Source organism: Amblyomma americanum, unplaced genomic scaffold (genome assembly GCF_052857255.1).
Source record: "Amblyomma americanum isolate KBUSLIRL-KWMA unplaced genomic scaffold, ASM5285725v1 scaffold_37, whole genome shotgun sequence".
In the NCBI taxonomy this organism is placed as follows: Eukaryota; Metazoa; Arthropoda; class Arachnida; order Ixodida; family Ixodidae; genus Amblyomma; species Amblyomma americanum.
The window spans coordinates 57,055-201,233 of NW_027526509.1; positions in this window are offsets into that span (position 1 = coordinate 57,055).

Sequence of the window (144,179 nt, forward strand, 5' to 3'; positions counted from 1 at the left end):
GAGTGCTTCAAATCAGCGCTAGGCGAAGATTCGGAATCGGGCGTGAATCAGGGAGATCACAGATCACTAGAAACATCAGCGGGCTTCGACGAACGTCTTCACCACAGCTCCAGATCGCTGTCATTTCCACTTCCTCTTTCTAAGGTGGCGCGTGCTTCAAATCAGCGCTAGGCGAAGATTAGGAATCGCGCGTGAATCAGGCAGATCACAGATCACTAGAAACATCAGCGGGCTTCGACGAACGTCTTGACCACAGCTACAGATCGCTGTAATTTCCACTTCCTTTTTTTAAGGTGGCGCGTGCTTCAAATCAGCGCTAGGCGAAGATTCGGAATCGCGCGTGAATCAGGGAGATCACAGATCACTAGAAACATCAGCGGGCTTCGACGAACGTCTTGACCACAGCTCCAGATCGCTGTCATTTCCACTTCCTCTTTTTAAGGTGGCGCGTGCTTCAAATCAGCGCTAGGCGAAGATTCGGAATCGCGCGCGAATCAGGGAGTTCACAGATCACTAGAAACATCAGCGGGCTTCGACGAACGTCTTGACCACAGCTCCAGATCGCTGTCATTTCCACTTCCTCTTTTTAAGGCGGCGCGTGCTTCAAATCAGCGCTAGGCAAAGATTCGGAATCGCGCGTGAATCAGGGAGATCACAGATCACTAGAAACATCAGCGGGCTTCGACGAACGTTTTGACCACAGCTCCAGATCGCTGTCATTTCCAATTCCTCTTTTTAAGGCGGCGCGTGCTTCAAATCAGCGCTCGGCGAAGATTCGGAATCGCGCGTAGATCAGTAGAAACATCAGCGGGCTTCGACGAACGTCTTGACCACAGCTCCAGATCGCTGTCATTTCCACTTCCTCTTTTTCAGGCGGCGCGTGCATCAAATTAGGGCTAGGCGAAGATTCGGAATCGCGCGTAGATCACTAGGAACATCAGCGGGCTTCGACGAACGTCTTGACCACAGCTCCAGATCGCTGTCATTTCCACTTCCTCTTTTTAAGGCGGCGCGTGCTTCAAATTAGCGCTAGGCGAAGATTCGGAATCGCGCGTGAATCAGGGAGATCACAGATCACTAGAAACATCAGCGGGCTTCGACGAACGTCTTGACCACAATTGCAGATCGCTGTCATTTCCACTTCCTTTTTTTAAGGCGGCGCGGGCTTCAAATCAACGCTAGGCGAAGATTCAGAAGCGCGCGTAGACCACTAAAAACATCAGCGGGCTTAGACGAACGTCTTGACCACAGCTCCAGATCGCTGTCATTTCCACTTCCTTTTTTAGGGCGGCGCGTGCTTCAAATCAACGCTAGGCGAAGATTCGGAATCGCGCGTAGATCGCTAGAAACATCAGCGGGCTTCGACGAACGTCTTAACCACAGCTCCAGATCGCTGTCATTTCCACTTCCTCTTTTAAAGGCGGCGCGTGCTTCAAATCAGCGCTAGGCGAAGATTCGGAATCGCGCGTGCATCAGGGAGATCACAGATTACTAGAAACATCAGCGGGCTTCGGCGAACGTCTTGACCACAGCTCCAGATCGCTGTCATTTCCACTTCCTTTTTTTAAGGCGGCGCGTGCTTCAAATCAGCGCCAGGCGAAGATTCGGAATCGCGCGTGAATCAGGGAGATCACAGATCACTAGAAACATCAGCGGGCTTCGACGAACGTCTTGACCACAGCTACAGATCGCTGTAATTTCCACTTCCTCTTTTTAAGGTGGCGCGTGCTTCAAATCAGCGCTAGGCGAAGATTCGGAATCGCGCGTGAATCAGGGAGATCACAGATCACTAGAAACATCAGCGGGCTTCGACGAACGTTTTGACCACAGCCCCAGATCGCTGTCATTTCCACTTCCTCTTTTTAAGTCGGCGCGTGCTTCAAATTAGCGCTCGGCGAAGATTCGGAATCGCGCGTAGATCAGTAGAAACATCAGCGGGCTTCGACGAACGTCTTGACCACAGCTCCAGATCGCTGTCATTTCCACTTCCTCTTTTTAAGGTGGCGCGTGCTTCAAATCAGCGCTAGGCGAAGATTCGGAATCGTCTTTAAATCAGAGAGATCACAGATCACTAGAAACATCAGCGGGCTTCGACGAACGTCTTGACCACAATTCCAGATCGCTGTCATTTCCACTTCCATTTTTTTAGGGCGACACGTGCTTCAAATCAACGCTAGGCGAAGATTCGGAATCGCGCATAGACCGGTAGAAACATCAGCGGGCTTCGACAAACGTCTTGACCACAGCACCAGATCGCTTTCATTTCCACTTCCTCTTTTTAAGGTGGCGCGTGCTTCAAATCAGCGCTAGTCGAAGATTCGGAATCGCGAGTAGATCACTAGAAACATCAGCGAGCTTCGACGAACGTCTTGACCACAGCTCCAGATCGCTGTCATTTCCACTTCCTCTTTTAGGGCGGAGCGTGCTTCAAATCAGCGCTAGGCGAAGATTCGGAATCGCGCGTAGATCACTAGAAACATCAGCGGGCTTCGACGAACGTCTTGACCACAGCTCCAAATCGCTGTCATTTCCACTTCCTTTTTTTAAAGCGGCGCGTGCATCAAATCAGCGCTAGGCGAAGATTCGGAATCGCGCGTAGATCACTAGAAACATCAGCGGGCTTCGAAGAACGTCTTCACCATAGCTCCAGATCGCTGTCATTTCCACTTCCTCTTTTAAAGGCGGCGCGTGCTTCAAATCAGCGCTAGGCGAAGATTCGGAATCGCGCGTGAATCAGGGAGATCAGAGATCACTAGAAACATCAGCGGGCTTCGGCGAACGTCTTGACCACAGCTCCAGATCGCTGTCATTTCCACTTCCTTTTTTTAAGGCGGCGTGTGCTTCAAATCAGCGCTAGGCGAAGATTCGGAATCTCGCGTGAATCAGGGAGATCACAGATCACTAGAAACATCAGCGGGCTTCGACGAACGTCTTGGCCACAGCTCCAGATCGCTGTAATTTCCACTTCCTTTTTTTAAGGTGGCGCGTGCTTCAAATCAGCGCTAGGCGAAGATTCGGAATCGCGCGTGAATCAGGGAGATCACAGATCACTAGAAACATCAGCGGGCTTCGACGAACGTTTTGACCACAGCTCCAGATCGCTGTCATTTCCACTTCCTCTTTTTAAGGCGGCGCGTGCTTCAAATCAGCGCTAGGCGAAGATTCGGAATCGCCTTTGAATCAGGGAGATCACAGATCACTAGAAACATCAGCGGACTTCGACGAACGTCTTGACCACAATTCCAGATCGCTGTCATTTCCATTTCCTTTTTTTTAGGGCGGCGCGTGCTTCAAATCAACGCTAGGCGAAGATTCGGAATCGCGCGTAGATCGGTAGAAACATCAGCGGGTTTCGACGAACGTCTTGACCACAGCACCAGATCGCTTTCATTTCCACTTCCTCTTTTTAAGGTGGCGCGTGCTTCAAATCAGCGCTAGTCGAAGATTCGGAATCGCGCGTAGATCACTAGAAACATCAGCGGGCTTCGACGAACGTCTTGACCACAGCTCCAGATCGCTGTCATTTCCACTTCCTCTTTTTAAGGCGGCGCGTGCTTCAAATCAGCGCTTGGCGAAGATTCGGAATCGCGCGTAGATCACTAGAAACATCAGCGGGCTTCGACGAACGTCTTGACCACAGCTCCAGATCGCTGTCATTTCCACTTCCTCTTTTTAAGGCGGCGCGTGCATCAAATAAGCGCTAGGCGAAGATTCGGAATCGCGCGTAGATCACTAGGAACATCAGCGGGCTTCGACGAACGTCTTGACCACAGCTCCAGATCGCTATCAGTTCCACTTCCTCTTTTTAAGGTGGCGCGTGCTTCAAATCAGCGCTAGGCGAAGATTCGGAATCGCACGTGAATCAGGGAGATCACAGATCGCTAGAAACATCAGCGGGCTTCGACGAACGTTTTGACCACAGCTCCAGATCGCTGTCATTTCCACTTCCTCTTTTTAAGGCGGCGCGTGCTTCAAATCAGCGCTCGGCGAAGATTCGGAATCGCGCGAAGATCAGTAGAAACATCAGCGGGCTTCGACGAACGTCTTGACCACAGCTACAGATCGCTGTCATTTCCACTTCCTTTTTATAGGGCGGCGCGTGCTTCAAATCAGCGCTAGGCGAAGATTCAGAAGCGCGCGTAGACCACTAAAAACATCAGCGGGCTTAGACGAACGTCTTGACCACAGCTCCAGATCGCTGTCATTTCCACTTCCTCTTTTAGGGCGGCGCGTGCTTCAAATCAACGCTAGGCGAAGATACGGAATCGCGCGTAGATCGCTAGAAACATCAGCGGGCTTCGACGAACGTCTTAACCACAGCTCCAGATCGCTGTCATTTCCACTTCCTCTTTTAAAGGCGGCGCGTGCTTCAAATCAACGCTAGGCGAAGATTCTGAATCGCGCGTAGATCACTAGAAACATCAGCGGGCTTCGAAGAACGTCTTCACCATAGCTCCAGATCGCTGTCATTTCCACTTCCTCTTTTAAAGGCGGCGCGTGCTTCAAATCAGCGCTAGGCGAAGATTCGGAATCGCGCGTGAATCAGGGAGATCAGAGATCACTAGAAACATCAGCGGGCTTCGGCGAACGTCTTGACCACAGCTCCAGATCGCTGTCATTTCCACTTCCTTTTTTTAAGGCGGCGTGTGCTTCAAATCAGCGCTAGGCGAAGATTCGGAATCTCGCGTGAATCAGGGAGATCACAGATCACTAGAAACATCAGCGGGCTTCGACGAACGTCTTGGCCACAGCTCCAGATCGCTGTAATTTCCACTTCCTCTTTTTAAGGTGGCGCGTGCTTCAAATCAGCGCTAGGCGAAGATTCGGAATCGCGCGTGAATCAGGGAGATCACAGATCACTAGAAACATCAGCGGGCTTCGACGAACGTTTTGACCACAGCTCCAGATCGCTGTCATTTCCACTTCCTCTTTTTAAGGCGGCGCGTGCTTCAAATAAGCGCTAGGCGAAGATTCGGAATCGCCTTTGAATCAGGGAGATCACAGATCACTAGAAACATCAGCGGACTTCGACGAACGTCTTGACCACAATTCCAGATCGCTGTCATTTCCACTTCCTTTTTTTAGGGCGGCGCGTGCTTCAAATCAACGCTAGGCGAAGATTCGGAATCGCGCGTAGATCGGTAGAAACATCAGCGGGTTTCGACGAACGTCTTGACCACAGCACCAGATCGCTTTCATTTCCACTTCCTCTTTTTAAGGTGGCGCGTGCTTCAAATCAGCGCTAGTCGAAGATTCGGAATCGCGCGTAGATCACTAGAAACATCAGCGGGCTTCGACGAACGTCTTGACCACAGCTCCAGATCGCTGTCATTTCCACTTCCTCTTTTTAAGGCGGCGCGTGCTTCAAATCAGCGCTTGGCGAAGATTCGGAATCGCGCGTAGATCACTAGAAACATCAGCGGGCTTCGACGAACGTCTTGACCACAGCTCCAGATAGCTGTCATTTCCACTTCCTCTTTTTAAGGCGGCGCGTGCTTCAAATCAGCGCTAGGCGAACATTCGGAATCGCGCGTGAATCAGGGAGATCACAGATCGCTAGAAACATCAGCGGGCTTCGACGAACGTTTTGACCACAGCTCCAGATCGCTGTCATTTCCACTTCCTCTTTTTAAGGCGGCGCGTGCTTCAAATCAGCGCTCGGCGAAGATTCGGAATCGCGCGTAGATCAGTAGAAACATCAGCGGGCTTCGACGAACGTCTTGACCACAGCTCCAGATCGCTGTCATTTCCCCTTCCTCTTTTTAAGGTGGCGCGTGCTTCAAATCAGCGCTAGGCGAAGATTCGGAATCGCCTTTGAATCAGGGAGATCACAGATCACTAGAAACATCAGCGGGCTTCGACGAACGCCTTGACCAGAATTCCAGACAGCTGTCATTTCCACTTCCTTTTTTAGGGCGGCGCGTGCTTCAAATCAACGCTAGGCGAAGATTCTGAATCGCGCGTAGATCACTAGAAATATCAGCGGGCTTCGACGAACGTCTTGACCACAGCTCCAGATCGCTGTCATTTCCACTTCCTCTTTTTAAGGCGGCGCGTGCTTCAAATCAGCGCTTGGCGAAGATTCGGAATCGCGCGTAGATCGGTAGAAACATCAGCGGGCTTCGACGAACGTCTTGACCACAGCTCCAGATCGCTGTCATTTCCACTTCCTCTTTTAAAGGCGGAGCGTGCTTCAAATCAGCGCTAGGCGAAGATTAGGAATCGCGCGTAGATCACTAGAAACATCAGCGGGCTTCGACGAACGTCTTGACCACAGCTCCAGATCGCTGTCATTTCCACTTCCTCTTTTTAAGGCGGCGCGTGCTTCAAATCAGCGCTAGGCGAACATTCGGAATCGCGCGTGAATCAGGGAGATCACAGATCGCTAGAAACATCAGCGGGCTTCGACGAACGTTTTGACCACAGCTCCAGATCGCTGTCATTTCCACTTCCTCTTTTTAAGGCGGCGCGTGCTTCAAATCAGCGCTCGGCGAAGATTCGGAATCGCGCGTAGATCAGTAGAAACATCAGCGGGCTTCGACGAACGTCTTGACCACAGCTCCAGATCGCTGTCATTTCCCCTTCCTCTTTTTAAGGTGGCGCGTGCTTCAAATCAGCGCTAGGCGAAGATTCGGAATCGCCTTTGAATCAGGGAGATCACAGATCACTAGAAACATCAGCGGGCTTCGACGAACGCCTTGACCAGAATTCCAGACAGCTGTCATTTCCACTTCCTTTTTTAGGGCGGCGCGTGCTTCAAATCAACGCTAGGCGAAGATTCTGAATCGCGCGTAGATCACTAGAAATATCAGCGGGCTTCGACGAACGTCTTGACCACAGCTCCAGATCGCTGTCATTTCCACTTCCTCTTTTTAAGGCGGCGCGTGCTTCAAATCAGCGCTTGGCGAAGATTCGGAATCGCGCGTAGATCGGTAGAAACATCAGCGGGCTTCGACGAACGTCTTGACCACAGCTCCAGATCGCTGTCATTTCCACTTCCTCTTTTAAAGGCGGAGCGTGCTTCAAATCAGCGCTAGGCGAAGATTAGGAATCGCGCGTGAATCAGGGAGATCACAGATCACTAGAAACATCAGCGGGCTTCGGCGAACGTCTTGACCACAGCTCCAGATCGCTGTCATTTCCACTTCCTTTTTTTAAGGCGGCGAGTGCTTCAAATCAGCGCTAGGCGAAGATTCGGAATCGGGCGTGAATCAGGGAGATCACAGATCACTAGAAACATCAGCGGGCTTCGACGAACGTCTTGACCACAGCTCCAGATCGCTGTCATTTCCACTTCCTCTTTCTAAGGTGGCGCGTGCTTCAAATCAGCGCTAGGCGAAGATTAGGAATCGCGCGTGAATCAGGCAGATCACAGATCACTAGAAACATCAGCGGGCTTCGACGAACGTCTTGACCACAGCTACAGATCGCTGTAATTTCCACTTCCTTTTTTTAAGGTGGCGCGTGCTTCAAATCAGCGCTAGGCGAAGATTCGGAATCGCGCGTGAATCAGGGAGATCACAGATCACTAGAAACATCAGCGGGCTTCGACGAACGTCTTGACCACAGCTCCAGATCGCTGTCATTTCCACTTCCTCTTTTAAAGGCGCGCGTAATTCAAATCAGCGCTAGGCGAAGATTCGGAATCTCGCGTGAATCAGGGAGATCACAGATCACTAGAAACATCAGCGGGCTTCGACGAACGTCTTGACCACAGCTCCAGATCGCTGTCATTTCCACTTCCTCTTTTTAAGGTGGCGCGTGCTTCAAATCAGCGCTAGGCGAAGATTCGGAATCGCGCGCGAATCAGGGAGTTCACAGATCACTAGAAACATCAGCGGGCTTCGACGAACGTCTTGACCACAGCTCCAGATCGCTGTCATTTCCACTTCCTCTTTTTAAGGTGGCGCGTGCTTCAAATCAGCGCTAGGCAAAGATTCGGAATCGCGCGTGAATCAGGGAGATCACAGATCACTAGAAACATCAGCGGGCTTCGACGAACGTCTTGACCACAGCTCCAGATCGCTGTCATTTCCCCTTCCTCTTTTTAAGGTGGCGCGTGCTTCAAATCAACGCTAGGCGAAGATTCTGAATCGCGCGTAGATCACTAGAAATATCAGCGGGCTTCGACGAACGTCTTGACCACAGCTCCAGATCGCTGTCATTTCCACTTCCTCTTTTTAAGGCGGCGCGTGCTTCAAATCAGCTCTAGGCGAAGATTCGGAATCGCGCGTAGATCACTAGGAACATCAGCGGGCTTCGACGAACGTCTTGACCACAGCTCCAGATCGCTGTCATTTCCACTTCCTCTTTTTAAGGCGGCGCGTGCATCAAATCAGCGCTAGGCGAAGATTCGAAATCGCGCGTAGATCACTAGGAACATCAGCGGACTTCGACGAACGTCTTGACCACAGCTCCAGATCGCTGTCATTTCAACTTTTCAGGTGGACAAAGGGGCGCAACAAAAACACACGGACATAGAAGTAGACAGGGACGAGCGCTCGTCCCTGTCTACTTCTATGTCCGTGTGTTTTTGTTGCGCCCCTGTGTCCACCTGAAAAGATATGAACCAACACGCCCAAATACAAGTACTTCTGAGTTACTTTTCAACTTCCTCTTTTTAAGGCGGCGCGTGCTTCAAATTAGCGCTAGGCGAAGATTCGGAATCGCGCGTGAATCAGGGAGATCACAGATCACTAGAAACATCAGCGGGCTTCGACGAACGTCTTGACCACAATTGGAGATCGCTGTCATTTCCACTTCCTTTCTTTAAGGCGGCGCGGGCTTCAAATCAACGCTAGGCGAAGATTCTGAATCGCGCGTAGATCACTACAAACATCAGCGGGCTTCGACGAACGTCTTGACCACAGCTACAGATCGCTGTCATTTCCACTTCCTTTTTTTAGGGCGGCGCGTGCTTCAAATCAGCGCTAGGGGAAGATTCAGAAGCGCGCGTAGATCACTAAAAACATCAGCAGGCTTAGACGAACGTCTTCACCACAGCTCCAGATCGCTGTCATTTCCACTTCCTTTTTTAGGGCGGCGCGTGCTTCAAATCAACGCTAGGCGAAGATTCGGAATCGCGCGTAGATCACTAGAAACATCAGCGGGCTTCGACGAACGTCTTGACCACAGCTCCAGATCGCTGTCATTTCCACTTCCTCTTTTAAAGGCGGCGCGTGCTTCAAATCAGCGCTAGGCGAAGATTCGGAATCGCGCGTGAATCAGGGAGATCACAGATCACTAGAAACATCAGCGGGCTTCGGCGAACGTCTTGACCACAGCTCCAGATCGCTGTCATTTCCACTTCCTTTTTTTAAGGCGGTGCGTGCTTCAAATCAGCGCTAGGCGAAGATTCGGAATCGCGCGTGAATCAGGGAGATCACAGATCACTAGAAACATCAGCGGGCTTCGACGAACGTCTTGACCACAGCTCCAGATCGCTGTCATTTCCACTTCCTGTTTTAAAGGCGGCGCGTAATTCAAATCAGCGCAAGGCGAAGATTCGGAATCTCGCGTGAATCAGGGAGATCACAGATTACTAGAAACATCAGCGGGCTTCCACGAACTTCTTGACCACAGCTCCAGATCGCTGTCATTTCCACTTCCTCTTTCTAAGGTGGCGCGTGCTTCAAATCAGCGCCAGGCGAAGATTCGGAATCCCGCCTGAATCAGGGAGATCACAGATCACTAGAAACATCCGCTGGCTTCGACGAACGTCTTGACCACAGCTCCAGATCGCTGTCATTTCCACTTCCTCTTTTTAAGGCGGCGCGTGCTTCAAATCAGCGCTAGGCGAAGATTCAGAATCGCGCGTGAATCAGGGAGATCACAGATCACTAGAAACATCAGCGGGCTTCGACGAACGTCTTGACCACAGCTACAGATCGCTGTAATTTCCACTTCCTCTTTTTAAGGTGGCTCGTGCTTCAAATCAGCGCTAGGCGAAGATTCGGAATCGCGCGTGAATCAGGGAGATCACAGATCACTAGTAGCATCAGCGGGCTTCGACGAACGTTTTGAGCACAGCTCCAGATCGCTGTCATTTCCACTTCCTCTTTTTAAGGCGGCGCGTGCTTCAAATCAGCGCTCGGCGAAGATTCGGAATCGCGCGTAGATCAGTAGAAACATCAGCGGGCTTCGATGAACGTCTTGACCACAGCTCCAGATCGCTGTCATTTCCACTTCCTCTTTTTAAGGTGGCGCGTGCTTCAAATCAGCGCTAGGCGAAGATTCGGAATCGCCTTTGAATCAGGGAGATCACAGATCACTAGAAACATCAGCGGGCTTCGACGAACGTCTTGACCACAATTCCAGGTCGCTGTCATTTCCACTTCCTTTTTTTTAGGGCGGCGCGTGCTTCAAATCAACGCTAGGCGAAGATTCTGAATCGCGCGTAGATCACTAGAAATATCAGCGGGCATCGACGAACGTCTTGACCACAGCACCAGATCGCTGTCATTTCCACTTCCTCTTTTTAAGGTGGCGCGTGCTTCAAATCAGCGCTAGTCGAAGATTCGGAATCGCGCGTAGATCACTAGGAACATCAGCGGGCTTCGACGAACGTCTTGACCACAGCTCCAGATCGCTGTCATTTCCACTTCCTCTTTTTAAGGCGGCACGTGCTTCAAATCAGCGCTAGGCGAAGATTCGGAATCGCGCGTAGATCACTAGAAACATCAGCGGGCTTCGACGAACGTCTTGACCACAGCTCCAGATCGCTGTCATTTCCACTTCCTCTTTTTAAGGCGGCGCGTGCATCAAATCAGCGCTAGGCGAAGATTCGGAATCGCGCGTAGATCACTAGGAACATCAGCGGGCTTCGACGAACGTCTTGACCACAGCTCCAGATCGCTGTCATTTCCACTTCCTCTTTTTAAGGCGGCGCGTGCTTCAAATTAGCGCTAGGCGAAGATTCGGAACCGCGCGTGAATCAGGGAGATCACAGATCACTAGAAACATCAGCGGGCTTCGACGAACGTCTTGACCACAATTGCAGATCGCTGTCATTTCCACTTCCTTTTTTTAAGGCGGCGCGGGCTTCAAATCAACGCTAGGCGAAGATTCTGAATCGCGCGTAGATCGCTAGAAACATCAGCGGGCTTCGACGAACGTCTTGACCACAGCTACAGATCGCTGTCATTTCCACTTCCTTTTTTTAGGGCGGCGCGTGCTTCAAATCAGCGCTAGGCGAAGATTCGGAATCGCGCGTAGATCACTAGAAACATCAGCGGGCTTCGGCGAACGTCTTGACCACAGCTCCAGATCGCTGTCATTTCCACTTCCTTTTTTAGGGCGGAGCGTGCTTCAAATCAACGCTAGGCGAAGATTCGGAATCGCGCGTAGATCACTAGAAACATCAGCGGGCTTCGACGAACGTCTTAACCACAGCTCCAGATCGCTGTCATTTCCACTTCCTCTTTTAAAGGCGGCGCGTGCTTCAAATCAGCGCTAGGCGAAGATTCGGAATCGCGCGTAGATCACTAGAAACATCAGCGGGCTTAGACGAACGTCTTGACCACAGCTCCAGATCGCTGTCATTTCCACTTCCTTTTTTAGGGCGGCGCGTGCTTCAAATCAACGCTAGGCGAAGATTCGGAATCGCGCGTAGATCACTAGAAACATCAGCGGGCTTCGACGAACGTCTTAACCACAGCTCCAGATCGCTGTCATTTCCACTTCCTCTTTTAAAGGCGGCGCGTGCTTCAAATCAACGCTAGGCGAAGATTCGGAATCGCGCGTGAATCAGGGAGATCACAGATCACTAGAAACATCAGCGGGCTTCGGCGAACGTCTTGACCACAGCTCCAGATCGCTGTCATTTCCACTTCCTTTTTTTAAGGCGGCGCGTGCTTCAAATCAGAGCTAGGCGAAGATTCGGAATCGCGCGTGAATCAGGGAGATCACAGATCACTAGAAACATCAGCGGGCTTCGACGAACGTCTTGACCACAGCTACAGATCGCTGTAATTTCCACTTCCTCTTTTTAAGGTGGCGCGTGCTTCAAATCAGCGCTAGGCGAAGATTCGGAATCGCGCGTGAATAAGGGAGATCACAGATCACTAGAAACTTCAGCGGGCTTCGACGAACGTTTTGACCACAGCCCCAGATCGCTGTCATTTCCACTTCCTCTTTTTAAGTCGGCGCGTGCTTCAAATCAGCGCTAGGCGAAGATTCGGAATCGTCTTTGAATCAGAGAGATCACAGATCACTAGAAACATCAGCGGGCTTCGACGAACGTCTTGACCACAATTCCAGATCGCTGTCATTTCCACTTTCATTTTTTTAGGGCGACACGTGCTTCAAATCAACGCTAGGCGAAGATTCGGAATCGCGCGTAGACCGGTAGAGACATCAGCGGGCTTCGACGAACGTCTTGACCACAGCACCAGATCGCTGTCATTTCCACTTCCTCTTTTTAAGGCGGCGCGTGCTTCAAATCAGCGCTCGGCGAAGATTCGGAATCGCGCGTAGATCAGTAGAAACATCAGCGGGCTTCGACGAACGTCTTGACCACAGCTCCAGATCGCTGTCATATCCCCTTCCTCTTTTTAAGGTGGCGCGTGCTTCAAATCAACGCTAGGCGAAGATTCTGAATCGCGCGTAGATCACTAGAAATATCAGCGGGCTTCGACGAACGTCTTGACCACAGCTCCAGATCGCTGTCATTTCCACTTCCTCTTTTTAAGGCGGCGCGTGCTTCAAATTAGCGCTAGGCGAAGATTCGGAATCGCGCGTGAATCAGGGAGATCACAGATCACTAGAAACATCAGCGGGCTTCGACGAACGTCTTGACCACAATTGGAGATCGCTGTCATTTCCACTTCCTTTTTTTAAGGCGGCGCGGGCTTCAAATCAGCGCTAGGGGAAGATTCAGAAGCGCGCGTAGATCACTAAAAACATCAGCAGGCTTAGACGAACGTCTTCACCACAGCTCCAGATCGCTGTCATTTCCACTTCCTTTTTTAGGGCGGCGCGTGCTTCAAATCAACGCTTGGCGAAGATTCGGAATCGCGCCTAGATCACTAGAAACATCAGCGGGCTTCGACGAACGTCTTGAGCACAGCTCCAGATCGCTGTCATTTCCACTTCCTCTTTTTAAGGCGGCGCGTGCTTCAAATTAGCGCTAGGCGAAGATTCGGAATCGCGCGTGAATCAGGGAGATCACAGATCACTAGAAACATCAGCGGGCTTCGACGAACGTCTTGACCACAATTGCAGATCGCTGTCATTTCCACTTCCTTTTTTTAAGGCGGCGCGGGCTTCAAATCAACGCTAGGCGAAGATTCTGAATCGCGCGTAGATCACTACAAACATCAGCGGGCTTCGACGAACGTCTTGACCACAGCAACAGATCGCTGTCATTTCCACTTCCTTTTTTTAGGGCGGCGCGTGCTTCAAATCAGCGCTAGGGGAAGATTCAGAAGCGCGCGTAGATCACTAAAAACATCAGCAGGCTTAGACGAACGTCTTCACCACAGCTCCAGATCGCTGTCATTTCCACTTCCTTTTTTAGGGCGGCGCGTGCTTCAAATCAACGCTATTCGAAGATTCGGAATCGCGCGTAGATCACTAGAAACATAAGCGGGCTTCGACGAACGTCTTGACCACAGCTCCAGATCGCTGTCATTTCCACTTCCTCTTTTAAAGGCGGCGCGTGCTTCAAATCAGCGCTAGGCGAAGATTCGGAATCGCGCGTGAGTCAGGGAGATCACAGATCACTAGAAACATCAGCGGGCTTCGGCGAACGTCTTGACCACAGCTCCAGATCGCTGTCATTTCCACTTCCTTTTTTTAAAGCGGCGCGTGCTTCAAATCAGCTCTAGGCGAAGATTCGGAATCGCGCGTGAATCAGGGAGATCACAGATCACTAGAAACATCAGCGGGCTTCGACGAACGTCTTGACCACAGCTCCAGATCGCTGTCATTTCCACTTCCTCTTTTAAAGGCGGCGCGTAATTCAAATCAGCGCAAGGCGAAGATTCGGAATCTCGCGTGAATCAGGGAGATCACAGATCACTAGAAACATCAGCGGGCTTCCACGAACTTCTTGACCACAGCTCCAGATCGCTGTCATTTCCACTTCCTCTTTCTAAGGTGGCACGTGCTTCAAATCAGCGCCAGGCGAAGATTCGGAATCCCGCCTGAATCAGGGAGATCACAGATCACTAGAAACATCCGCGGGCTTTGACGAACGTCTTGACCACAGCTCCAGATCGCTGTCATTTCCACTTCCTCTTTTTAAGGCGGCGCGTGCTTCAAATCAGCGCTAGGCGAAGATTCAGAATCGCGCGTGAATCAGGGAGATCACAGATCACTAGAAACATCAGCGGGCTTCGACGAACGTCTTGACCACAGCTACAGATCGCTGTAATTTCCACTTCCTCTTTTTAAGGTGGCTCGTGCTTCAAATCAGCGCTAGGCGAAGATTCGGAATCGCGCGTGAATCAGGGAGATCACAGATCACTAGTAGCATCAGCGGGCTTCGACGAAAGTTTTGAGCACAGCTCCAGATCGCTGTCATTTCCACTTCCTCTTTTTAAGGCGGCGCGTGCTTCAAATTAGCGCTAGGCGAAGATTCGGAATCGCGCGTGAATCAGGGAGATCACAGATCACTAGAAACATCAGCGGGCTTCGACGAACGTCTTGACCACAATTGCAGATCGCTGTCATTTCCACTTCCTTTTTTTAAGGCGGCGCGGGCTTCAAATCAACGCTAGGCGAAGATTCTGAATCGCGCGTAGATCACTAGAAACATCAGCGGGCTTCGACGAACGTCTTGACCACAGCTACAGATCGCTGTCATTTCCACTTCCTTTTTTTAGGGCGGCGCGTGCTTCAAATCAGCGCTAGGCGAAGATTCGGAATCGCGCGTAGATCACTAGAAACATCAGCGGGCTTCGACGAACGTCTTAACCACAGCTCCAGATCGCTGTCATTTCCACTCCCTCTTTTAAAGGCGGCGCGTGCTTCAAATCAGCGCTAGGCGAAAATTCGGAATCGCGCGTGAATCAGGGAGATCACAGATCACTAGAAACATCAGCGGGCTTCGGCGAACGTCTTGACCACAGCTCCAGATCGCTGTCATTTCCACTTCCTTTTTTAGGGCGGAGCGTGCTTCAAATCAACGCTAGGCGAAGAATCGGAATCGCGCGTAGATCACTAGAAACATCAGCGGGCTTCGACGAACGTCTTAACCACAGCTCCAGATCGCTGTCATTTCCGCTTCCTCTTTTAAAGGCGGCGCGTGCTTCAAATCAGCGCTAGGCGAAGATTCGGAATCGCGCGTAGATCACTAGAAACATCAGCGGGCTTAGACGAACGTCTTGACCACAGCTCCAGATCGCTGTCATTTCCACTTCCTTTTTTAGGGCGGCGCGTGCTTCAAATCAACGCTAGGCGAAGATTCGGAATCGCGCGTAGATCACTAGAAACATCAGCGGGCTTCGACGAACGTCTTAACCACAGCTCCAGATCGCTGTCATTTCCACTTCCTCTTTTAAAGGCGGCGCGTGCTTCAAATCAACGCTAGGCGAAGATTCGGAATCGCGCGTGAATCAGGGAGATCACAGATCACTAGAAACATCAGCGGGCTTCGACGAACGTTTTGACCACAGCTCCAGATCGCTGTCATTTCCACTTCCTCTTTTTAAGGCGGCGCGTGCTTCAAATCAGCGCTAGGCGAAGATTCGGAATCGCGCGTGAATCAGGGAGATCAGAGATCACTAGAAACATCAGCGGGCTTCGGCGAACGTCTTGACCACAGCTCCAGATCGCTGTCATTTCCACTTCCTTTTTTTAAGGCGGCGTGTGCTTCAAATCAGCGCTAGGCGAAGATTCGGAATCTCGCGTGAATCAGGGAGATCACAGATCACTAGAAACATCAGCGGGCTTCGACGAACGTTTTGACCACAGCTCCAGATCGCTGTCATTTCCACTTCCTCTTTTTAAGGCGGCGCGTGCTTCAAATAAGCGCTAGGCGAAGATTCGGAATCGCCTTTGAATCAGGGAGATCACAGATCACTAGAAACATCAGCGGACTTCGACGAACGTCTTGACCACAATTCCAGATCGCTGTCATTTCCACTTCCTTTTTTTAGGGCGGCGCGTGCTTCAAATCAACGCTAGGCGAAGATTCGGAATCGCGCGTAGATCGGTAGAAACATCAGCGGGTTTCGACGAACGTCTTGACCACAGCACCAGATCGCTTTCATTTCCACTTCCTCTTTTTAAGGTGGCGCGTGCTTCAAATCAGCGCTAGTCGAAGATTCGGAATCGCGCGTAGATCACTAGAAACATCAGCGGGCTTCGACGAACGTCTTGACCACAGCTCCAGATCGCTGTCATTTCCACTTCCTCTTTTTAAGGCGGCGCGTGCTTCAAATCAGCGCTTGGCGAAGATTCGGAATCGCGCGTAGATCACTAGAAACATCAGCGGGCTTCGACGAACGTCTTGACCACAGCTCCAGATAGCTGTCATTTCCACTTCCTCTTTTTAAGGCGGCGCGTGCTTCAAATCAGCGCTAGGCGAACATTCGGAATCGCGCGTGAATCAGGGAGATCACAGATCGCTAGAAACATCAGCGGGCTTCGACGAACGTTTTGACCACAGCTCCAGATCGCTGTCATTTCCACTTCCTCTTTTTAAGGCGGCGCGTGCTTCAAATCAGCGCTCGGCGAAGATTCGGAATCGCGCGTAGATCAGTAGAAACATCAGCGGGCTTCGACGAACGTCTTGACCACAGCTCCAGATCGCTGTCATTTCCCCTTCCTCTTTTTAAGGTGGCGCGTGCTTCAAATCAGCGCTAGGCGAAGATTCGGAATCGCCTTTGAATCAGGGAGATCACAGATCACTAGAAACATCAGCGGGCTTCGACGAACGCCTTGACCAGAATTCCAGACAGCTGTCATTTCCACTTCCTTTTTTAGGGCGGCGCGTGCTTCAAATCAACGCTAGGCGAAGATTCTGAATCGCGCGTAGATCACTAGAAATATCAGCGGGCTTCGACGAACGTCTTGACCACAGCTCCAGATCGCTGTCATTTCCACTTCCTCTTTTTAAGGCGGCGCGTGCTTCAAATCAGCGCTTGGCGAAGATTCGGAATCGCGCGTAGATCGGTAGAAACATCAGCGGGCTTCGACGAACGTCTTGACCACAGCTCCAGATCGCTGTCATTTCCACTTCCTCTTTTAAAGGCGGAGCGTGCTTCAAATCAGCGCTAGGCGAAGATTAGGAATCGCGCGTAGATCACTAGAAACATCAGCGGGCTTCGACGAACGTCTTGACCACAGCTCCAGATCGCTGTCATTTCCACTTCCTCTTTTTAAGGCGGCGCGTGCTTCAAATCAGCGCTAGGCGAACATTCGGAATCGCGCGTGAATCAGGGAGATCACAGATCGCTAGAAACATCAGCGGGCTTCGACGAACGTTTTGACCACAGCTCCAGATCGCTGTCATTTCCACTTCCTCTTTTTAAGGCGGCGCGTGCTTCAAATCAGCGCTCGGCGAAGATTCGGAATCGCGCGTAGATCAGTAGAAACATCAGCGGGCTTCGACGAACGTCTTGACCACAGCTCCAGATCGCTGTCATTTCCCCTTCCTCTTTTTAAGGTGGCGCGTGCTTCAAATCAGCGCTAGGCGAAGATTCGGAATCGCCTTTGAATCAGGGAGATCACAGATCACTAGAAACATCAGCGGGCTTCGACGAACGCCTTGACCAGAATTCCAGACAGCTGTCATTTCCACTTCCTTTTTTAGGGCGGCGCGTGCTTCAAATCAACGCTAGGCGAAGATTCTGAATCGCGCGTAGATCACTAGAAATATCAGCGGGCTTCGACGAACGTCTTGACCACAGCTCCAGATCGCTGTCATTTCCACTTCCTCTTTTTAAGGCGGCGCGTGCTTCAAATCAGCGCTTGGCGAAGATTCGGAATCGCGCGTAGATCGGTAGAAACATCAGCGGGCTTCGACGAACGTCTTGACCACAGCTCCAGATCGCTGTCATTTCCACTTCCTCTTTTAAAGGCGGAGCGTGCTTCAAATCAGCGCTAGGCGAAGATTAGGAATCGCGCGTGAATCAGGGAGATCACAGATCACTAGAAACATCAGCGGGCTTCGGCGAACGTCTTGACCACAGCTCCAGATCGCTGTCATTTCCACTTCCTTTTTTTAAGGCGGCGAGTGCTTCAAATCAGCGCTAGGCGAAGATTCGGAATCGGGCGTGAATCAGGGAGATCACAGATCACTAGAAACATCAGCGGGCTTCGACGAACGTCTTGACCACAGCTCCAGATCGCTGTCATTTCCACTTCCTCTTTCTAAGGTGGCGCGTGCTTCAAATCAGCGCTAGGCGAAGATTAGGAATCGCGCGTGAATCAGGCAGATCACAGATCACTAGAAACATCAGCGGGCTTCGACGAACGTCTTGACCACAGCTACAGATCGCTGTAATTTCCACTTCCTTTTTTTAAGGTGGCGCGTGCTTCAAATCAGCGCTAGGCGAAGATTCGGAATCGCGCGTGAATCAGGGAGATCACAGATCACTAGAAACATCAGCGGGCTTCGACGAACGTCTTGACCACAGCTCCAGATCGCTGTCATTTCCACTTCCTCTTTTAAAGGCGCGCGTAATTCAAATCAGCGCTAGGCGAAGATTCGGAATCTCGCGTGAATCAGGGAGATCACAGATCACTAGAAACATCAGCGGGCTTCGACGAACGTCTTGACCACAGCTCCAGATCGCTGTCATTTCCACTTCCTCTTTTTAAGGTGGCGCGTGCTTCAAATCAGCGCTAGGCGAAGATTCGGAATCGCGCGCGAATCAGGGAGTTCACAGATCACTAGAAACATCAGCGGGCTTCGACGAACGTCTTGACCACAGCTCCAGATCGCTGTCATTTCCAATTCCTCTTTTTAAGGTGGCGCGTGCTTCAAATCAGCGCTAGGCAAAGATTCGGAATCGCGCGTGAATCAGGGAGATCACAGATCACTAGAAACATCAGCGGGCTTCGACGAACGTCTTGACCACAGCTCCAGATCGCTGTCATTTCCCCTTCCTCTTTTTAAGGTGGCGCGTGCTTCAAATCAACGCTAGGCGAAGATTCTGAATCGCGCGTAGATCACTAGAAATATCAGCGGGCTTCGACGAACGTCTTGACCACAGCTCCAGATCGCTGTCATTTCCACTTCCTCTTTTTAAGGCGGCGCGTGCTTCAAATCAGCTCTAGGCGAAGATTCGGAATCGCGCGTAGATCACTAGGAACATCAGCGGGCTTCGACGAACGTCTTGACCACAGCTCCAGATCGCTGTCATTTCCACTTCCTCTTTTTAAGGCGGCGCGTGCATCAAATCAGCGCTAGGCGAAGATTCGAAATCGCGCGTAGATCACTAGGAACATCAGCGGACTTCGACGAACGTCTTGACCACAGCTCCAGATCGCTGTCATTTCAACTTTTCAGGTGGACACAGGGGCGCAACAAAAACACACGGACATAGAAGTAGACAGGGACGAGCGCTCGTCCCTGTCTACTTCTATGTCCGTGTGTTTTTGTTGCGCCCCTGTGTCCACCTGAAAAGATATGAACCAACACGCCCAAATACAAGTACTTCTGAGTTACTTTTCAACTTCCTCTTTTTAAGGCGGCGCGTGCTTCAAATTAGCGCTAGGCGAAGATTCGGAATCGCGCGTGAATCAGGGAGATCACAGATCACTAGAAACATCAGCGGGCTTCGACGAACGTCTTGACCACAATTGGAGATCGCTGTCATTTCCACTTCCTTTCTTTAAGGCGGCGCGGGCTTCAAATCAACGCTAGGCGAAGATTCTGAATCGCGCGTAGATCACTACAAACATCAGCGGGCTTCGACGAACGTCTTGACCACAGCTACAGATCGCTGTCATTTCCACTTCCTTTTTTTAGGGCGGCGCGTGCTTCAAATCAGCGCTAGGGGAAGATTCAGAAGCGCGCGTAGATCACTAAAAACATCAGCAGGCTTAGACGAACGTCTTCACCACAGCTCCAGATCGCTGTCATTTCCACTTCCTTTTTTAGGGCGGCGCGTGCTTCAAATCAACGCTAGGCGAAGATTCGGAATCGCGCGTAGATCACTAGAAACATCAGCGGGCTTCGACGAACGTCTTGACCACAGCTCCAGATCGCTGTCATTTCCACTTCCTCTTTTAAAGGCGGCGCGTGCTTCAAATCAGCGCTAGGCGAAGATTCGGAATCGCGCGTGAATCAGGGAGATCACAGATCACTAGAAACATCAGCGGGCTTCGGCGAACGTCTTGACCACAGCTCCAGATCGCTGTCATTTCCACTTCCTTTTTTTAAGGCGGTGCGTGCTTCAAATCAGCGCTAGGCGAAGATTCGGAATCGCGCGTGAATCAGGGAGATCACAGATCACTAGAAACATCAGCGGGCTTCGACGAACGTCTTGACCACAGCTCCAGATCGCTGTCATTTCCACTTCCTGTTTTAAAGGCGGCGCGTAATTCAAATCAGCGCAAGGCGAAGATTCGGAATCTCGCGTGAATCAGGGAGATCACAGATTACTAGAAACATCAGCGGGCTTCCACGAACTTCTTGACCACAGCTCCAGATCGCTGTCATTTCCACTTCCTCTTTCTAAGGTGGCGCGTGCTTCAAATCAGCGCCAGGCGAAGATTCGGAATCCCGCCTGAATCAGGGAGATCACAGATCACTAGAAACATCCGCTGGCTTCGACGAACGTCTTGACCACAGCTCCAGATCGCTGTCATTTCCACTTCCTCTTTTTAAGGCGGCGCGTGCTTCAAATCAGCGCTAGGCGAAGATTCAGAATCGCGCGTGAATCAGGGAGATCACAGATCACTAGAAACATCAGCGGGCTTCGACGAACGTCTTGACCACAGCTACAGATCGCTGTAATTTCCACTTCCTCTTTTTAAGGTGGCTCGTGCTTCAAATCAGCGCTAGGCGAAGATTCGGAATCGCGCGTGAATCAGGGAGATCACAGATCACTAGTAGCATCAGCGGGCTTCGACGAACGTTTTGAGCACAGCTCCAGATCGCTGTCATTTCCACTTCCTCTTTTTAAGGCGGCGCGTGCTTCAAATCAGCGCTCGGCGAAGATTCGGAATCGCGCGTAGATCAGTAGAAACATCAGCGGGCTTCGATGAACGTCTTGACCACAGCTCCAGATCGCTGTCATTTCCACTTCCTCTTTTTAAGGTGGCGCGTGCTTCAAATCAGCGCTAGGCGAAGATTCGGAATCGCCTTTGAATCAGGGAGATCACAGATCACTAGAAACATCAGCGGGCTTCGACGAACGTCTTGACCACAATTCCAGGTCGCTGTCATTTCCACTTCCTTTTTTTTAGGGCGGCGCGTGCTTCAAATCAACGCTAGGCGAAGATTCTGAATCGCGCGTAGATCACTAGAAATATCAGCGGGCATCGACGAACGTCTTGACCACCGCTCCAGATCGCTGTCATTTCCACTTCCTCTTTTTAAGGCGGCGCGTGCTTCAAATCAGCGCTTGGCGAAGATTCGGAATCGCGCGTAGATCGGTAGAAACATCAGCGGGTTTCGACGAACGTCTTGACCACAGCACCAGATCGCTGTCATTTCCACTTCCTCTTTTTAAGGTGGCGCGTGCTTCAAATCAGCGCTAGTCGAAGATTCGGAATCGCGCGTAGATCACTAGGAACATCAGCGGGCTTCGACGAACGTCTTGACCACAGCTCCAGATCGCTGTCATTTCCACTTCCTCTTTTTAAGGCGGCACGTGCTTCAAATCAGCGCTAGGCGAAGATTCGGAATCGCGCGTAGATCACTAGAAACATCAGCGGGCTTCGACGAACGTCTTGACCACAGCTCCAGATCGCTGTCATTTCCACTTCCTCTTTTTAAGGCGGCGCGTGCATCAAATCAGCGCTAGGCGAAGATTCGGAATCGCGCGTAGATCACTAGGAACATCAGCGGGCTTCGACGAACGTCTTGACCACAGCTCCAGATCGCTGTCATTTCCACTTCCTCTTTTTAAGGCGGCGCGTGCTTCAAATTAGCGCTAGGCGAAGATTCGGAACCGCGCGTGAATCAGGGAGATCACAGATCACTAGAAACATCAGCGGGCTTCGACGAACGTCTTGACCACAATTGCAGATCGCTGTCATTTCCACTTCCTTTTTTTAAGGCGGCGCGGGCTTCAAATCAGCGCTAGGCGAAGATTCTGAATCGCGCGTAGATCGCTAGAAACATCAGCGGGCTTCGACGAACGTCTTGACCACAGCTACAGATCGCTGTCATTTCCACTTCCTTTTTTTAGGGCGGCGCGTGCTTCAAATCAGCGCTAGGCGAAGATTCGGAATCGCGCGTAGATCACTAGAAACATCAGCGGGCTTCGGCGAACGTCTTGACCACAGCTCCAGATCGCTGTCATTTCCACTTCCTTTTTTAGGGCGGAGCGTGCTTCAAATCAACGCTAGGCGAAGATTCGGAATCGCGCGTAGATCACTAGAAACATCAGCGGGCTTCGACGAACGTCTTAACCACAGCTCCAGATCGCTGTCATTTCCACTTCCTCTTTTAAAGGCGGCGCGTGCTTCAAATCAGCGCTAGGCGAAGATTCGGAATCGCGCGTAGATCACTAGAAACATCAGCGGGCTTAGACGAACGTCTTGACCACAGCTCCAGATCGCTGTCATTTCCACTTCCTTTTTTAGGGCGGCGCGTGCTTCAAATCAACGCTAGGCGAAGATTCGGAATCGCGCGTAGATCACTAGAAACATCAGCGGGCTTCGACGAACGTCTTAACCACAGCTCCAGATCGCTGTCATTTCCACTTCCTCTTTTAAAGGCGGCGCGTGCTTCAAATCAACGCTAGGCGAAGATTCGGAATCGCGCGTGAATCAGGGAGATCACAGATCACTAGAAACATCAGCGGGCTTCGGCGAACGTCTTGACCACAGCTCCAGATCGCTGTCATTTCCACTTCCTTTTTTTAAGGCGGCGCGTGCTTCAAATCAGAGCTAGGCGAAGATTCGGAATCGCGCGTGAATCAGGGAGATCACAGATCACTAGAAACATCAGCGGGCTTCGACGAACGTCTTGACCACAGCTACAGATCGCTGTAATTTCCACTTCCTCTTTTTAAGGTGGCGCGTGCTTCAAATCAGCGCTAGGCGAAGATTCGGAATCGCGCGTGAATAAGGGAGATCACAGATCACTAGAAACTTCAGCGGGCTTCGACGAACGTTTTGACCACAGCCCCAGATCGCTGTCATTTCCACTTCCTCTTTTTAAGTCGGCGCGTGCTTCAAATCAGCGCTAGGCGAAGATTCGGAATCGTCTTTGAATCAGAGAGATCACAGATCACTAGAAACATCAGCGGGCTTCGACGAACGTCTTGACCACAATTCCAGATCGCTGTCATTTCCACTTTCATTTTTTTAGGGCGACACGTGCTTCAAATCAACGCTAGGCGAAGATTCGGAATCGCGCGTAGACCGGTAGAGACATCAGCGGGCTTCGACGAACGTCTTGACCACAGCACCAGATCGCTGTCATTTCCACTTCCTCTTTTTAAGGCGGCGCGTGCTTCAAATCAGCGCTCGGCGAAGATTCGGAATCGCGCGTAGATCAGTAGAAACATCAGCGGGCTTCGACGAACGTCTTGACCACAGCTCCAGATCGCTGTCATATCCCCTTCCTCTTTTTAAGGTGGCGCGTGCTTCAAATCAACGCTAGGCGAAGATTCTGAATCGCGCGTAGATCACTAGAAATATCAGCGGGCTTCGACGAACGTCTTGACCACAGCTCCAGATCGCTGTCATTTCCACTTCCTCTTTTTAAGGCGGCGCGTGCTTCAAATTAGCGCTAGGCGAAGATTCGGAATCGCGCGTGAATCAGGGAGATCACAGATCACTAGAAACATCAGCGGGCTTCGACGAACGTCTTGACCACAATTGGAGATCGCTGTCATTTCCACTTCCTTTTTTTAAGGCGGCGCGGGCTTCAAATCAGCGCTAGGGGAAGATTCAGAAGCGCGCGTAGATCACTAAAAACATCAGCAGGCTTAGACGAACGTCTTCACCACAGCTCCAGATCGCTGTCATTTCCACTTCCTTTTTTAGGGCGGCGCGTGCTTCAAATCAACGCTTGGCGAAGATTCGGAATCGCGCCTAGATCACTAGAAACATCAGCGGGCTTCGACGAACGTCTTGAGCACAGCTCCAGATCGCTGTCATTTCCACTTCCTCTTTTTAAGGCGGCGCGTGCTTCAAATTAGCGCTAGGCGAAGATTCGGAATCGCGCGTGAATCAGGGAGATCACAGATCACTAGAAACATCAGCGGGCTTCGACGAACGTCTTGACCACAATTGCAGATCGCTGTCATTTCCACTTCCTTTTTTTAAGGCGGCGCGGGCTTCAAATCAACGCTAGGCGAAGATTCTGAATCGCGCGTAGATCACTACAAACATCAGCGGGCTTCGACGAACGTCTTGACCACAGCAACAGATCGCTGTCATTTCCACTTCCTTTTTTTAGGGCGGCGCGTGCTTCAAATCAGCGCTAGGGGAAGATTCAGAAGCGCGCGTAGATCACTAAAAACATCAGCAGGCTTAGACGAACGTCTTCACCACAGCTCCAGATCGCTGTCATTTCCACTTCCTTTTTTAGGGCGGCGCGTGCTTCAAATCAACGCTATTCGAAGATTCGGAATCGCGCGTAGATCACTAGAAACATAAGCGGGCTTCGACGAACGTCTTGACCACAGCTCCAGATCGCTGTCATTTCCACTTCCTCTTTTAAAGGCGGCGCGTGCTTCAAATCAGCGCTAGGCGAAGATTCGGAATCGCGCGTGAGTCAGGGAGATCACAGATCACTAGAAACATCAGCGGGCTTCGGCGAACGTCTTGACCACAGCTCCAGATCGCTGTCATTTCCACTTCCTTTTTTTAAAGCGGCGCGTGCTTCAAATCAGCTCTAGGCGAAGATTCGGAATCGCGCGTGAATCAGGGAGATCACAGATCACTAGAAACATCAGCGGGCTTCGACGAACGTCTTGACCACAGCTCCAGATCGCTGTCATTTCCACTTCCTCTTTTAAAGGCGGCGCGTAATTCAAATCAGCGCAAGGCGAAGATTCGGAATCTCGCGTGAATCAGGGAGATCACAGATCACTAGAAACATCAGCGGGCTTCCACGAACTTCTTGACCACAGCTCCAGATCGCTGTCATTTCCACTTCCTCTTTCTAAGGTGGCACGTGCTTCAAATCAGCGCCAGGCGAAGATTCGGAATCCCGCCTGAATCAGGGAGATCACAGATCACTAGAAACATCCGCGGGCTTTGACGAACGTCTTGACCACAGCTCCAGATCGCTGTCATTTCCACTTCCTCTTTTTAAGGCGGCGCGTGCTTCAAATCAGCGCTAGGCGAAGATTCAGAATCGCGCGTGAATCAGGGAGATCACAGATCACTAGAAACATCAGCGGGCTTCGACGAACGTCTTGACCACAGCTACAGATCGCTGTAATTTCCACTTCCTCTTTTTAAGGTGGCTCGTGCTTCAAATCAGCGCTAGGCGAAGATTCGGAATCGCGCGTGAATCAGGGAGATCACAGATCACTAGTAGCATCAGCGGGCTTCGACGAAAGTTTTGAGCACAGCTCCAGATCGCTGTCATTTCCACTTCCTCTTTTTAAGGCGGCGCGTGCTTCAAATTAGCGCTAGGCGAAGATTCGGAATCGCGCGTGAATCAGGGAGATCACAGATCACTAGAAACATCAGCGGGCTTCGACGAACGTCTTGACCACAATTGCAGATCGCTGTCATTTCCACTTCCTTTTTTTAAGGCGGCGCGGGCTTCAAATCAACGCTAGGCGAAGATTCTGAATCGCGCGTAGATCACTAGAAACATCAGCGGGCTTCGACGAACGTCTTGACCACAGCTACAGATCGCTGTCATTTCCACTTCCTTTTTTTAGGGCGGCGCGTGCTTCAAATCAGCGCTAGGCGAAGATTCGGAATCGCGCGTAGATCACTAGAAACATCAGCGGGCTTCGACGAACGTCTTAACCACAGCTCCAGATCGCTGTCATTTCCACTCCCTCTTTTAAAGGCGGCGCGTGCTTCAAATCAGCGCTAGGCGAAAATTCGGAATCGCGCGTGAATCAGGGAGATCACAGATCACTAGAAACATCAGCGGGCTTCGGCGAACGTCTTGACCACAGCTCCAGATCGCTGTCATTTCCACTTCCTTTTTTAGGGCGGAGCGTGCTTCAAATCAACGCTAGGCGAAGAATCGGAATCGCGCGTAGATCACTAGAAACATCAGCGGGCTTCGACGAACGTCTTAACCACAGCTCCAGATCGCTGTCATTTCCGCTTCCTCTTTTAAAGGCGGCGCGTGCTTCAAATCAGCGCTAGGCGAAGATTCGGAATCGCGCGTAGATCACTAGAAACATCAGCGGGCTTAGACGAACGTCTTGACCACAGCTCCAGATCGCTGTCATTTCCACTTCCTTTTTTAGGGCGGCGCGTGCTTCAAATCAACGCTAGGCGAAGATTCGGAATCGCGCGTAGATCACTAGAAACATCAGCGGGCTTCGACGAACGTCTTAACCACAGCTCCAGATCGCTGTCATTTCCACTTCCTCTTTTAAAGGCGGCGCGTGCTTCAAATCAACGCTAGGCGAAGATTCGGAATCGCGCGTGAATCAGGGAGATCACAGATCACTAGAAACATCAGCGGGCTTCGGCGAACGTCTTGACCACAGCTCCAGATCGCTGTCATTTCCATTTCCTTTTTTTAAGGCGGCGCGTGCTTCAAATCAGCGCTAGGCGAAGATTCGGAATCGCGCGTGAATCAGGGAGATCACAGATCACTAGAAACATCAGCGGGCTTCGACGAACGTCTTGACCACAGCTACAGATCGCTGTAATTTCCACTTCCTCTTTTTAAGGTGGCGCGTGCTTCAAATCAGCGCTAGGCGAAGATTCGGAATCGCGCGTGAATCAGGGAGATCACAGATCACTAGAAACTTCAGCGGGCTTCGACGAACGTTTTGACCACAGCCCCAGATCGCTGTCATTTCCACTTCCTCTTTTTAAGTCGGCGCGTGCTTCAAATCAGCGCTAGGCGAATATTCGGAATCGTCTTTGAATCAGAGAGATCACAGATCACTAGAAACATCAGCGGGCTTCGACGAACGTCTTGACCACAATTCCAGATCGCTGTCATTTCCACTTCCATTTTTTTAGGGCGACACGTGCTTCAAATCAACGCTAGGCGAAGATTCGGAATCGCGCGTAGACCGGTAGAAACATCAGCGGGCTTCGACGAACGTCTTGACCACAGCACCAGATCGCTGTCATTTCCACTTCCTCTTTTTAAGGCGGCGCGTGCTTCAAATCAGCGCTCGGCGAAGATTCGGAATCGCGCGTAGATCAGTAGAAACATCAGCGGGCTTCGACGAACGTCTTGACCACAGCTCCAGATCGCTGTCATTTCCCCTTCCTCTTTTTAAGGTGGCGCGTGCTTCAAATCAACGCTAGGCGAAGATTCTGAATCGCGCGTAGATCACTAGAAATATCAGCGGGCTTCGACGAACGTCTTGACCGCAGCTCCAGATCGCTGTCATTTCCACTTCCTCTTTTTAAGGCGGCGCGTGCTTCAAATCAGCGCTAGGCGAAGATTCGGAATCGCGCGTAGATCACTAGGAACATCAGCGGGCTTCGACGAACGTCTTGACCACAGCTCCAGATCGCTGTCATTTCCACTTCCTCTTTTTAAGGCGGCGCGTGCTTCAAATTAGCGCTAGGCGAAGATTCGGAATCGCGCGTGAATCAGGGAGATCACAGATCACTAGAAACATCAGCGGGCTTCGACGAACGTCTTGACCACAATTGGAGATCGCTGTCATTTCCACTTCCTTTTTTTAAGGCGGCGCGGGCTTCAATTCAACGCTAGGCGAAGATTCTGAATCGCGCGTAGATCACTACAAACATCAGCGGGCTTCGACGAACGTCTTGACCACAGCTACAGATCGCTGTCATTTCCACTTCCTTTTTTTAGGGCGGCGCGTGCTTCAAATCAGCGCTAGGGGAAGATTCAGAAGCGCGCGTAGATCACTAAAAACATCAGCAGGCTTAGACGAACGTCTTCACCACAGCTCCAGATCGCTGTCATTTCCACTTCCTTTTTTAGGGTGGCGCGTGCTTCAAATCAACGCTAGGCGAAGATTCGGAATCGCGCGTAGATCACTAGAAACATCAGCGGGCTTCGACGAACGTCTTGACCACAGCTCCAGATCGTTGTCATTTCCACTTCCTCTTTTAAAGGCGGCGCGTGCTTCAAATCAGCGCTAGGCGAAGATTCGGAATCGCGCGTGAATCAGGGAGATCACAGATCACTAGAAACATCAGCGGGCTTCGGCGAACGTCTTGACCACAGCTCCAGATCGCTGTCATTTCCTCTTCCTTTTTTTAAGGCGGCGCGTGCTTCAAATCAGCGCTAGGCGAAGATTCGGAATCGCGCGTGAATCAGGGAGATCACAGATCACTAGAAACATCAGCGGGCTTCGACGAACGTCTTGACCACAGCTCCAGATAGCTGTCATTTCCACTTCCTCTTTTAAAGGCGGCGCGTAATTCAAATCAGCGCAAGGCGAAGATTCGGAATCTCGCGTGAATCAGGGAGATCACAGATCACTAGAAACATCAGCGGGCTTCCACGAACTTCTTGACCACAGCTCCAGATCGCTGTCATTTCCACTTCCTCTTTCTAAGGTGGCGCGTGCTTCAAATCAGCGCCAGGCGAAGATTCGGAATCCCGTCTGTATCAGGGAGATCACAGATCACTAGAAACATCCGCGGGCTTCGACGAACGTCTTGACCACAGCTCCAGATCGCTGTCATTTCCACTTCCTCTTTTTAAGGCGGCGCGTGCTTCAAATCAGCGCTAGGCGAAGATTCAGAATCGCGCGTGAATCAGGGAGATCACAGATCACTAGAAACATCAGCGGGCTTCGACGAACGTCTTGACCACAGCTACAGATCGCTGTAATTTCCACTTCCTCTTTTTAAGGTGGCTCGTGCTTCAAATCAGCGCTAGGCGAAGATTCGGAATCGCGCGTGAATCAGGGGGATCACAGATCACAAATAGCATCAGCGGGCTTCGACGAACGTTTTGAGCACAGCTCCAGATCGCTGTCATTTCCACTTCCTCTTTTTAAGGCGGCGCGTGCTTCAAATCAGCGCTCGGCGAAGATTCGGAATCGCGCGTAGATCAGTAGAAACATCAGCGGGCTTCGACGAACGTCTTGACCACAGCTCCAGATCGCTGTCATTTCCACTTCCTCTTTTTAAGTGGCGCGTGCTTCAAATCAGCGCTAGGCGAAGATTCGGAATCGCCTTTGAATCAGGGAGATCACAGATCACTAGAAACATCAGCGGGCTTCGACGAACGTCTTGACCACAATTCCAGGTCGCTGTCATTTCCACTTCCTTTTTTTAGGGCGGCGCGTGCTTCAAATCAACGCTAGGCGAAGATTCTGAATCGCGCGTAGATCACTAGAAATATCAGCGGGCATCGACGAACGTCTTGACCACCGCTCCAGATCGCTGTCATTTCCACTTCCTCTTTTTAAGGCGGCGCGTGCTTCAAATCAGCGCTTGGCGAAGATTCGGATTCGCGCGTAGATCGTTAGAAACATCAGCGGGTTTCGACGAACGTCTTGACCACAGCACCAGATGGCTGTCATTTCCACTTCCTCTTTTTAAGGTGGCGCGTGCTTCAAATCAGCGCTAGTCGAAGATTCGGAATCGCGCGTAGATCACTAGGAACATCAGCGGGCTTCGACGAACGTCTTGACCACAGCTCCAGATCGCTGTCATTTCCACTTCCTCTTTTTAAGGCGGCACGTGCTTCAAATCAGCGCTAGGCGAAGATTCGGAATCGCGCGTAGATCACTAGAAACATCAGCGGGCTTCGACGAACGTCTTGACCACAGCACCAGATCGCTGTCATTTCCACTTCCTCTTTTTAAGGCGGCGCGTGCATCAAATCAGCGCTAGGCGAAGATTCGGAATCGCGCGTAGATCACTAGGAACATCAGCGGGCTTCGACGAACGTCTTGACCACAGCTCCAGATCGCTGTCATTTCCACTTCCTCTTTTTAAGGCGGCGCGTGCTTCAAATTAGCGCTAGGCGAAGATTCGGAATCGCGCGTGAATCAGGGAGATCACAGATCACTAGAAACATCAGCGGGCTTCGACGAAAGTCTTGACCACAATTGCAGATCGCTGTCATTTCCACTTCCTTTTTTTAAGGCGGCGCGGGCTTCAAATCAACCCTAGGCGAAGATTCTGAATCGCGCGTAGATCACTAGAAACATCAGCGGGCTTCGACGAACGTCTTGACCACAGCTACAGATCGCTGTCATTTCCACTTCCTTTTTTTAGGGCGGCGCGTGCTTCAAATCAGCGCTAGGCGAAGATTCGGAATCGCGCGTAGATCACTAGAAACATCAGCGGGCTTCGACGAACGTCTTAACCACAGCTCCAGATCGCTGTCATTTCCACTTCCTCTTTTAAAGGCGGCGCGTGCTTCAAATCAGCGCTAGGCGAAAATTCGGAATCGCGCGTAGATCACTAAAAACATCAGCGGGCTTAGACGAACGTCTTGACCACAGCTCCAGATCGCTGTCATTTCCACTTCCTTTTTTAGGGCGGCGCGTGCTTCAAATCAACGCTAGGCGAAGATTCGGAATCGCGCGTAGATCACTAGAAACATCAGCGGGCTTCGAAGAACGTCTTAACCACAGCTCCAGATCGCTGTCATTTCCACTTCCTCTTTTAAAGGCGGCGCGTGCTTCAAATCAACGCTAGGCGAAGATTCGGAATCGCGCGTGAATCAGGGAGATCACAGATCACTAGAAACATCAGCGGGCTTCGGCGAACGTCTTGACCACAGCTCCAGATCGCTGTCATTTCCACTTCCTTTTTTTAAGGCGGCGCGTGCTTCAAATCAGCGCTAGGCGAAGATTCGGAATCGCGCGTAGATCAGTAGAAACATCAGCGGGCTTCGACGAACGTCTTGACCACAGCTCCAGATCGCTGTCAATTCCACTTCCTCTTTTTAAGGTGGCGCGTGCTTCAAATCAGCGCTAGGCGAAGATTCGGAATCGCCTTTGAATCAGGGAGATCACAGATCACTAGAAACATCAGCGGGCTTCGACGAACGTCTTGACCACAATTCCAGGTCGCTGTCATTTCCACTTCCTTTTTTTAGGGCGGCGCGTGCTTCAAATCAACGCTAGGCGAAGATTCTGAATCGCGCGTAGATCACTAGAAATATCAGCGGGCATCGACGAACGTCTTGACCACCGCTCCAGATCGCTGTCATTTCCACTTCCTCTTTTTAAGGCGGCGCGTGCTTCAAATCAGCGCTTGGCGAAGATTCGGAATCGCGCGTAGATCGGTAGAAACATCAGCGGGTTTCGACGAACGTCTTGACCACAGCACCAGATCGCTGTCATTTCCACTTCCTCTTTTTAAGGTGGCGCGTGCTTCAAATCAGCGCTAGTCGAAGATTCGGAATCGCGCGTAGATCACTAGGAACATCAGCGGGCTTCGACGAACGTCTTGACCACAGCTCCAGATCGCTGTCATTTCCACTTCCTCTTTTTAAGGCGGCACGTGCTTCAAATCAGCGCTAGGCGAAGATTCGGAATCGCGCGTAGATCACTAGAAACATCAGCGGGCTTCGACGAACGTCTTGACCACAGCTCCAGATCGCTGTCATTTCCACTTCCTCTTTTTAAGGCGGCGCGTGCATCAAATCAGCGCTAGGCGAAGATTCGGAATCGCGCGTAGATCACTAGGAACATCAGCGGGCTTCGACGAACGTCTTGACCACAGCTCCAGATCGCTGTCATTTCCACTTCCTCTTTTTAAGGCGGCGCGTGCTTCAAATTAGCGCTAGGCGAAGATTCGGAACCGCGCGTGAATCAGGGAGATCACAGATCACTAGAAACATCAGCGGGCTTCGACGAACGTCTTGACCACAATTGCAGATCGCTGTCATTTCCACTTCCTTTTTTTAAGGCGGCGCGGGCTTCAAATCAACGCTAGGCGAAGATTCTGAATCGCGCGTAGATCGCTAGAAACATCAGCGGGCTTCGACGAACGTCTTGACCACAGCTACAGATCGCTGTCATTTCCACTTCCTTTTTTTAGGGCGGCGCGTGCTTCAAATCAGCGCTAGGCGAAGATTCGGAATCGCGCGTAGATCACTAGAAACATCAGCGGGCTTCGGCGAACGTCTTGACCACAGCTCCAGATCGCTGTCATTTCCACTTCCTTTTTTAGGGCGGAGCGTGCTTCAAATCAACGCTAGGCGAAGATTCGGAATCGCGCGTAGATCACTAGAAACATCAGCGGGCTTCGACGAACGTCTTAACCACAGCTCCAGATCGCTGTCATTTCCACTTCCTCTTTTAAAGGCGGCGCGTGCTTCAAATCAGCGCTAGGCGAAGATTCGGAATCGCGCGTAGATCACTAGAAACATCAGCGGGCTTAGACGAACGTCTTGACCACAGCTCCAGATCGCTGTCATTTCCACTTCCTTTTTTAGGGCGGCGCGTGCTTCAAATCAACGCTAGGCGAAGATTCGGAATCGCGCGTAGATCACTAGAAACATCAGCGGGCTTCGACGAACGTCTTAACCACAGCTCCAGATCGCTGTCATTTCCACTTCCTCTTTTAAAGGCGGCGCGTGCTTCAAATCAACGCTAGGCGAAGATTCGGAATCGCGCGTGAATCAGGGAGATCACAGATCACTAGAAACATCAGCGGGCTTCGGCGAACGTCTTGACCACAGCTCCAGATCGCTGTCATTTCCACTTCCTTTTTTTAAGGCGGCGCGTGCTTCAAATCAGAGCTAGGCGAAGATTCGGAATCGCGCGTGAATCAAGGAGATCACAGATCACTAGAAACATCAGCGGGCTTCGACGAACGTCTTGACCACAGCTACAGATCGCTGTAATTTCCACTTCCTCTTTTTAAGGTGGCGCGTGCTTCAAATCAGCGCTAGGCGAAGATTCGGAATCGCGCGTGAATAAGGGAGATCACAGATCACTAGAAACTTCAGCGGGCTTCGACGAACGTTTTGACCACAGCCCCAGATCGCTGTCATTTCCACTTCCTCTTTTTAAGTCGGCGCGTGCTTCAAATCAACGCTAGGCGAAGATTCGGAATCGTCTTTGAATCAGAGAGATCACAGATCACTAGAAACATCAGCGGGCTTCGACGAACGTCTTGACCACAATTCCAGATCGCTGTCATTTCCACTTTCATTTTTTTAGGGCGACACGTGCTTCAAATCAACGCTAGGCGAAGATTCGGAATCGCGCGTAGACCGGTAGAAACATCAGCGGGCTTCGACGAACGTCTTGACCACGGCACCAGATCGCTGTCATTTCCACTTCCTCTTTTTAAGGCGGCGCGTGCTTCAAATCAGCGCTCGGCGAAGATTCGGAATCGCGCGTAGATCAGTAGAAACATCAGCGGGCTTCGACGAACGTCTTGACCACAGCTCCAGATCGCTGTCATATCCCCTTCCTCTTTTTAAGGTGGCGCGTGCTTCAAATCAACGCTAGGCGAAGATTCTGAATCGCGCGTAGATCACTAGAAATATCAGCGGGCTTCGACGAACGTCTTGACCACAGCTCCAGATCGCTGTCATTTCCACTTCCTCTTTTTAAGGCGGCGCGTGCTTCAAATTAGCGCTAGGCGAAGATTCGGAATCGCGCGTGAATCAGGGAGATCACAGATCACTAGAAACATCAGCGGGCTTCGACGAACGTCTTGACCACAATTGGAGATCGCTGTCATTTCCACTTCCTTTTTTTAAGGCGGCGCGGGCTTCAAATCAGCGCTAGGGGAAGATTCAGAAGCGCGCGTAGATCACTAAAAACATCAGCAGGCTTAGACGAACGTCTTCACCACAGCTCCAGATCGCTGTCATTTCCACTTCCTTTTTTAGGGCGGCGCGTGCTTCAAATCAACGCTTGGCGAAGATTCGGAATCGCGCCTAGATCACTAGAAACATCAGCGGGCTTCGACGAACGTCTTGAGCACAGCTCCAGATCGCTGTCATTTCCACTTCCTCTTTTTAAGGCGGCGCGTGCTTCAAATTAGCGCTAGGCGAAGATTCGGAATCGCGCGTGAATCAGGGAGATCACAGATCACTAGAAACATCAGCGGGCTTCGACGAACGTCTTGACCACAATTGCAGATCGCTGTCATTTCCACTTCCTTTTTTTAAGGCGGCGCGTGCTTCAAATCAGCGCTAGGGGAAGATTCAGAAGCGCGCGTAGATCACTAAAAACATCAGCAGGCTTAGACGAACGTCTTCACCACAGCTCCAGATCGCTGTCATTTCCACTTCCTTTTTTAGGGCGGCGCGTGCTTCAAATCAACGCTATTCGAAGATTCGGAATCGCGCGTAGATCACTAGAAACATAAGCGGGCTTCGACGAACGTCTTGACCACAGCTCCAGATCGCTGTCATTTCCACTTCCTCTTTTAAAGGCGGCGCGTGCTTCAAATCAGCGCTAGGCGAAGATTCGGAATCGCGCGTGAATCAGGGAGATCACAGATCACTAGAAACATCAGCGGGCTTCGGCGAACGTCTTGACCACAGCTCCAGATCGCTGTCATTTCCACTTCCTTTTTTTAAAGCGGCGCGTGCTTCAAATCAGCTCTAGGCGAAGATTCGGAATCGCGCGTGAATCAGGGAGATCACAGATCACTAGAAACATCAGCGGGCTTCGACGAACGTCTTGACCACAGCTCCAGATCGCTGTCATTTCCACTTCCTCTTTTAAAGGCGGCGCGTAATTCAAATCAGCGCAAGGCGAAGATTCGGAATCTCGCGTGAATCAGGGAGATCACAGATCACTAGAAACATCAGCGGGCTTCCACGAACTTCTTGACCACAGCTCCAGATCGCTGTCATTTCCACTTCCTCTTTCTAAGGTGGCGCGTGCTTCAAATCAGCGCCAGGCGAGGATTCGGAATCCCGCCTGAATCAGGGAGATCACAGATCACTAGAAACATCCGCGGGCTTTGACGAACGTCTTGACCACAGCTCCAGATCGCTGTCATTTCCACTTCCTCTTTTTAAGGCGGCGCGTGCTTCAAATCAGCGCTAGGCGAAGATTCAGAATCGCGCGTGAATCAGGGAGATCACAGATCACTAGAAACATCAGCGGGCTTCGACGAACGTCTTGACCACAGCTACAGATCGCTGTAATTTCCACTTCCTCTTTTTAAGGTGGCTCGTGCTTCAAATCAGCGCTAGGCGAAGATTCGGAATCGCGCGTGAATCAGGGAGATCACAGATCACTAGTAGCATCAGCGGGCTTCGACGAAAGTTTTGAGCACAGCTCCAGATCGCTGTCATTTCCACTTCCTCTTTTTAAGGCGGCGCGTGCTTCAAATTAGCGCTAGGCGAAGATTCGGAATCGCGCGTGAATCAGGGAGATCACAGATCACTAGAAACATCAGCGGGCTTCGACGAACGTCTTGACCACAATTGCAGATCGCTGTCATTTCCACTTCCTTTTTTTAAGGCGGCGCGGGCTTCAAATCAACGCTAGGCGAAGATTCTGAATCGCGCGTAGATCACTAGAAACATCAGCGGGCTTCGACGAACGTCTTGACCACAGCTACAGATCGCTGTCATTTCCACTTCCTTTTTTTAGGGCGGCGCGTGCTTCAAATCAGCGCTAGGCGAAGATTCGGAATCGCGCGTAGATCACTAGAAACATCAGCGGGCTTCGACGAACGTCTTAACCACAGCTCCAGATCGCTGTCATTTCCACTCCCTCTTTTAAAGGCGGCGCGTGCTTCAAATCAGCGCTAGGCGAAAATTCGGAATCGCGCGTGAATCAGGGAGATCACAGATCACTAGAAACATCAGCGGGCTTCGGCGAACGTCTTGACCACAGCTCCAGATCGCTGTCATTTCCACTTCCTTTTTTAGGGCGGAGCGTGCTTCAAATCAACGCTAGGCGAAGAATCGGAATCGCGCGTAGATCACTAGAAACATCAGCGGGCTTCGACGAACGTCTTAACCACAGCTCCAGATCGCTGTCATTTCCGCTTCCTCTTTTAAAGGCGGCGCGTGCTTCAAATCAGCGCTAGGCGAAGATTCGGAATCGCGCGTAGATCACTAGAAACATCAGCGGGCTTAGACGAACGTCTTGACCACAGCTCCAGATCGCTGTCATTTCCACTTCCTCTTTTAAAGGCGGCGCGTGCTTCAAATCAACGCTAGGCGAAGATTCGGAATCGCGCGTGAATCAGGGAGATCACAGATCACTAGAAACATCAGCGGGCTTCGGCGAACGTCTTGACCACAGCTCCAGATCGCTGTCATTTCCATTTCCTTTTTTTAAGGCAGCGCGTGCTTCAAATCAGCGCTAGGCGAAGATTCGGAATCGCGCGTGAATCAGGGAAATCACAGATCACTAGAAACATCAGCGGGCTTCGACGAACGTCTTGACCACAGCTACAGATCGCTGTAATTTCCACTTCCTCTTTTTAAGGTGGCGCGTGCTTCAAATCAGCGCTAGGCGAAGATTCGGAATCGCGCGTGAATCAGGGAGATCACAGATCACTAGAAACTTCAGCGGGCTTCGACGAACGTTTTGACCACAGCCCCAGATCGCTGTCATTTCCACTTCCTCTTTTTAAGTCGGCGCGTGCTTCAAATCAGCGCTAGGCGAAGATTCGGAATCGTCTTTGAATCAGAGAGATCACAGATCACTAGAAACATCAGCGGGCTTCGACGAACGTCTTGACCACAATTCCAGATCGCTGTCATTTCCACTTCCATTTTTTTAGGGCGACACGTGCTTCAAATCAACGCTAGGCGAAGATTCGGAATCGCGCGTAGACCGGTAGAAACATCAGCGGGCTTCGACGAACGTCTTGACCACAGCACCAGATCGCTGTCATTTCCACTTCCTCTTTTTAAGGCGGCGCGTGCTTCAAATCAGCGCTCGGCGAAGATTCGGAATCGCGCGTAGATCAGTAGAAACATCAGCGGGCTTCGACGAACGTCTTGACCACAGCTCCAGATCGCTGTCATTTCCCCTTCCTCTTTTTAAGGTGGCGCGTGCTTCAAATCAACGCTAGGCGAAGATTCTGAATCGCGCGTAGATCACTAGAAATATCAGCGGGCTTCGACGAACGTCTTGACCGCAGCTCCAGATCGCTGTCATTTCCACTTCCTCTTTTTAAGGCGGCGCGTGCTTCAAATCAGCGCTAGGCGAAGATTCGGAATCGCGCGTAGATCACTAGGAACATCAGCGGGCTTCGACGAACGTCTTGACCACAGCTCCAGATCGCTGTCATTTCCACTTCCTCTTTTTAAGGCGGCGCGTGCTTCAAATTAGCGCTAGGCGAAGATTCGGAATCGCGCGTGAATCAGGGAGATCACAGATCACTAGAAACATCAGCGGGCTTCGACGAACGTCTTGACCACAATTGGAGATCGCTGTCATTTCCACTTCCTTTTTTTAAGGCGGCGCGGGCTTCAATTCAACGCTAGGCGAAGATTCTGAATCGCGCGTAGATCACTACAAACATCAGCGGGCTTCGACGAACGTCTTGACCACAGCTACAGATCGCTGTCATTTCCACTTCCTTTTTTTAGGGCGGCGCGTGCTTCAAATCAGCGCTAGGGGAAAATTCAGAAGCGCGCGTAGATCACTAAAAACATCAGCAGGCTTAGACGAACGTCTTCACCACAGCTCCAGATCGCTGTCATTTCCACTTCCTTTTTTAGGGTGGCGCGTGCTTCAAATCAACGCTAGGCGAAGATTCGGAATCGCGCGTAGATCACTAGAAACATCAGCGGGCTTCGACGAACGTCTTGACCACAGCTCCAGATCGTTGTCATTTCCACTTCCTCTTTTAAAGGCGGCGCGTGCTTCAAATCAGCGCTAGGCGAAGATTCGGAATCGCGCGTGAATCAGGGAGATCACAGATCACTAGAAACATCAGCGGGCTTCGGCGAACGTCTTGACCACAGCTCCAGATCGCTGTCATTTCCACTTCCTTTTTTTAAGGCGGCGCGTGCTTCAAATCAGCGCTAGGCGAAGATTCGGAATCGCGCGTGAATCAGGGAGATCACAGATCACTAGAAACATCAGCGGGCTTCGACGAACGTCTTGACCACAGCTCCAGATAGCTGTCATTTCCACTTCCTCTTTTAAAGGCGGCGCGTAATTCAAATCAGCGCAAGGCGAAGATTCGGAATCTCGCGTGAATCAGGGAGATCACAGATCACTAGAAACATCAGCGGGCTTCCACGAACTTCTTGACCACAGCTCCAGATCGCTGTCATTTCCACTTCCTCTTTCTAAGGTGGCGCGTGCTTCAAATCAGCGCCAGGCGAAGATTCGGAATCCCGTCTGAATCAGGGAGATCACAGATCACTAGAAACATCCGCGGGCTTCGACGAACGTCTTGACCACAGCTCCAGATCGCTGTCATTTCCACTTCCTCTTTTTAAGGCGGCGCGTGCTTCAAATCAGCGCTAGGCGAAGATTCAGAATCGCGCGTGAATCAGGGAGATCACAGATCACTAGAAACATCAGCGGGCTTCGACGAACGTCTTGACAACAGCTACAGATCGCTGTAATTTCCACTTCCTCTTTTTAAGGTGGCTCGTGCTTCAAATCAGCGCTAGGCGAAGATTCGGAATCGCGCGTGAATCAGGGAGATCACAGATCACAAGTAGCATCAGCGGGCTTCGACGAACGTTTTGAGCACAGCTCCAGATCGCTGTCATTTCCACTTCCTCTTTTTAAGGCGGCGCGTGCTTCAAATCAGCGCTCGGCGAAGATTCGGAATCGCGCGTAGATCAGTAGAAACATCAGCGGGCTTCGACGAACGTCTTGACCACAGCTCCAGATCGCTGTCATTTCCACTTCCTCTTTTTAAGTGGCGCGTGCTTCAAATCAGCGCTAGGCGAAGATTCGGAATCGCCTTTGAATCAGGGAGATCACAGATCACTAGAAACATCAGCGGGCTTCGACGAACGTCTTGACCACAATTCCAGGTCGCTGTCATTTCCACTTCCTTTTTTTAGGGCGGCGCGTGCTTCAAATCAACGCTAGGCGAAGATTCTGAATCGCGCGTAGATCACTAGAAATATCAGCGGGCATCGACGAACGTCTTGACCACCGCTCCAGATCGCTGTCATTTCCACTTCCTCTTTTTAAGGCGGCGCGTGCTTCAAATCAGCGCTTGGCGAAGATTCGGAATCGCGCGTAGATCGTTAGAAACATCAGCGGGTTTCGACGAACGTCTTGACCACAGCACCAGATCGCTGTCATTTCCACTTCCTCTTTTTAAGGTGGCGCGTGCTTCAAATCAGCGCTAGTCGAAGATTCGGAATCGCGCGTAGATCACTAGGAACATCAGCGGGCTTCGACGAACGTCTTGACCACAGCTCCAGATCGCTGTCATTTCCACTTCCTCTTTTTAAGGCGGCACGTGCTTCAAATCAGCGCTAGGCGAAGATTCGGAATCGCGCGTAGATCACTAGAAACATCAGCGGGCTTCGACGAACGTCTTGACCACAGCTCCAGATCGCTGTCATTTCCACTTCCTCTTTTTAAGGCGGCGCGTGCATCAAATCAGCGCTAGGCGAAGATTCGGAATCGCGCGTAGATCACTAGGAACATCAGCGGGCTTCGACGAACGTCTTGACCACAGCTCCAGATCGCTGTCATTTCCACTTCCTCTTTTTAAGGCGGCGCGTGCTTCAAATTAGCGCTAGGAGAAGATTCGGAATCGCGCGTGAATCAGGGAGATCACAGATCACTAGAAACATCAGCGGGCTTCGACGAAAGTCTTGACCACAATTGCAGATCGCTGTCATTTCCACTTCCTTTTTTTAAGGCGGCGCGGGCTTCAAATCAACCCTAGGCGAAGATTCTGAATCGCGCGTAGATCACTAGAAACATCAGCGGGCTTCGACGAACGTCTTGACCACAGCTACAGATCGCTGTCATTTCCACTTCCTTTTTTTAGGGCGGCGCGTGCTTCAAATCAGCGCTAGGCGAAGATTCGGAATCGCGCGTAGATCACTAGAAACATCAGCGGGCTTCGACGAACGTCTTAACCACAGCTCCAGATCGCTGTCATTTCCACTTCCTCTTTTAAAGGCGGCGCGTGCTTCAAATCAGCGCTAGGCGAAAATTCGGAATCGCGCGTAGATCACTAAAAACATCAGCGGGCTTAGACGAACGTCTTGACCACAGCTCCAGATCGCTGTCATTTCCACTTCCTTTTTTAGGGCGGCGCGTGCTTCAAATCAACGCTAGGCGAAGATTCGGAATCGCGCGTAGATCACTAGAAACATCAGCGGGCTTCGACGAACGTCTTAACCACAGCTCCAGATCGCTGTCATTTCCACTTCCTCTTTTAAAGGCGGCGCGTGCTTCAAATCAACGCTAGGCGAAGATTCGGAATCGCGCGTGAATCAGGGAGATCACAGATCACTAGAAACATCAGCGGGCTTCGGCGAACGTCTTGACCACAGCTCCAGATCGCTGTCATTTCCACTTCCTTTTTTTAAGGCGGCGCGTGCTTCAAATCAGCGCTAGGCGAAGATTCGGAATCGCGCGTAGATCAGTAGAAACATCAGCGGGCTTCGACGAACGTCTTGACCACAGCTCCAGATCGCTGTCATTTCCACTTCCTCTTTTTAAGGTGGCGCGTGCTTCAAATCAGCGCTAGGCGAAGATTCGGAATCGCCTTTGAATCAGGGAGATAACAGATCACTAGAAACATCAGCGGGCTTCGACGAACGTCTTGACCACAATTCCAGGTCGCTGTCATTTCCACTTCCTTTTTTTAGGGCGGCGCGTGCTTCAAATCAACGCTAGGCGAAGATTCTGAATCGCGCGTAGATCACTAGAAATATCAGCGGGCATCGACGAACGTCTTGACCACCGCTCCAGATCGCTGTCATTTCCACTTCCTCTTTTTAAGGCGGCGCGTGCTTCAAATCAGCGCTTGGCGAAGATTCAGAATCGCGCGTAGATCGGTAGAAACATCAGCGGGTTTCGACGAACGTCTTGACCACAGCACCAGATCGCTGTCATTTCCACTTCCTCTTTTTAAGGTGGCGCGTGCTTCAAATCAGCGCTAGTCGAAGATTCGGAATCGCGCGTAGATCACTAGGAACATCAGCGGGCTTCGACGAACGTCTTGACCACAGCTCCAGATCGCTGTCATTTCCACTTCCTCTTTTTAAGGCGGCACGTGCTTCAAATCAGCGCTAGGCGAAGATTCGGAATCGCGCGTAGATCACTAGAAACATCAGCGGGCTTCGACGAACGTCTTGACCACAGCTCCAGATCGCTGTCATTTCCACTTCCTCTTTTTAAGGCGGCGCGTGCATCAAATCAGCGCTAGGCGAAGATTCGGAATCGCGCGTAGATCACTAGGAACATCAGCGGGCTTCGACGAACGTCTTGACCACAGCTCCAGATCGCTGTCATTTCCACTTCCTCTTTTTAAGGCGGCGCGTGCTTCAAATTAGCGCTAGGCGAAGATTCGGAACCGCGCGTGAATCAGGGAGATCACAGATCACTAGAAACATCAGCGGGCTTCGACGAACGTCTTGACCACAATTGCAGATCGCTGTCATTTCCACTTCCTTTTTTTAAGGCGGCGCGGGCTTCAAATCAACGCTAGGCGAAGATTCTGAATCGCGCGTAGATCGCTAGAAACATCAGCGGGCTTCGACGAACGTCTTGACCACAGCTACAGATCGCTGTCATTTCCACTTCCTTTTTTTAGGGCGGCGCGTGCTTCAAATCAGCGCTAGGCAAAGATTCGGAATCGCGCGTAGATCACTAGAAACATCAGCGGGCTTCGGCGAACGTCTTGACCACAGCTCCAGATCGCTGTCATTTCCACTTCCTTTTTTAGGGCGGAGCGTGCTTCAAATCAACGCTAGGCGAAGATTCGGAATCGCGCGTAGATCACTAGAAACATCAGCGGGCTTCGACGAACGTCTTAACCACAGCTCCAGATCGCTGTCATTTCCACTTCCTCTTTTAAAGGCGGCGCGTGCTTCAAATCAGCGCTAGGCGAAGATTCGGAATCGCGCGTAGATCACTAGAAACATCAGCGGGCTTAGACGAACGTCTTGACCACAGCTCCAGATCGCTGTCATTTCCACTTCCTTTTTTAGGGCGGCGCGTGCTTCAAATCAACGCTAGGCGAAGATTCGGAATCGCGCGTAGATCACTAGAAACATCAGCGGGCTTCGACGAACGTCTTAACCACAGCTCCAGATCGCTGTCATTTCCACTTCCTCTTTTAAAGGCGGCGCGTGCTTCAAATCAACGCTAGGCGAAGATTCGGAATCGCGCGTGAATCAAGGAGATCACAGATCACTAGAAACATCAGCGGGCTTCGGCGAACGTCTTGACCACAGCTCCAGATCGCTGTCATTTCCACTTCCTTTTTTTAAGGCGGCGCGTGCTTCAAATCAGAGCTAGGCGAAGATTCGGAATCGCGCGTGAATCAGGGAGATCACAGATCACTAGAAACATCAGCGGGCTTCGACGAACGTCTTGACCACAGCTACAGATCGCTGTAATTTCCACTTCCTCTTTTTAAGGTGGCGCGTGCTTCAAATCAGCGCTAGGCGAAGATTCGGAATCGCGCGTGAATAAGGGAGATCACAGATCACTAGAAACTTCAGCGGGCTTCGACGAACGTTTTGACCACAGCCCCAGATCGCTGTCATTTCCACTTCCTCTTTTTAAGTCGGCGCGTGCTTCAAATCAGCGCTAGGCGAAGATTCGGAATCGTCTTTGAATCAGAGAGATCACAGATCACTAGAAACATCAGCGGGCTTCGACGAACGTCTTGACCACAATTCCAGATCGCTGTCATTTCCACTTCCATTTTTTTAGGGCGACACGTGCTTCAAATCAACGCTAGGCGAAGATTCGGAATCGCGCGTTGACCGGTAGAAACATCAGCGGGCTTCGACGAACGTGTTGACCACAGCACCAGATCGCTGTCATTTCCACTTCCTCTTTTTAAGGCGGCGCGTGCTTCAAATCAGCGCTCGGCGAAGATTCGGAATCGCGCGTAGATCAGTAGAAACATCAGCGGGCTTCGACGAACGTCTTGACCACAGCTCCAGATCGCTGTCATATCCCCTTCCTCTTTTTAAGGTGGCGCGTGCTTCAAATCAACGCTAGGCGAAGATTCTGAATCGCGCGTAGATCACTAGAAATATCAGCGGGCTTCGACGAACGTCTTGACCACAGCTCCAGATCGCTGTCATTTCCACTTCCTCTTTTTAAGGCGGCGCGTGCTTCAAATTAGCGCTAGGCGAAGATTCGGAATCGCGCGTGAATCAGGGAGATCACAGATCACTAGAAACATCAGCGGGCTTCGACGAACGTCTTGACCCCAATTGGAGATCGCTGTCATTTCCACTTCCTTTTTTTAAGGCGGCGCGGGCTTCAAATCAGCGCTAGGGGAAGATTCAGAAGCGCGCGTAGATCACTAAAAACATCAGCAGGCTTAGACGAACGTCTTCACCACAGCTCCAGATCGCTGTCATTTCCACTTCCTTTTTTAGGGCGGCGCGTGCTTCAAATCAACGCTAGGCGAAGATTCTGAATCGCGCGTAGATCACTACAAACATCAGCGGGCTTCGACGAACGTCTTGACCACAGCTACAGATCGCTGTCATTTCCACTTCCTTTTTTTAGGGCGGCGCGTGCTTCAAATCAGCGCTAGGGGAAGATTCAGAAGCGCGCGTAGATCACTAAAAACATCAGCAGGCTTAGACGAACGTCTTCACCACAGCTCCAGATCGCTGTCATTTCCACTTCCTTTTTTAGGGCGGCGCGTGCTTCAAATCAACGCTAGGCGAAGATTCGGAATCGCGCCTAGATCACTAGAAACATCAGCGGGCTTCGACGAACGTCTTGAGCACAGCTCCAGATCGCTGTCATTTCCACTTCCTCTTTTTAAGGCGGCGCGTGCTTCAAATTAGCGCTAGGCGAAGATTCGGAATCGCGCGTGAATCAGGGAGATCACAGATCACTAGAAACATCAGCGGGCTTCGACGAACGTCTTGACCACAATTGCAGATCGCTGTCATTTCCACTTCCTTTTTTTAAGGCGGCGCGGGCTTCAAATCAACGCTAGGCAAAGATTCTGAATCGCGCGTAGATCACTAGAAACATCAGCGGGCTTCGACGAACGTCTTGACCACAGCTACAGATCGCTGTCATTTCCACTTCCTCTTTTTAAGGCGGCGCGTGCATCAAATCAGCGCTAGGCGAAGATTCGGAATCGCGCGTAGATCACTAGGAACATCAGCGGGCTTCGACGAACGTCTTGACCACAGCTCCAGATCGCTGTCATTTCCACTTCCTCTTTTTAAGGCGGCGCGTGCTTCAAATTAGCGCTAGGCGAAGATTCGGAACCGCGCGTGAATCAGGGAGATCACAGATCACTAGAAACATCAGCGGGCTTCGACGAACGTCTTGACCACAATTGCAGATCGCTGTCATTTCCACTTCCTTTTTTTAAGGCGGCGCGGGCTTCAAATCAACGCTAGGCGAAGATTCTGAATCGCGCGTAGATCGCTAGAAACATCAGCGGGATTCGACGAACGTCTTGACCACAGCTACAGATCGCTGTCATTTCCACTTCCTTTTTTTAAAGCGGCGCGTGCTTCAAATCAGCGCTAGGCAAAGATTCGGAATCGCGCGTAGATCACTAGAAACATCAGCGGGCTTCGGCGAACGTCTTGACCACAGCTCCAGATCGCTGTCATTTCCACTTCCTTTTTTAGGGCGGAGCGTGCTTCAAATCAACGCTAGGCGAAGATTCGGAATCGCGCGTAGATCACTAGAAACATCAGCGGGCTTCGACGAACGTCTTAACCACAGCTCCAGATCGCTGTCATTTCCACTTCCTCTTTTAAAGGCGGCGCGTGCTTCAAATCAACGCTAGGCGAAGATTCGGAATCGCGCGTGAATCAGGGAGATCACAGATCACTAGAAACATCAGCGGGCTTCGGCGAACGTCTTGACCACAGCTCCAGATCGCTGTCATTTCCACTTCCTTTTTTTAAGGCGGCGCGTGCTTCAAATCAGAGCTAGGCGAAGATTCGGAATCGCGCGTGAATCAGGGAGATCACAGATCACTAGAAACATCAGCGGGCTTCGACGAACGTCTTGACCACAGCTACAGATCGCTGTAATTTCCACTTCCTCTTTTTAAGGTGGCGCGTGCTTCAAATCAGCGCTAGGCGAAGATTCGGAATCGCGCGTGAATAAGGGAGATCACAGATCACTAGAAACTTCAGCGGGCTTCGACGAACGTTTTGACCACAGCCCCAGATCGCTGTCATTTCCACTTCCTCTTTTTAAGTCGGCGCGTGCTTCAAATCAGCGCTAGGCGAAGATTCGGAATCGTCTTTGAATCAGAGAGATCACAGATCACTAGAAACATCAGCGGGCTTCGACGAACGTCTTGACCACAATTCCAGATCGCTGTCATTTCCACTTCCATTTTTTTAGGGCGACACGTGCTTCAAATCAACGCTAGGCGAAGATTCGGAATCGCGCGTTGACCGGTAGAAACATCAGCGGGCTTCGACGAACGTGTTGACCACAGCACCAGATCGCTGTCATTTCCACTTCCTCTTTTTAAGGCGGCGCGTGCTTCAAATCAGCGCTCGGCGAAGATTCGGAATCGCGCGTAGATCAGTAGAAACATCAGCGGGCTTCGACGAACGTCTTGACCACAGCTCCAGATCGCTGTCATATCCCCTTCCTCTTTTTAAGGTGGCGCGTGCTTCAAATCAACGCTAGGCGAAGATTCTGAATCGCGCGTAGATCACTAGAAATATCAGCGGGCTTCGACGAACGTCTTGACCACAGCTCCAGATCGCTGTCATTTCCACTTCCTCTTTTTAAGGCGGCGCGTGCTTCAAATTAGCGCTAGGCGAAGATTCGGAATCGCGCGTGAATCAGGGAGATCACAGATCACTAGAAACATCAGCGGGCTTCGACGAACGTCTTGACCACAATTGGAGATCGCTGTCATTTCCACTTCCTTTTTTTAAGGCGGCGCGGGCTTCAAATCAGCGCTAGGGGAAGATTCAGAAGCGCGCGTAGATCACTAAAAACATCAGCAGGCTTAGACGAACGTCTTCACCACAGCTCCAGATCGCTGTCATTTCCACTTCCTTTTTTAGGGCGGCGCGTGCTTCAAATCAACGCTAGGCGAAGATTCTGAATCGCGCGTAGATCACTACAAACATCAGCGGGCTTCGACGAACGTCTTGACCACAGCTACAGATCGCTGTCATTTCCACTTCCTTTTTTTAGGGCGGCGCGTGCTTCAAATCAGCGCTAGGGGAAGATTCAGAAGCGCGCGTAGATCACTAAAAACATCAGCAGGCTTAGACGAACGTCTTCACCACAGCTCCAGATCGCTGTCATTTCCACTTCCTTTTTTAGGGCGGCGCGTGCTTCAAATCAACGCTAGGCGAAGATTCGGAATCGCGCCTAGATCACTAGAAACATCAGCGGGCTTCGACGAACGTCTTGAGCACAGCTCCAGATCGCTGTCATTTCCACTTCCTCTTTTTAAGGCGGCGCGTGCTTCAAATTAGCGCTAGGCGAAGATTCGGAATCGCGCGTGAATCAGGGAGATCACAGATCACTAGAAACATCAGCGGGCTTCGACGAACGTCTTGACCACAATTGCAGATCGCTGTCATTTCCACTTCCTTTTTTTAAGGCGGCGCGGGCTTCAAATCAACGCTAGGCGAAGATTCTGAATCGCGCGTAGATCACTAGAAACATCAGCGGGCTTCGACGAACGTCTTGACCACAGCTACAGATCGCTGTCATTTCCACTTCCTCTTTTTAAGGCGGCGCGTGCATCAAATCAGCGCTAGGCGAAGATTCGGAATCGCGCGTAGATCACTAGGAACATCAGCGGGCTTCGACGAACGTCTTGACCACAGCTCCAGATCGCTGTCATTTCCACTTCCTCTTTTTAAGGCGGCGCGTGCTTCAAATTAGCGCTAGGCGAAGATTCGGAACCGCGCGTGAATCAGGGAGATCACAGATCACTAGAAACATCAGCGGGCTTCGACGAACGTCTTGACCACAATTGCAGATCGCTGTCATTTCCACTTCCTTTTTTTAAGGCGGCGCGGGCTTCAAATCAACGCTAGGCGAAGATTCTGAATCGCGCGTAGATCGCTAGAAACATCAGCGGGATTCGACGAACGTCTTGACCACAGCTACAGATCGCTGTCATTTCCACTTCCTTTTTTTAAAGCGGCGCGTGCTTCAAATCAGCGCTAGGCAAAGATTCGGAATCGCGCGTAGATCACTAGAAACATCAGCGGGCTTCGGCGAACGTCTTGACCACAGCTCCAGATCGCTGTCATTTCCACTTCCTTTTTTAGGGCGGAGCGTGCTTCAAATCAACGCTAGGCGAAGATTCGGAATCGCGCGTAGATCACTAGAAACATCAGCGGGCTTCGACGAACGTCTTAACCACAGCTCCAGATCGCTGTCATTTCCACGTCCTCTTTTAAAGGCGGCGCGTGTTTCAAATCAGCGCTAGGCGAAGATTCGGAATCGCGCGTAGATCACTAGAAACATCAGCGGGCTTAGACGAACGTCTTGACCACAGCTCCAGATCGCTGTCATTTCCACTTCCTTTTTTAGGGCGGCGCGTGCTTCAAATCAACGCTAGGCGAAGATTCGGAATCGCGCGTAGATCACTAGAAACATCAGCGGGCTTCGACGAACGTCTTAACCACAGCTCCAGATCGCTGTCATTTCCACTTCCTCTTTTAAAGGCGGCGCGTGCTTCAAATCAACGCTAGGCGAAGATTCGGAATCGCGCGTGAATCAGGGAGATCACAGATCACTAGAAACATCAGCGGGCTTCGGCGAACGTCTTGACCACAGCTCCAGATCGCTGTCATTTCCACTTCCTTTTTTTAAGGCGGCGCGTGCTTCAAATCAGAGCTAGGCGAAGATTCGGAATCGCGCGTGAATCAGGGAGATCACAGATCACTAGAAACATCAGCGGGCTTCGACGAACGTCTTGACCACAGCTACAGATCGCTGTAATTTCCACTTCCTCTTTTTAAGGTGGCGCGTGCTTCAAATCAGCGCTAGGCGAAGATTCGGAATCGCGCGTGAATAAGGGAGATCACAGATCACTAGAAACTACAGCGGGCTTCGACGAACGTTTTGACCACAGCCCCAGATCGCTGTCATTTCCACTTCCTCTTTTTAAGTCGGCGCGTGCTTCAAATCAGCGCTAGGCGAAGATTCGGAATCGTCTTTGAATCAGAGAGATCACAGATCACTAGAAACATCAGCGGGCTTCGACGAACGTCTTGACCACAATTCCAGATCGCTGTCATTTCCACTTCCATTTTTTTAGGGCGACACGTGCTTCAAATCAACGCTAGGCGAAGATTCGGAATCGCGCGTTGACCGGTAGAAACATCAGCGGGCTTCGACGAACGTGTTGACCACAGCACCAGATCGCTGTCATTTCCACTTCCTCTTTTTAAGGCGGCGCGTGCTTCAAATCAGCGCTCGGCGAAGATTCGGAATCGCGCGTAGATCAGTAGAAACATCAGCGGGCTTCGACGAACGTCTTGACCACAGCTCCAGATCGCTGTCATATCCCCTTCCTCTTTTTAAGGTGGCGCGTGCTTCAAATCAACGCTAGGCGAAGATTCTGAATCGCGCGTAGATCACTAGAAATATCAGCGGGCTTCGACGAACGTCTTGACCACAGCTCCAGATCGCTGTCATTTCCACTTCCTCTTTTTAAGGCGGCGCGTGCTTCAAATTAGCGCTAGGCGAAGATTCGGAATCGCGCGTGAATCAGGGAGATCACAGATCACTAGAAACATCAGCGGGCTTCGACGAACGTCTTGACCACAATTGGAGATCGCTGTCATTTCCACTTCCTTTTTTTAAGGCGGCGCGGGCTTCAAATCAGCGCTAGGGGAAGATTCAGAAGCGCGCGTAGATCACTAAAAACATCAGCAGGCTTAGACGAACGTCTTCACCACAGCTCCAGATCGCTGTCATTTCCACTTCCTTTTTTAGGGCGGCGCGTGCTTCAAATCAACGCTAGGCGAAGATTCTGAATCGCGCGTAGATCACTACAAACATCAGCGGGCTTCGACGAACGTCTTGACCACAGCTACAGATCGCTGTCATTTCCACTTCCTTTTTTTAGGGCGGCGCGTGCTTCAAATCAGCGCTAGGGGAAGATTCAGAAGCGCGCGTAGATCACTAAAAACATCAGCAGGCTTAGACGAACGTCTTCACCACAGCTCCAGATCGCTGTCATTTCCACTTCCTTTTTTAGGGCGGCGCGTGCTTCAAATCAACGCTAGGCGAAGATTCGGAATCGCGCCTAGATCACTAGAAACATCAGCGGGCTTCGACGAACGTCTTGAGCACAGCTCCAGATCGCTGTCATTTCCACTTCCTCTTTTTAAGGCGGCGCGTGCTTCAAATTAGCGCTAGGCGAAGATTCGGAATCGCGCGTGAATCAGGGAGATCACAGATCACTAGAAACATCAGCGGGCTTCGACGAACGTCTTGACCACAATTGCAGATCGCTGTCATTTCCACTTCCTTTTTTTAAGGCGGCGCGGGCTTCAAATCAACGCTAGGCGAAGATTCTGAATCGCGCGTAGATCACTAGAAACATCAGCGGGCTTCGACGAACGTCTTGACCACAGCTACAGATCGCTGTCATTTCCACTTCCTCTTTTTAAGGCGGCGCGTGCTTCAAATTAGCGCTAGGCGAAGATTCGGAATCGCGCGTGAATCAGGGAGATCACAGATCACTAGAAACATCAGCGGGCTTCGACGAACGTCTTGACCACAATTGGAGATCGCTGTCATTTCCACTTCCTTTTTTTAAGGCGGCGCGGGCTTCAAATCAACGCTAGGCGAAGATTCTGAATCGCGCGTAGATCACTACAAACATCAGCGGGCTTCGACGAACGTCTTGACCACAGCAACAGATCGCTGTCATTTCCACTTCCTTTTTTTAGGGCGGCGCGTGCTTCAAATCAGCGCTAGGGGAAGATTCAGAAGCGCGCGTAGATCACTAAAAACATCAGCAGGCTTAGACGAACGTCTTCACCACAGCTCCAGATCGCTGTCATTTCCACTTCCTTTTTTAGGGCGGCGCGTGCTTCAAATCAACGCTATTCGAAGATTCGGAATCGCACGTAGATCACTAGAAACATAAGCGGGCTTCAACGAACGTCTTGACCACAGCTCCAGATCGCTGTCATTTCCACTTCCTCTTTTAAAGGTGGCGCGTGCTTCAAATCAGCGCTAGGCGAAGATTCGGAATCGCGCGTGAATCAGGGAGATCACAGATCACTAGAAACATCAGCGGGCTTCGGCGAACGTCTTGACCACAGCTCCAGATCGCTGTCATTTCCACTTCCTTTTTTTAAGGCGGCGCGTGCTTCAAATCAGCGCTAGGAGAAGATTCGGAATCGCGCGTGAATCAGGGAGATCACAGATCACTAGAAACATCAACGGGCTTCGACGAACGTCTTGACCACAGCTCCAGATCGCTGTCATTTCCACTTCCTCTTTTAAAGGCGGCGCGTAATTCAAATCAGCGCAAGGCGAAGATTCGGAATCTCGCGTGAATCAGGGAGATCACAGATCACTAGAAACATCAGCGGGCTTCCACGAACTTCTTGACCACAGCTCCAGATCGCTGTCATTTCCACTTCCTCTTTCTAAGGTGGCGCGTGCTTCAAATCAGCGCCAGGCGAAGATTCGGAATCCCGCCTGAATCAGGGAGATCACAGATCACTAGAAACATCCGCGGGCTTTGACGAACGTCTTGACCACAGCTCCAGATCGCTGTCATTTCCACTTCCTCTTTTTAAGGCGGCGCGTGCTTCAAATCAGCGCTAGGCGAAGATTCAGAATCGCGCGTGAATCAGGGAGATCACAGATCATTAGAAACATCAGCGGGCTTCGACGAACGTCTTGACCACAGCTACAGATCGCTGTAATTTCCACTTCCTCTTTTTAAGGTGGCTCGTGCTTCAAATCAGCGCTAGGCGAAGATTCGGAATCGCGCGTGAATCAGGGAGATCACAGATCACTAGTAGCATCAGCGGGCTTCGACGAACGTTTTGAGCACAGCTCCAGATCGCTGTCATTTCCACTTCCTCTTTTTAATGCGGCGCGTGCTTCAAATTAGCGCTAGGCGAAGATTCGGAATCGCGCGTGAATCAGGGAGATCACAGATCACTAGAAACATCAGCGGGCTTCGACGAACGTCTTGACCACAATTGCAGATCGCTGTCATTTCCACTTCCTTTTTTTAAGGCGGCGCGGGCTTCAAATCAACGCTAGGCGAAGATTCTGAATCGCGCGTAGATCACTAGAAACATCAGCGGGCTTCGACGAACGTCTTGACCACAGCTACAGATCGCTGTCATTTCCACTTCCTTTTTTTAGGGCGGCGCGTGCTTCAAATCAGCGCTAGGCGAAGATTCGGAATCGCGCGTAGATCACTAGAAACATCAGCGGGCTTCGACGAACGTCTTAACCACAGCTCCAGATCGCTGTCATTTCCACTCCCTCTTTTAAAGGCGGCGCGTGCTTCAAATCAGCGCTAGGCGAAAATTCGGAATCGCGCGTGAATCAGGGAGATCACAGATCACTAGAAACATCAGCGGGCTTCGGCGAACGTCTTGACCACAGCTCCAGATCGCTGTCATTTCCACTTCCTTTTTTAGGGCGGAGCGTGCTTCAAATCAACGCTAGGCGAAGAATCGGAATCGCGCGTAGATCACTAGAAACATCAGCGGGCTTCGACGAACGTCTTCACCACAGCTCCAGATCGCTGTCATTTCCGCTTCCTCTTTTAAAGGCGGCGCGTGCTTCAAATCAGCGCTAGGCGAAGATTCGGAATCGCGCGTAGATCACTAGAAACATCAGCGGGCTTAGACGAACGTCTTGACCACAGCTCCAGATCGCTGTCATTTCCACTTCCTTTTTTAGGGCGGCGCGTGCTTCAAATCAACGCTAGGCGAAGATTCGGAATCGCGCGTAGATCACTAGAAACATCAGCGGGCTTCGACGAACGTCTTAACCACAGCTCCAGATCGCTGTCATTTCCACTTCCTCTTTTAAAGGCGGCGCGTGCTTCAAATCAACGCTAGGCGAAGATTCGGAATCGCGCGTGAATCAGGGAGATCACAGATCACTAGAAACATCAGCGGGCTTCGGCGAACGTCTTGACCACAGCTCCAGATCGCTGTCATTTCCATTTCCTTTTTTTAAGGCGGCGCGTGCTTCAAATCAGCGCTAGGCGAAGATTCGGAATCGCGCGTGAATCAGGGAGATCACAGATCACTAGAAACATCAGCGGGCTTCGACGAACGTCTTGACCACAGCTACAGATCGCTGTAATTTCCACTTCCTCTTTTTAAGGTGGCGCGTGCTTCAAATCAGCGCTAGGCGAAGATTCGGAATCGCGCGTGAATCAGGGAGATCACAGATCACTAGAAACTTCAGCGGGCTTCGACGAACGTTTTGACCACAGCCCCAGATCGCTGTCATTTCCACTTCCTCTTTTTAAGTCGGCGCGTGCTTCAAATCAGCGCTAGGCGAAGATTCGGAATCGTCTTTGAATCAGAGAGATCACAGATCACTAGAAACATCAGCGGGCTTCGACGAACGTCTTGACCACAATTCCAGATCGCTGTCATTTCCACTTCCATTTTTTTAGGGCGACACGTGCTTCAAATCAACGCTAGGCGAAGATTCGGAATCGCGCGTAGACCGGTAGAAACATCAGCGGGCTTCGACGAACGTCTTGACCACAGCACCAGATCGCTGTCATTTCCACTTCCTCTTTTTAAGGCGGCGCGTGCTTCAAATCAGCGCTCGGCGAAGATTCGGAATCGCGCGTAGATCAGTAGAAACATCAGCGGGCTTCGACGAACGTCTTGACCACAGCTCCAGATCGCTGTCATTTCCCCTTCCTCTTTTTAAGGTGGCGCGTGCTTCAAATCAACGCTAGGCGAAGATTCTGAATCGCGCGTAGATCACTAGAAATATCAGCGGGCTTCGACGAACGTCTTGACCGCAGCTCCAGATCGCTGTCATTTCCACTTCCTCTTTTTAAGGCGGCGCGTGCTTCAAATCAGCGCTAGGCGAAGATTCGGAATCGCGCGTAGATCACTAGGAACATCAGCGGGCTTCGACGAACGTCTTGACCACAGCTCCAGATCGCTGTCATTTCCACTTCCTCTTTTTAAGGCGGCGCGTTCTTCAAATTAGCGCTAGGGGAAGATTCAGAAGCGCGCGTAGATCACTAAAAACATCAGCAGGCTTAGACGAACGTCTTCACCACAGCTCCAGATCGCTGTCATTTCCACTTCCTTTTTTAGGGCGGCGCGTGCTTCAAATCAACGCTAGGCGAAGATTCGGAATCGCGCGTAGATCACTAGAAACATCAGCGGGCTTCGACGAACGTCTTGACCACAGCTCCAGATCGCTGTCATTTCCACTTCCTCTTTTAAAGGCGGCGCGTGCTTCAAATCAGCGCTAGGCGAAGATTCGGAATCGCGCGTGAATCAGGGAGATCACAGATCACTAGAAACATCAGCGGGCTTCGGCGAACGTCTTGACCACAGCTCCAGATCGCTGTCATTTCCACTTCCTTTTTTTAAGGCGGCGCGTGCTTCAAATCAGCGCTAGGCGAAGATTCGGAATCGCGCGTGAATCAGGGAGATCACAGATCACTAGAAACATCAGCGGGCTTCGACGAACGTCTTGACCACAGCTCCAGATCGCTGTCATTTCCACTTCCTCTTTTAAAGGCGGCGCGTAATTCAAATCAGCGCAAGGCGAAGATTCGGAATCTCGCGTGAATCAGGGAGATCACAGATCACTAGAAACATCAGCGGGCTTCCACGAACTTCTTGACCACAGCTCCAGATCGCTGTCATTTCCACTTCCTCTTTCTAAGGTGGCGCGTGCTTCAAATCAGCGCCAGGCGAAGATTCGGAATCCCGCCTGAATCAGGGAGATCACAGATCACTAGAAACATCCGCGGGCTTTGACGAACGTCTTGACCACAGCTCCAGATCGCTGTCATTTCCACTTCCTCTTTTTAAGGCGGCGCGTGCTTCAAATCAGCGCTAGGCGAAGATTCAGAATCGCGCGTGAATCAGGGAGATCACAGACCATTAGAAACATCAGCGGGCTTCGACGAACGTCTTGACCACAGCTACAGATCGCTGTAATTTCCACTTCCTCTTTTTAAGGTGGCTCGTGCTTCAAATCAGCGCTAGGCGAAGATTCGGAATCGCGCGTGAATCAGGGAGATCACAGATCACTAGTAGCATCAGCGGGCTTCGACGAACGTTTTGAGCACAGCTCCAGATCGCTGTCATTTCCACTTCCTCTTTTTAATGCGGCGCGTGCTTCAAATTAGCGCTAGGCGAAGATTCGGAATCGCGCGTGAATCAGGGAGATCACAGATCACTAGAAACATCAGCGGGCTTCGACGAACGTCTTGACCACAATTGCAGATCGCTGTCATTTCCACTTCCTTTTTTTAAGGCGGCGCGGGCTTCAAATCAACGCTAGGCGAAGATTCGGAATCGCGCGTAGATCACTAGAAACATCAGCGGGCTTAGACGAACGTCTTGACCACAGCTCCAGATCGCTGTCATTTCCACTTCCTTTTTTAGGGCGGCGCCTGCTTTAAATCAACGCTAGGCGAAGATTCGGAATCGCGCGTAGATCACTAGAAACATCAGCGGGCTTCGACGAACGTTTTAACCACAGCTCCAGATCGCTGTCATTTCCACTTCCTCTTTTAAAGGCGGCGCGTGCTTCAAATCAACGCTAGGCGAAGATTCGGAATCGCGCGTGAATCAGGGAGATCACAGATCACTAGAAACATCAGCGGGTTTCGGCGAAAGTCTTGACCACAGCTCCAGATCGCTGTCATTTCCATTTCCTTTTTTTAAGGCGGCGCGTGCTTCAACTCGGCGCTAGGCGAAGATTCGGAATCGCGCGTGAATCAAGGAGATCACAGATCACTAGAAACATCAGCGGGCTTCGACGAACGTCTTGACCACAGCTACAGATCGCTGTAATTTCCACTTCCTCTTTTTAAGGTGGCGCGTGCTTCAAATCAGCGCTAGGCGAAGATTCGGAATCGCGCGTGAATCAGGGAGATCACAGATCACTAGAAACTTCAGCGGGCTTCGACGAACGTTTTGACCACAGCCCCAGATCGCTGTCATTTCCACTTCCTCTTTTTAAGTCGGCGCGTGCTTCAAATCAGCGCTAGGCGAAGATTCGGAATCGTCTTTGAATCAGAGAGATCACAGATCACTAGAAACATCAGCGGGCTTCGACGAACGTGTTGACCACAATTCCAGATCGCTGTCATTTCCACTTCCATTTTTTTAGGGCGACACGTGCTTCAAATCAACGCTAGGCGAAGATTCGGAATCGCGCGTAGACCGGTAGAAACATCAGCGGGCTTCGACGAACGTCTTGACCACAGCACCAGATCGCTGTCATTTCCACTTCCTCTTTTTAAGGCGGCGCGTGCTTCAAATCAGCGCTTGGCGAAGATTCGGAATCGCGCGTAGATCAGTAGAAACTTCAGCGGGCTTCGACGAACGTCTTGACCACAGCTCCAGATCGCTGTCATTTCCCCTTCCTCTTTTTAAGGTGGCGCGTGCTTCAAATCAACGCTAGGCGAAGATTCTGAATCGCGCGTAGATCACTAGAAATATCAGCGGGCTTCGACGAACGTCTTGACCGCAGCTCCAGATCGCTGTCATTTCCACTTCCTCTTTTTAAGGCGGCGCGTGCTTCAAATCAGCGCTTAGCGAAGATTCGGAATCGCGCGTAGATCACTAGGAACATCAGCGGGCTTCGACGAACGTCTTGACCACAGCTCCAGATCGCTGTCATTTCCACTTCCTCTTTTTAAGGCGGCGCGTTCTTCAAATTAGCGCTAGGCGAAGATTCGGAATCGCGCGTGAATCAGGGAGATCACAGATCACTAGAAACATCAGCGGGCTTCGACGAACGTCTTGACCACAATTGGAGATCGCTGTCATTTCCACTTCCTTTTTTTAAGGCGGCGCAGGCTTCAATTCAACGCTAGGCGAAGATTCTGAATCGCGCGTAGATCACTACAAACATCAGCGGGCTTCGACGAACGTCTTGACCACAGCTACAGATCGCTGTCATTTCCACTTCCTTTTTTTAGGGCGGCGCGTGCTTCAAATCAGCGCTAGGGGAAGATTCAGAAGCGCGCGTAGATCACTAAAAACATCAGCAGGCTTAGACGAACGTCTTCACCACAGCTCCAGATCGCTGTCATTTCCACTTCCTTTTTTAGGGCGGCGCGTGCTTCAAATCAACGCTAGGCGAAGATTCGGAATCGCGCGTAGATCACTAGAAACATCAGCGGGCTTCGACGAACGTCTTGACCACAGCTCCAGATCGCTGTCATTTCCACTTCCTCTTTTAAAGGCGGCGCGTGCTTCAAATCAGCGCTAGGCGAAGATTCGGAATCGCGCGTGAATCAGGGAGATCACAGATCACTAGAAACATCAGCGGGCTTCGGCGAACGTCTTGACCACAGCTCCAGATCGCTGTCATTTCCACTTCCTTTTTTTAAGGCGGCGCGTGCTTCAAATCAGCGCTAGGCGAAGATTCGGAATCGCGCGTGAATCAGGGAGATCACAGATCACTAGAAACATCAGCGGGCTTCGACGAACGTCTTGACCACAGCTCCAGATCGCTGTCATTTCCACTTCCTCTTTTAAAGGCGGCGCGTAATTCAAATCAGCGCAAGGCGAAGATTCGGAATCTCGCGTGAATCAGGGAGATCACAGATCACTAGAAACATCAGCGGGCTTCCACGAACTTCTTGACCACAGCTCCAGATCGCTGTCATTTCCACTTCCTCTTTCTAAGGTGGCGCGTGCTTCAAATCAGCGCCAGGCGAAGATTCGGAATCCCGTCTGAATCAGGGAGATCACAGATCACTAGAAACATCCGCGGGCTTCGACGAACGTCTTGACCACAGCTCCAGATCGCTGTCATTTCCACTTCCTCTTTTTAAGGCGGCGCGTGCTTCAAATCAGCGCTAGGCGAAGATTCAGAATCGCGCGTGAATCAGGGAGATCACAGATCACTAGAAACATCAGCGGGCTTCGACGAACGTCTTGACCACAGCTACAGATCGCTGTAATTTCCACTTCCTCTTTTTAAGGTGGCTCGTGCTTCAAATCAGCGCTAGGCGAAGATTCGGAATCGCGCGTGATTCAGGGAGATCACAGATCACAAGTAGCATCAGCGGGCTTCGACGAACGTTTTGAGCACAGCTCCAGATCGCTGTCATTTCCACTTCCTCTTTTTAAGGCGGCGCGTGCTTCAAATCAGCGCTCGGCGAAGATTCGGAATCGCGCGTAGATCAGTAGAAACATCAGCGGGCTTCGACGAACGTCTTGACCACAGCTCCAGATCGCTGTCATTTCCACTTCCTCTTTTTAAGTGGCGCGTGCTTCAAATCAGCGCTAGGCGAAGATTCGGAATCGCCTTTGAATCAGGGAGATCACAGATCACTAGAAACATCAGCGGGCTTCGACGAACGTCTTGACCACAATTCCAGGTCGCTGTCATTTCCACTTCCTTTCTTTAGGGCGGCGCGTGCTTCAAATCAACGCTAGGCGAAGATTCTGAATCGCGCGTAGATCACTAGAAATATCAGCGGGCATCGACGAACGTCTTGACCACCGCTCCAGATCGCTGTCATTTCCACTTCCTCTTTTTAAGGCGGCGCGTGCTTCAAATCAGCGCTTGGCGAAGATTCGGAATCGCGCGTAGATCGTTAGAAACATCAGCGGGTTTCGACGAACGTCTTGACCACAGCACCAGATCGCTGTCATTTCCACTTCCTCTTTTTAAGGTGGCGCGTGCTTCAAATCAGCGCTAGTCGAAGATTCGGAATCGCGCGTAGATCACTAGGAACATCAGCGGGCTTCGACGAACGTCTTGACCACAGCTCCAGATCGCTGTCATTTCCACTTCCTCTTTTTAAGGCGGCACGTGCTTCAAATCAGCGCTAGGCGAAGATTCGGAATCGCGCGTAGATCACTAGAAACATCAGCGGGCTTCGACGAACGTCTTGACCACAGCTCCAGATCGCTGTCATTTCCACTTCCTCTTTTTAAGGCGGCGCGTGCATCAAATCAGCGCTAGGCGAAGATTCGGAATCGCGCGTAGATCACTAGGAACATCAGCGGGCTTCGACGAACGTCTTGACCACAGCTCCAGATCGCTGTCATTTCCACTTCCTCTTTTTAAAGCGGCGCGTGCTTCAAATTAGCGCTAGGCGAAGATTCGGAATCGCGCGTGAATCAGGGAGATCACAGATCACTAGAAACATCAGCGGGCTTCGACGAAAGTCTTGACCACAATTGCAGATCGCTGTCATTTCCACTTCCTTTTTTTAAGGCGGCGCGGGCTTCAAATCAACCCTAGGCGAAGATTCTGAATCGCGCGTAGATGACTAGAAACATCAGCGGGCTTCGACGAACGTCTTGACCACAGCTACAGATCGCTGTCATTTCCACTCCCTTTTTTTAGGGCGGCGCGTGCTTCAAATCAGCGCTAGGCGAAGATTCGGAATCGCGCGTAGATCACTAGAAACATCAGCGGGCTTCGACGAACGTCTTAACCACAGCTCCAGATCGCTGTCATTTCCACTTCCTCTTTTAAAGGCGGCGCGTGCTTCAAATCAGCGCTAGGCGAAGATTCGGAATCGCGCGTAGATCACTAAAAACATCAGCGGGCTTAGACGAACGTCTTGACCACAGCTCCAGATCGCTGTCATTTCCACTTCCTTTTTTAGGGCGGCGCGTGCTTCAAATCAACGCTAGGCGAAGATTGGGAATCGCGCGTAGATCACTAGAAACATCAGCGGGCTTCGACGAACGTCTTAACCACAGCTCCAGATCGCTGTCATTTCCACTTCCTCTTTTAAAGGCGGCGCGTGCTTCAAATCAACGCTAGGCGAAGATTCGGAATCGCGCGTGAATCAGGGAGATCACAGATCACTAGAAACATCAGCGGGCTTCGGCGAACGTCTTGACCACAGCTCCAGATCGCTGTCATTTCCACTTCCTTTTTTTAAGGCGGCGCGTGCTTCAAATCAGCGCTAGGCGAAGATTCGGAATCGCGCGTGAATCAGGGAGATCACAGATCACTAGAAACATCAGCGGGCTTCGACGAACGTCTTGACCACAGCTACAGATCGCTGTAATTTCCACTTACTCTTTTTAAGGTGGCGCGTGCTTCAAATCAGCGCTAGGCGAAGATTCGGAATCGCGCGTGAATCAGGGAGATCACAGATCACTAGAAACTTCAGCGGGCTTCGACGAACGTTTTGACCACAGCCCCAGATCGCTGTCATTTCCACTTCCTCTTTTTAAGTCGGCGCGTGCTTCAAATCAGCGCTCGGCGAAGATATGGAATCGCGCGTAGATCAGTAGAAACATCAGCGGGCTTCGACGAACGTCTTGACCACAGCTCCAGATCGCTGTCATTTCCACTTCCTCTTTTTAAGGTGGCGCGTGCTTCAAATCAGCGCTAGGCGAAGATTCGGAATCGTCTTTGAATCAGAGAGATCACAGATCACTAGAAACATCAGCGGGCTTCGACGAACGTCTTGACCACAATTCCAGATCGCTGTAATTTCCACTTCCATTTTTTTAGGGCGACACGTGCTTAAAATCAACGCTAGGCGAAGATTCGGAATCGCGCGTAGACCGGTAGAAACATCAGCGGGCTTCGGCGAACGTCTTGACCACAGCCCCAGATCGCTGTCATTTCCACTTCCTCTTTTTAAGGCGGCGCGTGCTTCAAATCAGCGCTCGGCGAAGATTCGGAATCGCGCGTAGATCGCTAGGAACATCAGCGGACTTCGACGAACGTCTTGACCACAGCTCCAGATCGCTGTCATTTCCACTTCCTCTTTTTAAGGCGGCGAGTGCTTCAAATTAGCGCTAGGCGAAGATTCGGAATCGCGCGTGAATCAGGGAGATCACAGATCACTAGAAACATCAGCGGGCTTCGACGAACGTCTTGACCACAATTGCAGATCGCTGTCATTTCCACTTCCTTTTTTTAAGGCGGCGCGGGCTTCAAATCAGCGCTAGGCGAAGATTCGGAATCGCGCGTGAATCAGGGAGATCACAGATCACTAGTAGCATCAGCGGGCTTCGACGAACGTTTTGAGCACAGCTCCAGATCGCTGTCATTTCCACTTCCTCTTTTTAAGGCGGCGCGTGCTTCAAATCAGCGCTCGGCGAATATTCGGAATCGCGCGTAGATCAGTAGAAACATCAGCGGGCTTCGACGAACGTCTTGACCACAGCTCCAGATCGCTGTCATTTCCACTTCCTCTTTTTAAGGTGGCGCGTGCTTCAAATCAGCGCTAGGGGAAGATTCAGAAGCGCGCGTAGATCACTAAAAACATCAGCAGGCTTAGACGAACGTCTTCACCACAGCTCCAGATTGCTGTCATTTCCACTTCCTTTTTTAGGGCGGCGCGTGCTTCAAATCAACGCTAGGCGAAGATTCGGAATCGCGCGTAGATCACTAGAAACATCAGCGGGCTTCGACGAACGTCTTGACCACAGCTCCAGATCGCTGTCATTTCCACTTCCTCTTTTAAAGGCGGCGCGTGCTTCAAATCAGCGCTAGGCGAAGATTCGGAATCGCGCGTGAATCAGGGAGATCACAGATCACTAGAAACATCAGCGGGCTTCGGCGAACGTCTTGACAACAGCTCCAGATCGCTGTCATTTCCACTTCCTTTTTTTAAGGCGGCGCGTGCTTCAAATCAGCGCTAGGCGAAGATTCGGAATCGCGCGTGAATAAGGGAGATCACAGATCACTAGAAACATGAGCGGGCTTCGACGAACGTCTTGACCACAGCTCCAGATCGCTGTCATTTCCACTTCCTCTTTTAAAGGCGGCGCGTAATTCAAATCAGCGCAAGGCGAAGATTCGGAATCTCGCGTGAATCAGGGAGATCACAGATCACTAGAAACATCAGAGGGCTTCCACGAACTTCTTGACCACAGCTCCAGATCGCTGTCATTTCCACTTCCTCTTTCTAAGGTGGCGCGTGCTTCAAATCAGCGCCAGGCGAAGATTCGGAATCGCGCCTGAATCAGGGAGATCACAGATCACTAGAAACATCCGCGGGCTTCGACGAACGTCTTGACCACAGCTCCAGATCGCTGTCATTTCCACTTACTCTTTTTAAGGCGGCGCGTGCTTCAAATCAGCGCTAGGCGAAGATTGAGAATCGCGCGTGAATCAGGGAGATCACAGATCACTAGAAACATCAGCGGGCTTCGACGAACGTCTTGACCACAGCTACAGATCGCTGTAATTTCCACTTCCTCTTTTTAAGGTGGCGCGTGCTTCAAATCAGCGCTAGGCGAAGATTCGGAATCGCGCGTGAATCAGGGAGATCACAGATCACTAGTAGCATCAGCGGGCTTCGACGAACGTTTTGAGCACAGCTCCAGATCGCTGTCATTTCCACTTCCTCTTTTTAAGGCGGCGCGTGCTTCAAATCAGCGCTCGGCGAAGATTCGGAATCGCGCGTAGATCAGTAGAAACATCAGCGGGCTTCGACGAACGTCTTGACCACAGCTCCAGATCGCTGTCATTTCCACTTCCTCTTTTTAAGGTGGCGCGTGCTTCAAATCAGCGCCAGGCGAAGATTCGGAATCGCGCCTGAATCAGGGAGATCACAGATCACTAGAAACGTCCGCGGGCTTCGACGAACGTCTTGACCACAGCTCCAGATCGCTGTCATTTCCACTTACTCTTTTTAAGGCGGCGCGTGCTTCAAATCAGCGCTAGGCGAAGATTGAGAATCGCGCGTGAATCAGGGAGATCACAGATCACTAGAAACATCAGCGGGCTTCGACGAACGTCTTGACCACAGCTACAGATCGCTGTAATTTCCACTTCCTCTTTTTAAGGTGGCGCGTGCTTCAAATCAGCGCTAGGCGAAGATTCGGAATCGCGCGTGAATCAGGGAGATCACAGATCACTAGTAGCATCAGCGGGCTTCGACGAACGTTTTGAGCACAGCTCCAGATCGCTGTCATTTCCACTTCCTCTTTTTAAGGCGGCGCGTGCTTCAAATCAGCGCTCGGCGAAGATTCGGAATCGCGCGTAGATCAGTAGAAACATCAGCGGGCTTCGACGAACGTCTTGACCACAGCTCCAGATCGCTGTCATTTCCACTTCCTCTTTTTAAGGTGGCGCGTGCTTCAAATCAGCGCTAGGCGAAGATTCGGAATCGCCTTTGAATCAGGGAGATCACAGATCACTAGAAACATCAGCGGGCTTCGACGAACGTCTTGACCACAATTCCAGGTCGCTGTAATTTCCACTTCCTCTTTTTAAGGTGGCGCGTGCTTCAAATCAGCGCTAGGCGAAGATTCGGAATCGCGCGTGAATCAGGGAGATCACAGATCACTAGAAACATCAGCGGGCTTCGACGAACGTCTTGACCACAATTGCAGATCGCTGTCATTTCCACTTCCTTTTTTTAAGGCGGCGCGGGCTTCAAATCAACGCTAGGCGAAGATTCTGAATCGCGCGTAGATCACTAGAAACATCAGCGGGCTTCGACGAACGTCTTGACCACAGCTACAGATCGCTGTCATTTCCACTTCCTTTTTTTAGGGCGGCGCGTGCTTCAAATCAGCGCTAGGCGAAGATTCGGAATCGCGCGTAGATCACTAGAAACATCAGCGGGCTTCGACGAACGTCTTAACCACAGCTCCAGATCGCTGTCATTTCCACTCCCTCTTTTAAAGGCGGCGCGTGCTTCAAATCAGCGCTAGGCGAAAATTCGGAATCGCGCGTGAATCAGGGAGATCACAGATCACTAGAAACATCAGCGGGCTTCGGCGAACGTCTTGACCACAGCTCCAGATCGCTGTCATTTCCACTTCCTTTTTTAGGGCGGAGCGTGCTTCAAATCAACGCTAGGCGAAGAATCGGAATCGCGCGTAGATCACTAGAAACATCAGCGGGCTTCGACGAACGTCTTAACCACAGCTCCAGATCGCTGTCATTTCCGCTTCCTCTTTTAAAGGCGGCGCGTGCTTCAAATCAGCGCTAGGCGAAGATTCGGAATCGCGCGTAGATCACTAGAAACATCAGCGGGCTTAGACGAACGTCTTGACCACAGCTCCAGATCGCTGTCATTTCCACTTCCTTTTTTAGGGCGGCGCGTGCTTCAAATCAACGCTAGGCGAAGATTCGGAATCGCGCGTAGATCACTAGAAACATCAGCGGGCTTCGACGAACGTCTTAACCACAGCTCCAGATCGCTGTCATTTCCACTTCCTCTTTTAAAGGCGGCGCGTGCTTCAAATCAACGCTAGGCGAAGATTCGGAATCGCGCGTGAATCAGGGAGATCACAGATCACTAGAAACATCAGCGGGCTTCGGCGAACGTCTTGACCACAGCTCCAGATCGCTGTCATTTCCATTTCCTTTTTTAAGGCGGCGCGTGCTTCAAATCAGCGCTAGGCGAAGATTCGGAATCGCGCGTGAATCAGGGAGATCACAGATCACTAGAAACATCAGCGGGCTTCGACGAACGTCTTGACCACAGCTACAGATCGCTGTAATTTCCACTTCCTCTTTTTAAGGTGGCGCGTGCTTCAAATCAGCGCTAGGCGAAGATTCGGAATCGCGCGTGAATCAGGGAGATCACAGATCACTAGAAACTTCAGCGGGCTTCGACGAACGTTTTGACCACAGCCCCAGATCGCTGTCATTTCCACTTCCTCTTTTTAAGTCGGCGCGTGCTTCAAATCAGCGCTAGGCGAAGATTCGGAATCGTCTTTGAATCAGAGAGATCACAGATCACTAGAAACATCAGCGGGCTTCGACGAACGTCTTGACCACAATTCCAGATCGCTGTCATTTCCACTTCCATTTTTTTAGGGAGACACGTGCTTCAAATCAACGCTAGGCGAAGATTCGGAATCGCGCGTAGACCGGTAGAAACATCAGCGGGCTTCGACGAACGTCTTGACCACAGCACCAGATCGCTGTCATTTCCACTTCCTCTTTTTAAGGCGGCGCGTGCTTCAAATCAGCGCTCGGCGAAGATTCGGAATCGCGCGTAGATCAGTAGAAACATCAGCGGGCTTCGACGAACGTCTTGACCACAGCTCCAGATCGCTGTCATTTCCCCTTCCTCTTTTTAAGGTGGCGCGTGCTTCAAATCAACGCTAGGCGAAGATTCTGAATCGCGCGTAGATCACTAGAAATATCAGCGGGCTTCGACGAACGTCTTGACCGCAGCTCCAGATCGCTGTCATTTCCACTTCCTCTTTTTAAGGCGGCGCGTGCTTCAAATCAGCGCTAGGCGAAGATTCGGAATCGCGCGTAGATCACTAGGAACATCAGCGGGCTTCGACGAACGTCTTGACCACAGCTCCAGATCGCTGTCATTTCCACTTCCTCTTTTTAAGGCGGCGCGTTCTTCAAATTAGCGCTAGGCGAAGATTCGGAATCGCGCGTGAATCAGGGAGATCACAGATCACTAGAAACATCAGCGGGCTTCGACGAACGTCTTGACCACAATTGGAGATCGCTGTCATTTCCACTTCCTTTTTTTAAGGCGGCGCAGGCTTCAATTCAACGCTAGGCGAAGATTCTGAATCGCGCGTAGATCACTACAAACATCAGCGGGCTTCGACGAACGTCTTGACCACAGCTACAGATCGCTGTCATTTCCACTTCCTTTTTTTAGGGCGGCGCGTGCTTCAAATCAGCGCTAGGGGAAGATTCAGAAGCGCGCGTAGATCACTAAAAACATCAGCAGGCTTAGACGAACGTCTTCACCACAGCTCCAGATCGCTGTCATTTCCACTTCCTTTTTTAGGGCGGCGCGTGCTTCAAATCAACGCTAGGCGAAGATTCGGAATCGCGCGTAGATCACTAGAAACATCAGCGGGCTTCGACGAACGTCTTGACCACAGCTCCAGATCGCTGTCATTTCCACTTCCTCTTTTAAAGGCGGCGCGTGCTTCAAATCAGCGCTAGGCGAAGATTCGGAATCGCGCGTGAATCAGGGAGACCACAGATCACTAGAAACATCAGCGGGCTTCGGCGAACGTCTTGACCACAGCTCCAGATCGCTGTCATTTCCACTTCCTTTTTTTAAGGCGGCGCGTGCTTCAAATCAGCGCTAGGCGAAGATTCGGAATCGCGCGTGAATCAGGGAGATCACAGATCACTAGAAACATCAGCGGGCTTCGACGAACGTCTTGACCACAGCTCCAGATCGCTGTCATTTCCACTTCCTCTTTTAAAGCCGGCGCGTAATTCAAATCAGCGCAAGGCGAAGATTCGGAATCTCGCGTGAATCAGGGAGATCACAGATCACTAGAAACATCAGCGGGCTTCCACGAACTTCTTGACCACAGCTCCAGATCGCTGTCATTTCCACTTCCTCTTTCTAAGGTGGCGCGTGCTTCAAATCAGCGCCAGGCGAAGATTCGGAATCCCGCCTGAATCAGGGAGATCACAGATCACTAGAAACATCCGCGGGCTTTGACGAACGTCTTGACCACAGCTCCAGATCGCTGTCATTTCCACTTCCTCTTTTTAAGGCGGCGCGTGCTTCAAATCAGCGCTAGGCGAAGATTCAGAATCGCGCGTGAATCAGGGAGATCACAGATCATTAGAAACATCAGCGGGCTTCGACGAACGTCTTGACCACAGCTACAGATCGCTGTAATTTCCACTTCCTCTTTTTAAGGTGGCTCGTGCTTCAAATCAGCGCTAGGCGAAGATTCGGAATCGCGCGTGAATCAGGGAGATCACAGATCACTAGTAGCATCAGCGGGCTTCGACGAACGTTTTGAGCACAGCTCCAGATCGCTGTCATTTCCACTTCCTCTTTTTAATGCGGCGCGTGCTTCAAATTAGCGCTAGGCGAAGATTCGGAATCGCGCGTGAATCAGGGAGATCACAGATCACTAGAAACATCAGCGGGCTTCGACGAACGTCTTGACCACAATTGCAGATCGCTGTCATTTCCACTTCCTTTTTTTAAGGCGGCGCGGGCTTCAAATCAACGCTAGGCGAAGATTCGGAATCGCGCGTAGATCACTAGAAACATCAGCGGGCTTAGACGAACGTCTTGACCACAGCTCCAGATCGCTGTCATTTCCACTTCCTTTTTTAGGGCGGCGCGTGCTTCAAATCAACGCTAGGCGAAGATTCGGAATCGCGCGTAGATCACTAGAAACATCAGCGGGCTTCGACGAACGTCTTAACCACAGCTCCAGATCGCTGTCATTTCCACTTCCTCTTTTAAAGGCGGCGCGTGCTTCAAATCAACGCTAGGCGAAGATTCGGAATCGCGCGTGAATCAGGGAGATCACAGATCACTAGAAACATCAGCGGGCTTCGGCGAACGTCTTGACCACAGCTCCAGATCGCTGTCATTTCCATTTCCTTTTTTTAAGGCGGCGCGTGCTTCAAATCAGCGCTAGGCGAAGATTCGGAATCGCGCGTGAATCAGGGAGATCACAGATCACTAGAAACATCAGCGGGCTTCGACGAACGTCTTGACCACAGCTACAGATCGCTGTAATTTCCACTTCCTCTTTTTAAGGTGGCGCGTGCTTCAAATCAGCGCTAGGCGAAGATTCGGAATCGCGCGTGAATCAGGGAGATCACAGATCACTAGAAACTTCAGCGGGCTTCGACGAACGTTTTGACCACAGCCCCAGATCGCTGTCATTTCCACTTCCTCTTTTTAAGTCGGCGCGTGCTTCAAATCAGCGCTAGGCGAAGATTCGGAATCGTCTTTGAATCAGAGAGATCACAGATCACTAGAAACATCAGCGGGCTTCGACGAACGTCTTGACCACAATTCCAGATCGCTGTCATTTCCACTTCCATTTTTTTAGGGCGACACGTGCTTCAAATCAACGCTAGGCGAAGATTCGGAATCGCGCGTAGACCGGTAGAAACATCAGCGGGCTTCGACGAACGTCTTGACCACAGCACCAGATCGCTGTCATTTCCACTTCCTCTTTTTAAGGCGGCGCGTGCTTCAAATCAGCGCTCGGCGAAGATTCGGAATCGCGCGTAGATCAGTAGAAACATCAGCGGGCTTCGACGAACGTCTTGACCACAGCTCCAGATCGCTGTCATTTCCCCTTCCTCTTTTTAAGGTGGCGCGTGCTTCAAATCAACGCTAGGCGAAGATTCTGAATCGCGCGTAGATCACTAAAAATATCAGCGGGCTTCGACGAACGTCTTGACCGCAGCTCCAGATCGCTGTCATTTCCACTTCCTCTTTTTAAGGCGGCGCGTGCTTCAAATCAGCGCTAGGCGAAGATTCGGAATCGCGCGTAGATCACTAGGAACATCAGCGGGCTTCGACGAACGTCTTGACCACAGCTCCAGATCGCTGTCATTTCCACTTCCTCTTTTTAAGGCGGCGCGTTCTTCAAATTAGCGCTAGGCGAAGATTCGGAATCGCGCGTGAATCAGGGAGATCACAGATCACTAGAAACATCAGCAGGCTTCGACGAACGTCTTGACCACAATTGGAGATCGCTGTCATTTCCACTTCCTTTTTTTAAGGCGGCGCAGGCTTCAATTCAACGCTAGGCGAAGATTCTGAATCGCGCGTAGATCACTACAAACATCAGCGGGCTTCGACGAACGTCTTGACCACAGCTACAGATCGCTGTCATTTCCACTTCCTTTTTTTAGGGCGGCGCGTGCTTCAAATCAGCGCTAGGGGAAGATTCAGAACCGCGCGTAGATCACTAAAAACATCAGCAGGCTTAGACGAACGTCTTCACCACAGCTCCAGATCGCTGTCATTTCCACTTCCTTTTTTAGGGCGGCGCGTGCTTCAAATCAACGCTAGGCGAAGATTCGGAATCGCGCGTAGATCACTAGAAACATCAGCGGGCTTCGACGAACGTCTTGACCACAGCTCCAGATCGCTGTCATTTCCACTTCCTCTTTTAAAGGCGGCGCGTGCTTCAAATCAGCGCTAGGCGAAGATTCGGAATCGCGCGTGAATCAGGGAGATCACAGATCACTAGAAACATCAGCGGGCTTCGGCGAACGTCTTGACCACAGCTCCAGATCGCTGTCATTTCCACTTCCTTTTTTTAAGGCGGCGCGTGCTTCAAATCAGCGCTAGGCGAAGATTCGGAATCGCGCGTGAATCAGGGAGATCACAGATCACTAGAAACATCAGCGGGCTTCGACGAACGTCTTGACCACAGCTCCAGATCGCTGTCATTTCCACTTCCTCTTTTAAAGGCGGCGCGTAATTCAAATCAGCGCAAGGCGAAGATTCGGAATCTCGCGTGAATCAGGGAGATCACAGATCACTAGAAACATCAGCGGGCTTCCACGAACTTCTTGACCACAGCTCCAGATCGCTGTCATTTCCACTTCCTCTTTCTAAGGTGGCGCGTGCTTCAAATCAGCGCCAGGCGAAGATTCGGAATCCCGTCTGAATCAGGGAGATCACAGATCACTAGAAACATCCGCGGGCTTCGACGAACGTCTTGACCACAGCTCCAGATCGCTGTCATTTCCACTTCCTCTTTTTAAGGCGGCGCGTGCTTCAAATCAGCGCTAGGCGAAGATTCAGAATCGCGCGTGAATCAGGGAGATCACAGATCACTAGAAACATCAGCGGGCTTCGACGAACGTCTTGACCACAGCTACAGATCGCTGTAATTTCCACTTCCTCTTTTTAAGGTGGCTCGTGCTTCAAATCAGCGCTAGGCGAAGATTCGGAATCGCGCGTGATTCAGGGAGATCACAGATCACAAGTAGCATCAGCGGGCTTCGACGAACGTTTTGAGCACAGCTCCAGATCGCTGTCATTTCCACTTCCTCTTTTTAAGGCGGCGCGTGCTTCAAATCAGCGCTCGGCGAAGATTCGGAATCGCGCGTAGATCAGTAGAAACATCAGCGGGCTTCGACGAACGTCTTGACCACAGCTCCAGATCGCTGTCATTTCCACTTCCTCTTTTTAAGTGGCGCGTGCTTCAAATCAGCGCTAGGCGAAGATTCGGAATCGCCTTTGAATCAGGGAGATCACAGATCACTAGAAACATCAGCGGGCTTCGACGAACGTCTTGACCACAATTTTAGGTCGCTGTCATTTCCACTTCCTTTTTTTAGGGCGGCGCGTGCTTCAAATCAACGCTAGGCGAAGATTCTGAATCGCGCGTAGATCACTAGAAATATCAGCGGGCATCGACGAACGTCTTGACCACCGCTCCAGATCGCTGTCATTTCCACTTCCTCTTTTTAAGGCGGCGCGTGCTTCAAATCAGCGCTTGGCGAAGATTCGGAATCGCGCGTAGATCGTTAGAAACATCAGCGGGTTTCGACGAACGTCTTGACCACGGCTCCAGATCGCTGTCATTTCCACTTCCTCTTTTTAAGGCGGCACGTGCTTCAAATCAGCGCTAGGCGAAGATTCGGAATCGCGCGTAGATCACTAGAAACATCAGCGGGCTTCGACGAACGTCTTGACCACAGCTCCAGATCGCTGTCATTTCCACTTCCTCTTTTTAAGGCGGCGCGTGCATCAAATCAGCGCTAGGCGAAGATTCGGAATCGCGCGTAGATCACTAGGAACATCAGCGGGCTTCGACGAACGTCTTGACCACAGCTCCAGATCGCTGTCATTTCCACTTCCTCTTTTTAAAGCGGCGCGTGCTTCAAATTAGCGCTAGGCGAAGATTCGGAATCGCGCGTGAATCAGGGAGATCACAGATCACTAGAAACATCAGCGGGCTTCGACGAAAGTCTTGACCACAATTGCAGATCGCTGTCATTTCCACTTCCTTTTTTTAAGGCGGCGCGGGCTTCAAATCAACCCTAGGCGAAGATTCTGAATCGCGCGTAGATGACTAGAAACATCAGCGGGCTTCGACGAACGTCTTGACCACAGCTACAGATCGCTGTCATTTCCACTCCCTTTTTTTAGGGCGGCGCGTGCTTCAAATCAGCGGTAGGCGAAGATTCGGAATCGCGCGTAGATCACTAGAAACATCAGCGGGCTTCGACGAACGTCTTAACCACAGCTCCAGATCGCTGTCATTTCCACTTCCTCTTTTAAAGGCGGCGCGTGCTTCAAATCAGCGCTAGGCGAAGATTCGGAATCGCGCGTAGATCACTAAAAACATCAGCGGGCTTAGACGAACGTCTTGACCACAGCTCCAGATCGCTGTCATTTCCACTTCCTTTTTTAGGGCGGCGCGTGCTTCAAATCAACGCTAGGCGAAGATTGGGAATCGCGCGTAGATCACTAGAAACATCAGCGGGCTTCGACGAACGTCTTAACCACAGCTCCAGATCGCTGTCATTTCCACTTCCTCTTTTAAAGGCGGCGCGTGCTTCAAATCAACGCTAGGCGAAGATTCGGAATCGCGCGTGAATCAGGGAGATCACAGATCACTAGAAACATCAGCGGGCTTCGGCGAACGTCTTGACCACAGCTCCAGATCGCTGTCATTTCCACTTCCTTTTTTTAAGGCGGCGCGTGCTTCAAATCAGCGCTAGGCGAAGATTCGGAATCGCGTGTGAATCAGGGAGATCACAGATCACTAGAAACATCAGCGGGCTTCGACGAACGTCTTGACCACAGCTACAGATCGCTGTAATTTCCACTTACTCTTTTTAAGGTGGCGCGTGCTTCAAATCAGCGCTAGGCGAAGATTCGGAATCGCGCGTGAATCAGGGAGATCACAGATCACTAGAAACTTCAGCGGGCTTCGACGAACGTTTTGACCACAGCCCCAGATCGCTGTCATTTCCACTTCCTCTTTTTAAGTCGGCGCGTGCTTCAAATCAGCGCTCGGCGAAGATATGGAATCGCGCGTAGATCAGTAGAAACATCAGCGGGCTTCGACGAACGTCTTGACCACAGCTCCAGATCGCTGTCATTTCCACTTCCTCTTTTTAAGGTGGCGCGTGCTTCAAATCAGCGCTAGGCGAAGATTCGGAATCGTCTTTGAATCAGAGAGATCACAGATCACTAGAAACATCAGCGGGCTTCGACGAACGTCTTGACCACAATTCCAGATCGCTGTAATTTCCACTTCCATTTTTTTAGGGCGACACGTGCTTCAAATCAACGCTAGGCGAAGATTCGGAATCGCGCGTAGACCGGTAGAAACATCAGCGGGCTTCGGCGAACGTCTTGACCACAGCACCAGATCGCTGTCATTTCCACTTCCTCTTTTTAAGGCGGCGCGTGCTTCAAATCAGCGCTCGGCGAAGATTCGGAATCGCGCGTAGATCGCTAGGAACATCAGCGGACTTCGACGAACGTCTTGACCACAGCTCCAGATCGCTGTCATTTCCACTTCCTCTTTTTAAGGCGGCGAGTGCTTCAAATTAGCGCTAGGCGAAGATTCGGAATCGCGCGTGAATCAGGGAGATCACAGATCACTAGAAACATCAGCGGGCTTCGACGAACGTCTTGACCACAATTGCAGATCGCTGTCATTTCCACTTCCTTTTTTTAAGGCGGCGCGGGCTTCAAATCAGCGCTAGGCGAAGATTCGGAATCGCGCGTGAATCAGGGAGATCACAGATCACTAGTAGCATCAGCGGGCTTCGACGAACGTTTTGAGCACAGCTCCAGATCGCTGTCATTTCCACTTCCTCTTTTTAAGGCGGCGCGTGCTTCAAATCAGCGCTCGGCGAATATTCGGAATCGCGCGTAGATCAGTAGAAACATCAGCGGGCTTCGACGAACGTCTTGACCACAGCTCCAGATCGCTGTCATTTCCACTTCCTCTTTTTAAGGTGGCGCGTGCTTCAAATCAGCGCTAGGGGAAGATTCAGAAGCGCGCGTAGATCACTAAAAACATCAGCAGGCTTAGACGAACGTCTTCACCACAGCTCCAGATTGCTGTCATTTCCACTTCCTTTTTTAGGGCGGCGCGTGCTTCAAATCAACGCTAGGCGAAGATTCGGAATCGCGCGTAGATCACTAGAAACATCAGCGGGCTTCGACGAACGTCTTGACCACAGCTCCAGATCGCTGTCATTTCCACTTCCTCTTTTAAAGGCGGCGCGTGCTTCAAATCAGCGCTAGGCGAAGATTCGGAATCGCGCGTGAATCAGGGAGATCACAGATCACTAGAAACATCAGCGGGCTTCGGCGAACGTCTTGACAACAGCTCCAGATCGCTGTCATTTCCACTTCCTTTTTTTAAGGCGGCGCGTGCTTCAAATCAGCGCTAGGCGAAGATTCGGAATCGCGCGTGAATAAGGGAGATCACAGATCACTAGAAACATGAGCGGGCTTCGACGAACGTCTTGACCACAGCTCCAGATCGCTGTCATTTCCACTTCCTCCTTTAAAGGCGGCGCGTAATTCAAATCAGCGCAAGGCGAAGATTCGGAATCTCGCGTGAATCAGGGAGATCACAGATCACTAGAAACATCAGAGGGCTTCCACGAACTTCTTGACCACAGCTCCAGATCGCTGTCATTTCCACTTCCTCTTTCTAAGGTGGCGCGTGCTTCAAATCAGCGCCAGGCGAAGATTCGGAATCGCGCCTGAATCAGGGAGATCACAGATCACTAGAAACATCCGCGGGCTTCGACGAACGTCTTGACCACAGCTCCAGATCGCTGTCATTTCCACTTACTCTTTTTAAGGCGGCGCGTGCTTCAAATCAGCGCTAGGCGAAGATTCAGAATCGCGCGTGAATCAGGGAGATCACAGATCACTAGAAACATCAGCGGGCTTCGACGAACGTCTTGACCACAGCTACAGATCGCTGTAATTTCCACTTCCTCTTTTTAAGGTGGCGCGTGCTTCAAATCAGCGCTAGGCGAAGATTCGGAATCGCGCGTGAATCAGGGAGATCACAGATCACTAGTAGCATCAGCGGGCTTCGACGAACGTTTTGAGCACAGCTCCAGATCGCTGTCATTTCCACTTCCTCTTTTTAAGGCGGCGCGTGCTTCAAATCAGCGCTCGGCGAAGATTCGGAATCGCGCGTAGATCAGTAGAAACATCAGCGGGCTTCGACGAACGTCTTGACCACAGCTCCAGATCGCTGTCATTTCCACTTCCTCTTTTTAAGGTGGCGCGTGCTTCAAATCAGCGCCAGGCGAAGATTCGGAATCGCGCCTGAATCAGGGAGATCACAGATCACTAGAAACATCCGCGGGCTTCGACTAACGTCTTGACCACAGCTCCAGATCGCTGTCATTTCCACTTACTCTTTTTAAGGCGGCGCGTGCTTCAAATCAGCGCTAGGCGAAGATTGAGAATCGCGCGTGAATCAGGGAGATCACAGATCACTAGAAACATCAGCGGGCTTCGACGAACGTCTTGACCACAGCTACAGATCGCTGTAATTTCCACTTCCTCTTTTTAAGGTGGCGCGTGCTTCAAATCAGCGCTAGGCGAAGATTCGGAATCGCGCGTGAATCAGGGAGATCACAGATCACTAGTAGCATCAGCGGGCTTCGACGAACGTTTTGAGCACAGCTCCAGATCGCTGTCATTTCCACTTCCTCTTTTTAAGGCGGCGCGTGCTTCAAATCAGCGCTCGGCGAAGATTCGGAATCGCGCGTAGATCAGTAGAAACATCAGCGGGCTTCGACGAACGTCTTGACCACAGCTCCAGATCGCTGTCATTTCCACTTCCTCTTTTTAAGGTGGCGCGTGCTTCAAATCAGCGCTAGGCGAAGATTCGGAATCGCCTTTGAATCAGGGAGATCACAGATCACTAGAAACATCAGCGGGCTTTGACGAACGTCTTGACCACAATTCCAGGTCGCTGTAATTTCCACTTCCTCTTTTTAAGGTGGCGCGTGCTTCAAATCAGCGCTAGGCGAAGATTCGGAATCGCGCGTGAATCAGGGAGATCACAGATCACTAGTAGCATCAGCGGGCTTCGACGAACGTTTTGAGCACAGCTCCAGATCGCTGTCATTTCCACTTCCTCTTTTTAAGGCGGCGCGTGCTTCAAATCAGCGCTCGGCGAAGATTCGGAATCGCGCGTAGATCACTAGAAACATCAGCGGGCTTCGGCGAACGTCTTGACCACAGCTCCAGATCGCTGTCATTTCCACTTCCTTTTTTTAAGGCGGCGCGTGCTTCAAATCAGCGCTAGGCGAAGATTCGGAATCGCGCGTGAATCAGGGAGATTACAGATCACTAGAAACATCAGCGGGCTTCGACGAACGTCTTGACCACAGCTACAGATCGCTGTAATTTCCACTTCCTCTTTTTAAGGTGGCGCGTGCTTCAAATCAGCGCTAGGCGAAGATTCGGAATCGCGCGTGAATCAGGGAGATCACAGATCACTAGAAACATCAGCGGGCTTCGACGAACGTTTTGACCACAGCCCCAGATCGCTGTCATTTCCACTTCCTCTTTTTAAGTCGGCGCGTGCTTCAAATCAGCGCTCGGCGAAGATTCGGAATCGCGCGTAGATCAGTAGAAACATCAGCGGGCTTCGACGAACGTCTTGACCACAGCTCCAGATCGCTGTCATTTCCACTTCCTCTTTTTAAGGTGGCGCGTGCTTCAAATCAGCGCTAGGCGAAGATTCGGAATCGTCTTTGAATCACAGAGATCACAGATCACTAGAAACATCAGCGGGCTTCGACGAACGTCTTGACCACAATTCCAGATCGCTGTCATTTCCACTTCCATTTTTTTAGGGCGACACGTGCTTCAAATCAACGCTAGGCGAAGATTCGGAATCGCGCGTAGATCGGTAGAAACATCAGCGGGCTTCGACGAACGTCTTGACCACAGCACCAGATCGCTTTCATTTCCACTTCCTCTTTTTAAGGTGGCGCGTGCTTCAAATCAGCGCTAGTCGAAGATTCGGAATCGCGCGTAGATCACTAGAAACATCAGCGAGCTTCGACGAACGTCTTGACCACAGCTCCAGATCGCTGTCATTTCCACTTCCTTTTTTTAGGGCGGCGCGTGCTTCAAATCAGCGCTAGGGGAAGATTCAGAAGCGCGCGTAGATCACTAAAAACATCAGCAGGCTTAGACGAACGTCTTCACCACAGCTCCAGATCGCTGTCATTTCCACTTCCTTTTTTAGGGCGGCGCGTGCTTCAAATCAGCGCCAGGCGAAGATTCGGAATCGCGCCTGAATCAGGGAGATCACAGATCACTAGAAACATCCGCGGGCTTCGACGAACGTCTTGACCACAGCTCCAGATCGCTGTCATTTCCACTTCCTCTTTTTAAGGCGGCGCGTGCTTCAAATCAGCGCTAGGCGAAGATTCGGAATCGCGCATGAATCAGGGAGATCACAGATCACTAGTAGCGTCAGCGGGCTTCGACGAACGTTTTGAGCACAGCTCCAGATCGCTGTCATTTCCACTTCCTCTTTTTAAGGCGGCGCGTGCTTCAAATCAGCGCTCGGCGAATATTCGGAATCGCGCGTAGATCAGTAGAAACATCAGCGGGCTTCGACGAACGTCTTGACCACAGCTCCAGATCGCTGTCATTTCCACTTCCTCTTTTTAAGGTGGCGCGTGCTTCAAATCAGCGCTAGGGGAAGATTCAGAAGCGCGCGTAGATCACTAAAAACATCAGCAGGCTTAGACGAACGTCTTCACCACAGCTCCAGATTGCTGTCATTTCCACTTCCTTTTTTAGGGCGGCGCGTGCTTCAAATCAACGCTAGGCGAAGATTCGGAATCGCGCGTAGATCACTAGAAACATCAGCGGGCTTCGACGAACGTCTTGACCACAGCTCCAGATCGCTGTCATTTCCACTTCCTTTTTTTAAGGCGGCGCGTGCTTCAAATCAGCGCTAGGCGAAGATTCGGAATCGCGCGTGAATAAGGGAGATCACAGATCACTAGAAACATGAGCGGGCTTCGACGAACGTCTTGACCACAGCTCCAGATCGCTGTCATTTCCACTTCCTCTTTTAAAGGCGGCGCGTAATTCAAATCAGCGCAAGGCGAAGATTCGGAATCTCGCGTGAATCAGGGAGATCACAGATCACTAGAAACATCAGAGGGCTTCCACGAACTTCTTGACCACAGCTCCAGATCGCTGTCATTTCCACTTCCTCTTTCTAAGGTGGCGCGTGCTTCAAATCAGCGCCAGGCGAAGATTCGGAATCGCGCCTGAATCAGGGAGATCACAGATCACTAGAAACATCCGCGGGCTTCGACGAACCTCTTGACCACAGCTCCAGATCGCTGTCATTTCCACTTACTCTTTTTAAGGCGGCGCGTGCTTCAAATCAGCGCTAGGCGAAGATTGAGAATCGCGCGTGAATCAGGGAGATCACAGATCACTAGAAACATCAGCGGGCTTCGACGAACGTCTTGACCACAGCTACAGATCGCTGTAATTTCCACTTCCTCTTTTTAAGGTGGCGCGTGCTTCAAATCAGCGCTAGGCGAAGATTCGGAATCGCGCGTGAATCAGGGAGATCACAGATCACTAGTAGCATCAGCGGGCTACGACGAACGTTTTGAGCACAGCTCCAGATCGCTGTCATTTCCACTTCCTCTTTTTAAGGCGGCGCGTGCTTCAAATCAGCGCTCGGCGAAGATTCGGAATCGCGCGTAGATCAGTAGAAACATCAGCGGGCTTCGACGAACGTCTTGACCACAGCTCCAGATCGCTGTCATTTCCACTTCCTCTTTTTAAGGTGGCGCGTGCTTCAAATCAGCGCTAGGCGAAGATTCGGAATCGCCTTTGAATCAGGGAGATCACAGATCACTAGAAACATCAGCGGGCTTCGACGAACGTCTTGACCACAATTCCTGGTCGCTGTAATTTCCACTTCCTCTTTTTAAGGTGGCGCGTGCTTCAAATCAGCGCTAGGCGAAGATTCGGAATCGCGCGTGAATCAGGGAGATCACAGATCACTAGTAGCATCAGCGGGCTTCGACGAACGTTTTGAGCACAGCTCCAGATCGCTGTCATTTCCACTTCCTCTTTTTAAGGCGGCGCGTGCTTCAAATCAGCGCTCGGCGAAGATTCGGAATCGCGCGTAGATCACTAGAAACATCAGCGGGCTTCGGCGAACGTCTTGACCACAGCTCCAGATCGCTGTCATTTCCACTTCCTTTTTTTAAGGCGGCGCGTGCTTCAAATCAGCGCTAGGCGAAGATTCGGAATCGCGCGTGAATCAGGGAGATCACAGATCACTAGAAACATCAGCGGGCTTCGACGAACGTCTTGACCACAGCTACAGATTGCTGTAATTTCCACTTCCTCTTTTTAAGGTGGCGCGTGCTTCAAATCAGCGCTAGGCGAAGATTCGGAATCGCGCGTGAATCAGGGAGGTCACAGATCACTAGAAACATCAGCGGGCTTCGACGAACGTTTTGACCACAGCCCCAGATCGCTGTCATTTCCACTTCCTCTTTTTAAGTCGGCGCGTGCTTCAAATCAGCGCTCGGCGAAGATTCGGAATCGCGCGTAGATCAGTAGAAACATCAGCGGGCTTCGACGAACGTCTTGACCACAGCTCCAGATCGCTGTCATTTCCACTTCCTCTTTTTAAGGTGGCGCGTGCTTCAAATCAGCGCTAGGCGAAGATTCGGAATCGTCTTTGAATCACAGAGATCACAGATCACTAGAAACATCAGCGGGCTTCGACGAACGTCTTGACCACAATTCCAGATCGCTGTCATTTCCACTTCCATTTTTTTAGGGCGACACGTGCTTCAAATCAACGCTAGGCGAAGATTCGGAATCGCGCGTAGATCGGTAGAAACATCAGCGGGCTTCGACGAACGTCTTGACCACAGCACCAGATCGCTTTCATTTCCACTTCCTCTTTTTAAGGTGGCGCGTGCTTCAAATCAGCGCTAGTCGAAGATTCGGAATCGCGCGTAGATCACTAGAAACATCAGCGAGCTTCGACGAACGTCTTGACCACAGCTCCAGATCGCTGTCATTTCCACTTCCTCTTTTAGGGCGGAGCGTGCTTCAAATCAGCGCTAGGCGAAGATTCGGAATCGCGCGTAGATCACTACAAACATCAGCGGGCTTCGACGAACGTCTTGACCACAGCTCCATATCGCTGTCATTTCCACTTCCTCTTTTTAAAGCGGCGCGTGCATCAAATCAGCGCTAGGCGAAGATTCGGAATCGCGCGTAGATCACTAGAAACATCAGCGGGCTTCGAAGAACGTCTTCACCATAGCTCCAGATCGCTGTCATTTCCACTTCCTTTTTTTAAGGCGGTGTGTGCTTCAAATCAGCACTAGGCGAAGATTCGGAATCTCGCGTGAATCAGGGAGATCACAGATCACTAGAAACATCAGCGGGCTTCGACGAACGTCTTGGCCACAGCTCCAGATCGCTGTAATTTCCACTTCCTCTTTTTAAGGTGGCGCGTGCTTCAAATCAGCGCTCGGCGAAGATTCGGAATCGCGCGTAGATCAGTAGAAACATCAGCGGGCTTCGACGAACGTCTTGACCACAGCTCCCGATCGCTGTCATTTCCCCTTCCTCTTTTTAAGGTGGCGCGTGCTTCAAATCAACGCTAGGCGAAGATTCTGAATCGCGCGTAGATCACTAGAAATATCAGCGGGCTTCGACGAACGTCTTGACCACAGCTCCAGATCGCTGTCATTTCCACTTCCTCTTTTTAAGGTGGCGCGTGCTTCAAATCAGCGCTAGGCGAAGATTCGGAATCGCGCGTAGATCACTAGGAACATCAGCGGACTTCGACGAACGTCTTGACCACAGCTCCAGATCGCTGTCATTTCCACTTCCTCTTTTTAAGGCGGCGCGTGCTTCAAATTAGCGCTAGGCGAAGATTCGGAATCGCGCGTGAATCAGGGAGATCGCAGATCACTAGAAACATCAGCGGGCTTCGACGAACGTCTTGACCACAATTGCAGATCGCTGTCATTTCCACTTCCTTTTTTTAAGGCGGCGCGGGCTTCAAATCAACGCTAGGCGAAGATTCTGAATCGCGCGTAGATCACTACAAACATCAGCGGGCTTCGACGAACGTCTTGACCACAGCTACAGATCGCTGTCATTTCCACTTCCTTTTTTTAGGGCGGCGCGTGCTTCAAATCAGCGCTAGGGGAAGATTCAGAAGCGCTCGTAGATCACTAAAAACATCAGCAGGCTTAGACGAACGTCTTCACCACAGCTCCAGATCGCTGTCATTTCCACTTCCTTTTTTAGGGCGGCGCGTGCTTCAAATCAACGCTAGGCGAAGATTCGGAATCGCGCGTAGATCACTAGAAACATCAGCGGGCTTCGACGAATGTCTTGACCACAGCTACAGATCGCTGTAATTTCCACTTCCTCTTTTTAAGGTGGCGCGTGCTTCAAATCAGCGCTAGGCGAAGATTCGGAATCGCGCGTGAATCAGGGAGATCACAGATCACTAGTAGCATCAGCGGGCTTCGACGAATGTTTTGAGCACAGCTCCAGATCGCTGTCATTTCCACTTCCTCTTTTTAAGGCGGCGCGTGCTTCAAATCAGCGCTCGGCGAAGATTCGGAATCGCGCGTAGATCAGTAGAAACATCAGCGGGCTTCGACGAACGTCTTGACCACAGCTCCAGATCGCTGTCATTTCCACTTCCTTTTTAAGGTGGCGCGTGCTTCAAATCAGCGCTAGGGGAAGATTCAGAAGCGCGCGTAGATCACTAAAAACATCAGCAGGCTTAGACGAACGTCTTGACCACAGCTCCAGATCGCTGTCATTTCCACTTCCTTTTTTAGGGCGGCGCGTGCTTCAAATCAACGCTAGGCGAAGATTCGGAATCGCGCGTAGATCACTAGAAACATCAGCGGGCTTCGACGAACGTCTTGACCACAGCTCCAGATCGCTGTCATTTCCACTTCCTCTTTTAAAGGCGGCGCGTGCTTCAAATCAGCGCTAGGCGAAGATTCGGAATCGCGCGTGAATCAGGGAGATCACAGATCACTAGAAACATCAGCGGGCTTCGGCGAACGTCTTGACCACAGCTCCAGATCGCTGTCATTTCCACTTCCTTTTTTTAAGGCGGCGCGTGCTTCAAATCAGCGCTAGGCGAAGATTCGGAATCGCGCGTGAATCAGGGAGATCACAGATCACTAGAAACATCAGCGGGCTTCGACGAACGTCTTGACCACAGCTCCAGATCGCTGTCATTTCCACTTCCTCTTTTAAAGGCGGCGCGTAATTCAAATCAGCGCTAGGCGAAGATTCGGAATCGCGCGTGAATCAGGGAGATCACAGATCACTAGTAGCATCAGCGGGCTTCGACGAACGTTTTGAGCACAGCTCCAGATCGCTGTCATTTCCACTTCCTTTTTTTAAGGCGGCGCGTGCTTCAAATCAGCGCTCGGCGAAGATTCGGAATCGCGCGTAGATCACTAGAAACATCAGCGGGCTTCGGCGAACGTCTTGACCACAGCTCCAGATCGCTGTCATTTCAACTTCCTTTTTTTAAGGCGGCGCGTGCTTCAAATCAGCGCTAGGCGAAGATTCGGAATCGCGCGTGAATCAGGGAGATCACAGATCACTAGAAACATCAGCGGGCTTCGACGAACGTCTTGACCACAGCTACAGATCGCTGTAATTTCCACTTCCTCTTTTTAAGGTGGCGCGTGCTTCAAATCAGCGCTAGGCGAAGATTCGGAATCGCGCGTGAATCAGGGTGATCACAGATCACTAGAAACATCAGCGGGCTTCGACGAACGTTTTGACCACAGCCCCAGATCGCTGTCATTTCCACTTCCTCTTTTTAAGTCGGCGCGTGCTTCAAATCAGCGCTCGGCGAAGATTCGGAATCGCGCGTAGATCAGTAGAAACATCAGCGGGCTTCGACGAACGTCTTGACCACAGCTCCAGATCGCTGTCATTTCCACTTCCTCTTTTTAAGGTGGCGCGTGCTTCAAATCAGCGCTAGGCGAAGATTCGGAATCGTCTTTGAATCACAGAGATCACAGATCACTAGAAACATCAGCGGGCTTCGACGAACGTCTTGACCACAATTCCAGATCGCTGTCATTTCCACTTCCATTTTTTTAGGGCGACACGTGCTTCAAATCAACGCTAGGCGAAGATTCGGAATCGCGCGTAGATCGGTAGAAACATCAGCGGGCTTCGACGAACGTCTTGACCACAGCACCAGATCGCTTTCATTTCCACTTCCTCTTTTTAAGGTGGCGCGTGCTTCAAATCAGCGCTAGTCGAAGATTCGGAATCGCGCGTAGATCACTAGAAACATCAGCGAGCTTCGACGAACGTCTTGACCACAGCTCCAGATCGCTGTCATTTCCACTTCCTCTTTTAGGGCGGAGCGTGCTTCAAATCAGCGCTAGGCGAAGATTCGGAATCGCGCGTAGATCACTACAAACATCAGCGGGCTTCGACGAACGTCTTGACCACAGCTCCATATCGCTGTCATTTCCACTTCCTCTTTTTAAAGCGGCGCGTGCATCAAATCAGCGCTAGGCGAAGATTCGGAATCGCGCGTAGATCACTAGAAACATCAGCGGGCTTCGAAGAACGTCTTCACCATAGCTCCAGATCGCTGTCATTTCCACTTCCTTTTTTTAAGGCGGTGTGTGCTTCAAATCAGCACTAGGCGAAGATTCAGAATCTCGCGTGAATCAGGGAGATCACAGATCACTAGAAACATCAGCGGGCTTCGACGAACGTCTTGGCCACAGCTCCAGATCGCTGTAATTTCCACTTCCTCTTTTTAAGGTGGCGCGTGCTTCAAATCAGCGCTAGGCGAATATTCGGAATCGCGCGTGAATCAGGGAGATCACAGATCACTAGAAACATCAGCGGGCTTCGACGAACGTTTTGACCACAGCTCCAGATCGCTGTCATTTCCACTTCCTCTTTTTAAGGCGGCGCGTGCTTCAAATCAGCGCTAGGCGAAGATTCGGAATCGCCTTTGAATCAGGGAGATCACAGATCACTAGAAACATCAGCGGGCTTCGACGAACGTCTTGACCACAATTCCAGACAGCTGTCATTTCCACTTCCTTTTTTTAGGGCGGCGCGTGCTTCAAATCAACGCTAGGCGAAGATTCTGAATCGCGCGTAGATCACTCGAAATATCAGCGGGCTTCGACGAACGTCTTGACCACAGCTCCAGATCGCTGTCATTTCCACTTCCTCTTTTTAAGGCGGCGCGTGCTTCAAATCAGCGCTTGGCGAAGATTCGGAATCGCGCATAGATCGGTAGAAACATCAGCGGGCTTCGACGAACGTCTTGACCACAGCTCCAGATCGCTGTCATTTCCACTTCCTCTTTTAAAGGCGGAGCGTGTTTCAAATCAGCGCTAGGCGAAGATTAGGAATCGCGCGTGAATCAGGGAGATCACAGATCACAAGAAACATCAGCGGGCTTCGGCGAACGTCTTGACCACAGCTCCAGATCGCTGTCATTTCCACTTCCTTTTTTTAAGGCGGCGAGTGCTTCAAATCAGCGCTAGGCGAAGATTCGGAATCGGGCGTGAATCGGAGAGATCACAGATCACTAGAAACATCAGCGGGCTTCGACGAACGTCTTGACCACAGCTACAGATCGCTGTAATTTCCACTTCCTTTTTTTAAGGTGGCGCGTGCTTCAAATCAGCGCTAGGCGAAGATTCGGAATCGCGCGTGAATCAGGGAGATCACAGATCACTAGAAACATCAGCGGGCTTCGGCGAACGTCTTGACCACAGCTCCAGATCGCTGTCATTTCCACTTCCCTTTTTTAAGGCGGCGCGTGCTTCAAATCAGCGCTAGGCGAAGATTCGGAATCGCGCGTAATTCAGGGAGATCACAGATCACTAGAAACATCAGCGGGCTTCGACGAACGTCTTGACCACAGCTACAGATTGCTGTAATTTCCAATTTTTCTTTTTAAGGTGGCGCGTGCTTCAAATCAGCGCTAGGCGAAGATTCAGAATCGCGCGTGAATCAGGGAGATCACAGATCACTAGAAACATCAGCGGGCTTCGACGAACGTTTTGACCACAGCCCCAGATCGCTGTCATTTCCACTTCCTCTTTTTAAGTCGGCGCGTGCTTCAAATCAGCGCTCGGCGAAGATTCGGAATCGCGCGTAGATCAGTAGAAACATCAGCGGGCTTCGACGAACGTCTTGACCACAGCACCAGATCGCTGTCATTTCCACTTCCTCTTTTTAAGGCGGCGCGTGCTTCAAATCAGCGCTCGGCGAAGATTCGGAATCGCGCGTAGATCAGTAGAAACATCAGCGGGCTTCGACGAACGTCTTGACCACAGCTCCCGATCGCTGTCATTTCCCCTTCCTCTTTTTAAGGTGGCGCGTGCTTCAAATCAACGCTAGGCGAAGATTCTGAATCGCGCGTAGATCACTAGAAATATCAGCGGGCTTCGACGAACGTCTTGACCACAGCTCCAGATCGCTGTCATTTCCACTTCCTCTTTTTAAGGCGGCGCGTGCTTCAAATCAGCGCTAGGCGAAGATTCGGAATCGCGCGTAGATCACTAGGAACATCAGCGGACTTCGACGAACGTCTTGACCACAGCTCCAGATCGCTGTCATTTCCACTTCCTCTTTTTAAGGCGGCGCGTGCTTCAAATTAGCGCTAGGCGAAGATTCGGAATCGCGCGTGAATCAGGGAGATCGCAGATCACTAGAAACATCAGCGGGCTTCGACGAACGTCTTGACCACAATTGCAGATCGCTGTCATTTCCACTTCCTTTTTTTAAGGCGGCGCGGGCTTCAAATCAACGCTAGGCGAAGATTCTGAATCGCGCGTAGATCACTACAAACATCAGCGGGCTTCGACGAACGTCTTGACCACAGCTACAGATCGCTGTCATTTCCACTTCCTTTTTTTAGGGCGGCGCGTGCTTCAAATCAGCGCTAGGGGAAGATTCAGAAGCGCTCGTAGATCACTAAAAACATCAGCAGGCTTAGACGAACGTCTTCACCACAGCTCCAGATCGCTGTCATTTCCACTTCCTTTTTTAGGGCGGCGCGTGCTTCAAATCAACGCTAGGCGAAGATTCGGAATCGCGCGTAGATCACTAGAAACATCAGCGGGCTTCGACGAACGTCTTGACCACAGCTCCAGATCGCTGTCATTTCAACTTCCTCTTTTAAAGGCGGCGCGTGCTTCAAATCAGCGCTAGGCGAAGATTCGGAATCGCGCGTGAATCAGGGAGATCACAGATCACTAGAAACATCAGCGGGCTTCGGCGAACGTCTTGACCACAGCTCCAGATCGCTGTCATTTCCACTTCCTTTTTTTAAGGCGGCGTGTGCTTCAAATCAGCGCTAGGCGAAGATTCGGAATCGCGCGTGAATCAGGGAGATCACAGATCACTAGAACCATCAGCGGGCTTCGACGAACGCCTTGACCACAGCTCCAGATCGCTGTCATTTCCACTTCCTCTTTTAAAGGCGGCGCGTAATTCAAATCAGCGCAAGGCGAAGATTCGGAATCTCGCGTGAATCAGGGAGATCACAGATCACTAGAATCATCAGCGGGCTTCCACGAACTTCTTGACCACAGCTCCAGATCGCTGTCATTTCCACTTCCTCTTTCTAAGGTGGCGCGTGCTTCAAATCAGCGCCAGGCGAAGATTCGGAATCGCGCCTGAATCATGGAGATCACAGATCACTAGAAACATCCGCGGGCTTCGACGGACGTCTTGACCACAGCTCCAGATCGCTGTCATTTCCACTTCCTCTTTTTAAGGCGGCGCGTGCTTCAAATAAGCGCTAGGCGAAGATTCAGAATCGCGCGTGAATCAGGGAGATCACAGGTCACTAAAAACATCAGCGGGCTTCGACGAACGTCTTGACCACAGCTACAGATCGCTGTAATTTCCACTTCCTCTTTTTAAGGTGGCGCGTGCTTCAAATCAGCGCTAGGCGAAGATTCGGAATCGCGCGTGAATCAGGGAGATCACAGATCACTAGTAGCATCAGCGGGCTTCGACGAATGTTTTGAGCACAGCTCCAGATCGCTGTCATTTCCACTTCCTCTTTTTAAGGCGGCGCGTGCTTCAAATCAGCGCTCGGCGAAGATTCGGAATCGCGCGTAGATCAGTAGAAACATCAGCGGGCTTCGACGAACGTCTTGACCACAGCTCCAGATCGCTGTCATTTCCACTTCCTTTTTAAGGTGGCGCGTGCTTCAAATCAGCGCTAGGGGAAGATTCAGAAGCGCGCGTAGATCACTAAAAACATCAGCAGGCTTAGACGAACGTCTTCACCACAGCTCCAGATCGCTGTCATTTCCACTTCCTTTTTTAGGGCGGCGCGTGCTTCAAATCAACGCTAGGCGAAGATTCGGAATCGCGCGTAGATCACTAGAAACATCAGCGGGCTTCGACGAACGTCTTGACCACAGCTCCAGATCGCTGTCATTTCCACTTCCTCTTTTAAAGGCGGCGCGTGCTTCAAATCAGCGCTAGGCGAAGATTCGGAATCGCGCGTGAATCAGGGAGATCACAGATCACTAGAAACATCAGCGGGCTTCGGCGAACGTCTTGACCACAGCTCCAGATCGCTGTCATTTCCACTTCCTTTTTTTAAGGCGGCGCGTGCTTCAAATCAGCGCTAGGCGAAGATTCGGAATCGCGCGTGAATCAGGGAGATCACAGATCACTAGAAACATCAGCGGGCTTCGACGAACGTCTTGACCACAGCTCCAGATCGCTGTCATTTCCACTTCCTCTTTTAAAGGCGGCGCGTAATTCAAATCAGCGCAAGGCGAAGATTCGGAATCTCGCGTGAATCAGGGAGATCACAGATCACTAGAAACATCAGCGGGCTTCCACGAACTTCTTGACCACAGCTCCAGATCGCTGTCATTTCCACTTCCTCATTCTAACGTGGCGCGTGCTTCAAATCAGCGCCAGGCGAAGATTCGGAATCGCGCCTGAATCAGGGAGATCACAGATCACTAGAAACATCCGCGGGCTTCGACGAACGTCTTGACCACAGCTCCAGATCGCTGTCATTTCCACTTCCTCTTTTTAAGGCGGCGCGTGCTTCAAATCAGCGCTAGGCGAAGATTCAGAATCGCGCGTGAATCAGGGAGATCACAGATCACTAGAAACATCAGCGGGCTTCGACGAACGTCTTGACCACAGCTACAGATCGCTGTAATTTCCACTTCCTCTTTTTTGGTGGCGCGTGCTTCAAATCAGCGCTAGACGAAGATTCGGAATCGCGCGTGAATCAGGGAGATCACAGATCACTAGTAGCATCAGCGGGCTTCGACGAACGTTTTGAGCACAGCTCCAGATCGCTGTCATCTCCACTTCCTCTTTTTAAGGCGGCGCGTGCTTCAAATCAGCGCTCGGCGAAGATTCGGAATCGCGCGTAGATCAGTAGAAACATCAGCGGGCTTCGACGAACGTCTTGACCACAGCACCAGATCGCTGTCATTTCCACTTCCTCTTTTTAAGGCGGCGCGTGCTTCAAATCAGCGCTCGGCGAAGATTCGGAATCGCGCGTAGATCAGTAGAAACATCAGCGGGCTTCGACGAACGTCTTGACCACAGCTCCCGATCGCTGTCATTTCCCCTTCCTCTTTTTAAGGTGGCGCGTGCTTCAAATCAACGCTAGGCGAAGATTCTGAATCGCGCGTAGATCACTAGAAATATCAGCGGGCTTCGACGAACGTCTTGACCACAGCTCCAGATCGCTGTCATTTCCACTTCCTCTTTTTAAGGCGGCGCGTGCTTCAAATCAGCGCTAGGCGAAGATTCGGAATCGCGCGTAGATCACTAGGAACATCAGCGGACTTCGACGAACGTCTTGACCACAGCTCCAGATCGCTGTCATTTCCACTTCCTCTTTTTAAGGCGGCGCGTGCTTCAAATTAGCGCTAGGCGAAGATTCGGAATCGCGCGTGAATCAGGGAGATTGCAGATCACTAGAAACATCAGCGGGCTTCGACGAACGTCTTGACCACAATTGCAGATCGCTGTCATTTCCACTGCCTTTTTTTAAGGCGGCGCGGGCTTCAAATCAACGCTAGGCGAAGATTCTGAATCGCGCGTAGATCACTACAAACATCAGCGGGCTTCGACGAACGTCTTGACCACAGCTACAGATCGCTGTCATTTCCACTTCCTTTTTTTAGGGCGGCGCGTGCTTCAAATCAGCGCTAGGGGAAGATTCAGAAGCGCTCGTAGATCACTAAAAACATCAGCAGGCTTAGACGAACGTCTTCACCACAGCTCCAGATCGCTGTCATTTCCACTTGCTTTTTTAGGGCGGCGCGTGCTTCAAATCAACGCTAGGCGAAGATTCGGAATCGCGCGTAGATCACTAGAAACATCAGCGGGCTTCGACGAACGTCTTGACCACAGCTCCAGATCGCTGTCATTTCAACTTCCTCTTTTAAAGGCGGCGCGTGCTTCAAATCAGCGCTAGGCGAAGATTCGGAATCGCGCGTGAATCAGGGAGATCACAGATCACTAGAAACATCAGCGGGCTTCGGCGAACGTCTTGACCACAGCTCCAGATCGCTGTCATTTCCACTTCCTTTTTTTAAGGCGGCGCGTGCTTCAAATCAGCGCTAGGCGAAGATTCGGAATCGCGCGTGAATCAGGGAGATCACAGATCACTAGAACCATCAGCGGGCTTCGACGAACGCCTTGACCACAGCTCCAGATCGCTGTCATTTCCACTTCCTCTTTTAAAGGCGGCGCGTAATTCAAATCAGCGCAAGGCGAAGATTCGGAGTCTCGCGTGAATCAGGGAGATCACAGATCACTAGAATCATCAGCGGGCTTCCACGAACTTCTTGACCACAGCTCCAGATCGCTGTCATTTCCACTTCCTCTTTCTAAGGTGGCGCGTGCTTCAAATCAGCGCCAGGCGAAGATTCGGAATCGCGCCTGAATCATGGAGATCACAGATCACTAGAAACATCCGCGGGCTTCGACGGACGTCTTGACCACAGCTCCAGATCGCTGTCATTTCCACTTCCTCTTTTTAAGGCGGCGCGTGCTTCAAATAAGCGCTAGGCGAAGATTCAGAATCGCGCGTGAATCAGGGAGATCACAGGTCACTAAAAACATCAGCGGGCTTCGACGAACGTCTTGACCACAGCTACAGATCGCTGTAATTTCCACTTCCTCTTTTTAAGGTGGCGCGTGCTTCAAATCAGCGCTAGGCGAAGATTCGGAATCGCGCGTGAATCAGGGAGATCACAGATCACTAGTAGCATCAGCGGGCTTCGACGAATGTTTTGAGCACAGCTCCAGATCGCTGTCATTTCCACTTCCTCTTTTTAAGGCGGCGCGTGCTTCAAATCAGCGCTCGGCGAAGATTCGGAATCGCGCGTAGATCAGTAGAAACATCAGCGGGCTTCGACGAACGTCTTGACCACAGCTCCAGATCGCTGTCATTTCCACTTCCTTTTTAAGGTGGCGCGTGCTTCAAATCAGCGCTAGGGGAAGATTCAGAAGCGCGCGTAGATCACTAAAAACATCAGCAGGCTTAGACGAACGTCTTCACCACAGCTCCAGATCGCTGTCATTTCCACTTCCTTTTTTAGGGCGGCGCGTGCTTCAAATCAACGCTAGGCGAAGATTCGGAATCGCGCGTAGATCACTAGAAACATCAGCGGGCTTCGACGAACGTCTTGACCACAGCTCCAGATCGCTGTCATTTCCACTTCCTCTTTTAAAGGCGGCGCGTGCTTCAAATCAGCGCTAGGCGAAGATTCGGAATCGCGCGTGAATCAGGGAGATCACAGATCACTAGAAACATCAGCGGGCTTCGGCGAACGTCTTGACCACAGCTCCAGATCGCTGTCATTTCCACTTCCTTTTTTTAAGGCGGCGCGTGCTTCAAATCAGCGCTAGGCGAAGATTCGGAATCGCGCGTGAATCAGGGAGATCACAGATCACTAGAAACATCAGCGGGCTTCGACGAACGTCTTGACCACAGCTCCAGATCGCTGTCATTTCCACTTCCTCTTTTAAAGGCGGCGCGTAATTCAAATCAGCGCAAGGCGAAGATTCGGAATCTCGCGTGAATCAGGGAGATCACAGATCACTAGAAACATCAGCGGGCTTCCACGAACTTCTTGACCACAGCTCCAGATCGCTGTCATTTCCACTTCCTCATTCTAAGGTGGCGCGTGCTTCAAATCAGCGCCAGGCGAAGATTCGGAATCGCGCCTGAATCAGGGAGATCACAGATCACTAGAAACATCCGCGGGCTTCGACGAACGTCTTGACCACAGCTCCAGATCGCTGTCATTTCCACTTCCTCTTTTTAAGGCGGCGCGTGCTTCAAATCAGCGCTAGGCGAAGATTCAGAATCGCGCGTGAATCAGGGAGATCACAGATCACTAGAAACATCAGCGGGCTTCGACGAACGTCTTGACCACAGCTACAGATCGCTGTAATTTCCACTTCCTCTTTTTAAGGTGGCGCGTGCTTCAAATCAGCGCTAGGCGAAGATTCGGAATCGCGCGTGAATCAGGGAGATCACAGATCACTAGTAGCATCAGCGGGCTTCAACGAACGTTTTGAGCACAGCTCCAGATCGCTGTCATTTCCACTTCCTCTTTTTAAGGCGGCGCGTGCTTCAAATCAGCGCTCGGCGAAGATTCGGAATCGCGCGTAGATCAGTAGAAACATCAGCGGGCTTCGACGAACGTCTTGACCACAGCTCCAGATCGCTGTCATTTCCACTTCCTCTTTTTAAGGTGGCGCGTGCTTCAAATCAGCGCTAGGCGAAGATTCGGAATCGCCTTTGAATCAGGGAGATCACAGATCACTAGAAACATCAGCGGGCTTCGACGAACGTCTTGACCACAGCTCCAGATCGCTGTCATTTCCACTTCCTCTTTTTAATGTGGCGCGTGCTTCAAATCAGCGCTAGGGGAAGATTCAGAAGCGCGCGTAGATCACTAAAAACATCAGCAGGCTTAGACGAACGTCTTCACCAAAGCTCCAGATCGCTGTCATTTCCACTTCCTTTTTTAGGGCGGCGCGTGCTTCAAATCAACGCTAGGCGAAGATTCAGAATCGCGCGTAGATCACTAGAAACATCAGCGGGCTTCGACGAACGTCTTGACCACAGCTCCAGATCGCTGTCATTTCCACTTCCTCTTTTAAAGGCGGCGCGTGCTTCAAATCAGCGCTAGGCGAAGATTCGGAATCGCGCGTGAATCAGGGAGATCACAGATCACTAGAAACATCAGCGGGCTTCGACGAACGTCTTGACCGCAGCTCCAGATCGCTGTCATTTCCACTTCCTCTTTTAAAAGCGGCGCGTAATTCAAATCAGCGCAAGGCGAAGATTCGGAATCTCGCGTGAATCAGGGAGATCACAGATCACTAGAAACATCAGCGGGCTTCCACGAACTTCTTGACCACAGCTCCAGATCGCTGTCATTTCCACTTCCTCATTCTAAGGTGGCGCGTGCTTCAAATCAGCGCCAGGCGAAGATTCGGAATCGCACCTGAATCAGGGAGATCACAGATCACTAGAAACATCCGCGGGCTTCGACGAACGTCTTGACCACAGCTCCAGATCGCTGTCATTTCCACTTCCTCTTTTTAAGGCGGCGCGTGCTTCAAATAAGCGCTAGGCGAAGATTCAGAATCGCGCGTGAATCAGGGAGATCACAGATCACTAGAAACATCAGCGGGCTTCGACGAACGTCTTGACCACAGCTACAGATCGCTGTAATTTCCACTTCCTCTTTTTAAGGTGGCGCGTGCTTCAAATCAGCGCTAGGCGAAGATTCGGAATCGCGCGTGAATCAGGGAGATCACAGATCACTAGTAGCATCAGCGGGCTTCAACGAACGTTTTGAGCACAGCTCCAGATCGCTGTCATTTCCACTTCCTCTTTTTAAGGCGGCGCGTGCTTCAAATCAGCGCTCGGCGAAGATTCGGAATCGCGCGTAGATCAGTAGAAACATCAGCGGGCTTCGACGAACGTCTTGACCACAGCTCCAGATCGCTGTCATTTCCACTTCCTCTTTTTAAGGTGGCGCGTGCTTCAAATCAGCGCTAGGCGAAGATTCGGAATCGCGCGTGAATCAGGGAGATCAGAGATCACTAGAAACATCAGCGGGCTTCGACGAACGTCTTGACCACAATTCCAGGTCGCTGTCATTTCCACTTCCTTTTCTTTAGGGCGGCGCGTGCTTCAAATCAACGCTAGGCGAAGATTCTGAATCGCGCGTAGATCACTAGAAATATCAGCGGGCATCGACGAACGTCTTCACCACCGCTCCAGATCGCTGTCATTTCCACTTCCTCTTTTTAAGGCGGCGCGTGCTTCAAATCAGCGCTTGGCGAAGATTCGGAATCGCGCGTAGATCGGTAGAAACATCAGCGGGTTTCGACGAACGTCTTGACCACAGCACCAGATCGCTGTCATTTCCACTTCCTCTTTTTAAGGTGGCGCGTGCTTCAAATCAGCGATAGTCGAAGATTCGGAATCGCGCGTAGATCACTAGGAACATCAGCGGGCTTCGACGAACGTCTTGACCACAGCTCCAGATCGCTGTCATTTCCACTTCCTCTTTTAAAGGCGGCGCGTGCTTCAAATCAGCGCTAGGCGAAGATTAGGAATCGCGCGTGAATCAGGCAGATCACAGATCACTAGAAACATCAGCGGGCTTCGACGAACGTCTTGACCACAGCTACAGATCGCTGTAATTTCCACTTCCTTTTTTTAAGGTGGCGCGTGCTTCAAATCAGCGCTAGGCGAAGATTCGGAATCGCGCGTGAATCAGGGAGATCACAGATCACTAGAAACATCAGCGGGCTTCGACGAACGTCTTGACCACAGCTCCAGATCGCTGTCATTTCCACTTCCTCTTTTAAAGGCGCGCGTAATTCAAATCAGCGCTAGGCGAAGATTCGGAATCTCGCGTGAATCAGGGAGATCACAGATCACTAGAAACATCAGCGGGCTTCGACAAACGTCTTGACCACAGCTCCAGATCGCTGTCATTTCCACTTCCTCTTTTTAAGGCGGCGCGTGCTTCAAATCAGCGCTAGGCAAAGATTCGGAATCGCGCGTGAATCAGGGAGATCACAGATCACTAGAAGCATCAGCGGGCTTCGACGAAAGTTTTGACCACAGCTCCAGATCGCTGTCATTTCCACTTCCTCTTTTTAAGGCGGCGCGTGCTTCAAATCAGCGCTCGGCGAAGATTCGGAATCGCGCGTAGATCAGTAGAAACATCAGCGGGCTTCGACGAACGTCTTGACCACAGCTCCAGATCGCTGTCATTTCCCCTTCCTCTTTTTAAGGTGGCGTGTGCTTCAAATCAACGCTAGGCGAAGATTCTGAATCGCGCGTAGATCACTCGAAATATCAGCGGGCTTCGACGAACGTCTTGACCACAGCTCCAGATCGCTGTCATTTCCACTTCCTCTTTTTAAGGCGGCGCGTGCTTCAAATCAGCGCTTGGCGAAGATTCGGAATCGCGCGTAGATCACTAGAAACATCAGCGGGCTTCGAAGAACGTCTTCACCATAGCTCCAGATCGCTGTCATTTCCACTTCCTCTTTTAAAGGCGGCGCGTGCTTCAAGTCAGCGCTAGGCGAAGATTCGGAATCGCGCGTGAATCAGGGAGATCAGAGATCACTAGAAACATCAGCGGGCTTCGGCGAACGTCTTGACCACAGCTCCAGATCGCTGTCATTTCCACTTCCTTTTTTTAAGGCGGCGTGTGCTTCAAATCAGCGCTAGGCGAAGATTCGGAATCTCGCGTGAATCAGGGAGATCACAGATCACTAGAAACATCAGCGGGCTTCGACGAACGTCTTGGCCACAGCTCCAGATCGCTGTAATTTCCACTTCCTCTTTTTAAGGTGGCGCGTGCTTCAAATCAGCGCTAGGCGAAGATTCGGAATCGCGCGTGAATCAGGGAGATCACAGATCACTAGAAACATCAGCGGGCTTCGACGAACGTTTTGACCACAGCTCCAGATCGCTGTCATTTCCACTTCCTCTTTTTAAGGCGGCGCGTGCTTCAAATCAGCGCTAGGCGAAGATTCGGAATCGCCTTCGAATCAGGGAGATCACAGATCACTAGAAACATCAGCGGACTTCGACGAACGTCTTGACCACAATTCCAGATCGCTGTCATTTCCACTTCCTTTTTTTAGGGCGGCGCGTGCTTCAAATCAACGCTAGGCGAAGATTCGGAATCGCGCGTAGATCGGTAGAAACATCAGCGGGTTTCGACGAACGTCTTGACCACAGCACCAGATCGCTTTCATTTCCACTTCCTCTTTTTAAGGTGGCGCGTGCTTCAAATCAGCGCTAGTCGAAGATTCGGAATCGCGCGTAGATCACTAGAAACATCAGCGGGCTTCGACGAACGTCTTGACCACAGCTCCAGATCGCTGTCATTTCCACTTCCTCTTTTTAAGGCGGCGCGTGCTTCAAATCAGCGCTAGGCGAAGATTCGGAATCGCCTTTGAATCAGGGAGATCACAGATAACTAGAAACAGCAGCGGGCTTCGACGAACGTCTTGACCACAATTCCAGGTCACTGTCATTTCCACTTCCTTTTTTTTAGGGCGGCGCGTGCTTCAAATCAACGCTAGGCGAAGATTCTGAATCGCGCGTAGATCACTAGAAATATCAGCGGGCATCGACGAACGTCTTGACCACCGCTCCAGATCGCTGTCATTTCCACTTCCTCTTTTTAAGGCGGCGCGTGCTTCAAATCAGCGATAGTCGAAGATTCGGAATCGCGCGTAGATCACTAGGAACATCAGCGGGCTTCGACGAACGTCTTGACCACAGCTCCAGATCGCTGTCATTTCCACTTCCTCTTTTTAGGGCGGCACGTGCTTCAAATCAGCGCTAGGCGAAGATTCGGAATCGCGCGTAGATCACTAGAAACATCAGCGGGCTTCGACGAACGTCTTGACCACAGCTCCAGATCGCTATCATTTCCACTTCCTCTTTTAAAGGCGGCGCGTGCTTCAAATCAGCGCTAGGCGAAGATTAGGAATCGCGCGTGAATCAGGCAGATCACAGATCACTAGAAACATCAGCGGGCTTCGACGAACGTCTTGACCACAGCTACAGATCGCTGTAATTTCCACTTCCTTTTTTTAAGGTGGCGCGTGCTTCAAATCAGCGCTAGGCGAAGATTCGGAATCGCGCGTGAATCAGGGAGATCACAGATCACTAGAAACATCAGCGGGCTTCGACGAACGTCTTGACCACAGCTCCAAATCGCTGTCATTTCCACTTCCTCTTTTAAAGGCGCGCGTAATTCAAATCAGCGCTAGGCGAAGATTCGGAATCTCGCGTGAATCAGGGAGATCACAGATCACTAGAAACATCAGCGGGCTTCGACGAACGTCTTGACCACAGCTCCAGATCGCTGTCATTTCCACTTCCTCTTTTTAAGGCGGCGCGTGCTTCAAATCAGCGCTAGGCAAAGATTCGGAATCGCGCGTGAATCAGGGAGATCACAGATCACTAGAAACATCAGCGGGCTTCGACGAACGTTTTGACCACAGCTCCAGATCGCTGTCATTTCCACTTCCTCTTTTTAAGGCGGCGCGTGCTTCAAATCAGCGCTCGGCGAAGATTCGGAATCGCGCGTAGATCAGTAGAAACATCAGCGGGCTTCGACGAACGTCTTGACCACAGCTCCAGATCGCTGTCATTTCCCCTTCCTCTTTTTAAGGTGGCGCGTGCTTCAAATCAACGCTAGGCGAAGATTCTGAATCGCGCGTAGATCACTAGAAATATCAGCGGGCTTCGACGAACGTCTTGACCACAGCTCCAGATCGCTGTCATTTCCACTTCCTCTTTTTAAGGCGGCGCGTGCTTCAAATCAGCGCTTGGCGAAGATTCGGAATCGCGCGTAGATCACTAGAAACATCAGCGGGCTTCGAAGAACGTCTTCACCATAGCTCCAGATCGCTGTCATTTCCACTTCCTCTTTTAAAGGCGGCGCGTGCTTCAAATCAGCGCTAGGCGAAGATTCGGAATCGCGCGTGAATCAGGGAGATCAGAGATCACTAGAAACATCAGCGGGCTTCGGCGAACGTCTTGACCACAGCTCCAGATCGCTGTCATTTCCACTTCCTTTTTTTAAGGCGGCGTGTGCTTCAAATCAGCGCTAGGCGAAGATTCGGAATCTCGCGTGAATCAGGGAGATCACAGATCACTAGAAACATCAGCGGGCTTCGACGAACGTCTTGGCCACAGCTCCAGATCGCTGTAATTTCCACTTCCTCTTTTTAAGGTGGCGCGTGCTTCAAATCAGCGCTAGGCGAAGATTCGGAATCGCGCGTGAATCAGGGAGATCACAGATCACTAGAAACATCAGCGGGCTTCGACGAACGTTTTGACCACAGCTCCAGATCGCTGTCATTTCCACTTCCTCTTTTTAAGGCGGCGCGTGCTTCAAATCAGCGCTAGGCGAAGATTCGGAATCGCCTTCGAATCAGGGAGATCACAGATCACTAGAAACATCAGCGGACTTCGACGAACGTCTTGACCACAATTCCAGATCGCTGTCATTTCCACTTCCTTTTTTTAGGGCGGCGCGTGCTTCAAATCAACGCTAGGCGAAGATTCGGAATCGCGCGTAGATCGGTAGAAACATCAGCGGGTTTCGACGAACGTCTTGACCACAGCACCAGATCGCTTTCATTTCCACTTCCTCTTTTTAAGGTGGCGCGTGCTTCAAATCAGCGCTAGTCGAAGATTCGGAATCGCGCGTAGATCACTTGAAACATCAGCGGGCTTCGACGAACGTCTTGACCACAGCTCCAGATCGCTGTCATTTCCACTTCCTCTTTTTAAGGCGGCGCGTGCTTCAAATCAGCGCTTGGCGAAGATTCGGAATCGCGCGTAGATCACTAGAAACATCAGCGGGCTTCGACGAACGTCTTGACCACAGCTCCAGATCGCTGTCATTTCCACTTCCTCTTTTTAAGGCGGCGCGTGCATCAAATAAGCGCTAGGCGAAGATTCTGAATCGCGCGTAGATCACTAGAAATATCAGCGGGCTTCGACGAACGTCTTGACCACAGCTCCAGATCGCTGTCATTTCCACTTCCTCTTTTTAAGGCGGCGCGTGCTTCAAATCAGCGCTTGGCGAAGATTCGGAATCGCGCGTAGATCGGTAGAAACATCAGCGGGCTTCGACGAACGTCTTGACCACAGCTCCAGATCGCTGTCATTTCCACTTCCTCTTTTAAAGGCGGAGCGTGTTTCAAATCAGCGCTAGGCGAAGATTAGGAATCGCTCGTGAATCAGGGAGATCACAGATCACTAGAAACATCAGCGGGCTTCGGCGAACGTCTTGACCACAGCTCCAGATCGCTGTCATTTCCACTTCCTTTTTTTAAGGCGGCGAGTGCTTCAAATCAGCGCTAGGCGAAGATTCGGAATCGGGCGTGAATCAGAGAGATCACAGATCACTAGAAACATCAGCGGGCTTCGACGAACACGTTGACCACAGCTCCAGATCGCTGTCATTTCCACTTCCTCTTTCTAAGGTGGCGCGTGCTTCAAATCAGCGCTAGGCGAAGATTAGGAATCGCGCGTGAATCAGGCAGATCACAGATCACTAGAAACATCAGCGGGCTTCGACGAACGTCTTGACCACAGCTACAGATCGCTGTAATTTCCACTTCCTTTTTTTAGAGGTGGCGCGTGCTTCAAATCAGCGCTAGGCGAAAATTCGGAATCGCGCGTGAATCAGGGAGATCACAGATCACTAGAAACATCAGCGGGCTTCGACGAACGTCTTGACCACAGCTCCAGATCGCTGTCATTTCCACTTCCTCTTTTAAAGGCGCGCGTAATTCAAATCAGCGCTAGGCGAAGATTCGGAATCTCGCGTGAATCAGGGAGATCACAGATCACTAGAAATATCAGCGGGCTTCGACGAACGTCTTGACCACAGCTCCAGATCGCTGTCATTTCCACTTCCTCTTTTTAAGGCGGCGCGTGCTTCAAATCAGCGCTTGGCGAAGATTCGGAATCGCGCGTAGATCGGTAGAAACATCAGCGGGCTTCGACGAACGTCTTGAGCACAGCTCCAGATCGCTGTCATTTCCACTTCCTCTATTTAAGGCGGCGCGTGCTTCAAATCAGCGCTAGGCGAAGATTCGGAATCGCGCGTAGATCACTAGAAACATCAGCGGGCTTCGACGAACGTCTTGACCACAGCTCCAGATCGCTGTCATTTCCACTTCTTTTTAAGGCGGCGCGTGCATCAAATCAGCGCTAGGCGAAGATTCGGAATCGCGCGTAGATCACTAGGAACATCAGCGGGCTTCGACGAACGTCTTGACCACAGCTCCAGATCGCTGTCATTTCCACTTCCTCTTTTTAAGGCGGCGCGTGCTTCAAATTAGCGCTAGGCGAAGATTCGGAATCGCGCGTGAATCAGGGAGATCACAGATCACTAGAAACATCAGCGGGCTTCGACGAACGTCTTGACCACAATTCCAGATCGCTGTCATTTCCACTTCCTTTTTTTAAGGCGGCGCGGGCTTCAAATCAACGCTAGGCGAAGATTCTGAATCGCGCGTAGATCACTAGAAACATCAGCGGGCTTCGACGAACGCCTTGACCGCAGCTACAGATCGCTGTCATTTCCACTTCCTTTATTTAGGGCGGCGCGTGCTTGAAATCAGCGCTAGGCGAAGATTCAGAATCGCGCGTAGATCACTAGAAACATCAGCGGGCTTCGACGAACGTCTTGACCACAGCTCCAGATCGCTGCCATTTCCACTTCCTTTTTTTAGGGCGGCGCGTGCTTCAAATCAACGCTAGGCGAAGATTCGGAATCGCGCGTAGATCACTAGACACATCAGCGGGCTTCGACGAACATCTTGACCACAGCTCCAGATCGCTGTCATTTCCACTTCCTCTTTTAAAGGCGGCCCGTGCTTCAAATCACCGCTAGGCGAAGATTCGGAATCGCGCGTGAATCAGGGAGATCACAGATCCCTAGAAACATCAGCGGGCTTCGGCGAACGTCTTGACCAAAGCTCCAGATCGCTGTCATTTACACTTCCTTTTTTAAGGCGGCGCGTAATTCAAATCAGCGCAAGGCGAAGATTCGGAATCTCGCGTGAATCAGGGAGATCACAGATAGAAACATCAGCGGGCTTCGACGAACGTCTTGACCACAGCTCCAGATCGCTGTCATTTCCACTTCCTCTTTCTAAGGTGGCGCGTGCTTCAAATCAGCGCTAGGCGAAGATTCCGAATCGCGCGTAAATCAGGGAGATCACAGATCACTAGAAACATAAGCGGGCTTCGACGAACGTCTTGACCACAGCTCCAGATCGCTGTGATTTCCACTTCCTCTTTTTAAGGCGGCGCGTTCTTCAAGTCACCGCTAGGCGAACATTCGGAATCGCGCGTGAATCAGGGAGATCACAGATCACTAGAAACATCAGCGGGCTTCGACGAACGTCTTGACCACAGCTTCAGATCGCTGTCATTTCCACTTCCTCTTTTAAAGGCGGCGCGTGCTTCAAATCACCGCTAGGCGAAGATTCGGAATCGCGCGTGAATCAGGGAGATCATAGATCACTAGAAACATCAGCGGGCTTCGACGAACGTCTTGACCACAGCTCCAGATCGCTGTCATTTCCACTTCCTTTTTTAGGGCGGCGCGTGCTTCAAATCAACGCTAGGCGAAGATTCGGAATCGCGCGTAGATCACTAGAAACATCAGCGGGCTTCGACGAACGTCTTAACCACAGCTCCAGATCGCTGTCATTTCCACTTCCTCTTTTAAAGGCGGCGCGTGCTTCAAATCAGCGCTAGGCGAAGATTCAGAATCGCGCGTGAATCAGGGAGATCACAGATCACTAGAAACATCAGCGGGCTTCGGCGAACGTCTTGACCACAGCTACAGATCGCTGTCATTTCCACTTCCTTTTTTTAAGGCGGCGCGTGCTTCAAATCAGCGCTAGGCGAAGATTCGAAATCGCGCGTGAATCAGGGAGATCACAGATAACTAGAAACATCAGCGGGCTTCGACGAACGTCTTGACCACAGCTACAGATCGCTGTAATTTCCACTTCCTCTTTTTAAGGTGGCGCGTGCTTCAAATCAGCGCTAGGCGAAGATTCGGAATCGCGCGTGAATCAGGGAGATCACAGATCACTAGAAACATCAGCGGGCTTCGACGAACGTTTTGACCACAGCCCCAGATCGCTGTCATTTCCACTTCCTCTTTTTAAGTCGGCGCGTGCTTCAAATCAGTGCTCGGCGAAGATTCGGAATCGCGCGTAGATCAGTAGAAACATCAGCGGGCTTCGACGAACGTCTTGACCGCAGCTCCAGATCGCTGTCATTTCCACTTCCTCTTTTTAAGGTGGCGCGTGCTTCAAATCAGCGCTAGGCGAAGATTCGGAATCGTCTTTGAATCAGAGAGATCACAGATCACTAGAAACATCAGCGGGCTTCGACGAATGTCTTGACCACAATTCCAGATCGCTGTCATTTCCACTTCCATTTTTTTAGGGCGACACGTGCTTCAAATCAACGCTAGGCGAAGATTCGGAATCGCGCGTAGATCAGTAGAAACATCACCGGGCTTCGACGAACGTCTTGACCACAGCTCCAGATCGCTGTCATTTCCCCTTCCTCTTTTTAAGGTGGCGCGTGCTTCAAATCAACGCTAGGCGAAGATTCTGAATCGCGCGTAGATCACTAGAAATATCAGCGGGCTTCGACGAACGTCTTGACCACAGCTCCAGATCGCTGTCATTTCCACTTCCTCTTTTTAAGGCGGCGCGTGCTTCAAATCAGCGCTTGGCGAAGATTCGGAATCGCGCGTAGATCACTAGAAACATCAGCGTGCTTCGAAGAACGTCTTCACCATAGCTCCAGATCGCTGTCATTTCCACTTCCTCTTTTAAAGGCGGCGCGTGCTTCAAATCAGCGCTAGGCGAAGATTCGGAATCGCGCGTGAATCAGGGAGATCAGAGATCACTAGAAACATCAGCGGGCTTCGGCGAACGTCTTGACCACAGCTCCAGATCGCTGTCATTTCCACTTCCTTTTTTTAAGGCGGCGTGTGCTTCAAATCAGCGCTAGGCGAAGATTCGGAATCTCGCGTGAATCAGGGAGATCACAGATAACTAGAAACATCAGCGGGCTTCGACGAACGTCTTGACCACAGCTACAGATCGCTGTAATTTCCACTTCCTCTTTTTAAGGTGGCGCGTGCTTCAAATCAGCGCTAGGCGAAGATTCGGAATCGCGCGTGAATCAGGGAGATCACAGATCACTAGAAACATCAGCGGGCTTCGACGAACGTCTTGACCACAGCTCCAGATCGCTGTCATTTCCACTTCCTCTTTTTAAGGTGGCGCGTGCTTCAAATCAGCGCTAGGCGAAGATTCGGAATCGCGCGTAGATCACTAGACACATCAGCGGGCTTCGACGAACATCTTGACCACAGCTCCAGATCGCTGTCATTTCCACTTCCTCTTTTAAAGGCGGCCCGTGCTTCAAATCACCGCTAGGCGAAGATTCGGAATCGCGCGTGAATCAGGGAGATCACAGATCCCTAGAAACATCAGCGGGCTTCGGCGAACGTCTTGACCAAAGCTCCAGATCGCTGTCATTTACACTTCCTTTTTTAAGGCGGCGCGTAATTCAAATCAGCGCAAGGCGAAGATTCGGAATCTCGCGTGAATCAGGGAGATCACAGATAGAAACATCAGCGGGCTTCGACGAACGTCTTGACCACAGCTCCAGATCGCTGTCATTTCCACTTCCTCTTTCTAAGGTGGCGCGTGCTTCAAATCAGCGCTAGGCGAAGATTCCGAATCGCGCGTAAATCAGGGAGATCACAGATCACTAGAAACATAAGCGGGCTTCGACGAACGTCTTGACCACAGCTCCAGATCGCTGTGATTTCCACTTCCTCTTTTTAAGGCGGCGCGTTCTTCAAGTCACCGCTAGGCGAACATTCGGAATCGCGCGTGAATCAGGGAGATCACAGATCACTAGAAACATCAGCGGGCTTCGACGAACGTCTTGACCACAGCTTCAGATCGCTGTCATTTCCACTTCCTCTTTTAAAGGCGGCGCGTGCTTCAAATCACCGCTAGGCGAAGATTCGGAATCGCGCGTGAATCAGGGAGATCATAGATCACTAGAAACATCAGCGGGCTTCGACGAACGTCTTGACCACAGCTCCAGATCGCTGTCATTTCCACTTCCTTTTTTAGGGCGGCGCGTGCTTCAAATCAACGCTAGGCGAAGATTCGGAATCGCGCGTAGATCACTAGAAACATCAGCGGGCTTCGACGAACGTCTTAACCACAGCTCCAGATCGCTGTCATTTCCACTTCCTCTTTTAAAGGCGGCGCGTGCTTCAAATCAGCGCTAGGCGAAGATTCAGAATCGCGCGTGAATCAGGGAGATCACAGATCACTAGAAACATCAGCGGGCTTCGGCGAACGTCTTGACCACAGCTACAGATCGCTGTCATTTCCACTTCCTTTTTTTAAGGCGGCGCGTGCTTCAAATCAGCGCTAGGCGAAGATTCGAAATCGCGCGTGAATCAGGGAGATCACAGATAACTAGAAACATCAGCGGGCTTCGACGAACGTCTTGACCACAGCTACAGATCGCTGTAATTTCCACTTCCTCTTTTTAAGGTGGCGCGTGCTTCAAATCAGCGCTAGGCGAAGATTCGGAATCGCGCGTGAATCAGGGAGATCACAGATCACTAGAAACATCAGCGGGCTTCGACGAATGTCTTGACCACAATTCCAGATCGCTGTCATTTCCACTTCCATTTTTTTAGGGCGACACGTGCTTCAAATCAACGCTAGGCGAAGATTCGGAATCGCGCGTAGATCAGTAGAAACATCAGCGGGCTTCGACGAACGTCTTGACCACAGCCCCAGATCGCTGTCATTTCCACTTCCTCTTTTTAAGTCGGCGCGTGCTTCAAATCAGTGCTCGGCGAAGATTCGGAATCGCGCGTAGATCAGTAGAAACATCAGCGGGCTTCGACGAACGTCTTGACCACAGCTCCAGATCGCTGTCATTTCCACTTCCTCTTTTTAAGGTGGCGCGTGCTTCAAATCAGCGCTAGGCGAAGATTCGGAATCGTCTTTGAATCAGAGAGATCACAGATCACTAGAAACATCAGCGGGCTTCGACGAATGTCTTGACCACAATTCCAGATCGCTGTCATTTCCACTTCCATTTTTTTAGGGCGACACGTGCTTCAAATCAACGCTAGGCGAAGATTCGGAATCGCGCGTAGATCAGTAGAAACATCAGCGGGCTTCGACGAACGTCTTGACCACAGCTCCAGATCGCTGTCATTTCCCCTTCCTCTTTTTAAGGTGGCGCGTGCTTCAAATCAACGCTAGGCGAAGATTCTCAATCGCGCGTAGATCACTAGAAATATCAGCGGGCTTCGACGAACGTCTTGACCACAGCTCCAGATCGCTGTCATTTCCACTTCCTCTTTTTAAGGCGGCGCGTGCTTCAAATCAGCGCTTGGCGAAGATTCGGAATCGCGCGTAGATCACTAGAAACATCAGCGGGCTTCGAAGAACGTCTTCACCATAGCTCCAGATCGCTGTCATTTCCACTTCCTCTTTTAAAGGCGGCGCGTGCTTCAAATCAGCGCTAGGCGAAGATTCGGAATCGCGCGTGAATCAGGGAGATCAGAGATCACTAGAAACATCAGCGGGCTTCGGCGAACGTCTTGACCACAGCTCCAGATCGCTGTCATTTCCACTTCCTTTTTTTAAGGCGGCGTGTGCTTCAAATCAGCGCTAGGCGAAGATTCGGAATCTCGCGTGAATCAGGGAGATCACAGATCACTAGAAACATCAGCGGGCTTCGACGAACGTCTTGGCCACAGCTCCAGATCGCTGTAATTTCCACTTCCTCTTTTTAAGGTGGCGCGTGCTTCAAATCAGCGCTAGGCGAAGATTCGGAATCGCGCGTGAATCAGGGAGATCACAGATCACTAGAAACATCAGCGGGCTTCGACGAACGTTTTGACCACAGCTCCAGATCGCTGTCATTTCCACTTCCTCTTTTTAAGGCGGCGCGTGCTTCAAATCAGCGCTAGGCGAAGATTCGGAATCGCCTTCGAATCAGGGAGATCACAGATCACTAGAAACATCAGCGGACTTCGACGAACGTCTTGACCACAATTCCAGATCGCTGTCATTTCCACTTCCTTTTTTTAGGGCGGCGCGTGCTTCAAATCAACGCTAGGCGAAGATTCGGAATCGCGCGTAGATCGATAGAAACATCAGCGGGTTTCGACGAACGTCTTGACCACAGCACCAGATCGCTTTCATTTCCACTTCCTCTTTTTAAGGTGGCGCGTGCTTCAAATCAGCGCTAGTCGAAGATTCGGAATCGCGCGTAGATCACTAGAAACATCAGCGGGCTTCGACGAACGTCTTGACCACAGCTCCAGATCGCTGTCATTTCCACTTCCTCTTTTTAAGGCGGCGCGTGCTTCAAATCAGCGCTTGGCGAAGATTCGGAATCGCGCGTAGATCACTAGAAACATCAGCGGGCTTCGACGAACGTCTTGACCACAGCTCCAGATCGCTGTCATTTCCACTTCCTCTTTTTAAGGCGGCGCGTGCATCAAATAAGCGCTAGGCGAAGATTCTGAATCGCGCGTAGATCACTAGAAATATCAGCGGGCTTCGACGAACGTCTTGACCACAGCTCCAGATCGCTGTCATTTCCACTTCCTTTTTTAGGGCGGCGCGTGCTTCAAATCAACGCTAGGCGAAGATTCGGAATCGCGCGTAGATCACTAGAAACATCAGCGGGCTTCGACGAACGTCTTAACCACAGCTCCAGATCGCTGTCATTTCCACTTCCTCTTTTAAAGGCGGCGCGTGCTTCAAATCAGCGCTAGGCGAAGATTCGGAATCGCGCGTGAATCAGGGAGATCACAGATCACTAGAAACATCAGCGGGCTTCGGCGAACGTCTTGACCACAGCTACAGATCGCTGTCATTTCCACTTCCTTTTTTTAAGGCGGCGCGTGCTTCAAATCAGCGCTAGGCGAAGATTCGAAATCGCGCGTGAATCAGGGAGATCACAGATAACTAGAAACATCAGCGGGCTTCGACGAACGTCTTGACCACAGCTACAGATCGCTGTAATTTCCACTTCCTCTTTTTAAGGTGGCGCGTGCTTCAAATCAGCGCTAGGCGAAGATTCGGAATCGCGCGTGAATCAGGGAGATCACAGATCACTAGAAACATCAGCGGGCTTCGACGAACGTCTTGACCACAGCTCCAGATCGCTGTCATTTCCACTTCCTCTTTTTAAGGTGGCGCGTGCTTCAAATCAGCGCTAGGCGAAGATTCGGAATCGTCTTTGAATCAGAGAGATCACAGATCACTAGAAACATCAGCGGGCTTCGACGAATGTCTTGACCACAATTCCAGATCGCTGTCATTTCCACTTCCATTTTTTTAGGGCGACACGTGCTTCAAATCAACGCTAGGCGAAGATTCGGAATCGCGCGTAGATCAGTAGAAACATCAGCGGGCTTCGACGAACGTCTTGACCACAGCTCCAGATCGCTGTCATTTCCCCTTCCTCTTTTTAAGGTGGCGCGTGCTTCAAATCAACGCTAGGCGAAGATTCTGAATCGCGCGTAGATCACTAGAAATATCAGCGGGCTTCGACGAACGTCTTGACCACAGCTCCAGATCGCTGTCATTTCCACTTCCTCTTTTTAAGGCGGCGCGTGCTTCAAATCAGCGCTTGGCGAAGATTCGGAATCGCGCGTAGATCACTAGAAACATCAGCGGGCTTCGAAGAACGTCTTCACCATAGCTCCAGATCGCTGTCATTTCCACTTCCTCTTTTAAAGGCGGCGCGTGCTTCAAATCAGCGCTAGGCGAAGATTCGGAATCGCGCGTAGATCACTAGAAACATCAGCGGGCTTCGAAGAACGTCTTCACCATAGCTCCAGATCGCTGTCATTTCCACTTCCTCTTTTAAAGGCGGCGCGTGCTTCAAATCAGCGCTAGGCGAAGATTCGGAATCGCGCGTGAATCAGGGAGATCAGAGATCACTAGAAACATCAGCGGGCTTCGGCGAACGTCTTGACCACAGCTCCAGATCGCTGTCATTTCCACTTCCTTTTTTTAAGGCGGCGTGTGCTTCAAATCAGCGCTAGGCGAAGATTCGGAATCTCGCGTGAATCAGGGAGATCACAGATCACTAGAAACATCAGCGGGCTTCGACGAACGTCTTGGCCACAGCTCCAGATCGCTGTAATTTCCACTTCCTCTTTTTAAGGTGGCGCGTGCTTCAAATCAGCGCTAGGCGAAGATTCGGAATCGCGCGTGAATCAGGGAGATCACAGATCACTAGAAACATCAGCGGGCTTCGACGAACGTTTTGACCACAGCTCCAGATCGCTGTCATTTCCACTTCCTCTTTTTAAGGCGGCGCGTGCTTCAAATCAGCGCTAGGCGAAGATTCGGAATCGCCTTCGAATCAGGGAGATCACAGATCACTAGAAACATCAGCGGACTTCGACGAACGTCTTGACCACAATTCCAGATCGCTGTCATTTCCACTTCCTTTTTTTAGGGCGGCGCGTGCTTCAAATCAACGCTAGGCGAAGATTCGGAATCGCGCGTAGATCGGTAGAAACATCAGCGGGTTTCGACGAACGTCTTGACCACAGCACCAGATCGCTTTCATTTCCACTTCCTCTTTTTAAGGTGGCGCGTGCTTCAAATCAGCGCTAGTCGAAGATTCGGAATCGCGCGTAGATCACTAGAAACATCAGCGGGCTTCGACGAACGTCTTGACCACAGCTCCAGATCGCTGTCATTTCCACTTCCTCTTTTTAAGGCGGCGCGTGCTTCAAATCAGCGCTTGGCGAAGATTCGGAATCGCGCGTAGATCACTAGAAACATCAGCGGGCTTCGACGAACGTCTTGACCACAGCTCCAGATCGCTGTCATTTCCACTTCCTCTTTTTAAGGCGGCGCGTGCATCAAATAAGCGCTAGGCGAAGATTCTGAATCGCGCGTAGATCACTAGAAATATCAGCGGGCTTCGACGAACGTCTTGACCACAGCTCCAGATCGCTGTCATTTCCACTTCCTTTTTTAGGGCGGCGCGTGCTTCAAATCAACGCTAGGCGAAGATTCGGAATCGCGCGTAGATCACTAGAAACATCAGCGGGCTTCGACGAACGTCTTAACCACAGCTCCAGATCGCTGTCATTTCCACTTCCTCTTTTAAAGGCGGCGCGTGCTTCAAATCAGCGCAAGGCGAAGATTCGGAATCGCGCGTGAATCAGGGAGATCACAGATCACTAGAAACATCAGCGGGCTTCGGCGAACGTCTTGACCACAGCTACAGATCGCTGTCATTTCCACTTCCTTTTTTTAAGGCGGCGCGTGCTTCAAATCAGCGCTAGGCGAAGATTCGAAATCGCGCGTGAATCAGGGAGATCACAGATAACTAGAAACATCAGCGGGCTTCGACGAACGTCTTGACCACAGCTACAGATCGCTGTAATTTCCACTTCCTCTTTTTAAGGTGGCGCGTGCTTCAAATCAGCGCTAGGCGAAGATTCGGAATCGCGCGTGAATCAGGGAGATCACAGATCACTAGAAACATCAGCGGGCTTCGACGAACGTCTTGACCACAGCTCCAGATCGCTGTCATTTCCACTTCCTCTTTTTAAGGTGGCGCGTGCTTCAAATCAGCGCTAGGCGAAGATTCGGAATCGTCTTTGAATCAGAGAGATCACAGATCACTAGAAACATCAGCGGGCTTCGGCGAACGTCTTGACCACAGCTCCAGATCGCTGTCATTTCCACTTCCTTTTTTTAAGGCGGCGTGTGCTTCAAATCAGCGCTAGGCGAAGATTCGGAATCTCGCGTGAATCAGGGAGATCACAGATCACTAGAAACATCAGCGGGCTTCGACGAACGTCTTGGCCACAGCTCCAGATCGCTGTAATTTCCACATCCTCTTTTTAAGGTGGCGCGTGCTTCAAATCAGCGCTAGGCGAAGATTCGGAATCGCGCGTGAATCAGGGAGATCACAGATCACTAGAAACATCAGCGGGCTTCGACGAACGTTTTGACCACAGCTCCAGATCGCTGTCATTTCCACTTCCTCTTTTTAAGGCGGCGCGTGCTTCAAATCAGCGCTAGGCGAAGATTCGGAATCGCCTTCGAATCAGGGAGATCACAGATCACTAGAAACATCAGCGGACTTCGACGAACGTCTTGACCACAATTCCAGATCGCTGTCATTTCCACTTCCTTTTTTTAGGGCGGCGCGTGCTTCAAATCAACGCTAGGCGAAGATTCGGAATCGCGCGTAGATCGGTAGAAACATCAGCGGGTTTCGACGAACGTCTTGACCACAGCACCAGATCGCTTTCATTTCCACTTCCTCTTTTTAAGGTGGCGCGTGCTTCAAATCAGCGCTAGTCGAAGATTCGGAATCGCGCGTAGATCACTAAAAACATCAGCGGGCTTCGACGAACGTCTTGACCACAGCTCCAGATCGCTGTCATTTCCACTTCCTCTTTTTAAGGCGACGCGTGCTTCAAATCAGCGCTTGGCGAAGATTCGGAATCGCGCGTAGATCACTAGAAACATCAGCGGGCTTCGACGAACGTCTTGACCACAGCTCCAGATCGCTGTCATTTCCACTTCCTCTTTTTAAGGCGGCGCGTGCATCAAATAAGCGCTAGGCGAAGATTCTGAATCGCGCGTAGATCACTAGAAATATCAGCGGGCTTCGACGAACGTCTTGACCTCAGCTCCAGATCGCTGTCATTTCCACTTCCTTTTTTAGGGCGGCGCGTGCTTCAAATCAACGCTAGGCGAAGATTCGGAATCGCGCGTAGATCACTAGAAACATCAGCGGGCTTCGACGAACGTCTTAACCACAGCTCCAGATCGCTGTCATTTCCACTTCCTCTTTTAAAGGCGGCGCGTGCTTCAAATCAGCGCTAGGCGAAGATTCGGAATCGCGCGTGAATCAGGGAGATCACAGATCACTAGAAACATCAGCGGGCTTCGGCGAACGTCTTGACCACAGCTACAGATCGCTGTAATTTCCACTTCCTCTTTTTAAGGTGGCGCGTGCTTCAAATCAGCGCTAGGCGAAGATTCGGAATCGCGCGTGAATCAGGGAGATCACAGATCACTAGAAACATCAGCGGGCTTCGACGAACGTCTTGACCACAGCTCCAGATCGCTGTCATTTCCACTTCCTCTTTTTAAGGTGGCGCGTGCTTCAAATCAGCGCTAGGCGAAGATTCGGAATCGTCTTTGAATCAGAGAGATCACAGATCACTAGAAACATCAGCAGGCTTCGACGAATGTCTTGACCACAATTCCAGATCGCTGTCATTTCCACTTCCATTTTTTTAGGGCGACACGTGCTTCAAATCAACGCTAGGCGAAGATTCGGAATCGCGCGTAGATCAGTAGAAACATCAGCGGGCTTCGACGAACGTCTTGACCACAGCTCCAGATCGCTGTCATTTCCCCTTCCTCTTTTTAAGGTGGCGCGTGCTTCAAATCAACGCTAGGCGAAGATTCTGAATCGCGCGTAGATCACTAGAAATATCAGCGGGCTTCGACGAACGTCTTGACCACAGCTCCAGATCGCTGTCATTTCCACTTCCTCTTTTTAAGGCGGCGCGTGCTTCAAATCAGCGCTTGGCGAAGATTCGGAATCGCGCGTAGATCACTAGAAACATCAGCGGGCTTCGAAGAACGTCTTCACCATAGCTCCAGATCGCTGTCATTTCCACTTCCTCTTTTAAAGGCGGCGCGTGCTTCAAATCAGCGCTAGGCGAAGATTCGGAATCGCGCGTGAATCAGGGAGATCAGAGATCACTAGAAACATCAGCGGGCTTCGGCGAACGTCTTGACCACAGCTCCAGATCGCTGTCATTTCCACTTCCTTTTTTTAAGGCGGCGTGTGCTTCAAATCAGCGCTAGGCGAAGATTCGGAATCTCGCGTGAATCAGGGAGATCACAGATCACTAGAAACATCAGCGGGCTTCGACGAACGTCTTGGCCACAGCTCCAGATCGCTGTAATTTCCACTTCCTCTTTTTAAGGTGGCGCGTGCTTCAAATCAGCGCTAGGCGAAGATTCGGAATCGCGCGTGAATCAGGGAGATCACAGATCACTAGAAACATCAGCGGGCTTCGACGAACGTTTTGACCACAGCTCCAGATCGCTGTCATTTCCACTTCCTCTTTTTAAGGCGGCGCGTGCTTCAAATCAGCGCTAGGCGAAGATTCGGAATCGCCTTCGAATCAGGGAGATCACAGATCACTAGAAACATCAGCGGACTTCGACGAACGTCTTGACCACAATTCCAGATCGCTGTCATTTCCACTTCCTTTTTTTAGGGTGGCGCGTGCTTCAAATCAGCGCTAGTCGAAGATTCGGAATCGCGCGTAGATCACTAGAAACATCAGCGGGCTTCGACGAACGTCTTGACCACAGCTCCAGATCGCTGTCATTTCCACTTCCTCTTTTTAAGGCGGCGCGTGCTTCAAATCAGCGCTTGGCGAAGATTCGGAATCGCGCGTAGATCACTAGAAACATCAGCGGGCTTCGACGAACGTCTTGACCACAGCTCCAGATCGCTGTCATTTCCACTTCCTCTTTTTAAGGCGGCGCGTGCATCAAATAAGCGCTAGGCGAAGATTCTGAATCGCGCGTAGATCACTAGAAATATCAGCGGGCTTCGACGAACGTCTTGACCACAGCTCCAGATCGCTGTCATTTCCACTTCCTCTTTTTAAGGCGGCGCGTGCTTCAAATCAGCGCTTGGCGAAGATTCGGAATCGCGCGTAGATCGGTAGAAACATCAGCGGGCTTCGACGAACGTCTTGACCACAGCTCCAGATCGCTGTCATTTCCACTTCCTCTTTTAAAGGCGGAGCGTGTTTCAAATCAGCGCTAGGCGAAGATTAGGAATCGCTCGTGAATCAGGGATATCACAGATCACTAGAAACATCAGCGGGCTTCGGCGAACGTCTTGACCACAGCTCCAGATCGCTGTCATTTCCACTTCCTTTTTTTAAGGCGGCGAGTGCTTCAAATCAGCGCTAGGCGAAGATTCGGAATCGGGCGTGAATCAGAGAGATCACAGATCACTAGAAACATCAGCGGGCTTCGACGAACACGTTGACCACAGCTCCAGATCGCTGTCATTTCCACTTCCTCTTTCTAAGGTGGCGCGTGCTTCAAATCAGCGCTAGGCGAAGATTAGGAATCGCGCGTGAATCAGGCAGATCACAGATCACTAGAAACATCATCGGGCTTCGACGAACGTCTTGACCACAGCTACAGATCGCTGTAATTTCCACTTCCTTTTTTTAGAGGTGGCGCGTGCTTCAAATCAGCGCTAGGCGAAAATTCGGAATCGCGCGTGAATCAGGGAGATCACAGATCACTAGAAACATCAGCGGGCTTCGACGAACGTTTTGACCACAGCTCCAGATCGCTGTCATTTCCACTTCCTCTTTTTAAGGCGGCGCGTGCTTCAAATCAGCGCTTGGCGAAGATTCGGAATCGCGCGTAGATCGGTAGAAACATCAGCGGGCTTCGACGAACCTCTTGAGCACAGCTCCAGATCGCTGTCATTTCCACTTCCTCTATTTAAGGCGACGCGTGCTTCAAATCAGCGCTAGGCGAAGATTCGGAATCGCGCGTAGATCACTAGAAACATCAGCGGGCTTCGACGAACGTCTTGACCACAGCTCCAGATCGCTGTCATTTCCACTTCTTCTTTTTAAGGCGGCGCGTGCATCAAATCAGCGCTAGGCGAAGATTCGGAATCGCGCGTAGATCACTAGGAACATCAGCGGGCTTCGACGAACGTCTTGACCACAGCTCCAGATCGCTGTCATTTCCACTTCCTCTTTTTAAGGCGGCGCGTGCTTCAAATTAGCGCTAGGCGAAGATTCGGAATCGCGCGTGAATCAGGGAGATCACAGATCACTAGAAACATCAGCGGGCTTCGACGAACGTCTTGACCACAATTCCAGATCGCTGTCATTTCCACTTCCTTTTTTTAAGGCGGCGCGGGCTTCAAATCAACGCTAGGCGAAGATTCTGAATCGCGCGTAGATCACTAGAAACATCAGCGGGCTTCGACGAACGCCTTGACCGCAGCTACAGATCGCTGTCATTTCCACTTCCTTTATTTAGGGCGGCGCGTGCTTGAAATCAGCGCTAGGCGAAGATTCAGAATCGCGCGTAGATCACTAGAAACATCAGCGGGCTTCGACGAACGTCTTGACCACAGCTCCAGATCGCTGCCATTTCCACTTCCTTTTTTTAGGGCGGCGCGTGCTTCAAATCAACGCTAGGCGAAGATTCGGAATCGCGCGTAGATCACTAGACACATCAGCGGGCTTCGACGAACATCTTGACCACAGCTCCAGATCGCTGTCATTTCCACTTCCTCTTTTAAAGGCGGCCCGTGCTTCAAATCACCGCTAGGCGAAGATTCGGAATCGCGCGTGAATCAGGGAGATCACAGATCCCTAGAAACATCAGCGGGCTTCGGCGAACGTCTTGACCAAAGCTCCAGATCGCTGTCATTTACACTTCCTTTTTTAAGGCGGCGCGTAATTCAAATCAGCGCAAGGCGAAGATTCGGAATCTCGCGTGAATCAGGGAGATCACAGATAGAAACATCAGCGGGCTTCGACGAACGTCTTGACCACAGCTCCAGATCGCTGTCATTTCCACTTCCTCTTTCTAAGGTGGCGCGTGCTTCAAATCAGCGCTAGGCGAAGATTCCGAATCGCGCGTAAATCAGGGAGATCACAGATCACTAGAAACATAAGCGGGCTTCGACGAACGTCTTGACCACAGCTCCAGATCGCTGTCATTTCCACTTCCTCTTTTTAAGGCGGCGCGTTCTTCAAGTCACCGCTAGGCGAACATTCGGAATCGCGCGTGAATCAGGGAGATCACAGATCACTAGAAACATCAGCGGGCTTCGACGAACGTCTTGACCACAGCTCCAGATCGCTGTCATTTCCACTTCCTTTTTTAGGGCGGCGCGTGCTTCAAATCAACGCTAGGCGAAGATTTGGAATCGCGCGTAGATCACTAGAAACATCAGCGGGCTTCGACGAACGTCTTAACCACAGCTCCAGATCGCTGTCATTTCCACTTCCTCTTTTAAAGGCGGCGCGTGCTTCAAATCAGCGCTAGGCGAAGATTCGGAATCGCGCGTGAATCAGGGAGATCACAGATCACTAGAAACATCAGCGGGCTTCGGCGAACGTCTTGACCACAGCTACAGATCGCTGTCATTTCCACTTCCTTTTTTTAAGGCGGCGCGTGCTTCAAATCAGCGCTAGGCGAAGATTCGAAATCGCGCGTGAATCAGGGAGATCACAGATAACTAGAAACATCAGCGGGCTTCGACGAACGTCTTGACCACAGCTACAGATCGCTGTAATTTCCACTTCCTCTTTTTAAGGTGGCGCGTGCTTCAAATCAGCGCTAGGCGAAGATTCGGAATCGCGCGTGAATCAGGGAGATCACAGATCACTAGAAACATCAGCGGGCTTCGACGAACGTTTTGACCACAGCCCCAGATCGCTGTCATTTCCACTTCCATTTTTTTAGGGCGACACGTGCTTCAAATCAACGCTAGGCGAAGATTCGGAATCGCGCGTAGACCGGTAGAAACATCAGCGGGCTTCGACGAACGTCTTGACCACAGCACCAGATGGCTGTCATTTCCACTTCCTCTTTTTAAGGCGGCGCGTGCTTCAAATCAGCGCTCGGCGAAGATTCGGAATCGCGCGTAGATCAGTAGAAACATCAGCGGGCTTCGACGAACGTCTTGACCACAGCTCCCGATCGCTGTCATTTCCCCTTCCTCTTTTTAAGGTGGCGCGTGCTTCAAATCAACGCTAGGCGAAGATTCTGAATCGCGCGTAGATCACTAGAAATATCAGCGGGCTTCGACGAACGTCTTGACCACAGCTCCAGATCGCTGTCATTTCCACTTCCTCTTTTTAAGGCGGCGCGTGCTTCAAATCAGCGCTAGGCGAAGATTCGGAATCGCGCGTAGATCACTAGGAACATCAGCGGGCTTCGACGAACGTCTTGACCACAGCTCCAGATCGCTGTCATTTCCACTTCCTCTTTTTAAGGCGGCGCGTGCTTCAAATCAGCGCTAGGCGAAGATTCGGAATCGCGCGTAGATCACTAGGAACATCAGCGGACTTCGACGAACGTCTTGACCACAGCTCCAGATCGCTGTCATTTCCACTTCCTCTTTTTAAGGCGGCGCGTGCTTCAAATTAGCGCTAGGCGAAGATTCGGAATCGCGCGTGAATCAGGGAGATCACAGATGACTAGAAACATCAGCGGGCTTCGACGAACGTCTTGACCACAATTGCAGATCGCTGTCATTTCCACTTCCTTTTTTTAAGGCGGCGCGGGCTTCAAATCAACGCTAGGCGAAGATTCGGAATCGCGCGTAGATCACTAGAAACATCAGCGGGCTTCGACGAACGTCTTGACCACAGCTCCAGATCGCTGTCATTTCCACTTCCTTTTTTTAAGGCGGCGCGTGCTTCAAATCAGCGCTAGGCGAAGATTCGGAATCGCGCGTGAATCAGGGAGATCACAGATCACTAGAACCATCAGCGGGCTTCGACGAACGTCTTGACCACAGCTCCAGATCGCTGTCATTTCAACTTCCTCTTTTAAAGGCGGCGCGTAATTCAAATCAGCGCAAGGCGAAGATTCGGAATCTCGCGTGAATCAGGGAGATCACAGATCACTAGAAACATAAGCGGGCTTCCACGAAGAATGTGGTATAGGCGGACGTCTACACAATTGGATTGCAAGCTATTTGACAAACCGGACAGTCTACATGGAGACTCTTGAAGGTGACACAGCAGATCATCATGTTGCTTGTGGTGTTCCTCAGGGAGGAGTGCTCAGTCCAACGTTGTTCAATCTCGTGCTCATTGGCCTTTTCAAACAACTACCGAAGACTGTTTCAATATCCGCCTACGCAGACGATATTTGCATCTGGACATCAAGTGTCACGCGTCCCCAAGTGCAAGCAAGATTGCAGCGTTCGGTGTCCATTACGTCTGCGTACTTGCGCCGTCAGGGGCTTGAACTTTCGCCAACTAAAAGCGTAACATTGGCTTTCACACGCAAGATAATGGCGTGGTATCCGGTCACAATCGACGGGCAAATTGTTCCCTACGTAACACATCACAAATTCTTAGGTGTTACGATAGACCGTGACCTGTCCTGGACGAAGCACATTTCTGTGCTCAAGAGAAAGCTCGACAGCTTTGCAAGCATTGTGCGGTGTATGGCAGGAAAATGTTGGGGTCCCTCTGAGCGATCTTTACTACACGTGTACCAGGCGCTGGTAGTCGGCCTTCTCAGATACAGTGCACCCGTTCTCTCGGGGGTCAGACTATCAGGCCTGCGTGTGCTTGAAAGCGCGCAGGCTCGTGCTTTAAGAGTATGCTTGGGTTTGCCATGTAAAACTTCTACATGGGGCACATTTTATGAGGCCCGCGCCTGCCCAGCACGAATTTATTTTCAACAGGAGCCACTTCGTGTGCATTTGCGGCATCTGACCAGGCATCGTCATCACCCCCTGACTAACATTAGTGCGGTGCGTCCAGATGCAGCCTTTTCCAGAGCCCTTTGGATGCAGCGCAATGCGCTGCCTTTGAACTACGCGCCACACCAGATTGCGGAGGTGCCACTTTGGGCAGTACCAAAACCATCTATACGGACAACAATCCCTGGGATAACAAAGAAAACGCACATTCCAACAGTCGGACTGAAACAGCTGGCACTGTCATACATTACATCTATGTATACTAACACCCAGCATGTTTTCGTGGACGGATCCGTTACGACCACTTCTTCAGCTGCAGCGGTGATAGTGCCAGGAAATGCCTCATGTCACCGTTTCAGGCTCATGCACAAAACGTCCTCTACGGCAACCGAATTGGCAGCCATACGAGAAGCCGTCCTTTATATTGGTCACCAGCCAGCGCAGCAATGGACTATATTCTGCGACTCGAGATCGGCATTACAGGTCGTACAAACTTATCTAAAACCAAGAGCATGCGAGCAGCTGGTTCAACAGATTGTGCTTTTGTTAGCCGAGGCTTTCCACCGCGGCCATATCATAAAGTTTCAATGGATACCGAGCCATTGCGGCATAGCGGGAAACGAGCGTGCTGACGCCGAGGCTCGGATGGCACATAGTGATGGTGCTTTCATTGAGATAGCCTTTTCAAGATCAGACATTGGAGCCTTGTTGGCGCATTTAATGCAGGCGGCAATGCAGTCGCACTGGCATGATCCGAGTCATCAACAGGACCGCGTGTGTAAGCTTGACGCTGGCTCACGATTACATTTCCCATCTGTGGTGGTGCGACGTCATGGGACTTTACTCCACCGGCTACGGCTTGGCGTTGCCTACACCAAACACTATCTTCACAAGATCGGCATCGAAAGTAACCCAAATTGCGCACAGTGCAACACACCAGAGACTATTGGACACCTTCTTTGCGTGTGCCCGAAGTATACTTCTGAAAGAACAACATTGGAGGCGCGTGCATCAAATAAGCGCTAGGCGAAGATTCTGAATCGCGCGTAGATCACTAGAAATATCAGCGGGCTTCGACGAACGTCTTGACCACAGCTCCAGATCGCTGTCATTTCCACTTCCTTTTTTAGGGCGGCGCGTGCTTCAAATCAACGCTAGGCGAAGATTCGGAATCGCGCGTAGATCACTAGAAACATCAGCGGGCTTCGACGAACGTCTTAACCACAGCTCCAGATCGCTGTCATTTCCACTTCCTCTTTTAAAGGCGGCGCGTGCTTCAAATCAGCGCTAGGCGAAGATTCGGAATCGCGCGTGAATCAGGGAGATCACAGATCACTAGAAACATCAGCGGGCTTCGGCGAACGTCTTGACCACAGCTACAGATCGCTGTCATTTCCACTTCCTTTTTTTAAGGCGGCGCGTGCTTCAAATCAGCGCTAGGCGAAGATTCGAAATCGCGCGTGAATCAGGGAGATCACAGATAACTAGAAACATCAGCGGGCTTCGACGAACGTCTTGACCACAGCTACAGATCGCTGTAATTTCCACTTCCTCTTTTTAAGGTGGCGCGTGCTTCAAATCAGCGCTAGGCGAAGATTCGGAATCGCGCGTGAATCAGGGAGATCACAGATCACTAGAAACATCAGCGGGCTTCGACGAACGTCTTGACCACAGCTCCAGATCGCTGTCATTTCCACTTCCTCTTTTTAAGGTGGCGGGTGCTTCAAATCAGCGCTAGGCGAAGATTCGGAATCGTCTTTGAATCAGAGAGATCACAGATCACTAGAAACATCAGCGGGCTTCGACGAATGTCTTGACCACAATTCCAGATCGCTGTCATTTCCACTTCCATTTTTTTAGGGCGACACGTGCTTCAAATCAACGCTAGGCGAAGATTCGGAATCGCGCGTAGATCAGTAGAAACATCAGCGGGCTTCGACGAACGTCTTGACCACAGCTCCAGATCGCTGTCATTTCCCCTTCCTCTTTTTAAGGTGGCGCGTGCTTCAAATCAACGCTAGGCGAAGATTCTGAATCGCGCGTAGATCACTAGAAATATCAGCGGGCTTCGACGAACGTCTTGACCACAGCTCCAGATCGCTGTCATTTCCACTTCCTCTTTTTAAGGCGGCGCGTGCTTCAAATCAGCGCTTGGCGAAGATTCGGAATCGCGCGTAGATCACTAGAAACATCAGCGGGCTTCGAAGAACGTCTTCACCATAGCTCCAGATCGCTGTCATTTCCACTTCCTCTTTTAAAGGCGGCGCGTGCTTCAAATCAGCGCTAGGCGAAGATTCGGAATCGCGCGTAGATCACTAGAAACATCAGCGGGCTTCGAAGAACGTCTTCACCATAGCTCCAGATCGCTGTCATTTCCACTTCCTCTTTTAAAGGCGGCGCGTGCTTCAAATCAGCGCTAGGCGAAGATTCGGAATCGCGCGTGAATCAGGGAGATCAGAGATCACTAGAAACATCAGCGGGCTTCGGCGAACGTCTTGACCACAGCTCCAGATCGCTGTCATTTCCACTTCCTTTTTTTAAGGCGGCGTGTGCTTCAAATCAGCGCTAGGCGAAGATTCGGAATCTCGCGTGAATCAGGGAGATCATAGATCACTAGAAACATCAGCGGGCTTCGACGAACGTCTTGGCCACAGCTCCAGATCGCTGTAATTTCCACTTCCTCTTTTTAAGGTGGCGCGTGCTTCAAATCAGCGCTAGGCGAAGATTCGGAATCGCGCGTGAATCAGGGAGATCACAGATCACTAGAAACATCAGCGGGCTTCGACGAACGTTTTGACCACAGCTCCAGATCGCTGTCATTTCCACTTCCTCTTTTTAAGGCGGCGCGTGCTTCAAATCAGCGCTAGGCGAAGATTCGGAATCGCCTTCGAATCAGGGAGATCACAGATCACTAGAAACATCAGCGGACTTCGACGAACGTCTTGACCACAATTCCAGATCGCTGTCATTTCCACTTCCTTTTTTTAGGGCGGCGCGTGCTTCAAATCAACGCTAGGCGAAGATTCGGAATCGCGCGTAGATCGGCAGAAACATCAGCGGGTTTCGACGAACGTCTTGACCACAGCACCAGATCGCTTTCATTTCCACTTCCTCTTTTTAAGGTGGCGCGTGCTTCAAATCAGCGCTAGTCGAAGATTCGGAATCGCGCGTAGATCACTAGAAACATCAGCGGGCTTCGACGAACGTCTTGACCACAGCTCCAGATCGCTGTCATTTCCACTTCCTCTTTTTAAGGCGGCGCGTGCTTCAAATCAGCGCTTGGCGAAGATTCGGAATCGCGCGTAGATCACTAGAAACATCAGCGGGCTTCGACGAACGTCTTGACCACAGCTCCAGATCGCTGTCATTTCCACTTCCTCTTTTTAAGGCGGCGCGTGCATCAAATAAGCGCTAGGCGAAGATTCTGAATCGCGCGTAGATCACTAGAAATATCAGCGGGCTTCGACGAACGTCTTGACCACAGCTCCAGATCGCTGTCATTTCCACTTCCTTTTTTAGGGCGGCGCGTGCTTCAAATCAACGCTAGGCGAAGATTCGGAATCGCGCGTAGATCACTAGAAACATCAGCGGGCTTCGACGAACGTCTTAACCACAGCTCCAGATCGCTGTCATTTCCACTTCCTCTTTTAAAGGCGGCGCGTGCTTCAAATCAGCGCTAGGCGAAGATTCGGAATCGCGCGTGAATCAGGGAGATCACAGATCACTAGAAACATCAGCGGGCTTCGGCGAACGTCTTGACCACAGCTACAGATCGCTGTCATTTCCACTTCCTTTTTTTAAGGCGGCGCGTGCTTCAAATCAGCGCTAGGCGAAGATTCGAAATCGCGCGTGAATCAGGGAGATCACAGATAACTAGAAACATCAGCGGGCTTCGACGAACGTCTTGACCACAGCTACAGATCGCTGTAATTTCCACTTCCTCTTTTTAAGGTGGCGCGTGCTTCAAATCAGCGCTAGGCGAAGATTCGGAATCGCGCGTGAATCAGGGAGATCACAGATCACTAGAAACATCAGCGGGCTTCGACGAACGTCTTGACCACAGCTCCAGATCGCTGTCATTTCCACTTCCTCTTTTTAAGGTGGCGCGTGCTTCAAATCAGCGCTAGGCGAAGATTCGGAATCGTCTTTGAATCAGAGAGATCACAGATCACTAGAAACATCAGCGGGCTTCGGCGAACGTCTTGACCACAGCTCCAGATCGCTGTCATTTCCACTTCCTTTTTTTAAGGCGGCGTGTGCTTCAAATCAGCGCTAGGCGAAGATTCGGAATCTCGCGTGAATCAGGGAGATCACAGATCACTAGAAACATCAGCGGGCTTCGACGAACGTCTTGGCCACAGCTCCAGATCGCTGTAATTTCCACTTCCTCTTTTTAAGGTGGCGCGTGCTTCAAATCAGCGCTAGGCGAAGATTCGGAATCGCGCGTGAATCAGGGAGATCACAGATCACTAGAAACATCAGCGGGCTTCGACGAACGTTTTGACCACAGCTCCAGATCGCTGTCATTTCCACTTCCTCTTTTTAAGGCGGCGCGTGCTTCAAATCAGCGCTAGGCGAAGATTCGGAATCGCCTTCGAATCAGGGAGATCACAGATCACTAGAAACATCAGCGGACTTCGACGAACGTCTTGACCACAATTCCAGATCGCTGTCATTTCCACTTCCTTTTTTTAGGGCGGCGCGTGCTTCAAATCAACGCTAGGCGAAGATTCGGAATCGCGCGTAGATCGGTAGAAACATCAGCGGGTTTCGACGAACGTCTTGACCACAGCACCAGATCGCTTTCATTTCCACTTCCTCTTTTTAAGGTGGCGCGTGCTTCAAATCAGCGCTAGTCGAAGATTCGGAATCGCGCGTAGATCACTAGAAACATCAGCGGGCTTCGACGAACGTCTTGACCACAGCTCCAGATCGCTGTCATTTCCACTTCCTCTTTTTAAGGCGGCGCGTGCTTCAAATCAGCGCTTGGCGAAGATTCGGAATCGCGCGTAGATCACTAGAAACATCAGCGGGCTTCGACGAACGTCTTGACCACAGCTCCAGATCGCTGTCATTTCCACTTCCTCTTTTTAAGGCGGCGCGTGCATCAAATAAGCGCTAGGCGAAGATTCTGAATCGCGCGTAGATCACTAGAAATATCAGCGGGCTTCGACGAACGTCTTGACCACAGCTCCAGATCGCTGTCATTTCCACTTCCTTTTTTAGGGCGGCGCGTGCTTCAAATCAACGCTAGGCGAAGATTCGGAATCGCGCGTAGATCACTAGAAACATCAGCGGGCTTCGACGAACGTCTTAACCACAGCTCCAGATCGCTGTCATTTCCACTTCCTCTTTTAAAGGCGGCGCGTGCTTCAAATCAGCGCTAGGCGAAGATTCGGAATCGCGCGTGAATCAGGGAGATCACAGATCACTAGAAACATCAGCGGGCTTCGGCGAACGTCTTGACCACAGCTACAGATCGCTGTCATTTCCACTTCCTTTTTTTAAGGCGGCGCGTGCTTCAAATCAGCGCTAGGCGAAGATTCGAAATCGCGCGTGAATCAGGGAGATCACAGATAACTAGAAACATCAGCGGGCTTCGACGAACGTCTTGACCACAGCTACAGATCGCTGTAATTTCCACTTCCTCTTTTTAAGGTGGCGCGTGCTTCAAATCAGCGCTAGGCGAAGATTCGGAATCGCGCGTGAATCAGGGAGATCACAGATCACTAGAAACATCAGCGGGCTTCGACGAACGTCTTGACCACAGCTCCAGATCGCTGTCATTTCCACTTCCTCTTTTTAAGGTGGCGCGTGCTTCAAATCAGCGCTAGGCGAAGATTCGGAATCGTCTTTGAATCAGAGAGATCACAGATCACTAGAAACATCAGCGGGCTTCGACGAATGTCTTGACCACAATTCCAGATCGCTGTCATTTCCACTTCCATTTTTTTAGGGCGACACGTGCTTCAAATCAACGCTAGGCGAAGATTCGGAATCGCGCGTAGATCAGTAGAAACATCAGCGGGCTTCGACGAACGTCTTGACCACAGCTCCAGATCGCTGTCATTTCCCCTTCCTCTTTTTAAGGTGGCGCGTGCTTCAAATCAACGCTAGGCGAAGATTCTGAATCGCGCGTAGATCACTAGAAATATCAGCGGGCTTCGACGAACGTCTTGACCACAGCTCCAGATCGCTGTCATTTCCACTTCCTCTTTTTAAGGCGGCGCGTGCTTCAAATCAGCGCTTGGCGAAGATTCGGAATCGCGCGTAGATCACTAGAAACATCAGCGGGCTTCGAAGAACGTCTTCACCATAGCTCCAGATCGCTGTCATTTCCACTTCCTCTTTTAAAGGCGGCGCGTGCTTCAAATCAGCGCTAGGCGAAGATTCGGAATCGCGCGTGAATCAGGGAGATCAGAGATCACTAGAAACATCAGCGGGCTTCGGCGAACGTCTTGACCACAGCTCCAGATCGCTGTCATTTCCACTTCCTTTTTTTAAGGCGGCGTGTGCTTCAAATCAGCGCTAGGCGAAGATTCGGAATCTCGCGTGAATCAGGGAGATCACAGATCACTAGAAACATCAGCGGGCTTCGACGAACGTCTTGGCCACAGCTCCAGATCGCTGTAATTTCCACTTCCTCTTTTTAAGGTGGCGCGTGCTTCAAATCAGCGCTAGGCGAAGATTCGGAATCGCGCGTGAATCAGGGAGATCACAGATCACTAGAAACATCAGCGGGCTTCGACGAACGTTTTGACCACAGCTCCAGATCGCTGTCATTTCCACTTCCTCTTTTTAAGGCGGCGCGTGCTTCAAATCAGCGCTAGGCGAAGATTCGGAATCGCCTTCGAATCAGGGAGATCACAGATCACTAGAAACATCAGCGGACTTCGACGAACGTCTTGACCACAATTCCAGATCGCTGTCATTTCCACTTCCTTTCTTTAGGGCGGCGCGTGCTTCAAATCAACGCTAGGCGAAGATTCGGAATCGCGCGTAGATCGGTAGAAACATCAGCGGGTTTCGACGAACGTCTTGACCACAGCACCAGATCGCTTTCATTTCCACCTCCTCTTTTTAAGGTGGCGCGTGCTTCAAATCAGCGCTAGTCGAAGATTCGGAATCGCGCGTAGATCACTAGAAACATCAGCGGGCTTCGACGAACGTCTTGACCACAGCTCCAGATCGCTGTCATTTCCACTTCCTCTTTTTAAGGCGGCGCGTGCTTCAAATCAGCGCTTGGCGAAGATTCGGAATCGCGCGTAGATCACTAGAAACATCAGCGGGCTTCGACGAACGTCTTGACCACAGCTCCAGATCGCTGTCATTTCCACTTCCTCTTTTTAAGGCGGCGCGTGCATCAAATAAGCGCTAGGCGAAGATTCTGAATCGCGCGTAGATCACTAGAAATATCAGCGGGCTTCGACGAACGTCTTGACCACAGCTCCAGATCGCTGTCATTTCCACTTCCTCTTTTTAAGGCGGCGCGTGCTTCAAATCAGCGCTTGGCGAAGATTCGGAATCGCGCGTAGATCGGTAGAAACATCAGCGGGCTTCGACGAACGTCTTGACCACAGCTCCAGATCGCTGTCATTTACAGTACCTCTTTTAAAGGCGGAGCGTGTTTCAAATCAGCGCTAGGCGAAGATTAGGAATCGCTCGTGAATCAGGGAGATCACAGATCACTAGAAACATCAGCGGGCTTCGGCGAACGTCTTGACCACAGCTCCAGATCGCTGTCATTTCCACTTCCTTTTTTTAAGGCGGCGAGTGCTTCAAATCAGCGCTAGGCGAAGATTCGGAATCGGGCGTGAATCAGAGAGATCACAGATCACTAGAAACATCAGCGGGCTTCGACGAACACGTTGACCACAGCTCCAGATCGCTGTCATTTCCACTTCCTCTTTCTAAGGTGGCGCGTGCTTCAAATCAGCGCTAGGCGAAGATTAGGAATCGCGCGTGAATCAGGCAGATCACAGATCACTAGAAACATCAGCGGGCTTCGACGAACGTCTTGACCACAGCTACAGATCGCTGTAATTTCCACTTCCTTTTTTTAGAGGTGGCGCGTGCTTCAAATCAGCGCTAGGCGAAAATTCGGAATCGCGCGTGAATCAGGGAGATCACAGATCACTAGAAACATCAGCGGGCTTCGACGAACGTCTTGACCACAGCTCCAGATCGCTGTCATTTCCACTTCCTCTTTTAAAGGCGCGCGTAATTCAAATCAGCGCTAGGCGAAGATTCGGAATCTCGCGTGAATCAGGGAGATCACAGATCACTAGAAACATCAGCGGGCTTCGACGTACGTCTTGACCACAGCTCCAGATCGCTGTCATTTCCACTTCCTCTTTTTAAGGCGGCGCGTGCTTCAAATCAGCGCTTGGCGAAGATTCGGAATCGCGCGTAGATCGGTAGAAACATCAGCGGGCTTCGACGAACGTCTTGAGCACAGCTCCAGATCGCTGTCATTTCCACTTCCTCTATTTAAGGCGGCGCGTGCTTCAAATCAGCGCTAGGCGAAGATTCGGAATCGCGCGTAGATCACTAGAAACATCAGCGGGCTTCGACGAACGTCTTGACCACAGCTCCAGATCGCTGTCATTTCCACTTCTTCTTTTTAAGGCGGCGCGTGCATCAAATCAGCGCTAGGCGAAGATTCGGAATCGCGCGTAGATCACTAGGAACATCAGCGGGCTTCGACGAACGTCTTGACCACAGCTCCAGATCGCTGTCATTTCCACTTCCTCTTTTTAAGGCGGCGCGTGCTTCAAATTAGCGCTAGGCGAAGATTCGGAATCGCGCGTGAATCAGGGAGATCACAGATCACTAGAAACATCAGCGGGCTTCGACGAACGTCTTGACCACAATTCCAGATCGCTGTCATTTCCACTTCCTTTTTTTAAGGCGGCGCGGGCTTCAAATCAACGCTAGGCGAAGATTCTGAATCGCGCGTAGATCACTAGAAACATCAGCGGGCTTCGACGAACGCCTTGACCGCAGCTACAGATCGCTGTCATTTCCACTTCCTTTATTTAGGGCGGCGCGTGCTTGAAATCAGCGCTAGGCGAAGATTCAGAATCGCGCGTAAATCACTAGAAACATCAGCGGGCTTCGACGAACGTCTTGACCACAGCTCCAGATCGCTGCCATTTCCACTTCCTTTTTTTAGGGCGGCGCGTGCTTCAAATCAACGCTAGGCGAAGATTCGGAATCGCGCGTAGATCACTAGACACATCAGCGGGCTTCGACGAACATCTTGACCACAGCTCCAGATCGCTGTCATTTCCACTTCCTCTTTTAAAGGCGGCCCGTGCTTCAAATCACCGCTAGGCGAAGATTCGGAATCGCGCGTGAATCAGGGAGATCACAGATCCCTAGAAACATCAGCGGGCTTCGGCGAACGTCTTGACCAAAGCTCCAGATCGCTGTCATTTACACTTCCTTTTTTAAGGCGGCGCGTAATTCAAATCAGCGCAAGGCGAAGATTCGGAATCTCGCGTGAATCAGGGAGATCACAGATAGAAACATCAGCGGGCTTCGACGAACGTCTTGACCACAGCTCCAGATCGCTGTCATTTCCACTTCCTCTTTCTAAGGTGGCGCGTGCTTCAAATCAGCGCTAGGCGAAGATTCCGAATCGCGCGTAAATCAGGGAGATCACAGATCACTAGAAACATAAGCGGGCTTCGACGAACGTCTTGACCACAGCTCCAGATCGCTGTCATTTCCACTTCCTCTTTTTAAGGCGGCGCGTTCTTCAAGTCACCGCTAGGCGAACATTCGGAATCGCGCGTGAATCAGGGAGATCACAGATCACTAGAAACATCAGCGGGCTTCGACGAACGTCTTGACCACAGCTCCAGATCGCTGTCATTTCCACTTCCTTTTTTAGGGCGGCGCGTGCTTCAAATCAACGCTAGGCGAAGATTTGGAATCGCGCGTAGATCACTAGAAACATCAGCGGGCTTCGACGAACGTCTTAACCACAGCTCCAGATCGCTGTAATTTCCACTTCCTCTTTTAAAGGCGGCGCGTGCTTCAAATCAGCGCTAGGCGAAGATTCGGAATCGCGCGTGAATCAGGGAGATCACAGATCACTAGAAACATCAGCGGGCTTCGGCGAACGTCTTGACCACAGCTACAGATCGCTGTAATTTCCACTTCCTTTTTTTAAGGCGGCGCGTGCTTCAAATCAGCGCTAGGCGAAGATTCGAAATCGCGCGTGAATCAGGGAGATCACAGATAACTAGAAACATCAGCGGGCTTCGACGAACGTCTTGACCACAGCTACAGATCGCTGTAATTTCCACTTCCTCTTTTTAAGGTGGCGCGTGCTTCAAATCAGCGCTAGGCGAAGATTCGGAATCGCGCGTGAATCAGGGAGATCACAGATCACTAGAAACATCAGCGGGCTTCGACGAACGTTTTGACCACAGCCCCAGATCGCTGTCATTTCCACTTCCATTTTTTTAGGGCGACACGTGCTTCAAATCAACGCTAGGCGAAGATTCGGAATCGCGCGTAGACCGGTAGAAACATCAGCGGGCTTCGACGAACGTCTTGACCACAGCACCAGATCGCTGTCATTTCCACTTCCTCTTTTTAAGGCGGCGCGTGCTTCAAATCAGCGCTCGGCGAAGATTCGGAATCGCGCGTAGATCAGTAGAAACATCAGCGGGCTTCGACGAACGTCTTGACCACAGCTCCCGATCGCTGTCATTTCCCCTTCCTCTTTTTAAGGTGGCGCGTGCTTCAAATCAACGCTAGGCGAAGATTCTGAATCGCGCGTAGATCACTAGAAATATCAGCGGGCTTCGACGAACGTCTTGACCACAGCTCCAGATCGCTGTCATTTCCACTTCCTCTTTTTAAGGCGGCGCGTGCTTCAAATCAGCGCTAGGCGAAGATTCGGAATCGCGCGTAGATCACTAGGAACATCAGCGGACTTCGACGAACGTCTTGACCACAGCTCCAGATCGCTGTCATTTCCACTTCCTCTTTTTAAGGCGGCGCGTGCTTCAAATTAGCGCTAGGCGAAGATTCGGAATCGCGCGTGAATCAGGGAGATCACAGATGACTAGAAACATCAGCGGGCTTCGACGAACGTCTTGACCACAATTGCAGATCGCTGTCATTTCCACTTCCTTTTTTTAAGGCGGCGCGGGCTTCAAATCAACGCTAGGCGAAGATTCGGAATCGCGCGTAGATCACTAGAAACATCAGCGGGCTTCGACGAACGTCTTGACCACAGCTCCAGATCGCTGTCATTTCCACTTCCTTTTTTTAAGGCGGCGCGTGCTTCAAATCAGCGCTAGGCGAAGATTCGGAATCGCGCGTAGATCACTAGAAATATCAGCGGGCTTCGACGAACGTCTTGACCACAGCTCCAGATCGCTGTCATTTCCACTTCCTCTTTTTAAGGCGGCGCGTGCTTCAAATCAGCGCTTGGCGAAGATTCGGAATCGCGCGTAGATCACTAGAAACATCAGCGGGCTTCGAAGAACGTCTTCACCATAGCTCCAGATCGCTGTCATTTCCACTTCCTCTTTTTAAGGTGGCGCGTGCTTCAAATCAGCGCTAGGCGAAGATTCGGAATCGCGCGTGAATCAGGGAGATCAGAGATCACTAGAAACATCAGCGGGCTTCGGCGAACGTCTTGACCACAGCTCCAGATCGCTGTCATTTCCACTTCCTTTTTTTAAGGCGGCGTGTGCTTCAAATCAGCGCTAGGCGAAGATTCGGAATCTCGCGTGAATCAGGGAGATCACAGATCACTAGAAACATCAGCGGGCTTCGACGAACGTCTTGGCCACAGCTCCAGATCGCTGTAATTTCCACTTCCACTTTTTAAGGTGGCGCGTGCTTCAAATCAGCGCTAGGCGAAGATTCGGAATCGCGCGTGAATCAGGGAGATCACAGATCACTAGAAACATCAGCGGGCTTCGACGAACGTTTTGACCACAGCTCCAGATCGCTGTCATTTCCACTTCCTCTTTTTAAGGCGGCGCGTGCTTCAAATCAGCGCTAGGCGAAGATTCGGAATCGCCTTCGAATCAGGGAGATCACAGATCACTAGAAACATCAGCGGACTTCGACGAACGTCTTGACCACAATTCCAGATCGCTGTCATTTCCACTTCCTTTTTTTAGGGCGGCGCGTGCTTCAAATCAACGCTAGGCGAAGATTCGGAATCGCGCGTAGATCGGTAGAAACATCAGCGGGTTTCGACGAACGTCTTGACCACAGCACCAGATCGCTTTCATTTCCACCTCCTCTTTTTAAGGTGGCGCGTGCTTCAAATCAGCGCTAGTCGAAGATTCGGAATCGCGCGTAGATCACTAGAAACATCAGCGGGCTTCGACGAACGTCTTGACCACAGCTCCAGATCGCTGTCATTTCCACTTCCTCTTTTTAAGGCGGCGCGTGCTTCAAATCAGCGCTTGGCGAAGATTCGGAATCGCGCGTGAATCAGGGAGATCACAGATAACTAGAAACATCAGCGGGCTTCGACGAACGTCTTGACCACAGCTACAGATCGCTGTAATTTCCACTTCCTCTTTTTAAGGTGGCGCGTGCTTCAAATCAGCGCTAGGCGAAGATTCGGAATCGCGCGTGAATCAGGGAGATCACAGATCACTAGAAACATCAGCGGGCTTCGACGAACGTTTTGACCACAGCCCCAGATCGCTGTCATTTCCACTTCCATTTTTTTAGGGCGACACGTGCTTCAAATCAACGCTAGGCGAAGATTCGGAATCGCGCGTAGACCGGTAGAAACATCAGCGGGCTTCGACGAACGTCATGACCACAGCACCAGATCGCTGTCATTTCCACTTCCTCTTTTTAAGGCGGCGCGTGCTTCAAATCAGCGCTCGGCGAAGATTCGGAATCGCGCGTAGATCAGTAGAAACATCAGCGGGCTTCGACGAACGTCTTGACCACAGCTCCCGATCGCTGTCATTTCCCCTTCCTCTTTTTAAGGTGGCGCGTGCTTCAAATCAACGCTAGGCGAAGATTCTGAATCGCGCGTAGATCACTAGAAATATCAGCGGGCTTCGACGAACGTCTTGACCACAGCTCCAGATCGCTGTCATTTCCACTTCCTCTTTTTAAGGCGGCGCGTGCTTCAAATCAGCGCTAGGCGAAGATTCGGAATCGCGCGTAGATCACTAGGAACATCAGCGGACTTCGACGAACGTCTTGACCACAGCTCCAGATCGCTGTCATTTCCACTTCCTCTTTTTAAGGCGGCGCGTGCTTCAAATTAGCGCTAGGCGAAGATTCGGAATCGCGCGTGAATCAGGGAGATCACAGATGACTAGAAACATCAGCGGGCTTCGACGAACGTCTTGACCACAATTGCAGATCGCTGTCATTTCCACTTCCTTTTTTTAAGGCGGCGCGGGCTTCAAATCAACGCTAGGCGAAGATTCGGAATCGCGCGTAGATCACTAGAAACATCAGCGGGCTTCGACGAACGTCTTGACCACAGCTCCAGATCGCTGTCATTTCCACTTCCTTTTTTTAAGGCGGCGCGTGCTTCAAATCAGCGCTAGGCGAAGATTCGGAATCGCGCGTGAATCAGGGAGATCACAGATCACTAGAACCATCAGCGGGCTTCGACGAACGTCTTGACCACAGCTCCAGATCGCTGTCATTTCAACTTCCTCTTTTAAAGGCGGCGCGTAATTCAAATCAGCGCAAGGCGAAGATTCGGAATCTCGCGTGAATCAGGGAGATCACAGATCACTAGAAACATCAGCGGGCTTCCACGAAGAATGTGGTATAGGCGGACGTCTACACAATTGGATTGCAAGCTATTTGACAAACCGGACAGTCTACATGGAGACTCTTGAAGGTGACACAGCAGATCATCATGTTGCTAGTGGTGTTCCTCAGGGAGGAGTGCTCAGTCCAACGTTGTTCAATCTCGTGCTCATTGGCCTTTTCAAACAACTACCGAAGACTGTTTCAATATCCGCCTACGCAGACGATATTTGCATCTGGACATCAAGTGTCACGCGTCCCCAAGTGCAAGCAAGATTGCAGCGTTCGGTGTCCATTACGTCTGCGTACTTGCGCCGTCAGGGGCTTGAACTTTCGCCAACTAAAAGCGTAACATTGGCTTTCACACGCAAGATAATGGCGTGGTATCCGGTCACAATCGACGGGCAAATTGTTCCCTACGTAACACATCACAAATTCTTAGGTGTTACGATAGACCGTGACCTGTCCTGGACGAAGCACATTTCTGTACTCAAGAGAAAGCTCGACAGCTTTGCAAGCATTGTGCGGTGTATGGCAGGAAAATGTTGGGGTCCCTCTGAGCGATCTTTACTACACGTGTACCAGGCGCTGGTAGTCGGCCTTCTCAGATACAGTGCACCCGTTCTCTCGGGGGTCAGACTATCAGGCCTGCGTGTGCTTGAAAGCGCGCAGGCTCGTGCTTTAAGAGTATGCTTGGGTTTGCCATGTAAAACTTCTACATGGGGCACATTTTATGAGGCCCGCGCCTGCCCAGCACGAATTTATTTTCAACAGGAGCCACTTCGTGTGCATTTGCGGCATCTGACCAGGCATCGTCATCACCCCCTGACTAACATTAGTGCGGTGCGTCCAGATGCAGCCTTTTCCAGAGCCCTTTGGATGCAGCGCAATGCGCTGCCTTTGAACTACGCGCCACACCAGATTGCGGAGGTGCCACTTTGGGCAGTACCAAAACCATCTATACGGACAACAATCCCTGGGATAACAAAGAAAACGCACATTCCAACAGTCGGACTGAAACAGCTGGCACTGTCATACATTACATCTATGTATACTAACACCCAGCATGTTTTCGTGGACGGATCCGTTACGACCACTTCTTCAGCTGCAGCGGTGATAGTGCCAGGAAATGCCTCATGTCACCGTTTCAGGCTCATGCACAAAACGTCCTCTACGGCAACCGAATTGGCAGCCATACGAGAAGCCGTCCTTTATATTGGTCACCAGCCAGCGCAGCAATGGACTATATTCTGCGACTCGAGATCGGCATTACAGGTCGTACAAACTTATCTAAAACCAAGAGCATGCGAGCAGCTGGTTCAACAGATTGTGCTTTTGTTAGCCGAGGCTTTCCACCGCGGCCATATCATAAAGTTTCAATGGATACCGAGCCATTGCGGCATAGCGGGAAACGAGCGTGCTGACGCCGAGGCTCGGATGGCACATAGTGATGGTGCTTTCATTGAGATAGCCTTTTCAAGATCAGACATTGGAGCCTTGTTGGCGCATTTAATGCAGGCGGCAATGCAGTCGCACTGGCATGATCCGAGTCATCAACAGGACCGCGTGTGTAAGCTTGACGCTGGCTCACGATTACATTTCCCATCTGTGGTGGTGCGACGTCATGGGACTTTACTCCACCGGCTACGGCTTGGCGTTGCCTACACCAAACACTATCTTCACAAGATCGGCATCGAAAGTAACCCAAATTGCGCACAGTGCAACACACCAGAGACTATTGGACACCTTCTTTGCGTGTGCCCGAAGTATACTTCTGAAAGAACAACATTGGAGGCGACCGTGAAAAACCTGGACTCTCGCCCTCTCTCTGAGGAAACTCTTCTGGGCGCAAGGACGAGACGTTCTGATTGGTGGCGTGTGACAAAAGCCCTGCTCAACTTTTTGTGTGAAACAGGCCTGGATACTCGTTTGTGACCGCCTGTGCACAACCTGCATGGTTAATGACATGTGTCGGTGTTGTGTTGCAGACACCAGTTTTGAGTTTTATGTGTGTCCAGTAACCGCGATGCGAGCGCCAGCCAGTGTTGTGTGTGTGTGTGTGTGTGTGCGTGTGCATAGACATCACCCGTGAAACTCATTGTATTATGCCATCATCAGCCTTCATTCACACTTTCCTTTTCCTCCTCTTCCCTTTCCCCTGTGTGGAGTAGCAGGCCAGGGCCCTGTTACCACCGGCCGACCTCTCCGCCTTTCTTTAATTAAAATTCCCTTTCTCTCTCTCTCTCTTGACCACAGCTCCAGATCGCTGTCATTTCCACTTCCTCTTTCTAAGGTGGCGCGTGCTTCAAATAAGCGCTAGGCGAAGATTCAGAATCGCGCGTGAATCAGGGAGATCACAGGTCACTAGAAACATCAGCGGGCTTCGACGAACGTCTTGACCACAGCTACAGATCGCTGTAATTTCCACTTCCTCTTTTTAAGGTGGCGCGTGCTTCAAATCAGCGCTAGGGGAAGATTCAGAAGCGCGCGTAGATCACTAAAAACATCAGCAGGCTTAGACGAACGTCTTCACCACAGCTCCAGATCGCTGTCATTTCCACTTCCTTTTTTAGGGCGGCGCGTGCTTCAAATCAACGCTAGGCGAAGATTCAGAATCGCGCGTAGATCACTAGAAACATCAGCAGGCTTAGACGAACGTCTTCACCACAGCTCCAGATCGCTGTCATTTCCACTTCCTCTTTTTAAGGCGGCGCGTGCTTCAAATCAGCGCTAGGCGAAGATTCAGAATCGCGCGTGAATCAGGGAGATCACAGATCACTAGAAACATCAGCGGGCTTCGACGAACGTCTTGACCACAGCTACAGATCGCTGTAATTTCCACTTCCTCTTTTTTGGTGGCGCGTGCTTCAAATCAGCGCTAGGCGAAGATTCGGAATCGCGCGTGAATCAGGGAGATCACAGATCACTAGTAGCATCAGCGGGCTTCGACGAACGTCTTGACCACAGCTCCAGATCGCTGTCATTTCCACTTCCTTTTTTAGGGCGGCGCGTGCTTCAAATCAACGCTAGCCGAAGATTCGGAATCGCGCGTAGATCACTAGAAACATCAGCGGGCTTCGACGAACGTCTTAACCACAGCTCCAGATCGCTGTCATTTCCACTTCCTCTTTTAAAGGCGGCGCGTGCTTCAAATCAGCGCTAGGCGAAGATTCGGAATCGCCTTTGAATCAGGGAGATCACAGATCACTAGAAACATCAGCGGGCTTCGACGAACGTCTTGACCACAGCTCCAGATCGCTGTAATTTCCACTTCCTCTTTTTAAGGTGGCGCGTGCTTCAAATCAGCGCGAGGCGAAGATTCGGAATCGCGCGTGAATCAGGGAGATCACAGATCACTAGCAGCATCAGCGGGCTTCAACGAACGTTTTGAGCACAGCTCCAGATCGCTGTCATTTCCACTTCCTCTTTTTAAGGCGGCGCGTGCTTCAAGTCAGCGCTCGGCGAAGATTCGGAATCGCGCGTAGATCAGTAGAAACATCAGCGGGCTTCGACGAACGTCTTGACCACAGCTCCAGATCGCTGTCATTTCCACTTCCTCTTTTTAAGGTGGCGCGTGCTTCAAATCAGCGCTAGGCGAAGATTCGGAATCGCCTTTGAATCAGGGAGATCACAGATCACTAGAAACATCAGCGGGCTTCGACGAACGTCTTGACCACAATTCCAGGTCGCTGTCATTTCCACTTCCTTTTTTTTAGGGCGGCGCGTGCTTCAAATCAACGCTAGGCGAAGATTCTGAATCGCGCGTAGATCACTAGAAATATCAGCGGGCATCGACGAACGTCTTGACCACCGCTCCAGATCGCTGTCATTTCCACTTCCTCTTTTTAAGGCGGCGCGTGCTTCAAATCAGCGCTTGGCGAAGATTCGGAATCGCGCGTAGATCGGTAGAAACATCAGCGGGTTTCGACGAACGTCTTGACCACAGCACCAGATCGCTGTCATTTCCACTTCCTCTTTTTAAGGTGGCGCGTGCTTCAAATCAGCGATAGTCGAAGATTCGGAATCGCGCGTAGATCACTAGGAACATCAGCGGGCTTCGACGAACGTCTTGACCACAGCTCCAGATCGCTGTCATTTCCACTTCCTCTTTTTAAGGCGGCACGTGCTTCAAATCAGCGCTAGGCGAAGATTCGGAATCGCGCGTAGATCACTAGAAACATCAGCGGGCTTCGACGAACGTCTTGACCACACCTCCAGATCGCTGTCATTTCCACTTCCTCTTTTAAATGCGGCGCGTGCTTCAAATCAGCGCTAGGCGAAGATTAGGAATCGCGCGTGAATCAGGCAGATCACAGATCACTAGAAACATCAGCGGGCTTCGACGAACGTCTTGACCACAGCTACAGATCGCTGTAATTTCCACTTCCTTTTTTTAAGGTGGCGCGTGCTTCAAATCAGCGCTAGGCGAAGATTCGGAATCGCGCGTGAATCAGGGAGATCACAGATCACTAGAAACATCAGCGGGCTTCGACGAACGTCTTGACCACAGCTCCAGATCGCTGTCATTTCCACTTCCTCTTTTAAAGGCGCGCGTAATTCAAATCAGCGCTAGGCGAAGATTCGGAATCTCGCGTGAATCAGGGAGATCACAGATCACTAGAAACATCAGCGGGCTTCGACGAACGTCTTGACCACAGCTCCAGATCGCTGTCATTTCCACTTCCTCTTTTTAAGGCGGCGCGTGCTTCAAATCAGCGCTAGGCAAAGATTCGGAATCGCGCGTGAATCAGGGAGATCACAGATCACTAGAAACATCAGCGGGCTTCGACGAACGTTTTGACCACAGCTCCAGATCGCTGTCATTTCCACTTCCTCTTTTTAAGGCGGCGCGTGCTTCAAATCAGCGCTCGGCGAAGATTCGGAATCGCGCGTAGATCAGTAGAAACATCAGCGGGCTTCGACGAACGTCTTGACCACAGCTCCAGATCGCTGTCATTTCCCCTTCCTCTTTTTAAGGTGGCGCGTGCTTCAAATCAACGCTAGGCGAAGATTCTGAATCGCGCGTAGATCACTAGAAATATCAGCGGGCTTCGACGAACGTCTTGACCACAGCTCCAGATCGCTGTCATTTCCACTTCCTCTTTCTAAGGCGGCGCGTGCTTCAAATCAGCGCTTGGCGAAGATTCGGAATCGCGCGTAGATCACTAGAAACATCAGCGGGCTTCGAAGAACGTCTTCACCATAGCTCCAGATCGCTGTCATTTCCACTTCCTCTTTTAAAGGCGGCGCGTGCTTCAAATCAGCGCTAGGCGAAGATTCGGAATCGCGCGTGAATCAGAGAGATCACAGATCACTAGAAACATCAGCGGGCTTCGGCGAACGTCTTGACCACAGCTCCAGATCGCTGTCATTTCCACTTCCTTTTTTTAAGGCGGCGTGTGCTTCAAATCAGCGCTAGGCGAAGATTCGGAATCTCGCGTGAATCAGGGAGATCACAGATCACTAGAAACATCAGCGGGCTTCGACGAACGTCTTGGCCACAGCTCCAGATCGCTGTAATTTCCACTTCCTCTTTTTAAGGTGGCGCGTGCTTCAAATCAGCGCTAGGCGAAGATTCGGAATCGCGCGTGAATCAGGGAGATCACAAATCACTAGAAACATCAGCGGGCTTCGACGAACGTTTTGACCACAGCTCCAGATCGCTGTCATTTCCACTTCCTCTTTTTAAGGCGGCGCGTGCTTCAAATCAGCGCTAGGCGAAGATTCGGAATCGCCTTTGAATCAGGGAGATCACAGATCACTAGAAACATCAGCGGACTATGACGAACGTCTTGACCACAATTCCAGATCGCTGTCATTTCCACTTCCTTTTTTTAGGGCGGCGCGTGCTTCAAATCAACGCTAGGCGAAGATTCGGAATCGCGCGTAGATCGGTAGAAACATCAGCTGGTTTCGACGAACGTCTTGACCACAGCACCAGATCGCTTTCATTTCCACTTCCTCTTTTTAAGGTGGCGCGTGGTTCAAATCAGCGCTAGTCGAAGATTCGGAATCGCGCGTAGATCACTAGAAACATCAGCGGGCTTCGACGAACGTCTTGACCACAGCTCCAGATCGCTGTCATTTCCACTTCCTCTTTTTAAGGTGGCGCGTGGTTCAAATCAGCGCTAGTCGAAGATTCGGAATCGCGCGTAGATCACTAGAAACATCAGCGGGCTTCGACGAACGTCTTGACCACAGCTCCAGATCGCTGTCATTTCCACTTCCTCTTTTTAAGGTGGCGCGTGCTTCAAATCAGCGCTAGGGGAAGATTCAGAAGCGCGCGTAGATCACTAAAAACATCAGCAGGCTTAGACGAACGTCTTCACCACAGCTCCAGATCGCTGTCATTTCCACTTCCTTTTTTAGGGCGGCGCGTGCTTCAAATCAACGCTAGGCGAAGATTCAGAATCGCGCGTAGATCACTAGAAACATCAGCGGGCTTCGACGAACGTCTTGACCACAGCTCCAGATCGCTGTCATTTCCACTTCCTCTTTTAAAGGCGGCGCGTGCTTCAAATCAGCGCTAGGCGAAGATTCGGAATCGCGCGTGAATCAGGGAGATCACAGATCACTAGAAACATCAGCGGGCTTCGACGAACGTCTTGACCACAGCTCCAGATCGCTGTCATTTCCACTTCCTCTTTTAAAGGCGGCGCGTAATTCAAATCAGCGCAAGGCGAAGATTCGGAATCTCGCGTGAATCAGGGAGATCACAGATCACTAGAAACATCAGCGGGCTTCCACGAACTTCTTGACCACAGCTCCAGATCGCTGTCATTTCCACTTCCTCATTCTAAGGTGGCGCGTGCTTCAAATCAGCGCCAGGCGAAGATTCGGAATCGCGCCTGAATCAGGGAGATCACAGATCACTAGAAACATCCGCGGGCTTCGACGAACGTCTTGACCACAGCTCCAGATCGCTGTCATTTCCACTTCCTCTTTTTAAGGCGGCGCGTGCTTCAAATCAGCGCTAGGCGAAGATTCAGAATCGCGCGTGAATCAGGGAGATCACAGATCACTAGAAACATCAGCGGGCTTCGACGAACGTCTTGACCACAACTACAGATCGCTGTAATTTCCACTTCCTCTTTTTAAGGTGGCGCGTGCTTCAAATCAGCGCTAGGCGAAGATTCGGAATCGCGCGTGAATCAGGGAGATCACAGATCACTAGTAGCATCAGCGGGCTTCAACGAACGTTTTGAGCACAGCTCCAGATCGCTGTCATTTCCACTTCCTCTTTTTAAGGCGGCGCGTGCTTCAAATCAGCGCTCGGCGAAGATTCGGAATCGCGCGTAGATCAGTAGAAACATCAGCGGGCTTCGACGAACGTCTTGACCACAGCTCCAGATCGCTGTCATTTCCACTTCCTCTTTTTAAGGTGGCGCGTGCTTCAAATCAGCGCTAGGCGAAGATTCGGAATCGCCTTTGAATCAGGGAGATCACAGATCACTAGAAACATCAGCGGGCTTCGACGAACGTCTTGACCACAATTCCAGGTCGCTGTCATTTCCACTTCCTTTTTTTTAGGGCGGCGCGTGCTTCAAATCAACGCTAGGCGAAGATTCTGAATCGCGCGTAGATCACTAGAAATATCAGCGGGCATCGACGAACGTCTTGACCACCGCTCCAGATCGCTGTCATTTCCACTTCCTCTTTTTAAGGCGGCGCGTGCTTCAAATCAGCGCTTGGCGAAGATTCGGAATCGCGCGTAGATCGGTAGAAACATCAGCGGGTTTCGACGAACGTCTTGACCACAGCACCAGATCGCTGTCATTTCCACTTCCTCTTTTTAAGGTGGCGCGTGCTTCAAATCAGCGATAGTCGAAGATTCGGAATCGCGCGTAGATCACTAGGAACATCAGCGGGCTTCGACGAACGTCTTGACCACAGCTCCAGATCGCTGTCATTTCCACTTCCTCTTTTTAAGGCGGCACGTGCTTCAAATCAGCGCTAGGCGAAGATTCGGAATCGCGCGTAGATCACTAGAAACATCAGCGGGCTTCGACGAACGTCTTGACCACAGCTCCAGATCGCTGTCATTTCCACTTCCTCTTTTAAAGGCGGCGCGTGCTTCAAATCAGCGCTAGGCGAAGATTAGGAATCGCGCGTGAATCAGGCAGATCACAGATCACTAGAAACATCAGCGGGCTTCGACGAACGTCTTTTTTTATTTATTTATTTATTCAAGTTACCCCTAAAGGCCCTCCAGAAGAGGGTATTACATAGGGGGGGGAGTACAATCATAAGTAATCGCGATACATTTCAACAAGTAAGTGTAAAAAAAAACGCTAATTAAAACATAAGGCATCACACAAAGAAAAATTGAACACTAACAAAAACAGCAAACATTTACACATTTCCGTCACAGCGAAGAAGCTCTTGGAATTTTTTATTGTCAGTTTCTGTGGCGATGACTGATGGCAAACTATTCCATTCAGTGATAGTACGGGGAATAAATGAATTGGCATAAGACGATGAATGACAGTTTACGCGTTTAACTTTGAAAGAATGATCACGGCGTGGAAAGAGAGCATCAGGTGACTGAAACAAATCACGGCGAAGGGATGGGTGGTGATAAAGCTTATGGAAAAGGGTTAAGCGAGCAAGTTTACGGCGATATGACAAATCTTCCAGTTCGGCACGTTTTTTTAATGCTGAAAGGCTTGTGAAGGGTGAGTAGTCTGAAAATATGAAACGAACAGCACGGTTTTGCAAGGATTCAATGTTAGTGATAACGTAGGCTTGAATAGGGTCCCAAATGACCGCAGCATATTCGATTTTAGGGCGTATTAGAGTTATATAAGCAAGCTTTTTAACGTGTATAGGGGCGTATCTGAGGTTACGTTTAAGAAAACCAAGTGAGCGGTTAGCAGATGCTAGGGTGAGGTCGATATGGTGATGCCATGTTAGGTCAAACTGAAGGTGCACCCCAAGGTACTTGTATGTTGATGTTAGTTCCACAGTATTGTCATTTAGAATATAAGTGGTTGGAATGCGAGCTGTACGGCGAGTGAAAGATATTAGTTTAGTTTTAGAAACGTTTATTGCCATTAACCATGATGAGCACCAAGAGCTTACTGCGTTCAGGTCAGATTGTAGAGATTGGCGGTCACTGTCTGTAGTAATGTTACGGTAAATTACGCAGTCATCAGCGAAAAGGCGAAGTCTAGATGTTACACAGGCAGGTAAATCATTAATATAGATTAGAAAAAGCAAAGGCCCTAGCACGCTTCCTTGTGGTACCCCAGATGTCACATTAGCAGAGGAAGAGTTAGAATTATTAACGGAGGTAAACTGAGTTCTAGATGACAGAAAGTCCTTAATCCAAGCGAGCACGTTAGGGTGTATATTAAGCTGTGCTAGTTTCAGTAGAAGTCTTTGATGAGGAACCCGATCGAAAGCTTTTGAGTAATCCAGGAACACTGCGTCGACCTGAAAGCCCGCGTCAAGTGATAATTGTAAGTCATTAATAAAGCCAGCTAACTGAGTATCACAAGAAAATCCCTTGCGAAAACCGTGCTGATAATCGAAAATAATGTTATGATCTTCGAGATAGCTGATGACTTGGCTGTGAATGATATGTTCGAGTAGTTTGCAAACAGTGCTGGTTAACGAGATGGGTCGATAGTTTAATGGAGAGGAACGCTCACCTGATTTAAATATAGGTATTACTTTGGCTATCCGCCAGTCATTAGGAATTAATCCGTGCGATAATGATTGCGAAAACAAACAGGACAACACAGCGCTAATGCTTTGGGATGTGTTCTTCAGCAACTTATTGTTGAAACCGAGGTGATCCGAACTATTAGTTATTTTAAGATTGTTTAATAAAGCTAAAATACCAGTTTCATTAATAACTATTTCAGGCATGCAAATATCTTGGATTATATCTAAGTCAGGGAATGCGCTAATGTCTTCTTTGGTGAATACTGATGAGAAGGCGTCGTTGAAAACCTGAGCACATTCATACTCTTTAATTATGACGCCGTCGCTGTCGGAAAGCAAAATGTCGGGTTGAAAGCCAGGATTTATGATGCGCCAGAATTTACGAGGGTTGTTGGTTAGCAGAGATGACAGGTCGTGATTGAAAAAGTGACGTCGAGTGGATTTCAGTAGTGACTGGTAGTCCTTGTCGCATTTCTTGTACTTTTCCCACGCGCTTAGAACACCATTTTTCACTGCCTGTCGGTAAAATCGCTTTTTCTTGTTATTGGCACGTCGCAACTTCTGGGTAAACCATGGTGCACTGCTGCTACATCTAATGGTCATTAGAGGAACGAAATCATCGATAAGTTTATTAAAAGTACTCTTGAATAAATCCCAGTTTTGCTGAACAGTGCGCAATAAATATTGATTAATGAACTGGGTGGAAAAAATTTCGAATTCGGAATTTATTTTTTCATAGTTAGCTCTGTTGTAACATCTGATTTGTTTAACAGTCGTTTTCTTTTCGTTAAAAGAACCAGTTATGCGTCCTGTTATTACGTCATGATCCGAAATGCCATCTAAATGAATAATGTCTGAACAAATATCGGGATTATTTGTTAATATTAAGTCTATAATGTTGGCAGTACTCGATGTGCGACGCGTGGGATTGGTAATGAGTTGCGATAGTGAAAAGTCAAGACATGATTGAAGAAACATGTTAGCTTCAGTTTCACTCGCTGTGACGGATTGTGTGAACCAGTTGATACTAGGAAAGTTAAAGTCTCCAAATATGAGTAAAGTACAGTTAGGAAAACGTGTACATATTTCACACAGAATTCGATTAAATTCAGAAGAAAAGCCATTATTCATGTTAGGAGGACGGTAAAAAACACCAATAATAATAACTTTAGAACAACACTTAAAAGAAACCCATGTACACTCAAGAAAAGAACTAATCATGATAGGCACAGTTGCCAAATCATCCCTTATCGCCAAGAGTACACCACCTCCTCTCCGGTACGGTCTGTCGCAGCGAAAGATGTTAAAATGTGTCTGGCTTACAAAAATTGAATCATCAGGAATAACATTGAGCCATGTTTCGGTTAGCGCAACTAATGATGCGGAGCACGAGTCGATTAGCGAAGATATTGCGACATCTTTCGATAAAACACTTCTGATAAAACACCACAGCTACAGATCGCTGTAATTTCCACTTCCTTTTTTTAAGGTGGCGCGTGCTTCAAATCAGCGCTAGGCGAAGATTCGGAATCGCGCGTGAATCAGGGAGATCACAGATCACTAGAAACATCAGCGGGCTTCGACGAACGTCTTGACCACAGCTCCAGATCGCTGTCATTTCCACTTCCTCTTTTAAAGGCGCGCGTAATTCAAATCAGCGCTAGGCGAAGATTCGGAATCTCGCGTGAATCAGGGAGATCACAGATCACTAGAAACATCAGCGGGCTTCGACGAACGTCTTGACCACAGCTCCAGATCGCTGTCATTTCCACTTCCTCTTTTTAAGGCGGCGCGTGCTTCAAATCAGCGCTAGGCAAAGATTCGGAATCGCGCGTGAATCAGGGATATCACAGATCACTAGAAACATCAGCGGGCTTCGACGAACGTTTTGACCACAGCTCCAGATCGCTGTCATTTCCACTTCCTCTTTTTAAGGCGGCGCGTGCTTCAAATCAGCGCTCGGCGAAGATTCGGAATCGCGCGTAGATCAGTAGAAACATCAGCGGGCTTCGACGAACGTCTTGACCACAGCTCCAGATCGCTGTCATTTCCCCTTCCTCTTTTTAATGTGGCGCGTGCTTCAAATCAACGCTAGGCGAAGATTCTGAATCGCGCGTAGATCACTAGAAATATCAGCAGGCTTCGACGAACGTCTTGACCACAGCTCCAGATCGCTGTCATTTCCACTTCCTCTTTTTAAGGCGGCGCGTGCTTCAAATCAGCGCTTGGCGAAGATTCGGAATCGCGCGTAGATCACTAGAAACATCAGCGGGCTTCGAAGAACGTCTTCACCATAGCTCCAGATCGCTGTCATTTCCACTTCCTCTTTTAAAGGCGGCGCGTGCTTCAAATCAGCGCTAGGCGAAGATTCGGAATCGCGCGTGAATCAGGGAGATCAGAGATCACTAGAAACATCAGCGGGCTTCGGCGAACGTCTTGACCACAGCTCCAGATCGCTGTCATTTCCACTTCCTTTTTTTAAGGCGGCGTGTGCTTCAAATCAGCGCTAGGCGAAGATTCGGAATCTCGCGTGAATCAGGGAGATCACAGATCACTAGAAACATCAGCGGGCTTCGACGAACGTCTTGGCCACAGCTCCAGATCGCTGTAATTTCCACTTCCTCTTTTTAAGGTGGCGCGTGCTTCAAATCAGCGCTAGGCGAAGATTCGGAATCGCGCGTGAATCAGGGAGATCACAGATCACTAGAAACATCAGCGGGCTTCGACGAACGTTTTGACCACAGCTCCAGATCGCTGTCATTTCCACTTTCTCTTTTTAAGGCGGCGCGTGCTTCAAATCAGCGCTAGGCGAAGATTCGGAATCGCCTTTGAATCAGGGAGATCACAGATCACTAGAAACATCAGCGGACTTCGACGAACGTCTTGACCACAATTCCAGATCGCTGTCATTTCCACTTCCTTTTTTTAGGGCGGCGCGTGCTTCAAATCAGCGCTTGGCGAAGATTCGGAATCGCGCGTAGATCACTAGAAACATCAGCGGGCTTCGACGAACGTCTTGACCACAGCTCCAGATCGCTGTCATTTCCACTTCCTCTTTTTAAGGCGGCGCGTGCATCAAATAAGCGCTAGGCGAAGATTTTGAATCGCGCGTAGATCACTAGAAATATCAGCGGGCTTCGACGAACGTCTTGACCACAGCTCCAGATCGCTGTCATTTCCACTTCCTCTTTTTAAGGCGGCGCGTGCTTCAAATCAGCGCTTGGCGAAGATTCGGAATCGCGCGTAGATCGGTAGAAACATCAGCGGGCTTCGACGAACGTCTTGACCACAGCTCCAGATCGCTGTCATTTCCACTTCCTCTTTTAAAGGCGGAGCGTGTTTCAAATCAGCGCTAGGCGAAGATTAGGAATCGCTCGTGAATCAGGGAGATCACAGATCACTAGAAACATCAGCGGGCTTCGGCGAACGTCTTGACCACAGCTCCAGATCGCTGTCATTTCCACTTCCTTTTTTTAAGGCGGCGAGTGCTTCAAATCAGCGCTAGGCGAAGATTCCGAATCGGGCGTGAATCAGAGAGATCACAGATCACTAGAAACATCAGCGGGCTTCGACGAACGTCTTGACCACAGCTCCAGATCGCTGTCATTTCCACTTCCTCTTTCTAAGGTGGCGCGTGCTTCAAATCAGCGCTAGGCGAAGATTAGGAATCGCGCGTGAATCAGGCCAATCACAGATCACTAGAAACATCAGCGGGCTTCGACGAACGTCTTGACCACAGCTACAGATCGCTGTAATTTCCACTTCCTTTTTTTAGAGGTGGCGCGTGCTTCAAATCAGCGCTACGCGAAAATTCGGAATCGCGCGTGAATCAGGGAGATCACAGATCACTAGAAACATCAGCGGGCTTCGACGAACGTCTTGACCACAGCTCCAGATCGCTGTCATTTCCACTTCCTCTTTTAAAGGCGCGCGTAATTCAAATCAGCGCTAGGCGAAGATTCGGAATCTCGCGTGAATCAGGGAGATCACAGATCACTAGAAACGTCAGCGGGCTTCGACGAACGTCTTGACCACAGCTCCAGATCGCTGTCATTTCCACTTCCTAATTTTAAGGCGGCGCGTGCTTCAAATCAGCGCTAGGCAAAGATTCGGAATCGCGCGTGAATCAGGGAGATCACAGATCACTAGAAACATCAGCGGGCTTCGACGAACGTTTTGACCACAGCTCCAGATCGCTGTCATTTCCACTTCCTCTTTTTAAGGCGGCGCGTGCTTCAAATCAGCGCTCGGCGAAGATTCGGAATCGCGCGTAGATCAGTAGAAACATCAGCGGGCTTCGACGAACGTCTTGACCACAGCTCCAGATCGCTGTCATTTCCCCTTCCTCTTTTTAAGGTGGCGCGTGCTTCAAATCAACGCTAGGCGAAGATTCTGAATCGCGCGTAGATCACTAGAAATATCAGCGGGCTTCGACGAACGTCTTGACCACAGCTCCAGATCGCTGTCATTTCCACTTCCTCTTTTTAAGGCGGCGCGTGCTTCAAATCAGCGCTTGGCGAAGATTCGGAATCGCGCGTAGATCACTAGGAACATCAGCGGGCTTCGACGAACGTCTTGACCACAGCTCCAGATCGCTGTCATTTCCACTTCCTCTTTTAAAGGCGGCGCGTGCTTCAAATCAGCGCTAGGCGAAGATTCGGAATCGCGCGTGAATCAGGGAGATCAGAGATCACTAGAAACATCAGCGGGCTTCGGCGAACGTCTTGACCACAGCTCCAGATCGCTGTCATTTCCACTTCCTTTTTTTAAGGCGGCGTGTGCTTCAAATCAGCGCTAGGCGAAGATTCGGAATCTCGCGTGAATCAGGGAGATCACAGATCACTAGAAACATCAGCGGGCTTCGACGAACGTCTTGGCCACAGCTCCAGATCGCTGTAATTTCCACTTCCTCTTTTTAAGGTGGCGCGTGCTTCAAATCAGCGCTAGGCGAAGATTCGGAATCGCGCGTGAATCAGGGAGATCACAGATCACTAGAAACATCAGCGGGCTTCGACGAACGTTTTGACCACAGCTCCAGATCGCTGTCATTTCCACTTCCTCTTTTTAAGGCGGCGCGTGCTTCAAATCAGCGCTAGGCGAAGATTCGGAATCGCCTTTGAATCAGGGAGATCACAGATCACTAGAAACATCAGCGGACTTCGACGAACGTCTTGACCACAATTCCAGATCGCTGTCATTTCCACTTCCTTTTTTTAGGGCGGCGCGTGCTTCAAATCAGCGCTTGGCGAAGATTCGGAATCGCGCGTAGATCACTAGAAACATCAGCGGGCTTCGACGAACGTCTTGACCACAGCTCCAGATCGCTGTCATTTCCACTTCCTCTTTTTAAGGCGGCGCGTGCATCAAATAAGCGCTAGGCGAAGATTTTGAATCGCGCGTAGATCACTAGAAATATCAGCGGGCTTCGACGAACGTCTTGACCACAGCTCCAGATCGCTGTCATTTCCACTTCCTCTTTTTAAGGCGGCGCGTGCTTCAAATCAGCGCTTGGCGAAGATTCGGAATCGCGCGTAGATCGGTAGAAACATCAGCGGGCTTCGACGAACGTCTTGACCACAGCTCCAGATCGCTGTCATTTCCACTTCCTCTTTTAAAGGCGGAGCGTGTTTCAAATCAGCGCTAGGCGAAGATTAGGAATCGCTCGTGAATCAGGGAGATCACAGATCACTAGAAACATCAGCGGGCTTCGGCGAACGTCTTGACCACAGCTCCAGATCGCTGTCATTTCCACTTCCTTTTTTTAAGGCGGCGAGTGCTTCAAATCAGCGCTAGGCGAAGATTCGGAATCGGGCGTGAATCAGAGAGATCACAGATCACTAGAAACATCAGCGGGCTTCGACGAACGTCTTGACCA